We start from the raw sequence: 144,179 nt of genomic DNA, 5'->3' as shown, positions 1-144,179 counted from the left end.
AAAACCAGGGCAAGAAGTACCCTGGGCTCATTCTCTTTCCTTCTCATCTGCCAGGCAGTCAAAGGGCTGAGAGGCCTAGAGATTTAGGTCTGTCTTCAGGGTATAGAAGAATGGAGCACAGGTCCAGAAGGGCAGAGGAAAGCTATCCAGCATAAATATTATAATTCTGTTCTCCTCATCCTGTCCTTTTTTAATGTATCCTCCCCCCAAAAAATTAAAAGAAAAATTTTGCTAGATGAGTTAGAAAAAGTTAACCACTACAAGAAATTGACCTTAAGGTGTATGATGACTCAAATACAATAGAATTTATCTGTTGCTCAAACAACAGCTCTGGGTAAAGCCCATAGGTCAGTGGGGTAGCCTCCTTCATGCAGTCATTTGAGCACTGGGGGCTGATGGAGGCTCTATTTATTCTATTTCGCTGAGAGAAGCAAAGAGCGAAGGACCAAGCATGGCAGGTTTTAATGGTCAAGCTGGAAGCAGCTCATAGCACTTTAATTCTTTCCATTGGCTGAACTCAGTCCCATGACTGCTCATCTCTGCCATGTGGTCCAGCCATGTGCCCAGGAAGAAAACACAGTAAGGAAGCAGCCAGCATTTCTGCCATAGTAGGTACATGATGTCCTTGAACCAAAGTTGGTTTGTACTAAAAATAGACTAAATCCTTGATAAAGCCACAGTACTGGAACTTTGCGTTCAGTTCTTAACAGTAAAGCTAGCCAAGTGTAATGCAGTATGTGGACCAAATCACTAACGCTCTGAAATAGTTGAGAATGTTTAATTTTGATTTCAGAACTTATAGCTCCCATACTTTAATTTCCTTATAGTGAAATCTCTCTCTGCTTCCAAGTTTATTCCCTTTTTGATGAATGTCCATTCAGTGTGAAGGAACCCAGTCAGGTCTTTGAAAGTAGCTAGAAGCATATTAGAAGCACATTTCATCAAAGATATGACAGGGTCATATCTTGCTGAAGGCTCTAGAGGAAGATACTGCCTCACCTCTTCCAGCTCCTGGTGGCCTGGGGCCTTCCTTGGCTTCTCAGCAAAGATGAAATGTAAGAGGAAAAAATTCAACTGTTTAGATGGCCTGGAACTAGTTACAGAATTATGTTACAGAATTGTAACATAAGTCCATAGTGAAGTCATTAAAAAGTAATCTCTCTATGATGGTGACTCTAGTAGCATCTGTGCCATCCTCTTGAAGCTCCCAGACGCATCCCATTCCTTTCTCGTGTGAGTTGCAGTGGACTATTATAGTGCCCATCAGAGTGATCAGACATACATATTCCCTAACAAGCCTGTCCTGTCTTTTTTTTTGGGGGGGGGCAGAGTTGGGGACATGGGTAATGGGCATTGAACTCAGGGGCATTCAACCACTGAGCCACATCCCCAGCCCTATTTTGTATTTTATTTAGAGATAGGGTCTCACTGAGTGGCTTAGCGCCTCACTTTTTGCTGAGGCTGGCTTTGAACTCTTGATTCTCCTGTCTCAACCTCCAGAGCTACAGGGATTACAGGCAAGCTGCTGCGTCCAGCTAGGTTGTCCTACCTTGAGAGAAGGTTCCCTGCAATATGGCTTTTGTCCTTAGCCTCAAACACAATACAAGGCACATGAGGCATTTGAATGAAAGGATGAATAAATGAACAATCATGAGTATAGTTTTATTCTGAGTCTCTGAAGTTACTTACTAACAGATATGATAATCACTGTAAACTCAACATTCACACCTAAGCCTGCCTCAACTTTCTACTTGGGAAACAACAACAAAATTCACTTTGTCCTTTTTTTTCTTTTTCTTTTTTATAAAGAGAATTTGGTTCTAACAATAACTATAGCATGCCTTTATTTTCTTTCAGTCATACTAAGGAAGGACAAATGCACTCCTACAATCCAAACAAAGTTATAACCAAGAAATTAAATAAGTGACAAAAGAACCAATTTTATATACAAACAGATTTCAGGAAGTAGCAACATCACAAAACACCCAAACCTCATTACTGTTAATCAAACTGATTAGTAACACCACTGTTCTTCTTCTTCTTCTAATTTGTTTTTGCATTGCCCAAGATGTAACATTTTTAAAAATTGTTCTAATTAGTTATAAATGACCATAGAATGCATTCTGACATATCCGCTGTTTTTTATATATACAAATTAATGCTTTGATTTTGATTAAGCAATTGTTGGTTAAAAGATACTTTCATATAACTCTGTGAAAACCACATCACAGTTTATAGAGTAGGAATACCATGCTATTTTTTTTCTTAACCGTGTGTTTGTATATGCTTATAAAAAGAAAGGCACAAGATAAAAACACAAAGACATATATTTAAAAATGCTTCCCTCCTACTTTTGTTTTTCTATTCTAATACCTTTTGGCAGAGGCATCAAATGATGGTGTTTCTTGCAGATCTTAATTTTACAGAGCATTCTAAGCGTACACAAGAAGATTGTTTTAAAAAAGTTCCATAGTTAGCAATATGATTTTAAAGGGTTTTTATTTGGCATGCAGAATCATGAAAAATGACCTGAGTTATTAATTTTTTGGTTAGTTATGGAAAGTATCCTACTTGATCACTTATCATATGGTATGAAGTCACTGAGAAATGCTAAATCCTGTATTGGTTTGTAAATCCTGTATCACTGGGCTGTTGTAACAAAACCCATAAACTAGGTGACTTAAAACATTAGAAATTTATTCTCTCATGGTTCTGGAGGCCAGAAATCTGAAGTCAAGGTTATGACAGGGTCATATCTTGCTGAAGGCTCTAGAGGAAGATACTGCCTCACCTCTTCCAGCTCCTGGTGGCCTGGGGCCTTCCTTGGCTTCTCAGCATAACTGCCTTATTGCCTCTGTCCTCAGGTAGGCTTCTTCTCTCTCTGTGTGTCTCTGGGTTTCAAATCTCCCTCTCCTCTTATAAGGATGCCAGCCATTGGATTTAGGGCTCACTCAAAATACAGGATTATTTCATTTGTGAGCAAATGGGTTCCTAGCTTTTTTTTTCAGAAAACCTATAAAAGCTTCCCCTTCCCAGCTATGCAGTCTTGGGGAAATGCCGGATTCTAAAGCTCAAACTCTCTCCCATCCTTTTCAAGGCTCACTTAAATCAATCCTACATGTTGGGCCTAAAACTATTTCTCACTAGGAGAATAAGGATAGTAAGGACCACTTAGACTTTTCAGAACAACCAACATGCAACAAATTTAGCACATATGACACAATGAGTAGTAAAGGGGGAAAACCCCTGATGCAACACTTTTTTCTGCCTGCTACCCTAGCAACAGTTTTGAAAATACTATGCTATATATAGTATATACTCCACTTACCCTTTAATTCATTTACTCAATGCCACGCTGATTTCAGTTTTTATGCCTAGGGCATCCTAAGAACCTTTGGAATTATTGCAAGATCTGAAAGTGAACATTGCGTCGTTCATGTCTGGTGCTCATTTGTTGTATGTTGACGTGTGTATGTCTGTATGCATGTAAGTGTGTATGTATGCATGTGTGTATGCATGTGTTATGGTTTGGATGTGCGTTTTCCCCCAAAACCTCACATGTGAGACAATGCAAGAAGGTTCAGAGGAGAAATGATTGGGTTGTAAGAGTCAGTGATTTAATTCCCTAATAGGGATTAACTGAGTGGTAACTGAAATGGTAGGGTGTGGCTGGAGGAGGTGGGAATGGGGGCATGGCTTTGGGTATATTCTTGTATCTAGTGAGTGGAATCTCTGTTTCCTGTTCACGATGATGTGAGCTGCTTCCCTCTGCCACCTTCTCCTGCCATGATGTTCAGCCTCACCTCCAGGCCGGAGGAATGCAGCTGGCCTTCTATGGATTAAGACCTCTGAAACTGTGAGCCCTCAAATAAACTCTTCCTCTTCTATAATTGTGCTGGTCAAGTCCTTTAGTCACAGTAGCAAAAAAGCTGACTAAAACAGCATGTATTAATTTTTTTCCCTGCATTTCTAGGGATTGAGCCCAGGGGCACTTTACCACAGAGCTACATCCTATCCTTTTTTTTTAAAAAAATATGTTTTTAGTTGTAGATGGGCACACAATATCTCTGTTTATTAATTTATTTTTTGGGTGGTGCTGAGGTTCTAACCCAGTGCCTCACACATGTGAGGCAAGCTATATTACTGAGCTACAGTTCCAGCCCCCCAGCCCACTTTTAGTTTTTATTTTGAGATAGGATCTCCCAAAATTGCCCCGGTTGGCTTCGAACTTGCAATCCTCCTAGCTCAGCCTCCTGAGTTGCTGGGATTATAGGCGTGCTCTTATATGCCTGGCTAATCATGTTCTTTTGATAGTTTAAACTCTTGATTGAACTAATAGAGTTTATAAAGGTGATTAGAAATACTAAATCATTCTAAATGTCCACAAAAATAAGCAATTATAATCAACCTAATGTAGAAGTTGCTAAAATAAGAAAAACACAAGCTACATTTTCTACCAAAAGAGGCAGCAACTTTAATTCTGTACTAATTGGGAATTTTCAGTTGCAAGTAACAGACACTGACTCAAAATGGCTTTAAAACTAAGAAAATGTATTAACTCATATAATAAAAAGTCCAAAGGTATGATTGACTCTACAATATTGTCAGTCACCCACAATTTTCTTGCCTCTCTGTCCTTTTCCTTATTTGAAGGCTGATTCTCGTTGTGTTCAGTATTAATACAACCACACATGGGAGTTTTGGCAACATGATTCCTTGTTCTTCCTACTAGATAGAAAGCTAGTAAAAGTGTTGCTGGGTCACCTTCGTTCACATGCTCACTCTGGATCGGTAACTCACCAAAGGGGATGCCAGGTGCCATTTGTCTCAAATCTAGGTGACTAAGTCAAACACTGGCAAAAGAGGGGAGAAGGAACTACTAAAATTGATTTAGGCCAATTAGAGTCCAGTCTTTGGGAATAAGGGATAGAAACTTCTTCCCCTAAAGCTTCTGGGTTGCAGATGAGCTTTTGATTCCTGAACACGGTTGGGGTTCTGTTAGATAAGAGGGAAAGGAGAGTAAGTACTCGGTGGGCAACCCAAAGTGACAGTCAGCAGCCCTGATTGGTACTAACGAGAAGGGTAGCCAGATGCCCTGAAGATCAACAAGGGCTGGTGAGGACTGCAGGAGGGATACCTGCCTTGTGGTCTCAGACCAACTCTCTGTAGTACACCATGAGGAGGCACTTGACCCTCCCTGTATTATGGTTTGGATCTTAAATGTCCCCCCAAAGCTTATATGTTGAAGCCGGTTCCCAACCCAGCAGTGTTCATTCAGAAATGGGGCCCTTGAGAGGCGATTTTGGCTCCAGAGGCTTTGACCTCATCAATGGGTTAATAGATCAATGGACTATTGGGAGGTGGTGGAAACCTTAGGAGGTGGGGCCTAGTTAGAGGAGGTCAGTCACTGAGGTGTGCCCTTGAAGGGTGCATTTTGTCCCTGGCCCCTTCCTTCCTCCCTCCTTCTCCTTCTCTCTCTCTCCCTCTGCAGCCATGAGGTGAGCAGCTTTGCTCTAACACATGCTCCCTGCCATGAAGCTCTGCCTCACCACAGGTCCAGATGCAATGGAGCCATGTGACCATGGCCTGGAACCTCTGAAACTAAGCCACAATAAATCTGTCTTCCTTTAAGTTGATTTTCCCAAGTATTTGTCACAGTGACAAAAAGTTGACCAATCCACCCTGGTTAGAAACAAGTGGGAACAGGCTGCTTGGGCTGGCTGCAGGAGTGTCCATCCAGGTGGCACTGAGGAGTGTCAGGGGAGGTGGGTTAAAGGAAGAAACACACACTTTGTCTGTATTTGTAGAAAGCAGTCTGTTAGTAAAGTAAGGTACCACCAAATTATAAATAGTCTCATAGTGTAAACCACTGATTGGGGAACATAGAAGGCTAAAGTGTTTCTGTCTCTCTCTCACACACACCCTTGTGCTACAAGGAACACAGAAGAAATTTTTGCCAGCCAAGCACGCCAGTTTAGTTCCTACTTTACTCAAACCCACAAATTGTTCTTCCAGGAATACTCGTGTCTGGCCTTGTCTTTTACCAGCTGTGTCCTCTTAAAATGTTGTTTAATCTCTTTGCATTTCATTTTGCTCTTATGTAAAATAAGGATAATAATGGTATCTACCCTCATTCACGTAGGGTTGAGTAAGTTCATATATGGAAAGCACTTGGAAGACAAACCTGGAACTTAATAAGCACAAAGTTACAATGATAGTGATGATGATTAAATAGGAATAATAGTGAAGGAACTCTGTGTATATGTGTTAAAAATAAAGGGAAAAAAATCACAAGGGGACAAAATAGCATAATATTGCTATTGAGCTACAGTGATTTTGAACAAAACTAGACCTGTGAGTTGCTACGGAAAAGGGACTCCTCCACTTCCCACTTTCTTCCTCTGGCATGGCAATGTCATCAGCTTCTAGCGTTTTCTTGTCCCCCACCTGGGTGTGCGGGGCAGGTAACTTGTCTCCTTAGTTTCACAGGTCCACAGATGACAGAGAACTTGGGTTTCAGAAACTGGCCTGAATTAAAGGATGGGATCCTGGACTTTGAAGTGATGTTCTAATGGAAGAGACTTTTGCAGAACTTAAGAAGGGAAAGACAGGTGCATCTTGCCTGTGGAAGGGACATAAATCATTGGGGGCCAGAGGACCAACTGGGGCAGCCTCTAAGATGGCTCCCAATGAATCCCACCTCCTAGTCTTCTTCCTGCTCCCCTTGAATGTGATCCAGACCTGTGACTTGCTTCTCATCAACAGAGCATGATATAGGAAATGGACTGTGGCTGCTGTGATTCTATTAGAGAAGATTGTCACTTCCACCTTGCTGACAGACTCTATTGATTTGCTCCCTTGCTGGCCTTGAAGTAAGCTGTGTATGGAGAAGCTCATGTGATAAGGAACTCAGGGTGGCTCTGAGAGACAGGCAGCAGGAGCTGAGGCCTCAATTGACAGCCTGCAATGAACTGAATCCTGCCAATGGCCAAATAAGCTTGAAAGCAAGACAGTCTCTGGTTGATCCTCTGATGAGACCCCAGCCCTGGCTGACTCATTAATTGTAGCTCTGTGAAGGGCCCTGAAGCAGAAGATCCAGGATTCCTGGATTCCTGGCCCATTTGGAATGACTGATAGACAGCTAGAGACAGGTATTGATAGAGCCCTGTTAATCACATGCTACAGCAAATCTTGGCTGAATCACAGATGTAGATGTTGAACACAAAATAATCAATCTTCATATAGAAAATATTGTGGAAATTTTTCATAATTTCCAGGGAAATATTCCCTAAATGCCAAACTTTCTAGATGCTAATGTCAGGGCTCAGAGAATGTGCTTGGCATGATGAGTGCTTTGAACTAAAGGAGAATGGAGATCTTTCTGACCCTTTCTGACCCTCCTGACTCTTGTTCCTCCTTCTCCCCTAAAGCACAGGGAGAGGTTTTCTCTGAATTTCTCCTATCAACCTTGAGAATACATCCTCCAGAAAGAATTCAATTGTCCTGCAGCCCCTTCCCAACAATCTCATCATGAGGAGATTGACTCATATCACAGGAAAGAAGACCAAAGGTGAACAGACTTAGTCACAGGCTTCACGTGTTATTTAGTCACATTCTTTCTGTCTCCAAAATCATTCAGTTTCCCTGGAGTTGTCTATATGCCCTCTTCCCTCTTGCCTACAAAGAGACTATACAGGCTTCTCAATTTTTTTTTAGGTCATTAGGAACTCACTCTTCTTTCTTGTGATGCTCCATGCACAAGATAAGCTTATAAGCCTTTTCTCCTGATGATCTGTCCATACTGTCAATTAGTTTCATGGACTCAATTTATCAAACCCTCAGAGAGTGAGGGGGAAGTTCCTTTTCTACAACACCAGGGATGGAAAGAAAAATTCATAACATAAAATCCAAAAGACTTCTGTATGAAATGAACATGGACAGTAAGGAAAGAAGAAAAAAAAACAAACTGAAAAAAAATTCCTGTCTATACATTGACAAAGGGTCATTTCCCTTAATATAGAGAGTTCAACAGATTATAATAACACAGCCAGGTAAAATGGTCAGAGAACATAGTTCACAGAACAGAAAATGCAAGTGGCTCTCAGGCATAGGTAAAGACATTCAGTTTTATAATAAAAAGAAAACACATTAAAATTTCAATGAGATACCGTTTTTTAAAAATCTATCAATTAGCAAATTTATGTTGGAGTACTCTGTGTATGTGGGAAACAGATGCTCTCATGTGTGGGAGTATAAATTGCTATAAACTCTATGAAGGGCAATTTGACAAAATATCTATCAAAATTTGGTGCAGAAATCCCTCCTTTAGAAATGTTGCCTGTATATATCTACCTGCATGTGATATATGTTCAAAGATAATCAATGAGGCCCAGTTTGTAACAGGGAAAGATTGAAATGACCAACATGCGTATAAACAAGGTTCTGTTCAAATATTTAGTTTCAATGACCAAATAAAACAAGGCAGATCTATTTATACTGACGTGAAATAGTATCCTAAAGTTGTTTTACAAAATAGGGCAAAGAGGGAAACATTGTGTAATGCATGCTATTTGTGCAAAACCCTTATACACATCAGACATGCTTGCACATGCAAGGAATATTTTTGGAAAAATAGACATGAAATAAGTGATGGTGTTTGCTTCTAGGATGGAGAACTGGGTGACTGGGATGGGATAGAAGTGAGACGAACACTTACTTTTTATTTTATAGTTTTTAAGTCTTGAGTGAACATTATGAATGTATCCTTTATTCATAATTGTTAGTAAAAGAACTTAAGTTTTGACACCCAAATACTCTCTCCAGGACTTAAAAGGCAGGGTATATAGTCTCAGGCAGAGAGAAAGAGCCAGTGAGTGCCAACAGAGAGAGCCAGTGAATGCCCTCTCTCTTGGCATAAGAGGCAAGAACGCCCACTGCATTTTAAAAGTGCATCTTAAAATAGCATGTTGCAAAACTCTCTGGTCTCAGTCCTTAATGGTTGTTGGTTAGAAGATTGTCAGGGATCATTTTCCAAAAGCCATTTTACAATCCTCTGTAATCCAGAAGGCTGTTTTTCCTGTGAACATTTTTAGGATTTAGAGAAACTGGTTGGCTAGCAGAGTTAGACCAAGCGGTCCCTATACCACTGTTTTCTCATTGTTCTATTTTCCTCATTCCAGCCAGTGCTAGGCTCCTCTCTCCTGCCACAAACTCTGCAGCTGCAGGGACTGACAACCCCGCCCCTTCCCTCTCTAAGTCTGGAACAGCCCTTGTTGGCACTTCTGCAGCTGTGACTCATTGCAAATGCTTTGCATTCCGGGATGTTCTTCAGGGTTTTGGGTCTCCCCTGTGGCTGGAAGCACTAGACAAGTTGGAAGAAAAAAAAGAGGCTCCACAGCTACCAAAACATTGAAGGGATGAGGGGAAAATTTTAAGGAAGTTGAAAAGATTTTGTGTAGGAAGGGCCCCAGCCACACAGCCATTCCTGCTCCCTGCAGAACCTGTTGGTAACTTGAACAAGGTCCCTGGAGGCTGAGCCAGAAGGGGTTGTTGGAGCCCCAGTGAAGCACGCCAGGTCCAAAAGTGCCACACCCCATCTGGAGACCATTTTCATCTGTCCCTGAAGGAGTGGGTGGAAGCTACTCCAGAAAGAGAAAAATGTGTCATTTATATTTAAATAGATTTTGAGTTCTTCAAAGATTTTTTCTTTCTTTCTTTTTTTTTTTTTTTTTTGGTGCTAGGGATTGAATATAGGGCCTGTGCATGCGAAGCACGCACTCCACCACCACTAAGCTACACCCTGAGTCCTGTCAAAAGGCTTTTATTCTGGGTGCTGTGGCACATGCCTTGTAATCCCAACAACTCAGGAAAGCTGAGGTGGGAGGATTGTAAATTTGAGGTCTGCCTCAGCAATTTAGCAAGGCCCTAAGCAACTTAGTGAAAATAAGAATAAAAACAAAAATAAAGATAAAAATAAAAAGGGCTGGGAATGTAACTCAGTGGTCAAGTGGGTTCAGTTCCCAGTACAAAAAAAAAAAAAAGTCCTTTTATATATCTTCTGTTCCTTTATTTCCTATTTTAATTCTTAACTGCCAGGATATCTTCATTTAGTGGGTTTTTTTTTGTGTTTTTTTTTTTTTTTTTTTTTTAGAGAGAGAGAGAGATCCCACCATGTTATGGTTTGGATATGGGGTGTCCCTTAAAAACTCCTGTGTTAATGTAGGAATATTTGGAGATGAAATGATTGAACTGTGAGAGCTGTAACCAATCATTCCATCCCAATTTGAAGGGACTAACTAATGAGTAACTGTAAGTAGGGGGGGCATGGCTAGAAGTGGGTCATTGGGGTGTGCCCTGGATGGGTTTATCTTTCTTGTGGCCCCTTTCCCCTCTTTCTCTGTTTCCTGGCCACCATGAGCTGAACAATTTTCCTTCACCATGACCTCATACCATGAAATTCTGCTTTACCTTGGGTCCACAGCAATGTTTGGCTGACGGTGGACTAAACCTCTGAAACTGTGAGTCAAAATAAACTTTTTCTTCTCTAAGTTATTCTTGTCATGTATTTTAGTCACAGTGATGAAAAGCTGTCTAACATAGAAATTGATACCAAGTAAGTGGAGTTATTGCTGTGACTACCTGACCATGTAGTTCAGAAACCTTTGGAACTGGTTTGCAGGAGGAGTTTGGAAAAGTTTGGAATTGAAAGCTAGAGAAGACTTAGAATGTTGTAAGCAGAGTTTAATGGCACTTTTGGTGGGAGTTTAGAAGACCAGAATGTCAGTTGGAATGCAGACAAGAAAGATGGTGCTCATTGGGTTAATTTGTCTCTCTGGTGTTAAGTTTTTTGAGTTCTGTATATATCCTAGAGATTAGTACTCTATCTGATGTGCGTGTGGTAAAAATTTGCTCCCATTTTGTAGGCTCCCTTTTCACTGAACTGATTGTTTCTTTTGCTGAGAAGAAGCTTTTCATTTTGGATGCATCCCATTTATTGATTCTTGATTTTATTTCTTGCATTTTAGGAGTCTTATTAAGGAGGTCGGGGCCTAATCCGACACGATGAAGATTTGAGTCTACTTTTTCTTCTATTGGGCCCTGGGTCTCTGGTCTAATTCCTAGGTCCTTGATCCACTCTGAGTTGTTTTGTGCATGCTGAGAGATAGGGGCTTAATTTCATTTTGCTGAATATGAATTTCCAGTTTTCCTAGCACCATTTGTTGAAGAGGCTATCTTTTCTCTAATATATGTTTTTGGTGCCTTTGTCTAGTATGAGATAACTGTATTTGTGTGGGTTAGCCTCTGTGTCATCTATTGTGTATCATTGGTGTACAAGTCAATTTAGTGCCAATACCATGCCATTTTTGTTACTATTGCTCTGTAGTATAGTTTAAGATCTGGTATCGTGATGCCACCTGCTTCCCTCTTCTTGCTAAGGATTGCTTTGGCTATTTTGGGTCTCTCATTTTTCCAGATGAATTTCACGATTGCTTTTTCTATTTCTGTGAGGGCTGTCATAAATGGGCCAAGGAAATGAACAAACACTTTACAGAAAACGATACACAATCAATCAACACATATATGAAGAAATGTTCAACATCTCCAGCAATTAGAGAAAAGCAAATCAAAACTACTCTAATATTTTATCTCACTCTGGTCAGAATGACATCTATTAAGAATACAAACAACAATAAGTGTTGGCAGGGATGTGGGGGAAAAAAGGTGTACTCACACATTATTGGTAGGACTGCAAATTGGTGCAAGCAATTTGGAAAGTAGTATGGAAATTCCTTGGAAAACTTGGAATGGAACCACCATTTGACCCAGCTATCCCATTCCTCAGTTTATACCTAAAGAACTTAAAAACAGCATACAACAGGGACACAGACACATCAATGTTTATAGCAGCACAATTCACAATAGCTAAATTGTGGAACCAACCTATATGTTCTTCAATAGATGGATAAAAAATGTGGCATTATACACACAATGAAATTTTACTCAGCATTAAAAAAGAACAAAACCATGGCATCTACAGGTAAATGGATAGAATTGGAGAATATAATGCTAAGTGAAGTAAGCTAATCCCAAAAAACCAAAGGTTGAATGTTTTCTCTGATTTGTGAATGCTGATCAATAATGGGGATGGGGGGATAGTATGGGAGAAATGGAGGAACTTTAGATAAGGCAAAGAGGAGGGAGAGGAAGGGAGGCAGCATTGGGAGTAGGAAAGATGGTGGAATGTGATGGACATCATTACCCTAAGTATATGTATGAAGACACGAATGGTGTGAATATACTTTGTACCAAAGATATGAAAAAATGTGCTCTATATGTGTATTATGAATCGAAAGGAATTCTGCTGTCATGAATAACAAATTAGAATAAATAAATAAATTTTTAAAAGATGGTGCTCATGAGGTTTCAGAGGGAAGTGAGAATTCTATTAGGACTTGGACAAGAATTTGTCTGTTTTGCTCATGTCTTGATTTTTGTGTGGGGTTGAATTTAAAGGTAATGAACTAATTAATCGGATGGAGGAAATATCAAGGCAGCACAGCATTTAGGCAGAGACATGGCTCTTGTTGGCAGCTTTTAGCCAGGTTTACTGTGAGAATTTGGAGTAAAAATTAAAAACAGAGCTGAAGAATTTTTTTTAAATTTGTAGTTTGACCAGAAAAGTGCATGTAAAACTGGGGTCAAAGAAGGTATGGCTGTTTAAGAGACTATTACCACTGATGAGATGCTAATGCCTAGCATGAATGAGATCCAGGGTTCAATTTCTAGTATAGAAAAAATAAAAGTAAAGTAAGAGAGAGGGAGAGAGTTAAGTACTTTGCAAAGAGACCAAAGAAAAGATGACTTGAGGGCATCAGGAATTGGCTAGACTATACCCATTGCAGATTCAAGGGAATAAAAGCAAAAATTCCTTGAAAAGAGACGGGGCGGGGGCTAGGAAATTGTTTCACTATGCTCAGCTGCCTAGGCATTCAGAGGCCACTGCAGCTGATTCTGGATGGCCCAGCTATTGCTTGAGCTGGTGGCAGATCTTTGTTATCATCCATGTGGTGCTGGTTCTACAGTAATGCAGGATGCCTGAGTTAAGGGATTATGGAGGCTTCCAGTAAGATTTCAAAGGAAGAGAGGCCAGGGTAAGTGTAACGGGGTCAGAGTCCCTGCAGGCTGTCACTAAAAGGGCGATGTGCAAAGCTGTAAAAATGAAGCTGAAGCTGGAATGGAGACCCTAGAAATTAAGAGATACCAGTAATGTGGACTATCTGCCAAGAAAAGCTGCAAGCTACAGAGAGAGCCAGGCTAAAAGAGAGGCCATGTGGGCTACAACTAGCAAGATAAGGGGGCAGGTCTGCTCAAGTCCTTTGGAGAACAAATCTTGCTGCCATGTACTCTACATGCTGTATATAGAATTATGGGACCTGTTTGCCAGGCTGGGTTTCAATCTTGTTTTGGTCCCATCCCTTTTTTTCTATGACCTTAATCCTCCTTTTTGGGATGGGAATATTCTGTGCCACTGAATACTGGGTATATATAACTTGCTTTCGATCTTTACAGGGGCTCACAGTCAAGCGTTTGACTTGAGTCTCAGATGAGACTTTGAACTTAGACTTTTGGGCAATGCTGTAACTATTTTGCATTAATAAAAGACAACCAAATTTGTGAACATATACGCCTCATGTATACTTGTGAGAGACCCAGAGAAATGAATACATTTCAAAGGGTGGCTTTGATTTCAAGTTTAAATACCATCATCCACTAAAACAAAGAAAGGTGTGGAGAAGGCCGGTTATGGGGAGGGAGGGAGGCCAGGGTAGGGAAATGCCAGGAAAAGCCTGGTAAACAAGTGTAAGGTTGGTTAAGCAGGTTTAAGTTGGTTCCTTATCTATTTATAAGAGTTTCTAGTGATTTAGAATCATCCTTCTTTCCCTGGTAAAGAAAGGAGTCACCCTAACAAATGGAGGTTTCCTTTATAAATACAGATTGAAATTTCCCCAACAAAAGGATAACTTCTGCTCTCTTTTTAGAACTACTACAGTGCTCATGGTGGCTCAAAATAACTACTATACCCAAAAGGCCTATTATGAAGTGGTATATTATGGTGTTCTATACTACTTTCTTCAATCTCTTAGTCTTTTTTTTTAAAATTTGATTTTAATGAGATTTTTAAGACCTTGCTCTATGTTAGTAAATCAAATTTTAGTTATTTCTACTCTGTTCCTTCTTGATTTAAATTTATTTATTGATTTATAATTATTGTTTTGTTTTCATTTTCTCTCAACTTTAAATTTTTACAGTATATTTGAGCTCTTTGTTTTATTTAATTCATGTTTTTAAAACATTGTTATATAATAGTGTAAAGCATTTGTAAGAAATTTTATTGTTACTCTAAGTTGAGTCATGTTTATCACGTTTATACTCTTTTCCTTTGTTTGAATTTCTAAAAACAGTAGGTGTATTTATAAGATTGCTTTGGGATTTTTTTCCCCCATGAGGTTGACGTTCTCTTTAGATTTTTCTATTCTCTATTCATTTTGATTCTGAATTCTTGTTCCCCCAGAAGTATTGTTTATTTTCTCTCTGCACCACGGTGTGAGAGTGAGAAATTTTGTGTCCTCACATGATTCTGTTACCTAAGGTGATGGCAGGGGGTGGATAAGAGAGACATCGGCTGAGGAAATATGCATCTTGGTTGGAGGACTGGGTTCTGGTTTCCTGAAATTTTGTTAAACAATCTGTACCCATTTTATTTCTTCCAGTTGGAGGCTGTATTCTATTATTATTATTATTATTATTATTATTTTTAGTATCGGGGATTGAACTCAGGAGCACTCAACCACTGAGCCACATCCCCAGCCCTATTTTCTATTTTATTTAGAGACAGGGTGTCACCGAGTTGCCTCACTTTTGCTGAAGTTGGCTTTGAACTTGTGATCCTCCTGCCTCACTGGGATTATAGGTGTACGCCACTGTGCCTGGCTGTATTCTATTTGTAAAGCAGGGACTGGGGCAGGAGGATACTCTCGAGTTTAGGAATATTTAATGAAGGTGCCAAGGAGATGCCACCCTGAAATGTGTTATTTTGGCCTGTTGATTATTTTGTGCTGAGAGCACTTGAGTACCAACAGATGCAGGAAGAACTCTCTGACCTGTCATTTTCTACCCAAGAACAAGCCATAGGATGTTTCATGAGCCAGAAGCCCTCCTGGTACCAGGAAGAGAAGAACTTCTTTGTTACCAGAAATTAATGGATTTGTACAAATTTGCTAAAATAACCTTTATCTCCTGCTAGTTTTACTCCTCCCCCACAATTCCTAGTCTCTTTGCCACAATTTACTGACCCTAGTTTAAACCCTTTCATTATTTCTTCACAAATGATCATTTCTTTGTCTAAAATGTGTAAAAGCTTTCTGCTCTGGTCACTTCTTCAGGTATTTGTTTTCTTATGCAGACCTCCATGTACATGTAAAAATTTCATGAAACTTTCATGCTTTTCTCCTGTTAATCTGTTTTATGTCAGTTTAATTCTTAGGACCAGATGGAAACCTTACAAAGGTAGTTCTGGTGATGAGGAGGGGTTTTCACTGCTTGCCCTGGGGCTCCTGCAACTGAGAGACCCTGTGACTTTCTGACACTGACAGAAAGTTCGAGTTCTTACTTCATCAGTTTCCCAGATCTCTGCATGCAAGGTATGATCAAATAGAACCACAAGGGCCTCCTTCTCTTTTTTCCCTTTCTAATTTTAGATAACCAGGAGGAAATCTTGGTGTAAAGTAGTTCTTTGGATTAAAGCAACGGTGGCATTTTATTTTCAAGTTTTTGTTTTCTGCTTCATCCCTTTCTCCTAGATACAGCTGTTGTTTTCTTTCACCTCTTCCTTTTGTATTGTGTGTCATAAGGAGGAAAATTGTATAGTGGAGCACAGGTACAAGTCCCATAACCCCATTGCCTGAGCCGACCTCGCAGATCGGTGAGTTCTCATCAGTCTGGTGTCTATTTAGACAGACTTTGCTGGGGGTCATCAATAAAATCAATCCAGATGAAATTCTCCTTCATCTGGGAAAGTTTGGCTTTATGACCAATGAGAATAGCCTCTCTGACCTCCTCCTCTTCCTAGGGGGCACAATTGTCAGGTTGTGTCAGGTGGCCGTCCAAAACCACCTGGGAGCCCAAGGCAGCAGATGATAAGCAGCATTTTTTTGGATCATGGAGGCTGCACTTTCTGCACCCACTTTAGGGATGCCTCTTAGAATTGTGTAAGCCTAGAAAGTTACCTCCCAGATTTATCTGTCCTTGTGTACACACCCACCATAGGAGCAAAGTATCCAGAATTTGGGGATGGCACCAGAAGATCTCAGAAATGACTAGCTCCCCAATTAATAAGTGAATTACAACTCCAACAAAGAACATGTTGAATGTAGCCTTTGAATCTCCTGTTTAAATGCCCCCTGTTCCTACTGATGGGCAGAATCACAGCCTCTGGGACAGAAGCAAGAAACCCTCTTTTTTCTTTTTTCTGTATTCTTCTGGTATTTGTTTTCTTATGCAGACCCCCATATGCTTCTGGGGTTCCATGAAAAATCCTCTTGAATTTATCTACTATTGGAATAAATATACCCTTAGAGATTCTATTCATCAATGGCCAGACGATGAATCTTTTGAATTGGTAAAACTTCTACTTTTGAAAAATTTTTAGAGAGTTCTCACCCCCAAAAATGGTCCCATTAATACCCATGGGATGGCCAGATTGAAATGAGGATACAGAAATGCAATGGCAAGCTTTAGGGTCTCCCTCAGCATGATTAAAGAACAGAAGTTAGACTTAGCACAAGAGCTAAAATCTATGCCCAGTATACATCTTCCTCTCTACTCACCCATACTCCTATTTACCCCTAATTCTCTGTCCCTGACCATCTGATTGTTTGACTCTCAGGGCCCCTGGCTTAAGCACACTCCTCAAAATCTGGCTCTATGTTGTCAGCAAGATTCTTTAATGCCTAAAACTCAACTTTCCCAGAAAAATCCCTCATCCACCCAACTACTGCTTTAATTTTCATTTCCCTGCAAGATTTAGAGAAATCACTCTGGCCTGATCTCTAGGCCTCAGGTGTACAGGTTCCTTGCATAAATGCTGTCAGCCAGAAAATAAATCTTCTTGGTCTCCAGGAACACACAGCCAGGCTTGCTTTGCTGTGCCTTCCCAGGGCTTTTTTTTTTTTTTAATTTTTTTATTGTTTCAAATAGTTAAACATGTCAGTACTTTATTTATATGACAGACATTTATGCACTTTATATGATAATACATAGATGGGATATAATTTCTCATTTTTCTGAGTGTACATGTTGTAGAATCACATTGGTCATGCAGTCACATATACACATAAAGTAATAATGTTTGTTTCGTTCTACTATCCTTCCTATCCCCACATCCCATCCCCTCCCCTCCCCTCCTATCACTTCCCTCTACCTAATCTAAGGTAACACTATTCTTCTCTAGGGCCCTGCCCCCTTATTGTGAATTAGCATCTGCATATTAGAGAAAATATTCAACCTTTGATTCTTTTCGATTGGCTTATTTTGCTTAGCATGATATTCTCCAACTCCATCCATTTACTGGCAGGAGACTAAATATCTCAACCTATCTACATTAATACACTACCTACTTCCGAGGACAACTACAGAAAGCCTTTTTCTGCACCACAAGACAGCCTTGGACCCCTATTCCTTCCTGTTTTTATCTTCCCCCGAACCTCCAAGTCCCCACTTATTTCTATAGCCCATAATGCTATTGAAGTTTCAATCATCTGGCCCTGTTTGAGCCTCATATTTTGTGTGGTTCTTATGCACATGCACGTATATAAATTTGCATGTCTTTTCTGCTATCAGTCTATTTCAGTTTATTTTAGCAGACTCAATTTTTAAGCTTTCCCTTTGCCCCTACAGGAGAAATTCCCTCCACAGAGGACAGAGGTGACCAGAACTCCCAGACCCTCCTGCCAATGGCCAGGAAATGGTTTGGCCAGAGAATGATACTGAGGGTCTGAAGGAGTGATCATAGAGGCTTTTCCCCCAAGGTAAGTTGGTCTAAGATTGAGTCATACACTCAGAAGGAAGGACAACATCCTAAGGCCATAGTGGAGTGCTTTCTACAACTTCTCAAAGGCTCACTGCATTAAGCCAGGAAGCTCTAAAACAAAAATCTTTTAATTTTTGCCTTGGTTAGAAATCTTCTTGATAAAAAGAGGCAAATCCAAAATAGTGTGGTTGGTTTGGTAAGACAGGCTTTGAGCATTTATATAGAAACAGTTACGTAATTCTTTGAAAATAGCTTACAGAAAATAAGAGGAAAAAGGAATAAAAATCAATAGCCCTTGCCTTGCAAAATTGAGTATTTACAGAAACAAAGAGGGATATCTCAAAATCCTATTAATTTTTCTTGCCCTCCACAGAGCCTGTATGACTCTAGGTATTCACAGATATAAAAATCCAGGACACTGCAAAACAAACTGCCTTGTATTTTAAAGAAAGGAAACTTAAACAAACAAACAAACAACAACAACAACTAAACCAATCTCCCTGAGCCCCAACAACCTCAGAAATGTCATTTTTCCCCTTTGGTGAGACAAATTCCCCATTAATCAATGGGGTCAGTTGATCTTTAGTCACACTTCAGAATCCACCATTAAACTTAGGGAATCGGAAACTGGTCTTCTTAATTTTTACTGATGTGACTTTCTCTGCCATTCTCTCAGAGGACTTATCTCTGCTCATCACTTCTGATGCTGTTCAAGTTGTTGGAGTCTCTGAGCAATCAATTTCTGTCCACATCTCAGGCTGCCCCCAAATCCTTGGGCCCTCTTAACATATATCCTGCTTTTCTAGTTTCTGAGTTCTCACCAGAAATTTTCTCATTAAAAAATTTTAATGCAAGTTTAATGTCAGCTTACAATATAATGAGATAGGCGTTTTTGTTTTCCTTCCCTGAGAACAATCCAGAGACTTTTCACCTCCTCTAATGGAACTCATCTCAGTTTAAAATCTGCTGAACAGGAAGGAAACTTGAAAAATGTTCCAATTAGTTTCTGGGTCCCACATGTACCTGAGGTTGGATTGCTACTCATTACAGAGCCTGGACACATTGCCTGGAGAAGAAGCAAACCTTTTCCATCAGTAGCCCAGTACCCTCTCTCATGAGATGGGAGTGAGGAACTCAGTGCCTAAGACTCTTATGGGCAGTGTGTTCTTATGTTTACTTCCTCACCCCAATCTTGCAGTAAGCAAAGAAGGGAAATTTAATTCAGATGAGAATCAAACCTATCAATTTGTACAAGATCTGAGAGACACAAATTGCTGTATCCTTCTTTGCCACTCCATAGTCCCTAACACAGGCACCAATTCTTACTTCAGTTCCTGTGGATACAGCCTGGTTTATAGTAATTGACACCTGTCTAGCTTTCTTGTTGATTCCTTTGCACCTTAGCTTGCATTTTCTGTTTGCATTTACTTTTAAAGGAGGACATCATGGACTTGCATACCTCAGGGATACAGTGAGTCTCTCTTAATATTTTTCCAAGTCCTTAATGCCAACTTAGACTCTGTTAGGCATTACCCAGCTCCACTCTTGTTCAGTATGCTGATGACCTCTTCCTTTGTAACCAAACTAAACAGGGTGCTCTTGAAGACTCCTTCTTTCATGTAGCGTGTAGCAGAAAGCTTCCCTATTTAAATTTCAATTTTGTCATTCTCTCTTTCAAAAAACTAAAAATAAAAAAACTCCAAACACAACCACATCTATCTGCAGCCGGAAGCTGGCTGTTGCTAATGGAATGCTAATTTTGCTGCCCTTTTAAATGTCTGTATGCACTCCTCCCAGACAATATCTCAAAACCTATTTCATGCCCCTAAGAGGCATTACCCTCCTTTGAAGCATTAAAATTAGGATCAGCCACACCCCTTGCTCTTGGATCTCCTAATTTTGACGAATCTTTTCACTTATCTATATTGCTATGAAAGTAATGGGGGGGGGCTGGGGATGTGGCTCAAGCGGTAGCGCGCTTGCCTAGCATGCGTGCGGCCCGGGTTCGATCCTCAGCACCACATACAAACAAAGATGTTATGTCTGCCGAAAACTAAGAAATAAATATTCAAAAAAATTCTCTCTCTCTTTAAAAAAAAAAAAGTAATGGGATTTCCGCAGGTTTTCTAGGACAACCATTTGTGTCTCAGATATGTCTTGTGGCATATTTCTTATATAAGTAGAACCCAGTGGTAGCAGGTATGTCCCCAGGGAGTAGGGCTTCGCCACCCTAGTGGACAAAGCCAGTAGTTTCACATTGGACCTGCCATTCACCTCTGTGTTCCCCAGACTGTATTTGCTCTCTTATAAGTTCCTAAGATACAGCACCTCTCTACACAGCAACATACTACCTCTGAACAATCCTTCCATCATCTTAGGTCATTATAACACTTGAACTCTGGCTTCTCTACTACCTTTCCCTGATGATGGGAAATCTCACTCCATTTCATGCAATTGCTTTGCAGTCAGAGAAATAGTTTTAAAACCATGAAAAGAACTCTTTGATACCCCATTCAACAATCCAGACTTACCTCTATTTTGTGATGGCTCCTGTAGATGAAATTTCCAGGGAAACATAGTAACTGGATAATTTTCCCACATATAGCACTTGGGACACACTCTTTGCCCACTGTAGAGTCAACCCAAGCTGCTGCATTTACAGCTCCTACTAGTGCTTGCACACTGCAAAAGGAAGAAATGGCACCATTTATTCACACTGACTCCAGATGAGCCTTTGAAGTCTGCAATGTCACTGTACACAATCTAGAAATCCCTCAGATTTTTGACTTCTGCTAGTGCTCTATTGCCAATGGATGAATATTTGCTGCCCAATTACAGGTTGTTTACTTCCCTACTAAAATTGGTATTGTGCATTGTTCATTCTGTACCAAGGAGATGGATACTATATCTCTAGAGGATGATAGAACCGACAGGGTTGCTAAATGCACAGTCCCCAAATGAACCTTTCTATCCCTTTATCACCAACTGATATGACAATGCCACTCACTTCTTTTTTTAAGTATTTTTTTTCATTGTAGATGGCCATAATATCTTTATTTTATTTATTTATCTTTATGTGGTGCTGAGGATCAAACCAAGTGCCTCATACATGTGAGGCAAGAGGCAAGTGCTCTACCACTGAGCTATAACAGCAGCCCCTTCCACTCACTTCTTAATAGGGCTTATAGGACTATCCTTGATACTCAGGCTACCAATTCAAATGCTAATCTCTTCCAAAAACACTCTCAGGGCACATCCTAAAGTAATGTTTAATCAGAAATTAGGGCCTCCTATGACAGTCAAGGTGACACATAAAAGTAACTGTCAGAAAGTTCCCACGAAAACTTTCTTGGTATCTCTGAAGAGGCAAGAGGCATATTGGTGATCAAGCAGTGAAGAGAACCATAGCTGGATGGATAAAAATTTCCTGAAGTTTGATTCTCAAACCAGAGGGAAACCTGGTCACAATACTTTCTTCTGACCCTATCTTCTGCAACCATTTGATTAAATTTGGAGAAACGCAAAAGATAGCTTAGAAAGTGTGTAGCAGCAGAAACCTGAGTTTCTAGCTCATTGGATGGCAGAATTTCTACTTAAAAGATATTATTCTCTGGATAAAGATGTGTACAGAGAAATATTATGTATACATCCAGTGGTTCCCAGAGGTTGGGAAGGGCAGGAGGAAGCGGATATGGAGGATGGTTGATATGTATGTGGGTGCAATTAGAAAGGAGGAATAACTTTGAATGTTCTATAGTACAGAGGTTAACGATAGTTGGCAACAATTAATTGCGATTAATTGTGAATTTCAAAGTAGCTCTAGAAAAGACTACCTTTTTAGAGGATGGATTTGCCAATCGCCTTGATCTGATCATGGTACATTGCAGATATGTATTAAAATATCAAACTATATCTCACAAATATGTGAAATTATTATGTGTCAATTAAAAAATTAAAAAGGAAGATATCATTCTAAAGTAATGAACTCGAATAACAAAACAAAAATGTATTTGTCACAGATCATTGTAGTTAAGGTTGCTCAGCATCCAAACACTTTTCTTATTGGGGGAAAACCCAAGATGATAACAGGGAAGCCCTCCACTGTGGAAGTAAAAGGGCAGAATGCCCCCATTCCTTCTGGGAGTGTGAGCAAAAGTGGGATCTGTGCACAACTGGATGCTGCCACTGTTGACTTTATATCCAGTGGTTGTGATGGCAAGTCCCAGGTCCATTAGGGATGCTTCAGAGTGGCTCTGTAGGGAGGAGTCCAGAAGGCAGAGGAGCACATCCAGAAGCAGTTGAATACTGTCCTGGGACAGTAGGTGTCCTTTGGTGGTGGTGCCAGTATTCCAAAGGCATACTGTTGTATACTATCATAATCTTATCTACACTGACATTTTAGTTTGAGTTAAAGGCTGTCGAAAGAGAATTGCAGCTTGGTTGCCACATGCCTGTAATCCCAGCAGCTTAGGAAGCTGAGGCAGGAGGATCACAAGTTCAAAGCCAGTCTCATCAAAAGCGAGGCTCTAAGCAACTCAGAGAAACCTGTCTCTAAATAAAATCCAAAATAGGGCGGAGGATGTGGCTCAGTGGTCAAGTGTCCCTGAGTTCAATCCCTGGTAAACCTACGCACCCACTGCCAAAAAAAAAAAAAAAAAAAAAAAAAAAGAAGAGTATTGCTTTGCCTTCTGGTTTTAATGTGTTCAAATAAGAACAAACCAAGTTTCTTTCCTTGCAATTTCATGAAAGGTCCAAGGTGCTCTATCCCAGAGTATTTCTGAGGATGATGTATGATTATTTTGAATTAACTGTTTCAAGTAAGAAATAGTAAACTTACCTGATATGTGCATATATTACTTGCACATTTCTTTCACCTTCTAGGTGGCATATAAGAATTGGTAGAGTGCTTGCCTCACATGTGTGAGGCACTGAGTTCAATCCTCATCACTACATAAAAATAAATAAAGGTATTGTGCCCATCTACAACTAAAGAAATATATATATATATAAAAGAAGAATTGAAATAGTTGAGGATATTTTGCATTTGTGAGAAAATAAACCTCTCTGAGGTAATTAAGTTCTTTTGATGCAACTCCTACTGTCCACTGGCATCAAGAATTGAGAGGAATGGATGAGGAAATAGAGGCTTCTGTACCTTTAACTCCTTTGCAGAGCACAAAGGACCAAGTCATCTCCCTGGGAAATCCAATCTGGGGATTCAGTACTGGAAGGATTTAGAGTCCAATAAGAGCTTCATTCAGACTAATGAAGGTTGGTACAAGTAACATGGATGTGAGGATCTTTCTGACTACTAAGCATGCATATTAACCAGTTTCAACTTTTGTTCCTTGTTTTTTGCAGAAATGGCAAGTGATTTGGGTCAAGCCATTCTCCCTTCTCCTTGTGACACATATTTCTGTAGTCTCATTGAGGGCAGAAGAGGAATCTGTACCAATAGAACAGGCTGTGGGCTCCTAGGGTGGGGGTTGGGAGGCAGAGGTGGAGAGCCTTGGTAAATTGAGTTTGTCCAGCAAGAACAGTTGCACGCACATAGTAAATAACTGTTGGATTGAATTGAACCAAAAGAAGGAACTAATTGACCCATAATATCAAAACCACATACAAAGAAGGAACATTTGCTACATATTTAAACAAATCAATAAATAAAGCAGATTTTTGGCAGAAAGAGAAGTTGGGAATGTATTTTTCCTTGATCTTCATATTATAGTTTGAATCATTATATAATTTGTTAAGAATTTAGGGAACAGAAGAAGGCCAGTTTAAAGCAAGCCAACAAAAGGAAAATTTAAAAAACAAACTCTTACATCAGACTAGGTTTGTGGTTAGGAAAAATGAATTTTTAACAATTCCTAAATCAAAGAATGCATTACAGGTAAAATTGTCATTGTACTTACCTGAAGAAAGAATTAAGGATTTCATCTCACTGAAGTTTAATTTTCTTTCTTTAAAAAATTCTTCATATGGAGAAAAATAGAAATGGCATATTAAATTTTTATTTGTTTAAAATAGTTTTCAAAATGCTTCATCAGGCACAAACTGGCATTTTTGCATGCAATATAGAAAAAGGAAGGAAGGAATGCATAGAGATAAAAGAATTAAAAATTTCTTTTTCAAATTAGAAAATTAGAAAAATTTTGTATTAAAAAATTAGAGAACAGCCAGGAGAGCAGTTTGTGGCAGAGTGCTTGCCTAGCATGTATGAGGACATGGGTTTGATCCCAGCACTGCCAAAACAAACAAACAAATTTAAAAAACCAGAAAAATAGTACTGATAATAAATTAACCATACAAATTAATAGTTAACATTTTTAAAAAAAATCAAACCCAGGGCCTTGAGCATTCTAGAAAACTGTGCTGTTGTTGAGCTATACTCCCAGACTGTACATAACCGTTTTAGAGGGAGAAAGCAAATATACTAAAAAGTTGGATATGGAAATGGATTAATAACTGCAGACATGGGAAATTAAAAGACTTCTAAAAGCTCCTTTTTATTAGCTTTATGTAAAAATCCCTTTTAAAATACATCGATGGACGATTTTTAGTAAATATTGTCAATGCTGTCCTCAGAAGAGAGAGAAAATGTGATTATTATTAGAGAAACGTGGAAAGCCATCAATCTTCCTACAAAAAAATAACAAATAAATAATGTTCTGGTCACAGATTATTTTGAATTAACTGTTTCAAGTAAGAAATAGTAAATTTACCTGATATGTGCATATTTTTTTTTTTAATATTTATTTTTTAGTTCTCGGCAGACACAACATCTTTGTTGGTATGTGGTGCTGAGGATCGAACCCGGGCCGCACGCATGGCAGGCGAGCGCGCTACCGCTTGAGCCACATCCCCAGCCGATATGTGCATATATTACTTGCACATTTCTTTCACCTTCTAGGTGGCATATAAGAAACCAAATGTTGTAGAATATGCAGAAAAGAAGAAAAGCCCCTAGATTCTCATCATAAAACCAGCCTATACCTGACACCAAATCTCAACAAAGGTAAATATATAGGGGAGGAAAAAAATGTTTTACTTTATCCTCTAAGGTTTCATATTTGAGTTAAACTGAATAGATAGATATACTTTAAGCTAAACTGTAAATAGATTAACAAGATAAAAACATACACATTTTATCAGTGTTAATAGTTTTATGTGTCTGAGGGATGTATTTTTCCTTGATCTTCATATTATAGTTTGAATCATTATATAATTTGTTAAGAATTTAGGGGTGGGCTGGGGATGTGGCTCAAGTGGTAGCGCGCTAGCCTGGCATGCGTGCGGCCCGGGTTCGATCCTCAGCACCACATATAAACAAAGATGTTGTGCCCACCGATAACTAAAAAATAAATATTAAAAAATTCTCTCTCTCTCTCTCTCTCTCTCTTACCTCTCTCTCTCTTAAAAAAAAAAAAAAGATTTAGGGAACAGAAGAAGGCCAGTTTGGTGCATGCTTGTAATCTCAGCAGTTTGGGAGGCTGAGGCAGGAGGATTGCAAGTTCAAAGCCAGCCTCAAGCAGTTTTGCGAGAAATTAAGCAACTCAGTGAGATCATGTTTCTAAATAAAATCCAAAATAGGGCTGGGGATGTGGTTCAGTGTTCAAGTACCTCTGAGTTCAATCCCCAGTATCCAAAAACAAACAAAAAACTCCAATTTTATGTGCATGGAGATTCAAAGAAAAAAAGTGAAGAACCCAAAAAAGCAGTTAGACCCAGCAGCTTATATTCCATAACAAAAGGTGATACATTGTGAATTGACCGGACAAAATTAAGTGTGTGTGTGTGGGGTGTCTTCTAGAGGTGGTACATGTGGGAAAATGACTAGGAAATCTATGGGAGAACTTCATGGAAGATAAGGCTTATTTAGTAAGGTCTGGTTTACGCAGTCATCCCAGTGCTGATTTTCCTCCTCTGGTGTTAAGAGCGGCTCCTTTCTTGTGGCACAGGAGAAGGGCACACCTTTACATGGGGAATTTATGTCACCTCTGCAAAGAAAACTTTATGCCCTGCTTCTTAGGCAAAAAGTGTTTATTTATTCAAAAAGAAAATGGTTGGACAATTAACTGAGTGACCATCTTAAAAAAAAGAAAAAGAAAAAAGAGGTTGTGTCCCCTTCCTTCACTCTGTATGCCAAAACAAATTTGAGATAAGTCGACATAGATTTAAATATAAATGATCTAATTCAAAAAAGTACTAGACAAAGAACATAGGGAGATTTTTAGAAGTAATGACATACAAAGTTCTTTGGAGAAAGAATTGAGGAAGCTTTTTGGAGAAAGCAAGTATTAAAAAAAAAATCTCCAGAGCTGGGTATTATGGTGCTTACCTTTAATCCCAGTGATTTGGGAGGCTAAGGCCAGAGGACAGCCTCAGCAACTAAGTGAGACCCTAACCCAAAACATCTTCAGGTAAATTAAATGATCTTAAGAAGACTGATTTACTGACCCAGATTTGAAGACTGGGTTAGCTTAACCCTCTTAAAGTTTACTTTTAGAAGGAGGAGTGGATAATTCCAAGCACTCCCACTTAAGGCTGTTAAACAGTGTGCTTGCTTCATGCTGTTGGTAGACAAGGGTGTTTGTTGTCTCTTTCACAATCTCATAGTGCAGTACTTGAGTGCAGGGAGGTGTGACCCTGATGTCAGTTAAATTACCATCTCTTTTGAAATTCTAAGTGAATTAACTTGAGCTCTTGTGTCTCTCCTTAGGGAAATATGGGTGATTTATGCATTTTGAAATTTTGAAGAGGTTCATTATTTGGGTTTTCACATAACCATATAGCTTGGCGATTGTTCCATACCTGTTCATGCAGGACTGCCTTATCTTTAATTTTTTAAAAATCCTTATTCTGCATTTTTATCTGCACATTATTCCACTAATAAAGGAACCACAACTTTTTAATCTAAAATCAACAGACATTAACATTTATTTTAATCTTTTGCTGTTACCAACAATTCTGCAATAAATTACTTGATAAGCAAGTCATTTGACCTGGGGTAAGACTATTACTGCAGGATAAATTTATAGAAGCAGAATTAGTTAAAGGGTACGGGCATTTTCAATTTTGGTAGATATTGCCAAATTACCTTCCAAAAGAGGTTGTACCTATTTGTGTTTCCACTAGCAAATGTTTGGGAATATTTCTTTCCTCATATCCTCAACTGACCATGTTATCAGATTTTTTGAACGCTGTTAATCTTACAGGAAAAAAGTGGTATCTAATTTACTTTGTATATTTTTCTTATTGAATGATTTGACCTGTCATATTTATCATATTCTAAAATTTGCTATGCATTTGATATATTTCTGGACTAGGAAGTCTATTCCATTGGTCTCTCATCTCTTCATATGTTATTCCTATAGTGTTTTGACCACAGTAGCATTATACACTTAGTCTATAGTGGGGCTGATCATCCTCATTACTTTTTTTTTCTCTTTAGAATTATGTAGGGAGACTATTACTCGCTTGCTGAAGCTTATCATTGAAGGCTTACCATTTCTTTTCCATATCTTTGGAGTCATGCTTTCCTTGTGCTTGACAATAATGATACCTCATGTAAAATGTTATCTTATTAATTCTTCACAGTAACTTTGGGAAGTAAGCAAGGCAGATATGAGATAGGGATTAGCCCAATATTAATATGCTAGAACATCCAATTAGGAAAGTTTTAGGCCTACTATTTAGCAAAGTCTTGACAACAGATTTTATGCAAATCAACAAAAAAGTTTTTCTATCAAGAGTTAAATTAATACAAGCACACTTCTGCAGTGTATTTCTTGTGTGATGATCTGTGGCCAAGCACTGTGGAATGCATTCCAATCATGGAGTAGCAATCTCAAAAGAATTTTGAAATTTGAAATTGGCCTGAATGTTGCACAATGACACCCAGGATCTTGGCCCATTTCCCAGATTTTCTCTTTTTTGGTTTGGTGGCAAGTTCAGTCACGCCTGGGAATTTGCTGAATATGGTACTTGGATAAGTGGCTTCCTGAATGTGACATTGGGATCAATGGTTTTGGTCTCCTCAAAGGTTTTTGGACTATTCTCTTTAGATACACGGCAGTTTTAAGTAAGCTTTCTACTGAACTCGTGTTCAGAAAGTCTTGGCACAAGGGTGTAAACAGGAAGAGGAATTTGTGAATTGATTATGGAAGGCAAAGATCTTGCGATAATGTTTTCCTGTGAGATAATGTTTTCCTGTGAGATAATGTTCTTCTGTTGCACACCTGGGCATACTGGAGTTCCAGCCAGAGGATCTTCAAGTCTTTAAATAAAGATCTAATGGACTGAAGAGTTATCTTTAATGCCTTACTTGATAAATGGCCATTCAATAAAGGTCAGCCCAAACTTGATGTTATAGTTTGGATCTTTACTGTCCACCTCCCACCCCCAAAAGCTCATATGTTAGGCAATGCAGGAATGTTCAGAGGTGAAATGATTGGATTATGAGAATCAAAACCCAATCAGCAGATTAATCCATTCAGTGAGTTAATGATTTTGAGTATATTACTGGGTGGTAATTCTAGGCAGGTAGGGCATGGCTGGAGGAAGTAGGTCACTGTGAATGTGCTCTTGGGCAGTGTCCCTGACTCCTTGCTCTCTCTGCTTCCTGAATTGAACAGCTTTCCTCTGCCATGCCCTTCCACCATCATGTTCTGCCTCACCTCAGGCCCAGAGCAATGAAATTAGTTCACCTGGGACTGAGACCTCTGATTCCATAAGCCAAAATAAACTTTACCCCTGTACATTTTTAAAAAATATTTTTTGTCAATGGACCTTTATTTTTTTGTACACAAAGCTGACAATTGACCCCAGTGTCTCACACATACTAGGCAAGTGCTCTACCACTGAGGAACAATCCCAGCCCCCTAATTTGTTTTTAGTTATAGGTAGGCACAATATCTTTATTATTTTATTTTTATGTGGTGCTGAGGATCGAACCCAGTGCCTCACATGTGTTAGGTGAGCGCTTTACTACTGAGTCACAGCCCCAGCCCCCTAATTTGTTCTTTATAGGTATTTTGGTCACAGTGACAAAGAGTTGACTAGTACATTTTATAAACTGGGTGCCTAATACCATCGCCCTCATACAGACATCTTGAGAGAGCTGAGAAGGAGACTGAATTAGTTCCTGAATTACTCAGGACTCAAATATGTGTAGGCACAAATATAATTTTTTTTAATTACAATGGCAAAGCAAATATTGTATTCATCATTCTTTTTTAGTCAACACTTTTCTCCTCAGTGCCAAGTACAATTAAGAGTTGACTTATTTAAACTATTCTTAAAAATGCAGCAGTCTCATATGCATACCTAGGTAACATCTGAGTTTTCTGCCACCACAAAAACAAGAACATTCTTTAGCTTGTTCTTTAGTTTGTTCTTCTGCAACAAAAGACTCCTGTGTTCTAAACTAGAATGTTATGCAAGAATCTGAACAGTGTATGGTTTAATGAATGCTTAGCCTGTTTAGTGACAACCAGAATGTAGGACAAAGGCTAAACGCAAAAACTTGGGGCAAGTTCTAAGCAATGAAATTGAAGGCATGTGAGTGATGAAATATTTAATTATCAAGGCAGAGAGCTGGTTGTAAAACCTGGCTGGTAAGAGGATAAAGATGAGTTATAAACAAGATAGCTGTTCAGTATGGTGATCTCACTGATTTGTTGAACATTAAGAGTGTTGCCGTTGGGGTGCAGTGGCAAATGCCTGTAATCCCAGCAGCTTGGGGAGGCTGAGACAGGAGAATCGAGAGTTCAAAGGCAGCCTCAGCAACTGTGAGGCTCTAAGCAACTCAGTGAGACCCTGCCTCTAAATAAAATACAAAATAGGTCTGGGGATGTGGCTCAGTGGTTGAGTGCCCCTGAGTTCAATCCCTGGTACCAAAAAAAAAAAAAAAAAGACTGTTGCTGAAGTCATGAAATTAGACAGGATTTCCTGAGAAAATAGCAAGATGTGATGGAGTTGTGTATCACCTTTTATTCACATATGATGGCAACACCTTAGCTGTAAATATTAACTATTGGTATGTGAGAAATTAATGATTGGTCAGGAAAAACAGGCAGCAAAAGAAAATTGTTACAAATATGTGGCATATATACACAATGGAATATTACTCAGCAATAAAAGAGAATAAAATCATGGCATTTACAGATAAATAGATGGAGTTGGAGAAGATAATGCTAAGTGAAGTTAGCCATCCCCCCAAAACAAATACTGAATGTTTTCTCTGATATAAGGAGACTGATTCACGGTGGGGTAGAAAGGGGAAGCATGGGAGGAATGGACAAACTCTAGAAAGGGGAGAGGGGTGGGAGTGGAAGGGAGGGAGCGGGGTTTAGAAATAATGGTGGAATGTGATGGTCATCATTATCCAAAGTACATGTATGAAGACACAAATTGGTGTGAATATACTTTATATACAACCAGAGATATGAAAAATTGTGTTCTACATGTGTTATATGAATTGTAATGCATTCCACTGTCATAAAAAATCAATAAAAATGTGGAAAAAGGGAAATTGTTACAATAAATTAGGCTTATGGCATATAAAGCTAGAAGATATTTTTAAGTGTAGGAAAATGATACAATAAATATCATGATTCTCCTTTCATTAATAGAATTGATCTCAACCAAGTTATATGAGAATACTTTTTATAGACATGACTCAGGTACTCCTAGGTCTTGAAATTTGCCTTCAGTATGATTAAATGTTGTGGTTACAAGTCTCTGCAAACCTCAGATAAATGGAAATCAGTCTGGTGAGCCTCTCAGAGAAATGTAAAACATGATTTAAAATAATCGATTCAGTTCTTTTGGGTGATAATTTTTGGGGGGAGGTACTGGGAATTGAATTCAGGGGCACTCACTGAGCCACATCCCTAGCCCTATTTTGTAATTTATTTAGAGACAGGATCTCACTAAGTTGCTTAGTGCCTTGCTTTTGCTGAGGCTGGGTTTGAATTCATGGACCTCCTGCCTCCACCTCCTGAGCTACTAAGATTTGGATGACAATTTTTAATCTAAAATTTATCCTAGAGACCTTTACATGTCTGAGAAATTGAGTGCCTTCATGTTGTAATACATATATAATTTTATATAATACATATAAAATAATTTTATATAATGTTATAGATGATTATATATATATAACCACATATGATTTTAGAGAACTGAAAGATTTCTGTGCAACTGTTGTCTGGTTTCCTAACTTTTTTGTGCCTTGGTGAACAGTGTTAAACAACAATATTATAACAGTCTTACTTTGTTTTACTTACATGTTTCAGTTGCAGAGTTGGTGAATCGTAAATTAATGTCTAGTACAGACAGAAAACAGTAGCTGACAGTATCAGGAAGCAGTGGAAATATACCTATTCACATGGAGATGCAGTGATTACTGACTGCAAAAAAGAAGTTTAATGGAAAATAGAACACATTCCAGAGTGACGGCTTATGGGACAGCACAGGGCAAGGAAGGAAAGCTTCTTGGTCTTTGTGGGAAACCACCATTGAGTTTCTATGGGGCACAGTTGGGGAGTGGCCACAATTATACTTTGTTAGGCACTTTAGTTTTGGCACAGACTTATACAATTTTTAAAATTAGTATATTCCAGTGCTTTTTTCAAGTTCATCCAGACACGTATTTACCACTTTTTTGCTCTATCCCAACAGTTACAGATTTTGCTTTTTTTTTTTTTTTTTTAAGGAAAAACAAGGTCCCTTTTGTTTGAGCCTCTTGCTTCCATGTAGTGTTCGCCTTTTCTCAAGGTTTCTTCTAATTCAGCAATTTTCATGAATTTTGTTCAGATAATTTTCCTACTAGAATGTAAACTCTGTGAAGGCAGGATTTTTGTGTTTTTAAATTCATAATTATTCTCAGCACTTAAAGCCTGTATGTGGTACCAGTCTAATTCAGTAAACTCAAGCACCTATGATACTCTGTGGAGGGTCCAGTGATAGTTAAGATATGCCCCTTATTCATCTTCCATGAACAAGTGAGACAGAGACATATAATCAACCCTGGTGCACAACCAGAGGATTAATTAATTTCAACCAGAGGATTGAGAGGTGGCTTTAGTAGACTTTGTCCTCAAAGATAATTTCCATTAGGGATGTGATAGTTATTTCTGATGGAATGATTATTAGTTTGAACTCTTCTATGATTCAAGAGAAAGAGACCTATTTCAAAACTGCTTAAGTAAAAACAAGCACAGCTAGGAATCTGGGGTTGGCATTTGCTTCAGTTCAGTTCTCCAGGAATTCTTGGTCTGATGTGTGCAGGCTTCCTTCTTTTCCATGGTATATGGACATAATCTAATGTCATGGGAGTAGTAGGTGAGTGGGAACAGATGGCTCTATACGCCTATCACATTTTGTGCAAATGGATGGCTTATCAGCCATAGAAAGCTATCTGCTATTGGGGGCCAGAAAATAAAATCCCACGAAGGCGTTTGCTCATATCCAGTCATGGTTATGTGCCCACTTCCTGGCCAACCATTGTGGCTCATGGATGGCAAATAAGGTCTGGCCTGAGTCATGCACTAATTCCTTGGCCACAGGACAGATAGTGTTGAGTGGTTACTGTTCATAGGATCCCATAAAGCAGAAAAATTTTAACTAGGGCTGAGAAAGCCTTCAGAAAACTTCTGTGGCCCCTACTAGAATCCTGTGCAGTAGGCAGAGCTAGTGTAGTACTTCACAAGGTAGGAGAGGACCAAAAGGAGGGGAAATAGGATGTCAGGCAGATAAAAATAGGTAGTCACTACATTAAATAAAATGTAAGCACACTGAGGTTAATATGCATAGTTCGTAACAGGAAGAGTTAGTAGGAAGATGAGGCAGGAGAGTGAGGTTGCACTAGGTTGTGGGGAGCCTTGAATGACCAGTGGAGTCATCTAAGGGTTTTGGTTGAAGAATGTTGTGTTCAGACCCGTGAGACCCTGTACCCTCAGAAACACTGCCTCTGGGCTAACTTTCCTAATTAATGTTTATGTTGTAAGATTTCCATGACCACACATGGATCTCCTTTTTTCCCAACATTTTCAAATCTCAATACAGTAAATTACTTTCGTCCAATACTGAAATTCATGGACTCTTCAAACAATACACATGGATTTCTTTTTAGTCACAATGGCACTAACCAAAATTTGTGTGGGGGCTGGAAAGGTGAGTGGGAACATAGTAGTGGCTGGTTCTAGTCTGCACAGATTCTTGGAGTTAGCTTGAAAACTTGAGAACTATGGTTTACTTTTGAACCTTGGACAAAGAAGTTGTGAATGAATTTTACTCTGTAAGATAAGAATGTGTCAATATTTTCTTATATTTGTACTTATCCTTTGATGTTGAGGGAAATTTTAGTCTCAATCTTCATAAACTTTTTATTGTTAAATGGGCAAATACCAGTTCCAGGTGAGAAAAATCAGAACTAGAAAAGCTAGCATGAAAGCTTTAATTTTATGCCATCCAAGCTGATCACTACAGAGACCAAAGGATGCTTCAAAGATTCTAAAGATTATGAGAAAATTAACCTGCCTTGGTTGTTGAAAATGAGAATTATAATCACAGTGACTTGGGAGTCTGAGGCAGGAGGTTCACCAAGTTGGAGAACAGTGGCAGCATTTTTTTTTAAAAGAGAGAGAAGAGATAGAATTTTTTAATATTTATTTTTAGTTTTCGGTGGACACAACATCTTTATTCTATTTGTATGTGGTGCTGAGGATTGAACCCAGCGCCACGCGCATAACCAGGCAAGCGCACTACCGCTTGAGCCACATCCCCAGCCCCAACAGTGGCAGCAATTTAATGAGACCCTCTTTCAAAATTAAGCCCCCTGGGTTCAATCTCCACTACTGGGAGGAGGGGAGAAGTAGGGATAACAAAAGGAAAAAGGCCACCTTCTAAGAGTTATTACTGCAGTCACTGAGGAGCATTTAGATCTGATAACTAGTGAGTATAAGAGGTCATAGGAGTTCAAAGAAAGGGAAAACAAGTCTCAGGAGAGTAATAGTGCTCTTTCTGAGAAATATTATCTGAGCAAAAAGCAAAAACCTTCCTAGACTTTACTGGCAGAGTATGGATTTATGGTGACAACCTCACGAACAGCAAATTTCTTTCATAAAATTCACAGGGAATCATATATTTTTAGAGATCAAGCAGAAAAAAAAAGGGGTATGAATGTTAAGAGGTTTTAGGGATGATCTTCGATATCTGATGTGCTCCAGGAGAGCATTAAAGGCAGTGTATTAGTATACCCTATCCTTGGGTTCTGCATGCATGTATTTAACAACCAAGGCTCAAAAACATCGGGGGAAAAAAATGCATCTGTACTGAACATGAGTAGACTGTTTTTATTATTCCCTACATAATACAGTATAAGAGCTGTTCACACAGCATTTATGTTGTTTTAGATATTAAAAGTAATTTAGAGATGCACAAGCATAAGTTATATGCAAAAACTATGCCGTTTTATATAAGGAACTACAGCAACTGCAGATTTTGATATCTGCATGGGGCCTTGGAAACAATTCCCATGGACACCCAGGGATGAATACATTTTTTTCCATTGTACTCCAACCAGAAGGACAGATGTAATCTTTCTAAGGAATATTTCCCAACATATCCTGAGTACTGTAGGGTGGGGAGGAAGTAAGCTGCACTCTGTTACCTATAAATGAAAAACCATAAGGTGACACACAATACTGAGCATGTACCCACCCCTATTCAAACACAAAGGCAGAGGAAGAGTTCATGCTAACAGTCTGCCAAGAACTATTAGTGGGAATACACACACACACACACACACACACACACCACACACACAGAGATTAGCAAAAGCTCTTCTCGTCTCCAAAAAGTATAGCACCTAAATTTTTATATTTCCATGAGTTAAACTATGTTGTAACAGTCTCATTTTTGGTGGTACTAAGGATTAAACCAAGGGGTGCTCCACCATTAAACTATATCCTCAACCTTTTTTATTATCATTATTTTTATTCTGAGATAAGATCTAAGTTGGCAGGCTGACCTGGAACTTGAAATCCTCCCGCCTCAGCCTCCCAAATTGCTGGGATTACAGGAGTGCGCCACAGTGCCCATATTATGTTGGAAATTTTAGGAGTGTCATGACTGATAATCAACATGTAAACACTATGGGAAGGAATGAAAGGGATAGAAACATTATTTAACACTGCAACTCTTAAACATTATTTAACACTAAATTTGCATTGTCATTGAAATGGAAAACTAATAAAATCTTTCCTGGATATTTTGTTATATCCTTTTTGTTTTGCATTTTTTTTTCCTTCCTGGGTGTTCTGAATGTGAGACATTAAGTTTGTAGTTACCTTGCAGGACTCTTTCATGAGGGCCTGGGAGGAACAAGGGAGGCCAACTGGAAAACTGAAGTCTACAGACATTTTTACTAATAGTTCGTTGCAAGCATAACATCAGATTATGCAAGAGGTCTGTGTGTGAGATAGATGGGACAACAAACTATGAGAGGCAGCTTCTGCCCTTTAGGAATTCATTATTAGGGGAAACAGGTAGTCTGGTATAAAACACAGCTTGGTAATCAGGCACTAGAGTTCTGACTGTCACTGTTTAGAATGAGGTTGTGTAGGGCAGGAGCACTGACTTGTAAGAGGAAGGCATTATGTGAGGGGATGAAACTGTAAAACAAAGGCATTCAATGTCATCAGTATTTCTCTAAGGATATTCCAAATAAAAAAAGAATTTTTGGTTACATAAGTTTGGAATTTTCCAAGCAATGTCAGGTAGACTTGTAATGCATTTAGTTTAGTAGAGGCTCCCAAAGTCCTGCTCTACAGGAACCTTTAAATTTGGCTTTCTCAGACTTATTTTCTGACACACTGTTAACATTTGCAGAGCATGCTTTGGAAAATGATTAAACAACCTTCTAGCTGTAAACTCTATCCTGGTTAGTATTTTCCCTTAGACACTCCACCACTTCCCTCTTATCACCATGGACTTGGTCTTTGAGCCTGCAGCTTCACTTTACTCCTCATCAGGACCTTTACTGATATTTAAATGGCTTCCATGAAACTAAAACATGTTTGGACTCTGAAATCCATAAACTCTGAAAATATTCACAAGCATTCACGAAAGATTAATATAGGGTGTATAAACCTAGATTGTCACCATCCCAGTACCAACGTTTACTAAATATGAGAACTTCGAGATGAAATTCATGTGTTTCAAATCAGGCAGAGTACTGTCAGATTCCTGGCAGAGGCATGAGACTCAGGAAAGACAGAAAAATATGGATGAGATAGAAAACTTCAGAATAACCACAGAAGTCAATGGTCCAACACTAAGTTTAGAAAAATTCTAGTTTCTTTTTCCAGTATATGATTGCTATATTCTCTTTTAGCTCTACCTTGACCTTTCCTTAACATCTCCTTTCTTCTTTAGCCCCATTTTTAAAACACTGAAAGATCATTAAAAAGCAATTTTAAGGATATGGACTAGAGTGGGCTTTCTCAAGTTTCCAAAAGTCTTATTCATTAGTAACTGAGGAGACAAAACTTTATAACTCTTTTATAAAGAAATTAAATGACTCTACTCTAGACCTTACATAAGATTCCATTGTTTGGTCTGACTCCACTTAAAGCCCCTTAAAGGGGCTCAGGTAGCTGACAAGTGGCCTGAGCTGTGACCCTGCACCTTTTGACTCTTGGGGGATGCAAAACTGGGATGTGATGTGTTACATGTCTTATAGGGCAGAATGCTTCAATCCAATGAGGATGAGAGAGGAGAGGGAGAGAGGGAGGCGGAGGGGGGGAAGGGGGGAAGGAAGGAGGGAGAGAGAAAGGGGAAGAAGGGAGGAGGGAGGGGGGAGAGAGGAAGAGAGAAGGATTGATCAAAGTTTTTGTGTCTTGAGGCCTTTTGTGTGAGTAAAAAACCAATTGGACAATTTAGTAGAAGTAAAACAGGTTCCTAAAACCTTGCTTCACATATAAAGGACTTGTTATTGGAATACCCAGTATTATTTTATGATTATATTCTAAAATACAGTTAATATTGAATTATAAGCAAAATTACTGCTGAAGATAGTTATGAACCAGCAAAAGGCTTAGAAAGGCTAATTTTAAAGGTAAAATAAAGCAAGATTTATTCCAAAACATTCTCCTTATTCTAATTTCCAACTACTCTTTGGATTAAAGTTGAATAATCTGATCAGTAATCAAGAGAATCATAGCATATACTCAAAATAGAGAATAAAATTTTAATAGTATCAAAAACAGGACTTTTTTTGGCCAATTTAGTACTTGCTGGAATAAAGTTGCAAAATGTTACTCAGTAACGGACTTAGCTTCTATATCAAGCCAGAATTACACATACTCTGTATATCACTTGAGTATATACAAGTACATCCCATGATAAACATGCAGAGACATGAAAACAAGAATACGATAAAACTAAAATCACCATCTCTCATCAAGGAAATAATTGGAAACAAACACCTGCCCAGTGGTCCAGAATATCTATTTTGAAAAGAAGGTTTTGAATGTTGTTCTTTCCAAGAATTCAAGTAAACTCTGAGTGGTAAAATTTGATTGTTTTCCAATATGAAGTAAAGAAAGTGGACATATTCCTTCAGTTATGGTAACTTACTTTTCTTCTTACTCAATATTAAATTAAAATGTGTGATGGAATCTTACTCTTTTAAGGTAAAAAAGGTTCTTCACATTGCAGTGGTTAAGAAGGAACCCCTAAAGCTCTTGGGCATTTAAGTGTCAAACCAAATACAGCAACATATGTTCAAGTACCTTTAAAGACAGTCGTATGACATGGGTTTAATTTTCCTGAGAACTAAATGAGACCTAAAAAATAAACAGGCTATGAAAATGACCTGAGTTCATAGGTAACTCTGAATTAAAAGGGGATTGCTTCAGATTTGCTAAGATACCATCAAAAGGCTTTTATAGCAAGGGTTTCTTACTGAGTCATGAACTTGGTCATGGAGCCTTCAGACTTTTTTAAATATTAAAAAGAAGTGCTTCATATTGTGCAAATTCAATGTAAGGCCAAAACAGCCAATAGTACTGATGGTGTGGAATAAAGCCTCTGAATAAACCAGAGGTTCTAACCTATAAAGAGAGGAGGTGGGATGTGAGACTGATGGACTCCACTACCCCTACCCTCCAACAGTGACTGCTGGGAAGCTAAGAAATTCCTTGCAAGATAAATAAAAACAGCACCTTGAGTGGAACCTAGTGGAAGCACTCAGAAGTGAGGGTTGGCTGTGGCAGAGATGGCTACTATCTGCTCTTTTAAAAAAACTTCTTTGTGTGTGAAGACCCAAGAATGGATATGCAGGGTAATATATTGGTTTCACGGTCATTTCTTCAACTTCTGCTACAACAGGTCACATGTGAATTTTAAACAGCATGTAAAATAATATGGTCTGCCTTCATCCAAGTCCTGATTTGCTATGAAATCTAATGCAAGGCACTTTAAACATTTTGGTGCCTTGGTGTAGTAACAGGTAACATGGAAACAATGCTCATTTACTTACCTCGAGGAGCAACTACCCACATTGCTGAATGCACGTCTTTTAAAGCCCTTTGAGCTCCCCAGATGAAAAGCACTGTGGAAACAATCACGACTGAGAAAAACCCTTTTAGGGCCTCAGTGTGTTGATTCATTGTGCCTACTCTGTTTTAATACTTTAAAAAAAATTTGTTAGTAGCCCTCGATCCCTTCATCTATGTTAATATTTGGCACATAAATGTTTATACATTTTTTTTGTTTTCATATTCCTTATTCCAAAGATGTTTAATGGTTTTCTAATAAAGTTAATGAAATGTACCCAATATGGAGTACTGCCAAGTTTAGAAAAATTTTATTTTCTTTGAGATATATGGGACATAATAAAAAGTTCACTTAAAGAAAAACTGAAGTAGTGTTGTATGAAACACAAGTTTTTAATGAAAAAATATCGAAAGTATGCCACAGTGTCTATAGTTCATCTGAAGAGTACAAAGATGGAATTCTGAGAAAAAAGGGTCTTAACACTATAGAAACTAAATATGGTTCTTAAATTAATTCAAAGGAAACATTAAAAAATGTAATGTTTCATACACTGAAATAAAGCAATTAGTCAGAGGTCATAAATTATAAATATAGTAGTTCAAATATTGTTTTTTTTTAGTTCAACTCAAATATTGTTTTTTAGCATTAGTTTCTCTTCTTTCAAAGGAATTGTGAAAAATGGAAGATTTCATAAAATTTAAAACAATGATATACCACACTATAATCTTTACACAGACTACATTGAACCTTGAACATTTTAGATTTATAACATATTTTGGTTAATACATTAGATTCAACCCATTAATATGATTTTATATTTTGGAGAAATTAGATTATAATTTGTAACCTTTACATGCAGTTCACCCAAACCTTCCTCACTTCCAGGTCTTGCTTGATTCTCTGCAGGGAGTTCTGTCAGATTCATAATCGAAGTAATGGAACTGTAAGTAACTTCTTTAGAACTGAAAATGTGTTCTTTCTTTTTTTTTTTTTAAATAAAGTGCTTTTAAATTCAAATATTTCTTGCCCCAAACAAAACTGGAACATACTTAACCCTGAAATCTTCATATCTTGACACACATATTTTAACAGAAAAAAAAAATCAGTTTTGGATCATTAATGTCCTTCAAGAGTTCAGATTGGATCTAAATTGGGTTTTGCATCATTATCGTGCTCGTGTTTGTACATGAAAGTTAAAAGAAAGAGGGCAACATCCAAGGATGACCAGTAGGCAGTGTGTGACGTGACAGCTGACCAATAGCGGCTCTCCACAAGGCCTTCTCTGAGTTCAAAATCGATCCTGTGATCCAATTCCACTAAAAAGAAGAAAGAAGTTAAATAAATAATGATTATAATAAGATAGTTCAATATAGACTTTTACAGTTAAGAGTAAAAATTTAGCCAATGAATATGATTTTTCTAATTGCCCTTTTAAAAAAAGAAGTCTTTTACTCTATTCTTATGGAACAAACACCTGAAAGAGCTTCAGTAGCACTGGATTCTATTTGGTGGAGTCTATTCCTCTGTTTATGAAAGTCAATATGGAACAACAAAGGAAGACAGCCAAAAAAATTCACTAGGCACCATGGCACATTTTTGGCGTAAAAGGAACTGGGCTTAAATTCTGGCATTACCTTTTATTCTTTGTTCCCAATCTGTTAAATAAAAACACTCCCCTTGAAGAACTATGGGCCAAGCTTGCATGCATAATGCCCACTGCAGTATAACAGATCATTCAATGGCTTCTTATATAGGAGGCCTATGTCTTCAAAGATAACCATCTTATAGTCAAAATGTTTTCCCTACTAGACTGAATTCCTTCCTTAAAGGCCATCACTACACACCCTACTCTGCATTCAGTCAGCATGAAACAGCAAGTGCTCATTAAAATGTTAGAACCCCTAGGTGTCTGTGCAGGAGAAGCTGGGAGAACAGTGGTAATTCTTAGGAGAAGGACTACGCGTACAATAGTGCTGTCCTCAAATATTCAGTAGCTTGGTGCAGTGGCACACGCCTGAAATCCCAGTGGTTTGGTAGGCTGAGCATCGTAAGTTCAAAACCAGCCTTAGCAAGGGAGAGGTGCTAAGCAACTCAGTGAAATGCTGTCTCTAAATAAAATCAAAATAGGGCTGGGGAATGTGGCTCAGTGGTATTCCCCACCACAAAAAATTCAATGTATTTATTAAGTCTCTTATTAAAAGCTACATAAGGTTCTTACAATACCTGTTAGAAGAAAAATCCCCTTAAACAAATCTAGACTCTTATGAGAATCTCAATGGACTTATTTGATAAATCCTTACTGAAAACATATAGAAGACTTTTTGATCTTCAGGAACTCCTTTAAAACTGCATGAGCCATGTGGTATGAAGGGTCTGTCTTATAAAACAAAAACATCAAGTCACTGCCAACCAGACGTTGCTTAAAGTCTGCTCTTTCTTCAAAGTGCCAAAGATGGTCAAAAGTAAGAATTGGTAAAAATCAAGAAGGCTGGAGAAAACGTTAGGTTTTGCTTTATACTAGGAATTTGGTAGTCACACACACAAATCCTATCACTCTATGAAGCAAGTGCTTACTTAATGCTTATTTTAAGTGGGTATTTTGTAAGAATATTATTTGGCAGTTTAAAAAGGATTACACATGGGGTTGGGGTTGTGGCTCAGCGGTAGAACGCTGGCCTAGCATGTATGAGGTGCGCTGGGTTCGATCCTCAGCACCACATAAAAATAAATAAATAAAATAAAGTTTTTTTAAAGGGTCATACATATAGTTATTATTTTGCTATTCAATTATGTTTTTCTAACAAGAAATGTTCATGGATTTATCTGTACATATTCAAGAAAGGTTTACATTAAGAGGTATAAATACCAATTAGGCTACAACATACTTGTAAAATACATTGACTTAGGCTTTTTACAAAGTTCTTTTTGATTATGACTATTTCATTTAATTAAGCTAATCCATTATAAATCAGAAATAGCTTAACTCTGTGTGGAATTGTGAGGTGGGAATGTCCTAACCTTGTAACATATATTCCATGAACATTTGTATTACATTCGTAGGCACATTCCAGCACAATAGTCAGGAACATGAAAAAAGAGAAGAAAACTGGAATTCTCAAGCATAATGAAGGCAAGTCCAGATGACGTTGGTTACAAAGAAAAAAGAGGAGGAAAAACAGAAGAGATAGAAAAACATATGTGTTAAGATTGGTAAGGACCACTGGGTTATACTTTCTAAGAACTCATTTTCAAATGCCATTGCATCATAGCTTCTAGTCCAAAGTCTTTAGTTGAAATTGTTTTTAAGTAAAAGGGAGATTTTCCCTGTTCAAGTGTTCTCTGGCTCCTATTTAATTTTGTGGCCCTGAAATTTATTTTTAATATGTTTCTACTGTCTTATAACACTATCTTTCACAGACACTCAAATGTTAATTTTTGTTCTGTTATACCATGTGCCCTTGTCATTCTTACCACCTATAGGAACTTTAATCAATGTCACTGATAGATTGGCTCCCCCTCCTTTTCTATTAATCTTTGGGTTGTACTGATCAAAATGAGAATTTAAGTAGCCAGCATATATCTCATGAACCTATTCCAGTCCCTCATCCTCCTTAAAAGGTTTACTCCATACAATCTGCCTATAAGTGTGGTTATCTATGCTGGTTGTGTGGAAAAATGAATGGAACTGGTAGGCCTGTGCCCTCTCTTTTATGTAGATCAGGGAATTCCCAAGGGAGTGGAGTTCTATATGGCAGCATCCCGTACATGTGCCATGTGACCTGCTCTTGGCCAAAGCAGGGTTGGGTATATAAGGAGTATATAAATGAGTTATACTCATTTATATAAGTATATAATTGAGTTTCTCATTTTTATAACTGGTAAAAGATTACCCAGAAAGGAAAGAATATGTGTTCAGAGTTCTTGATCCCAAGTTATTTATTTCTGAGTGGCCTCAGAGCAACTAAACATTTCATGTAGTTAAGTGTTTAACATGCAAGGAATATTTATAATTTGTTAAGTATTGGTTCTTCCAACTATTCTTTATTTTAAAATACTAACAAAAATTTCAAAATCAGCTTTATAATCAGTTGTCATCTCTGCCAAATTTTTTTTTCTCAAAATAAAAAGTATTCTGGAAGACATTCAAATTCTCAATAGATGACCACAGATAGGCACACTTTTTGAGTATTAAAAACTCTAGGAAATAGCCAGAGTTGTTAGACTCTACATAAGCTGGTTAACAAACTTTTCTAATCATATTCAATTCAGAACTACTCCCCCTTCCACTCCCTTCCTCTTCTCAAGAAAACTAATGCACAGTTCTCTACATGTCCCCCATGCTTCACAGCCCTAGTTCTGCCCATGCTGTTTCTTTTTCCTGCAATGTCTTTTCATTTCTGCATGTCCATACCACACTTCTTTCACAAAGTCTTTTTTAATTTCTCCAGGTGAAAGCAGCTCTCATTCCTCAGAATTGACAAGATTCCTTTCATTTCTGCCTGTTAGGTGTGACTCATCACATGCTACCACAAGTTATAGATATGCAATTATCTATACCTTCCTACTAGCACCTTCCCTACTAGAACATATGCTCTTCATAAAACATTAAATTTTTATGACAGCATTTAATAGTTATGGTCTATAAGTCTGTTTCATCTTGGTATCTTTTCTAGTGATTACCACGATATCTTGGCTCATGGTAACATTTAATAAAGGTATTGGATAAGTGAAAACAAGGAAAGAGAAAATGAAAGTCAAATAGATTTTGCCACCTGAATCTGTTTGATGCAGATATGATTAGTGATCTAACTGCTTGGGCTTCTTAATATAGGACAAATATATGAGTAGGTTAATTTTCCTTCCTCCAACTAAAAATGCAAAAGGCACAAATAAAATTATTTCTTTATGAAAGTGACTGGCTAATTTGATCAGCAAGGACCAGAGAGATCACCTACATAAGATCATTTCTTGAGAGGAATTCACTGAATTTAGTCAATACAAAATATTGCTATGAAGCCTCCCCCCCAAAAAAAAGCTTCTTACACTAACTTGATAAGCCATTTTTGATTATTAAAAATATTTATAAAAATCAGCAGAATGTAATATTAAATGTAGCTAAAATATCCAAAGACAAATGTAATTTTTAAAATCAAAGACAAAATCTAATATTAAAAACTATAAAAAAAGGAATGAGAATAAAAATAAAATTTTTTTAAATTGTTAAGATTAGTTCTTGGTGCGAGAATGTGAGGAAAATTACAAAGAGGCTGAAAGTATCTCTTACCTCCAATAATACTATTTTTAAAAGTGCATCTACTTCTTTAAAGTACTTCAAATATTTGTATTGAAACTAGATATCAACTATGATATATTTACAACCCTAAGTGTTAAAAATCACTGAATCCTGAAATAAGTAGGAATGATTAAGTTCTTTGTATCATGAAATCTTTTTTATATTTACATGAAAAGAACAGTTAACCTCTTTTAAGATGCTAGGATAATAAAGAAGAGGAGTCAGGTGTGGTGGCACATCTGTAATCCCAGCTACTCAGGAAGCTACAGCAAGGAGATTACAAGTTCGAGGCCATCCTAGGCAACCTAGCAAGACCCTGTCTCAAAAAAATAATAAAAAAGGTCTGGGTATGTAACTCAGTGATAAAGCATGCCTGAGGCCCTGGGTTCAGTCCCCAGTATCATAGAAGAAGGATAGAAAGAAACTGACCTATCTCCCCATTCTAAAAGGTTCCTTCTCTATAGGAGTATAACAAGAATATTATATACTTTAGCACATTAAGCAGATAATCAATACCCAGGTTTCAGGAAGATTAGAAAATATGGGAGGGAAATACATATAAAATAGTCTATAGTGGTAACATGAAGGTGATCTCAGATGATTTGACCCAATTTTTCAATTACAGAAGATTAGGTAGATCATTTTTATAGTGTTTTGAGTGCTATTCCTGTCATATACCATACCGAGGGTATTATCTTTATTCTGCATTACATTTTCCGGAAAAAGAAGTTGTGGGAGATAAAAGAACGATTCTTGAAGTCTGAAATCTGTGAAAAAAAAAACACAAGATGCTGTAAAGATGTGGCTAATGGTTAAAAATGGCCTTCAATGTTGCAGTGGTCAAAAGTTAGAACAATACTTCCAAATAAGCTGACTATATAATATACATAAGGAAGTATACCCCTTGGTTTTTGTGAAGCACTCTTTCATGAAAAGTGCAAGCATAATTAACTTTGAAATATAATTTTATAATCTATTATTACCCAGATGGTCCCCAAATTTACAGCTAATTTAGGCTCCAACCCAGAGCAATGCTAAAAGAAACAGATCTTTTCCTTTCATAATTATTTTACAAACACAGAAGGACACAAGAAATGAAACCACAAAACTTTTGAACAGAAGCCTAGACTTTTTAAAAGAAACAAAGAATAGATATATAATAGATGTATAAGATGCTTCAACTTGATGAAACACTGATTCAACTGACCACATTACTCTTCAAAGACAAAAGCCCTGACTGACCACAAATTCGAAGTCTGTTGCCTTCTTACCCTAAAACAGTGAAGAAAACAAGACAGAGTAGCTTCAGAAGAAAGGTTATCCAGAAGAACTGAGGCAATCACCTAATCAGAACCACCAAATTTCAGAAAGAAGATTAAGGAAGAACAATTTTTTGATTTACAAGATAAAGCCAAGACAGCAATTATGATGTAGAAATTTGTCTAAGTCAAAAATTACATAAAAAGGTATGTTATTGAAGCAAGTCAAAGAATTAAGTCTATTCTGAGGATCTGATTTAAAAGGTAGAATCCTATTTTGGTAGTAGTTGTCCAATTTTAATAGTGACATCTCTTCTAGAGATGAATATATGTAATTAAGACTCATGATTAACTCAGATTTAGTTGAGACAACAGAAGACAAGGAATTTACCATTAGGACAAGCAAAGAATTTACATGCAAGAATGGCAGAATATGTGTTAAGCCAAGTATCTCTATGGAATGTTCTAGAAGTAGAAGGTTTCTCTATTATCATCTTGAAATTAATATGTTAAATAGAGACAAAAAAAAAAAAACCCAAACAAAAGCCCTGAGAAAGAACAAACTAAAGCAGTTTTCTTCCTTTCGATCCTATAGATTACATGTTTTCATTACCGTTTTTCTGGGATTCAACTCCTAGTGTGCTTTTCTTGTTTCCTCATTTACTCTGTTAATTAGCATCACTCTTGTATTTTAATAGCATTACAAAGAACTGTGATTTAACTGTCAGGTCACAAAATTCTTTGAAATTAATTTTCTTTAGAAGTTAGAGTGATCTTTTGACACCTGCATGTCATGACAAAATTTTGTTTTCACCATCACATTTTTGATATTAAGTAAAAATGACAACTGAAATCAGCAATAGTATAGAAACTCTTACAGGAAAACTAAACTATTATATACAAATACTAAAGTTTAAGAAGAATTTTCTAGATAGGATTCAAAAGACCTGCAATCATGTTTTCAGTTCTTAATAAGAACAAATTAAAAAAAAATGCTGTTTGCCTAGTTAGGAATGTACAACCCTATTGACAATTTACCCTGGCGTGGGGCTGACTGCAGGAAATATCCATCCTCTTTAGACCATTAAACTTGAACTTGCTTCCTTTTCAAGCAAGTTTTATGGATGGCAATGAATGCTGGTAATTTTAAAATTCAGAGCACCAGACACAGAAAGAACACAATGATATAAGTAACTGAAATATGTTTAAAATTTTTTAGAGAAGGCAACTGTTCCTCTTTCTATAGTTATAGAACATTTTTAGAATGTATATAAGTGTGTGTATGTGTATTTTTTTCAGAATCTACATTTCCTTTTATACATCTCAAAGGAAAAAAAGACCTTGACTATTAGTTTTATTTTACTGAACACTTAAAAATAATGTTCAAGTTCAGATTTTTTTGATGTGAGTATACACTAAGTACATTAGTGTGTCATAGTTATTCAAGATTTTAAACTTTATAAGTCCACTAGAAAAAATTAAAGTCCTATTCTCACGCTAAGCCCAACTGGGACAGGACTGGAAGCCATACAGTGGAACTAATAAAAATTCTAAGCTTTGAAGGTCTCGTAATTAGGCTAGATGAGGGGAACGTGGAATTAGCAAGAGGATGGCTTCGGCAGAGCAGTTTTAAAAAGTTTCAGACCAGATACATCATAGATTTGAAGCAATTTTTAAGACTGAAAAGACCATATTTATAAAAATCAACTTTATAAAAATCAGGGGTACTTACCCCAAAGAGGTTTGTTTATACTTGATATTTTAGATCCTTGTGCCACAAGGCCCTGATTATTAATGATCTAACTATCAATTTACCAATGCAAAAACAGAAACTGCATTTACCTGGAAAGTAATCTTAAAAATATAAGTAGGAGGAAAGTATTTTTTTTTAAGTTAAGGTATGCTTTAGATCTGAGCATACCTTAGTGCTAGTGCTAATATCTTAAAATGTCCTGCTCTTTTCAAGTTTTAAAAAGACAGCAGTATAAACTCAATGGAAGAACTATATGAACTAACATGCAGAATCAAGAAAGCCAGAACTGCTATGTGGAAGGGTCTGGGTTGCCACGGTGGTAGTAGAAGGAGAAGGAACTGATTTCTTCTCATCTTCCATTGAGTCTTTTGATGTCTCCGATGGCTGGGATGCAGATGAACGTCCAAATCTTGAGAACAGCATTCCTCCAAGCCCCTTTCCAATGCTAGCAGCTCCTGCATTTTACAAAACAGGGTAGTCATTTTGTTGAAACATACCACACACTAAGCTGAAGAGCACCACCCATACTTGCAGCCAATTGGCAGAGGGACCAAGTCCTAGTCATGCTTTTCCAGGGTGGAGACATAAGAAAATTACAATTTATCCTGTAGGTTTCTAAATACAAGTGGTGTTAAAAAAGAAGGAGAGTTGTATAAACTCTAGGAGTCCAGTTTATATGAATATAAACAAAGGAATAACGATGTTATTTTATTTAAGTGATCACCATTATTGAAATATTTAGCAAGATTAAAAACTTTAATAAGAGAACCATGCCATTGACATGGGTATCAATTTACTATTGACAGATATACTTACTACTGAAGTTAAGCAGATATATTATAAAAATCCATTAATAAACCATCTGTGCCTAAGTCCAAGTGAAACATCAAATGAGCCTAGTAGACAAAGCTTATTTCTAGTGCCATCTTGTGGCATTTTGTATTAAGGCCGCTTGTAACCAAAAGCAATGAACAAATTCAAGCACAGAACTAAGTGATACAAACATTGCACTAGTACTGGAGATCATTCAAAATGTCCTTGCGGCTCTCAGGAAGCACAATTCAAGAGACATAGAACAGATCAGAGGACTGGGTGAGGGGAGGCTCTTACAACACATTTCACAGAAGAGGAAGTGGAACATTAAAAACTATAGAATTTGCTCCAGATCTCCTAGTAGGTGATATGGTCCAGATTAAAATGACGAAATTGATTCTCAGAACTATGCTTTTTCTATATCCATTCTTCTTATCTCACATAAAACTTCAGGCTCTGATCTAATCAGTGCACTTTAGAACTTTTGGTCCTCAACTGGCAGTTGGAGGGTAGTTAATTCTAGGAGATTAGCTATTAAAAGTTTAGTAATACACCAAGTATTTCCAAGTTTCCCAAATTTAATATCTATAAAAATATGCTTATATTCATGAATAAAAAATGCTTAAAAGAGAAATTACCTAATATGCTTGCTTTGCCTATATTAGTTATAGATTCTCCATAGTGTCGGCGGGATAAGACTGGTGAGGTCACAGGGCTTGGTATGGTTGAAATGCCTTCATTCTCTGAAATTGAGGTAGGTTCTTTTGCTGGGTTGAGAAAACTTGGCTTCATATGCTCATAAGGTAGAGGATTTGAAGTATTGTACCAGTGGATCTGGACAGGTGAAATGTTGCTGTAGTGTTTCAATATTAATGGTTCTAATCTATAAGCCTTGATTTTAAAAAAGTTCAAAGAAACACAACATTAATGCACAATGATTAAATATTAAGACAATGTATATTTTTAAACTATTTTACATTAAGTAGATGATATTTAAAAAGCAGATATTTCAAAGATGTATTTTTATTTGTTCACTGTTAATAATATGTGCCCGGGCTATTAATATGCAACCTTAATGATTAGATTATGAAAAAATCAGAGATAGTCTAGGATAATAGTGTTCATTAACTCATTTTTTAGAGGTATAGATTAATTTTATTATGTTCTGATATCATCTAAAAATTAGATTTATGTCAGTCTCATAAAATGAAGTAAATGCTAACATGGAGTACAACAAATAAGGTCAATATTTTATATTTTAGAATCTCTTATTAAACTTGATTTTCAAATAGATTAATATAGTAACAGCATAAATTAAATGCCAACAAAAGACTATTTGCTCAGGGCTGGGGTTGCGGCTCAGTGGCAGAGCGCTTGCATAGCACATGTGAGGCAATGGGTTCGATCCTCAGCACCACATAAAAATAAATAAAATACAGGCATTGTATCCATCTACAACTAAAAATTATATATATTAAAAAAAAGACTATTTGCCCAATGTAAATCTGAGATGATGTAGCAGAAAAGTCAATGGATGTAGTAGCATCAGAATCCTCCAAGTTTATATTCTGGCCTCTGCTACTTATTAACTGATACTTGTTAGGTCACAAGGTCTCAGAGCCTTAGTTTCCTGATATAGAAAGGATCGCATTCCCCTTACAGGGATGTGAAGTAGAACAGATAATGCTTGTAAAAATTGCCTAGCACAGTTCTGACAAACAATGAAAAGAAGTTAACATATTAATGTAAAAAAGATCACAGGAATGGAGATATAGCTCAGTGTGCTTATTACCATGTGAAAGGTTCTGGCCCTAGTACAAACAAACAAACAAACAAAAAAAATACAAATTTAACATATGAAGAAAAGGGCTCACAGTTCAGCTATAAACTCAAATGCATTATAAGAAAACGGTAAGATGAACATATAGTAATGAAATGCTTATTGTCTAGCTGAGTACTTTCACACGTTTTACTTAATCAAAACAACCCTGTAAGGTAAAATATTATTAACTGCATCATATACATTAGATACAGGCTCAGAAATGACTTAGCCAAGATTGTGTAGTCTGTATTTGAGTCTAACATCAGAGACTCCCAGATGTATCTAGTTGAAGTTTATTTCCAGTAATTTAATTCCAGGTGAAGTTTGTTTCTTAAATATGGCAGTTATGAGTCCTTCACATATGGGAGATTTTCTAATATTTGAGTATTAGTAAATAGCATATTAGTTGGTACTGGCTAAGGGTTCTTTGAAAGGATTCACAGAATTAAAACAAAAGCTACTATTCAGAGAATGAATGCCATTTTATTTGTTTTACTATTTAGTTATTCCTAGCCTTCATTCCCAAAGGACTTTTGGAAACATATTTGTTTTGTTTTGTTTGGGATGAGGACTGAAACCAGGGCCTCTTGTGTGCTAAGCACACTCTCCCAATGCACTACATCCCTGGCCCAGAGTATTTTTCTTGTCTAAAAAATCTTATTTGGCATTACACAGTTTACCTAGATGCAAGATCCTTGGAATGTGCATACATTAAAAATCATTATTTACAACACAAATAAAATGGAGAATGGAAAAAAATCCAACATTTCTATTGGGCTAAAATAGTTTCACTTTTTCATATTTAATATTTGAATATTTTTATTTTTAAGGGGATCTATAAAACCTTCTAATATTGGAAAATGTGTAGGAGAAAAAGGTATTTAAAAATCAGGATTTTTAAGATTTCTCATTCCTAATTATTGATAACACAATGTGTTTAAGGTTTGAAAGTCTGGTAGACCCTTATCTCTTGTATTAATTGGCCAGGGGCAATATTATGTCCTTATATTACAACATAAACAGACGATTTCTAAAGTATTTTATTTCATGAGCTCTAAATGAACCAAGACACAAAGAATATAATTTTTTGCAATAAATCAGATAAACTCTTTTTGTAAATTCAATGATACCTGGGGCAAGGTTTTCTGTAGATTTTGTTTAAGGAATAATTTAGTATTGAGAAAAAAAATGTACATTATAACTCACCACTGGATCTGTAGGATGGAAAATATTTAGCAACCGGTTACAAATCTCTCTAGGTAAAATATGGTCTTGACTTCCAGTGTTTCCTGGGCGGATGCCACGCAATGCCAAAAAAACAGCTAGTGGGGATCCCATACAGAAGAAATTCTCAACCTAAAATGAATAAGGCATCCTGAATTTTAAAAATGATTGTTATTTTTCAACAGAATTTGGACATGTTAAATAGTGAAATATAAATAACAAAATTATCTCTATTTGTTTTTAAAAAGCTTTGTTCAAATGGTATCTGAATTACTTATTAATTATATGTCAACCATTTATCACTCTAAAATAATCTGTTTCTGGAAGGATTTCATTATTTTCAAATCTTACAAAAGCCAAAATATAATTAGAAGAAAACTAAGGAGAAAGAAGACCATTTCATTGTGTTTCCATATATTCAAAGATTTGCTGAGCTACTACTTTGTATGAATATGCTAGGTGTTGTGAATGGGTCAAGATCAAAAGGACTAGTAAGAGGTTCTTCTGAGTTTGCAATCCTATGAAGAATAAAATAAGGGCTTAACAAGTGGAAAGAGTGCCATAAAAGAGTGGAGAAAGGAATTATTAATTCTAACTCTTAAGGCTCTAAGAGACAGGCAGTATTTGCAGTAAATAGTAAAAATGAAAAGAATTTCTACAGATGAGGTTGGGACACTGGAGCTGAAAAGAATGACAGACGCACATGAACTAAAGAGGAAGGGGAAATCCTTATTTTTGAGAACAGAAACAGATATGACTGAAAAATTATGTATGGAACAAATGTAGGTAAGGATGATAATGCTCAGGTCATTGTTAGATTAAGAAAGTTGAGCTAAAAAAAAAGGAAGTCGGGCTTAATTTTACAGGTAGTGAAGAAAAGGATTTGTCTGATTAGAAGATAAACCTGATAGTAGTGTATGGATGAATTAAAAAATTGAGAGATTACTGACTTTGAGAAAATTTAGAAATATACTGAAAAGGTTGAGGCAAGAGATTATCTTAAAAAGGGCAGGACAAGCTGTTCCATTCATAAATGGAAATATGAGAACAGAGTGAGATAACATTATGGAATGGAGATGGGGATCAGGAATGGCTGACAGACAATTCACAAGATTTGGGTCTGCCTGACTGAGAGGACAATGGTTCCATTAATTGTAATAGGAATCTCCAGGTAAATTCCATTTCTGTTCACACAATAAGTTTGCGGTATCTGTAACATGTAATATGTAGTTAAAATTTTGGGGTAAGAGATACAGATAGATGTGTTATCCGAGTCTATGTATCACCATCATAGAAGTAGCATGTAAAAAATAAGAAAACAGTAAGCTTGCCTAGGAAGTGCAAAGAATAAGAAAAGGGTTATATGTAGAATGTGTATCTACATTTAATTGGCAGGTGGAAGGGAAGCTACAAAAGAGATAGGAAAAAGAAGAAAGGGACAGGGTGGTAAAGTGGGATCATAGAAGACAAGGGAAGTGAGGGTTTCAAGGAAATATGGGTGGCCAACAGCACTGGGTAATATAGAGAATATAACATCTTTCCTGCCAAAATCCACCCAAACTCTCATATGTCCTATCTTGATGAGTAAGATCCCACATTCATCCTTCCCTCTCACTCCCATCATTCAATAAATTACTCTAACAGATTCTAACCTGAACATTCCACCTCATCACCTTCATCTGAACTATATTGTGACAGAGGCCTTGCCTCTAATTTTATACACCTTTAATCCTTCTAAACAGACTCTGGAATGATTTTTCTCCCACCCCCATCAAAAAATTTACATATACATACATATTTTTTAAAGGATAATTTTCAACATGTTTGAAGGTTGATAAAAATTACTTATGTAGATAAAAATTAAAAATAAAGCCTTTTATATTACTTTGTGACACTGGGGATTGAACCCAGGGCCTCACACATGCTAGGCAAGTGCTCTACCACTAAGCTACATGCCCAGCCCAAAGAAAAAGCATTTTAAGTAATAGAGTCACAGAGGATAATACTAAGTTTTGAATGGAATAACATTCATTTCTTCTAAAACTTGAGAAAAGAAGTATCAAAAAAGACACAAAAAATAGTCACACAAGAGAAAGTCATGTAAAGTCTTTCTGCTTGATGCATATAGTGATTACACATATGCACACATATGCTCTACTTAGCAAACTGCTTCACATATCTGTCAGACATTTCATAAATGCTTGCTCAACTGTTATACCTAGAATAAACAACTTTTTCTTTTGATAATGATGAGACTGCAGTTTGATAAACAAAGGGGTCATTCTCTCATAAAAAGGTAATAACAGCTTTAGTGATATCTGTTAGCCATCAAAAATTTTAAGAGTAAAAAAGAGTTTTACACATTTGGTTTAACATCTTTGTTCAGGGATAAACAAAAAGATAAATTCAGGAATGTTAAATGATTTCTCTAACATTAGCTAACTAGTTAGGGGAACACCCAATGGCTAGAACACAGTTTTCATTCTCCACACTGATGCTTGTTAATATTCTTCTCTTTTAAGTTCAGAGGTCAACTGTGACAGAACTAACAGCAGTATTCTGAAAGTAAATCCATCTCCTGACTATAGGCATGAAAACTTCTGTTCCCTTTAAGTCCCTGGACTCCTAAACTGGCAGATGTCATTTGCCAATACATTAGATATTTATTTCTAAATTCAGTTTCTGTATCATTTTTCTAATTAAATAACAACTAAAAACCCATATAAAGACTATATATGACTATGTTTCAGAAAGATATTCAATTATAGTATATGTATTCTAGTAATGTGGTATTGAATTCTGAGATCCTTACACATTTAATGGATCATACCCAACTTGTAAACATCCAGAACATAAAATAGAAGAGTGTACTTTTTCTACCAGATCAATTTTATATAGTTAGCATTAATTATATAATGATAAAGACAAAACTCAAATTCTAGGTATAGGTAATTCCAAAGACTGTGCTCTTTAAATGAATGTTACAAGTTTACCATGTGATTCTTAAAAAAAAATTTTTTAGTTGTTGATGATCTTTATTTTATTTATTTTTATGTAGTGCTGAGGATCGAACCCAGTGCCTCGCACATGCTAAGCAAGCACTCTACCACTGTGCTACAATCCCAGCCCTACCATATGATCTTTTAATGTATTAAAAAAAAAAAAAAACTTTGCAAATCAATAGTCAATAAATCCATTTAAGAAAATTTTCTGCATTACTCCACACGTTAAACCTGTATTTTAAATTCTTGGGATATGAGAAAGAAGAGGTAATGTAATACACTAGACATGAACATATATTCAAAAGGAAGCAAGTCCTAGGAAATTCATAGCATCCTCCACTTACTACTACAAACAGCTGTTTGTTGTTTAGCTACAGGGTGTATCTTTCCCAATAGACCTGTCAATGCCAACATCTCTCTGCCACTTTACATTTTCCTGAGCCCCAGCTTCTTACAGGTCATTCTGATGTTCAAAAACTCTGAAATGGTTCCACTGCCCATCTCAGACATAAATTTCTTATTTCTAGTTATTCCTGCTTGCTTATAGTCCCCTTTAAGTCCTGAGAATTTCAGCCAACCAATCCTGTGAATCTGTGTCTTGGGCTCTTGTCATATACTCTTCATTGATTGAAGTTCCAGCTTTCCATTCCTGGATCACTGCTTTTATACTTCCACTTATTTTTTCTCACCACTGACCATTAGTTGGTCATTAAGATTTGTTAATTCTAAATAGCAAACATTTATATTTCCTAGATCTCTACTTTTATTCTGTGCTACTCTAGATTATTTGGTGTTTCTTGAGGTACTATCAAGTTATAGCCCTCCATACCTTTGTTTATACTATTCCTTTTACGCAGAATAGCATCTCTGATTTTTTTTTTCACTTGGTCAAATCTAATCTATTCAGAGATTAAATATAAATATCATTCCTTTGTTATATGAGAAAGAAGATGTTATGTAGTGCGCTAAACATTTACTAGTATACTCGTCTCTCCAAGCAATATTAAAACTTCCCTCTCCTGTGTATGTATCATTTTGTATACTGTTGATGACACTAATACACTAATAATACTTTGTTATATCCTGAGGGTTGAAGAACCATAATAATAATAATACTTTGTTATACCCTGAAGGCTGAAGAACTATCTTGTCCATTCTTTTCCTTGTAAAACCTATAAACTGACAGTATCCATCTCAGAAAATATGTTTAATAACATTCATGATTAAACATTCATTTGCATCATAAAGTCATATTTAAATGTTTAAAAAATACCAAGATAATAAAAAACTGATCACTTTTTCCTTACCTTAAATTTTAAGGCAGGTGTTTGTGTTATAGACGATGCCTTCAATTCATGCAGCCGTTCTTCTATTTCTCTCAGCCTAGGAAGTGGCATGAGATTATACACACAAACACACTTATAATGTATCATTAAGGGTTAGCATCTCATTAGACACTTATTAAAATGTCTATAAAGAAGCAAATGATGACACTTTATCAATCCCTAACAATAATTCCTGTTGACAATATTTTATAAAAATAATGACTCAAAACTCTTCTCATAGGCTGGGGTTGGGGCTCAGTGGTAGAATGCTGCTTGCCTAACATGTGTGAGGCAGTGGGTTCGATCCTCAGCATCATAGCAAAGAAAAAAATAAATAAAACAAAGATAAAAAAAACACCATTTCTCATGACACCTGCTATTAGTAATTCTCCCACCCCCACCATGCTGGGGATTGAATCCAGGGCCTGTTAGGCAAATGCTATCATTGAGTTACAAACCCAATCCATCTTTATTTTTATAGTAATTTATTTTAGTAAAATATCAGATATATATATATATATATGCACATACATATCTTTAAAAAAATTACACCATATGGTTAATACTCACTTGTCCATTATCTTTTCTTTTTAAAATGTCCTTTCCTAAATGAATCTTAAGAGCTCTTTTCATTTCATTGCTTCCTGTCCTACTTCAATTTTTATAACATCATATGACAAATCACAGTTTGACCCTTCTCTGTTGATGAATATTTGGGTTATTTCATCTTTTTCTCATTTCAATTTCCCTACTAACTTATACTTAATAAACCATAGAACTAAGTTACCCGCCCCCCCCCGCCAAAAAATAAACTAAACTATATAGTTAATTTTCTGCCTGTTTTTCAACAAAATTTAATTGGACTTATACACCTAAAATGCTGCTGTAGGGGTTGGGGTATAGCTCAGAGGTAGAGTAATTGTCTAGCATGTGTAAGGTTCTGGGTTTGATTCCCCAGTATCAGGAATGCAAACAAAAAGCTGAGTCTTGTCAGATATGACATTTTCTTTCAAAACTACCAATTACTTTGATACTAAAATATTTACGTGTCTATCCTCTGTTTCTTAATAAGATCTTAAAGGAAATTCTTGGATACCTTCCCTAAGACTAAAAAATAAAAAAGCTTCCTGAATAAAATTATAGTCAATTAACTCAGCTGTCTTTATATAATACTATCAAAATGAATGGTTTTTCATTGTTTTATCAGAATATATCAGATGAATGTAGTCATCAAGAGAACAAAGAAGATGGGTTATTAACTAGAGAGAATGCAGCAAAGAATTAAAAGATAGTATCAGGAAGGCCACAAATGATTAAATAACATCTGTTTATAATTATATTATATATACAATTATGTTTATATAACATATTTAAAAACATACTTTCCAAGAAAAAGTGTTTTAAAACTGTTTCCAGAACAATAAGAAAAAAGGTAGAGATCTGCCTCTATAGACCAGTAAAACTACAATCTACAAACCAGTGTAGATCTTTAATAAGGGTTCTTATGCACTGACTCAGGCTGGGATCAGTTTTAGATTTAACTCCTAGTAACTTGTGAGGAAAGATGGAAGGAAAATCAGGAGGATTCCAAAACTATTTAATGCTACAGGAAAATGCATATAATTAACATGAAAATTAACAGTCTCTAGCTTGATAAGGGATGTTATCTAGTAATTTTTGTATCCTAAACAATGTATAATTTCTTTTCATGGAAATTCTGAAGTTTTCTTCTAGGAGGTCTAGTAATTCCATACAGACATTAAAAAATTCTTTCAATGGATGAGGCTATTTTACCGTCGTTTTGTTATATAGAGTTCATCAAGAAGATGTCTTTCTTCATAGCTCATCCACCGTTCATCAGGCAATTCTTCTTCCTTCTGTAGCAACTGTTCGTAGAGTCGAACTGGATTCCAGCCAGTCATTATGTCGTAAGTGATTACACATCCCAAGGAGTGGGACACTATTGAGACTTTACCCCCTTTTTCTTCAAAGTCTGGATTCCGAGAACAGAAAAGGGAATATAATCGATTCAGCTCTTGCTGAAGGCCTTTAACTAGCTGTGTGAAATAAGAAAATATATTAGAGTTATCACTGAGTATTATAAGCTTCACTTCTAAGCTAAAATATATAAAGAGAAACAAACAATACTGACCTAATATACTTAGATTATTAGAATTAACTCAGTTGACTTACAACCTTGCAGGAATGAGGATATATGTAATATTCAGTCCTAATCATCACTTCAGAATACATATGCAGATATTATCCACAAAGATCCATTATGTCATTAAATCAACTATAGGAGACAGCAGTTCTACAGATTAAAAAGTTCCATGAAGATTCCAGTTAGGTTTCCAAAGGCCCCTGGAAATTTCTTCCTCATTGCAACTTATTATATACATGCAATTCCAAATTTTTGTGCTTTGTGATTTTTAGTCATACTAAATTTTAGAAAATGAGTATGTAAGTTTATAAGTGATATACTAACATACTTGATATTCTAAAATCTCCATTATATTGGTGATATTTATTAAATGAGTAAAAAGTTGATTTTTATGGTTAAAAAGCAGGGTTTTTTAAAATTTAGAGGTTTATAAGTAGAAAGTATCTTTTAATTTTTCTTTGTAAAACTGCTTTATATGAAATTAAGCATCAACAAGTATTACTGAAATATTCCATAAGATTTTGAATAAGGTTCTTTTGTTACTCAGACCTATACTGGGGTCCTGACTTGGTTTTAAGGCAGTTTTCTCTTCTTCCTATCATGATTTACTTCTCTTTGATTATATTCTGCTTGATGTTCTATTTCTCATATCAGTATTTCTTAGTATGTCGATTGCTACTCTGATACAAAGATTAGTATTTGCTGCATCTACTTTCAATCTTGTTATTATATCAAGAGACAAATACCCTCCACCAAATTTTATTGAACATTCATTCTTTACCTGCTGATATAAATGTAAATCATTTGAGCATTTTATGATTGTGCAGGGATAAAAATGACAGGAATGAAGGCATGATGTACTTTTTGTTGATATCTCAGAACTCTATAACATAATACTGACATTTAGTCAAAACTATTGAAACCACATATCATGTCTGCTGAAATATATCCAGTCAATGAAGAAAGAGCAGAATAAGATGAGGTGGTAGAATGTGGAAGGATTATAAGCTGCATTTCTTCTAAGGAGGAATGCATGAGTTTTACTTCTATGATTTAGTGCTATCGTTTTCCACTTTTCAACATGCATTAGAATCACCTGGAGGGCTTGGTCAACACAGATTGCTAGGCTCCACCCCAGAGTTCCTGATTCAGAAGTTCTGAGATGGGCCTGGGAATTTGCATTTGCAATAGTTCCCACAAGGTGCTGATGCTGCTAGCATAGGGATGACACTTCAGTAACTATTTCAGTGGGAAATGCACATAAAGACCCTCAAAGACTTGGACTGTATGTCTGGTTAATGTAGTTTCAGAGGTATGCAGTGTGATATGAAACCATAGGGCTGTTTGAATTACATTACAGCTATCATGTAATGCTTTGGATTTGGCTTTTATAAGAATATCAATAATCCTTAAAATTTTGTAATTTTCCTGATTTACAATCTATATGATGGAGGTGCAGAAAGACCTAATGCTTAGATAAAATAAATTCCTTTAGAAGTGACAATTTTTTTTTTTGGGGGGGGGTGGTGGTGCTGGGGTTGATTCCAGGCCTTGTACATGCTAGGCACATGCTCTAATACTAAGTTACACCTCCTGTCCCTGGTTTTTGCTTTTTTTTTTTTCCCCTTCAGTGTTGGAGATTGAACCCAGAAATATTCTACCACTTTTGTTCTTATTGTTTTATTGGTGCATTATAGTTGTACATTTTTTTTAAAAAAAATACTTTTTGTAGTTGTATATGAACACAATATCTCTCTTTTTTTTTTTATAAAGAGAGAGTGAGAGAGGAGAGAAAGAGAGAGAGAGAGAATTTTTAATATTTATTTTTTAGTTCTCGGCGGACACAACATCTTTGTTGGTATGTGGTGCTGAGGATCGAACCCGGGCCGCACGCATGCCAGGCGAGCGCGCTACCGCTTGAGCCACATCCCCAGCCCACAATATCTCTTTTATTTACTTGTTTTTATGTGGTGCTTGCCTCACATGCTAGGCAAGAGTTCTAGCACTGAGCAACAACCCCAGCCCCTAGCTATACATTTTGATGGAATTTGTTGTTATATATCCGCACATGTACACAATATAATAATATAAGTTGGCCAATATCACTCCCCAGCACTCCCTCTCTTTCCTCCCCACCCTTGGTCCCTTTTTCCTCTAGAGCTCCCTTTAATTTTCAAGAGGTCCACCCCCATCTTTGTGGAAATATATACTTTTAAATAATTTACTTTAGTATGTTGCCTTACATTGACTTCATGTTAGATGAATTTTAATCTCCTTTTAAAGAAATAATAGTTTTTGCCCTCTTCTCACTTATTACACACCTCTTTTGTCCTTCAAAATGCCTTAAGCAGTGCTTCCCAAAACTCCCTGATGGCATCACCGGGGCAACTCTTAAAATATAAATCCACAGGTTCATCTCAGATCCACTGGACTAGACTCTCCAGGGGAGGGAAAACTTTTCTTTGTACTTCCCTTTTGTACCTTTTTATTTAAAAATAACTTCAAATGCATAAAATGTTGCAAAATAAAAAGCAGCACAAACATCACACATATAATCTTTATCTAGATTCACCTATTATTAGCATTATAGTTAATTGCTTTATCATTTGTATCTCTGCTTCCATAACACACTTGAACATTTCTGGGAAACATTTGAGGATATACTGCATATATCATGGTCTTTTACCCTTATATACTTCATTTTATATTTCCTAAAATTAGAAATAATCATAACATAGTTATTGATTTCATAACTTTACTTTGATGCAATATTTTATATAGTTTGCCATTCATATTTCAATCCAGTCAGTCCTTTATTGCAGTTTCCCTCATCCATTACAGGATGCAGCCTAGCATGGGATACTGTATTTAGCTATCATTAGCCTCCTTTAATCTGGAATATTTTCCAAAGCCATTCTTTATCTTTTATGATATTGGTATTTTTAAAGAACACAGTCCTATTCCTACATTTTGTTAGAATGTCCTCATTTTGTGTCCCTGATGTTTCCTCATAATTAGAACACTGCATAAGTAACACTGTGTCCTCCTCTGGGTACAGTATCAGGAGGTACATAATGTCCATCTGTCCCTCAGGAATACTAGTGTAAGTGTTGCCTGAATTCTCCCATGTATAATTACCTTTTCTGCTTTTTAAACTAATGAGCAGCCTTGTACAGATACACTTTACGATAATGCAAATATCCTGCTCTTCATCAAAAAATTGCTGCTAATTTAGTATCCATTGATGATTTGTGCCTAATCATCTTTAATCTGATCCTACCATGATGGCTGCAAATGATTTTCCAATTCCAGCATCCCTCCAGTCAGCCTCTGGTATTCTACTGTAAGCAAGGAACTTTCCTTCTTCCCATTTATCTATTTATAACTAATTTTGAGGTAGGATTTTTAAGCGATTCAATCCGTTATTATAATTCCATAAAAATATACTAACAATTCCTTACAATAAATACAAATAATTAGTTAACATTTTGGTCCTCAAATTATTCTAGATTTGGCCAGTGGGAACTGCTGCTTGGGCTCTGGTGTCCTCGAGACCTACCCTGTTGTCTTTTTGAAGATTTTCCCACTTTCTATCATAACAAGTTGTCCTAGACACAGAATTGGCCACTTCCATGAGGAACCCTAGAGTTTTTCAGGGGCAGTAAATACTTACTGCAAATATAGTAAATACTTCAAGGCAAAGATCTAGGTGCTGGTTATGTTTGCTATGACCAGGGTGTCTCTGCATTTTTTGCCATTTAGTGGACCAAGCTTGGAAATGCATGCAAGTACATAAACACATTCACCTACAAATGCACATAATATCTATATGCACAAATTTTAGATATCCTGAGTTCAGATTGATACCTTCAATTCTAGTCTCCCCCATAAGGCTCTTTTTTGCCTGTATTTTTAATAAGAACCAAGTGACAGTTTTAATCAGGGATGTTTGGAAAACACTGTCAAAGACTGATTTCATTCTGAAAATAATTATCTTTGCAGATATAAGAACAGAATAAAAAGTGATGAATTTCTCAAATGTCATTAGCCAGTGGTCAGAGCTTTGAATCAGACACTTTTTTTTCTATTCTTGTTATTAATGCCAGCTTTTTAATGCTCTTATTATTACTATTTGGGAACCTGCTTCAGCACATTTTAACCTTGATCATATCCTCTTAGGGATATTACCAATCATGTGTGTGTATGTAGTAGTAGAAGTATGTTCTCATTCTCTTTGTCTTCCACCGCAATGGTTCCATTTACAATATTATAGTTCAGTTTCCTAACCTCAACACATAGCTAACAATGCCCACAGTATACTAATGAAAGACTATGAACACATAACTGACTAGTTTCTATTCCACGATATAGGCCTTCCTTGTTGGTTAGAATTAGGTTCAGAACAGTAATTCTTCTTGTAGCTTCTCTCACCTTCTGGTAAATGGTATGGTATGTTAGCCTGTAAGTAAAGAATATACTGAAGTCATTGCTGACTTCTAGCTGGTGTCTAGGAGGCTAACATCTTCTTTATTCTATTTCAGACCTATACTACTAGTTTTGTAAACTGTGTGGAGAATGTGGTAGAACTGGCCATATTTTTCTTCCCTTTTTGTTTCTCACTACTGCCAATAAGTTCTCTTTCTATCTTACATTTTTTTCTGGACAATCTTACTTTTCAAGGCCATTACATTTTTTAGAAACCTGAATATGAATGCTTCTGAAGCTAATTTTTAGCCTTGTTTGTCTAAGTCTATACTGTACAATTCTAGAAGAAAAATCTTACTAAACATACCTAAAATTTAGCAAGCATAACTCATTATTTTCTAATGTTTTACCCTTCTCACCCACAAAAGTATCTAGTTTCTACTCTTCCACTGCTGGTTAATATCAGAACCATCTACCAGCTACCTAAGCTAGAAATCACAAGTCATCTTTGCCTCTTCGAAACTTGTCATTACTCATAACAAAGCATTCCAAGTCCTCTTAATTGTTTCTTATAATTATATTTCGAATTTATTGCTTCCCTTTATTCCTTTAGACACTATTTGGGCTTACACCATTTCTTGCTTGCATTTATGAACACAGAACTGGGTGTGGAATATAACCATTTTTCCCTCCCCCCAAGAAAATTAAAAATGGGAGGGACAAGACACAAACAATACTATCTGTTACTAACGTTTCGAACTCAAGTCACTTTATATAGTCTAGAAAAACTAAATGTATAAATTAATTTAATGCATATAAAACAATAAACTCAGTAGTTTTGAAATGGTTTACATGATTATTATAAAGATAGGTATAGGTTACTAAAAAAAGTATGATCTTTGTATACTCTCGGCAACATATACATTAAACCCTATTGCCAGGCTTCACTCCATTTCAAGTTGTTTGAAGTCAGGAATGTTTTTAGATTAAAAACTAATAAAAGATATTTGATAGAAATATCAAGCCTTTCCTTCTCTTATCAAAGTAGAGGTGTCTGTATGAAGTAGTGCATCTACTTCATAACTGGAGAATTTTGACGGGATTCAGAATCAAACGATTTACTATTATTATAGTAATAACTATTAATTACTGTAATAACTTAATTACTGACTGCCATGTGCCATATTAATGCATTATCTCAATCTGCACAAGAATCCTATAAAGTAATTACTGTTAGAACACCCATTTTGTAGATGGAGAGGTCATCCAAAAATTATGTGTTACAGGTGGCCTGGAATCAAGAAGTCTGTATGGCCCCTATACAACTTGAAGAATTCCAATGGCATTTTTAGAAAAAAAAAAAAACTGGGGCCATATGTGATTAAGGAGAAATATGAAAATACAAACTTATCTTAATTATAACAATAAGCCTAAAATATTTTTCAGGGAGTAAAAAGAACAATTTAAAAACTTTCCATGACTTCTTTTCTGCAGATACTGCATTTCAGGACTGTGTGCTCATGTAACACACTGTACTGTAACACACTGTTTTAAACCTTCTTGGGGGTAGGTCCTCCTATCTTTGTCCTCCCCTTCCACTGTGTACTCTATCTTATACATAATAAGTTCTCAATAAACAAATTTTCAATAAATGTGTCGATAATTTCCTTAGTTCAAAATTTCTTCTAGCAGCTGATTAGCATATATATCATGAAATCTTACTTAAGATTCCTGATAAAAGAATTTAGCCAAAGCAACTGATTTTACTTTCAAACACCTACACTGACACTCCCTGTCTCTCTACTAATAAGGGCTAACAGTTCAAAGTGGCCCAATGTTAGCCAGTATTTGGTATAGAGTAAGCACTCACTAAATATGTATTGATTAAGTTAAAGGCCCAGAGAAGTCAAAACAACCAGTGAATAGACAGCAGATCGGCCATACTGTGAACAGAGAGAGAGGAGTGGTGAACAGCACATGCTATGGAGCTCTATCACCTGGTTCAAACCCTGGCTCTGCCACTTCCTAGGTGAGACACTTTGGGCAAGGCCCTTAACCTCTCCTTCCATTAGTTTCTTTACCTTTTAAGTGAGGATATTACTCCCACTTACTTCACAGGGTTTTTATGAGGTTAGATGTTAATACATATTAGGTAATTAACAAGTATTCGTTATTCCTATGAAACAGAATTCCTTCTCCAAAAAAGTGACAAGGCACATTTGGTTGAGTTTCTCTCACCCCACTGAATAAACCTTCACCTCCTACCTGCTTCAGTATTATCGGGGTGATATATGAGCAACACTACCATTTGAGAGCTACCTGGATCCATTAGAGAAGTGGGGCAATGAAAGTCAGTCTACTGCATACAAATAATTTGAGGGAAATCTCTTAAGTGTCTCAAACTCTTGTGAAGACAACAGAGATATAATTAATGAGATTTGCAAAAACTGGTATTTTTCAAATAACTATTTTCTAAGCAATCCTCTACCCAAGGGACTACCCATTTATGAAAGGGTCACAATGTCTAGTTTGAAGTATCAAATTCACTATTAAATACAGGCTATTTATAGATTAACTGATTCCTACAATTTCTCATTAGCTTTTTTTTAAAAAAAGACCATAAGATGTTAAAATTTAGGTCATTTATGTGCTCTCACTTGAAAACATACTCAACAGCAATAAGATAATGATACTTACTTCATCCCTGTAAAGTGGGCTAGTATAATACATTATGTCCATTGCACTGCTGTTCAGCATATCTCTTAAACCCCGTACTTTGTCAGGAGTAATGGAATCAACAGTATCTACAAAAACAAAATGAGAACAAAATAAAACATGAGGTCTTTAGTTTGGGGAAAAATTGTTTTCTGAAACAATTTAACACTTAAAATATTCAAGACTTGCTTTGATTCTAACAGATTTTCCCTTCCTGCCAAACTCTGTAAGAAAAACAATAAACCCAAACAATAAAAAACAAAAGGGAACATGAAAAGAAAAGGAATGTTATTAAAGGATGAAGTCCACTGTCATCAAAACTTCTTTGATCTAAGTGTCTTGGGCCTAGAAATGTCCATGTGGAATGCTTGGTGCCACTAACAGCAACAAATTAAAAAAAGAAGAGTTTCCCATGCTTTTCATTTATCTATCTTTAGTGAACCAAAGATTCTATGGGCAAGAATTGTACAATGACAGATATGCATAAAGTGAAATAAATTAGCAATGGATTCTTCAGTAACAAGATAAAGCTGGTAATTTACTGTGTTGAAAAAAAAAGTCACCTAATAAAAATATGCAGAAAACTTCAGATTTCTTAATAAAAACATGACAAAAGACTATATATAGATGAATATCATTACTTGAAAGCACAAGGTGGACAGAAGAAGGCTTACAATTTTAGTAACTTCAATTTCTTTTATCTTTCAGTTTTTTACTGCATTGAGTTATGTTATATTGTTTTTATTTTTTCCCCCACTTTAATACAATGTAATAAGGAATGGAAGGCAATGACAAGCAGAGACTAGAGAAGTCTTTTCAAAGATGTAAAGGGAAAAATGTGGCTGTGCATAGATCATACGTTATATTTAAATTGCTAAAGTGAAAGGTATGATTACCTTGCTGATATAAAAAGTGTTTAAATCTCATTTTAATACATTCAATAAAGTTTTATTGTGAAATTCACATACATACAAAAGAAGTATATAATATAAGAGCAATTGAAATAACAATTTACAAAAAAGAAACAATTCTACCACATTGCTCAGAATATTGCCATTGGGTTGGGGGTGTAACCTGATGGTAGAGAACATATGCTTTGCATGTGTAAGGCCCTGGGCTCTAGTTCTAGCACCATCACCAACAACAAAATGAATATTGCCATTGTCTAACGCCCACTATATATATAAATATATATATAAATAAATATATAATATAGATTACAACCCAGTCCACACATAGAACACAATTTATCAGACCTCTCTTTTCCTAGATATAATCACCAAAGAGAAGCTGGGATAAATTGTGCTTTTCTTTCCTTAAAGATTTACTACATGTTTAATAATATTAATAACTACAGTCAATGACTTGTATGTATAGCATTTACTATGTGCCAGTACCTAAATATTTTATTCCATTTCGCCTGATTCTGAACACTGTATTAATTGTTCATGGTTTGCTTCCCTCTCTATCAGGTTTGGGATTCACCCATGTTGATGCATTTGGCTGTATTCTACTCCTTCTTTATATATATATAATTTATTTTAGTTGTAGTTGGACACAATACCTTTATTTTATATATTTTTATGTGGTGCTGAGGATTGAACCCAGGGCCCCGCATGTGCTAGGTGAGTGCTCTACCACCCAGCCCCAACCCCAGCCCTCTACTCATTCTTACTGCTGATTACAACCCAGTCCACACATAGAACACAATTTATCCTCTCCTTTGAGAGACATATTTGTTGTTTCTAGCTCTTTATGATTTTCTTTAGGGTGAATATTTAGGACTGAAATTGCTGTGCCACAGTATCTGTCAATGCACACCCAACTTTATAAGATAATGTCACCTTTCAAAATGATTATACCAATTTAAATTTCTACCAGTAGTGAATGAGAATCTTCACTGATGCACATCTCTAGAATACTTGGCACTGCCATTTTCTTAATTTTTCTCCTTATTAGTGTGAATGATATTTTGCTGTGATTTTAATTTGTATCTACTTGATTATTAGTGTTTTGTATTTCTCCTATATGATCTATACATACTTTTTACCTCTTCCTTTTTCCTGTTCTTTACTCTGGATATTTAACCTTTGGTAGCTCTGACTGTTACTCTGAGGTAACACTTATCCTCAGTTTGTGGACTGTCTTTCATTCTTTGTGGTCTAAAGTCTATTGATAGAGAGAGGCCCCTATTTTAATATCAAATCTACCCAAGTTACTTTATAGTTAAGATATTTTTTTTTAAAGAGAGTGGGGGGGGAGAGAGAGAGAGAGAGAGAGAGAATTTTTTCTTAATATTTATTTTTTAGTTCTCTGCGGACACAACATCTTTGTTTGTATGTGGTGCTGAGGATCGAACCCGGGCTGCACGCATGCCAGGAGAGCGCACTACCGCTTGAGCCACATCCCTAGCCCTAGTTAAGATATTTTTATGTTTTAAGAATTTCTTCCCTACTCTGAGATAATAAAGGTACTCTTTTGAGTTTTTTTCTAAAAGATTTTAAAGTCTTAGCTTCCATAATATGATTTTTTATACATCTAGAATCTAAGTAGGGATTTTATTTTTCTCCTTTTTCCCCAGAGGACAATCAGTTGCCAAGCCCACTTACAGAACTTACTTTTCACCAATGAGCTGTAATGCCAGCTCTGAAATATATAAGGTTTCCACATTTGGAACAGGTCTGTTGAGGAAGTCTACTCTGGGGTAGGGGTCTATTTGCCTTCCCTTTGCCAATACTCAACTGCTTTAATTACAAAAGTTAAATAATAGGTCTGGCTATCTAGAAGTCATGACTCCCCTTTTACTCCCTTGTTCTGTGTTCTTTTTGGTCCTCTGTTCTTCTGTAATAATTTTAGAAACATTAAGTTTCATGAAAAACTCCAGTGAAATTTTGACTAGAATTGCATGGAATCTATGCATCAATTTGGAACAATCAACACCTGTATGAGATTAAATCATCCAACCTAAGAAAATTATCTGTATTTATATATAAGTAAAATTTGATATTTTTAAGTTTTATTTTTTAATATAAATATATAGCTTTTGTTAGTTATTTCTTGGGACCTTGTATTTTGGTTATTTCTGTTTGTTTCCGACATACAGAAATGAAATTACTTTTATATGGATCTTCTATATTTTACAACCTTGATAAACTCTCTAATTCTAAAAATTTTTCTGTATTCTTTTATATGTTGTGGATAGATAAACACATCAACTGCAAATCAGATCAGATGTTTTTTGATTCCTTATCACTGTTATTTTTTCTTAAACTATTTCAATGCTGAGGCTTCAAAGCAGAATGTTAAATATGGGCATCTTTAGCATATTCTTGAGTTAAAGGAAAAGTTTTTAGCCTTTCACCGCTCATAAGTACCCTTATGTTTGCTAGAGCATGTTTTTATTATTATATAAAAACTTACAAAGTAAAATTGACTGAGTTCTAATGCATTCAGTTTTATTCGACCGCCACCATGATCAGGATACAACACTATTCAATCTCCAAAAAGCTTCTACACGCTGCCCCTCTGAATTGAAACCCTTCCCTTTCCTTCAGCCCTGGCAATACTGACTTCTGTTCCTATAGTTCTTCCTTTTCTTAATACCATAAAAATGAAGCACCAAGTATATATTTTTTCACAATAGGCTTCTTTCACTCATCATAGTGACTTCAAAACTACCACAGTAGTTTAAACCTAACAGAAATGACAAACTCAGGGGTTTTAGTAAATATTAATTCATCTTCATTGTCTGCATCCCTGAATAGCCTAAGAAATTTATCAGGGGAATGAGGAAAGCCCAAGGACACTGTTTTTATTTTACAGAACTTTATGTATGAACTATTATTGCTGGGAGCTCTTTTTTGGTCACTAGAATTTGTTTAACAACCTATTATAACCTTTGATTCCATTTTGGCTTGATAAGCTAAAACTAACATTCTTGACTATGAGACAATATCACAGACCTGGAAGAATCCTTGAAAATCATCAAGGACGCATTTTAGCATGATGATAAATGTGCTAAATTGGATTTTAGAAAAGATGGATTTTAGAAATTTTTTTGTTCCTTCCATGTTACCCCTTACCCCCAACCCACAGAAGACATACAAAAACAGTGCTATCTGTGAAATCATATGATGGTCCAAATAACACAAAATCAATACAATTATTTAAAAAACATACCAAAACAATGGATTTTATTTTCTTAAATAATCTAGAGCAATGCGTGAGTATAAGCCAAGAAAATCAAATGGAAGGTATTTTGTTCCCAACAGGCAAAAATTGTTTCTAAAAGTTTTCTACATTTACTTTGCTAAGTTTACCAATGGCTAAAAATCTTGATTTTGAAACAAAATATACCTCCATCAAGAGTAAGTTTTGACCGCCACTCAACAGGCAGAAATTCAACATGTGTTGCATGGTTGGAAAAATGCCTTTCTTCTATTTTTCTTGCAGCCTCTCTCATCCTAAAAATAAAATAAATAAATGCAAAACAAAACTTTGAGAGTAACTTCACATATGTATTTATGATATAAAACATCCTTAATCATAATACTTCTATTGCCTTATAAGTTTGTCTAATTATATTTCAATCATTGCTACTCAAAGCAAGTATGCAGCATAGGGTACCTTCAAAGTTATCGTCCTAAATTTTCCATCAATGGTTTCAATTGTTCCAACTTTTTACATTTTATTATATGAATTTTTAGTAGGCAGAATAGTATGATTACCCCTGGGCCATCACCTACCTCCAAATATTAACAAGTCACGGCTTTTCTTATTTATTCAATTCATTTCCCCTATAATATAAATTTTATTTTAGAAATTAAGATCAATGAATTTATTTTTGTTTCTTTTACTGTCAGTTATATAAATTTTAGTATATGTACAGATTGTGGCTAACACCACACAATCAAGGTATTCCAAAAACTCCTTCTTACTACCCTTGTAACAATCACACCTTTCCCCCATATTTTATTTATTTAATTCTGGGGCAGTACCAAGGATGAACTCAGTCAGAAGCCCTCTACCACTGGGCTATACCCCCAGCCCCTTTTTGAAACAGGATCTCACTAGGTTGCTGAGGCTGGGCTCAAACTTGTGATCCTCTTGCCTCAGCCTTCGCATTTGCTAGAAGATAAGAGTATGCTACTGTGCAGGGCTTCTTCTCCCATAGTTTAAAGAAAATTCCAGATATCACATAATTTTATCTGTAAATAGTATATGTTTCTAAAATGTAATCTATATGCTGATACCTTGAAAACCAGATAATTTCTGAAGAATTGAGGTACAGTTCATCTAAAAAAGCAGGATAAATGTTTAACTCTTCCATTTTACTAAGTTTTCAAAATAAAAAGTTGTAGGATATAAATTTTGATATTACATTATATGGTTCCTAATCACTTCCCTAAGGCCCTACCAAACACCATAATTGGATTAAGTTTCCACCCTATTAACACCTGAAAATGGGGACTAAATGTCAACCTATGAAGTTTTGAGGGTCACTGATATCCAGACCATACCACATGCCATTACTAATTCATAGATTTAAATGTGTGGGGCATTTTATCCACTGTGGCTGTGTGCCTTAATGAAGGTTGAATTGTCTCCCATTCTTGGTCTGTGAGTTTTGGTTTCACTACTTTTGATACAGCCTTACTGGTTCTTTGTTGTTTTTTTGAATAATGCAGTAGCTTTTACTATATTCACAAATATGCAACTAATTTCAGAGTTTTTTTTTAATCACTTCAAGAAGAAATACCATACTCTTTAGCATTATTCCCATCCTTCTCCTCCCTAGCCTCTGGTAACTACTAAACTACTTTTTGCTTCTGTGGATTTGCCTATTATGGACATTTAATGTATAAATGGAATCAAAGTATGCTGCCTTTTGGGTTTGACCTCTCATTTAACATGTTTTCAATGTTCATCCACTCTGTATCATGAATCAGTACTTCACTGTTTTTTTTTTTTTTTTACTGTTGAATAATATTTTGATATACCACTTTTATCTATTCATTGGTTGATGGGCATTGCTTCCATTTTTTTTTTTTTTGCTATTATGAATAATGTTGCTGAGAACATTCTCTGAGAAGTTTTGGTGTGGCCATGTTTTCAGTTCTACGTAGAAGGGATACTGTCAGCCCATATACTATCAATTAACCTTTTGAGGAACCGCTCAACTGTTTTGCAAAGCAGCTATATTACTTTACAATCCCAACAGCAACTTTGTTGGTTTTTGTTGGTTGCTAACTTTTCCACATCCTTGCTAACACTTGTTTCTCATTTTTTTAAAAGAATGATCAAAGTGGGCATCTGTCACTGTGAATCAAATCTTAATACTAATAATACTGAACATCTTTTTCATGTACTTTTTGAGTGTTTATATATCCTATTTGGACAAAATGTCTACTCAAATCCTGCCACTGAAAAAAAACTGGAATTCTTTTTTATGGTTCACTTATAAGACGACTTTGGATACCAGACCCTCATCTGTGGTTTACAAATATTTTCTCCTATCCTGAGTGTTGTCTTCATTTTCTTGACAGTGTCCCTTGCTGCAGTAAGTTGCAGAATCAGAAGTCAGAGTCCTCCACCTTTGGTCTTTTTCAAGATAGTTTTGGTTATTCTGGGTCCTGTGCATTTCCATGTAAATCAGCCTGTCAATTTTTACTAAAAGACAGGTTGCATTTTACTAGGGACTGCATTAAATATGTTAGGTAAACTTGAAAAGTATTTTCACATTATCTTCTAATCCATAATCATTGATGTCTTCTCCATTTATTTGTTTAGAATTAAATTCTTTCAAGGATATACTATAGTTTTTAGCACCCAAATATTATGATTCTGTGGTTAAACTTATTCCTTATTCTTTTTGATACTATAGTTAACGGAATTCCATAACAATTTTTATCTACTGACTTTATTTTAGCCCACACATCTTCACATTGTGTGTGTGTGTGTTTGTGTTCACATCATGTCACCACAAGCAGAGAATTTTACTTCTTTCTAATTTGGATGTCCCCCCCCCCCGCCCCATTCTTTCTTGACTGTCACGGGTTAAACACACAGTACAATGTTGAACAGAAGTGGTGGCAGGTAATATCCTTGTCTTGATCTTGGAGAAAGCATAATATTAGCTGAGGGCTCTTTAGAGTTTCCTTTATTGGACTGAGAAAGTTCCTTGTGTTTCTAGTTTCCTGAGTGCTTTTTATTACAAAAGGTTGTTAGATTTCTGTCAAATGCCTTTTGTATATCAAAAACCACATGATGTGCTTTCTCCCTTTTATTCTATTAATTAATGTGCATCATTTCTAGGAAGGCAAATTTGGGGACATGGCTACAACATACCCATCTTTCTCTTCTACTCTCTGTCCCCACTTCCCCTGTTATCTTCTTTCATCTCTCCTTCTCTTTCTCTTTAAGAGTAACCTCAGTTAGAATTAAATTTCTGGAATAAATCTCACTTTATCATTATATCTAATTCTCCTTATATATTCTGGACTCAGTTTGCTGATATTTTGTTGAATATTTTTGTGTTTTGTACTTGTAATGAATATTGGTCTCTTTTTCCTTATAGTGCTTTTGATATCAGAGTAATACTGGCCTCTTAGGATGAGCTGGAAAATTTCTACATTTTCAAGCATTTGTGAAGAATTGGTGCTGATTCTTCTTTTAATATGTGGTAGATTCACCAGTGAAGTCATCTATTCTGGGATTTTTTGGTTTGTTTTAGTGCAGTTTTCTGATTTTTATTTCAAGTGCTTTACTTTGTACAGATCTATTTGAACACTCTATTTTTTGGTAGTTTTTATAATTGCTAGACATTTTGTCTATTTATACTAAATAGTTTACTAACATAGAATTATACATAATGTTACCTTATAATACTTTCTATTTCTATAAGGTTGGTAGTTGATAGAAATGTCCCCTTATTTATTCTTGATTTTAATAATCTTGAGTCTTACTATAGCTAAAACTATAACCAAAATTATGCTATTATAATGCTATGCATATAAATCATGATTTCGGTCTTATTAGAAGCTTATTAAACTTTCATGTTCTCTCTGCCAGGCAATGAATGTTTAGTTGATACTTTGAAATCGGAAAAAAGAGACTATGACAAGTTTGGCCAGACTCTGCATGGCCACATGTACAAATTCAGGTTCTTAGATGCAATATCACCTGTCAATGAAATGGACAGACTCACTGGGACTTCTGGAAAGAAAGATTTGTCCTTTATTTTTGAATATGAATAGAAGATAGCTACATACCATATCTGGAACCACAATATATATTCAGGAGTAGCTCCAAAATGAAGCAGGGTAAAGTTGATGGAATTCTGGTGACTTATGTGGCAGTAGCACTCCTAGTCTCCTTAGCATAATGAGTTACTAAATACTCTTTGTGGCTTAAGCCTTTCTGTGTTAAGTTTTCCTTCACTTGTATCCAAAGAAATAACTTTCTTATTTATCAATTACTCCAGAAAGAATATGTCAGTACACTTAGTTCTTAGGAGCCTAGATATTCAAGTAAAAGATTGAACATCTGAACACAGTATATAATTATCATGGGAAATAATGTACAATTCATCAGAAACTATAACTAGAATCAGAGTGAAGATTCCTATAATAAAAGCTATGGAAATCAAAAAGGATCAGGGTAGCTTAGCAGAATCCATCAAAAAAAAAATATATTCTTTTCTGGTATTGGTGATTGAACTGAAAGCCTTGTGTATGCTTGGCAAGCACTCTACCAGTGAGCCACTCATTCTTTTTAATTTTTTAAATTTTAAGACAGGATTTTGCTAAGCTGTTTAAGTTGGCCTTGAACTTGTGATCCTCGTGCCTTACCTCCACCACCCCCACCCCAAGTAGCTGGGATTATAGGACTGTGCCACTATCCCTGGCACAAAATTCTCTTTAAAAGTTGTATTATACTTTTACTTTAATCTATCAGGTGGCATTAAGATGTTATAATAAAAAGTAAAATGAAACTCTCAACATTATATTATTATAGCAATATTGCTGAGGACATACTCTTTAGCATCACACATTATTTACTTTATAAGGACTCAAGAAACACTTACTTGAAGCCTCAGAATCAGATAACTGTTTTTAAATAGCAACTGACTTGTTTTCATTATATCATAAATCTGCACCTTATCAGATTTTTCTATAGTGGCTATCTTTTAAAGAAATGGCTCAGGGCCAAATTTGTGATGGAACTTCTAGCCTTAATATTTCCTTTTTAACACAAGTACTTAAATCTTTTGATACACACTAATCCACACATCCATACTTCTATAACTGATTTCAGCTTTATGCTCAAATCTCTTTATTTATTTATTTATTTATTTTAAAGAGAGAGGGGAGAGAGAGCGAGAGAGAGAGAATTTTCAATATTTATTTTCTAGTTCTCGGCGGACACAACATTCTTGTTGGTATGTGGTGCTGAGGATCGAACCCGGGCCGTACGCATGCCAGGCGAGCGCGCTACCGCTTGAGCCACATCCCCAGCCCAAATCTCTTTAAATTAATGAGATAAATGACTTTTGTCTTCTGTATTGGTGACGCAGCCAATGTTTTCTCTGGTGGCAATTAATTGGACAGGTTAAGCTGCTAACTGGCAATTTAAATAATTCTGAGCCCTTTCAGACTTGTGCAACTTTGAAGTATTCTCAGTTTCTGAAGTTCAGAGATTAAGATATAAATTTAACACCAGGTCTCTCTCTTGTTTTTAACCTTAGATTAATGTAAATTAACTTATTAGTCTAAAAAGGCTTTCAGATCCCTCCTCTTCTGCATACAGTAGGGGAAAGAATAAAACATCACCATCATCATCATCATTATCTAGATAACAATCACTCTCAAAATTTGTTTCAGAAACTTGGCCAATGTTAGAATAGCTGCCATTGGAGAAACATGCAGAACAAGTAAACTTTATTAATAGCTCTCATACCCTAGATAAAAGTTTGCATTCTAGAGTAGATGTAGAATATATTCATCAAAGAACTCACATGGCTGTATTTTTGATAATTCTTCCTTGGTCCATTTTCTGTCCAATGCCATGCACAACAAATACAATGTGGGTAGTCTGTGATGGCTTGTCTTCTACTGTGGCTTCTTCTACATAACCTCTATGAAGTCTGGTCCCACTACTTGATGCTGTAGAAAAATTATGATTCTTAGTTTACCATCTTTCTGAGAGACAGAATTTTTACAGTGTTTAAAGAAGTAGTAATAATAATATAAAGAAAAAATTGTACTGGTGTACAGAGGAGGAAATAACATTTTTAAGATGATATATTGGGGGCTGGGGTTGTGGCTCAGTGATAGAGTGCTTGCCTAACATGTGTGAGGCAATGGGTTTGATCCTCAGCACCATATATAAAATAAAGTTATTATGTCCATCTACAGCATTTTTTTAAAAAGATGATATATTGGTTTGGTTGATATAAAGTAAACTAGACATGATACCAAAGCCAGAACTTATTAGGAAAAAGAAAAGCAAGTATAAACTGAATACATAAAAATTAAAAACTTCCTTGAAACTAAAAAATACTAGTAAGTATTAAAAGGATGAATGGCAAACTAGGAAAATTTAGGCAAAATATGACACATAATAAGTCAACTCCCTACATATACAAGGAGATCTTGCTAATCAAAATATAAAAGAACATCATTTATATAGTAAAATGGGCTAAAGAAATGATAAGGTAATTTTCAAAATAAATATAGTAAGCATATGAAAAGATATTCTAGCACATTTTAAAGAAATTAAAATTAAAAAGGAGATAGTAAAATTCTGTCAGACTTTGAAATTATTTTTTAAAATTTATTTTTTGATAGTATTCTCATCTCTTCCCTAGGTACCAATCTCAATCTCCCTCCCTCCCTCCCTCCCCCTCCCCTCCCTCCCTCCCCCTCCCCCTCCTTCCCCTTCCCCCTCCCCCTCCTCCCTCCCTCCCTCCCCCCCCCTCTCTCAGTAAAAGTTCTTTTAAGAGTTGTCTTAAAAGAACTTCCTTCATTTTCCTCTGCCTTCATTTTCCTCACCATCCACTTAAGCTTAGACTCATGCCACTCTGGCTTCTGCCCCACCAAGTTACCCGTGACCTCCACTGTCATTAAATACAATGGAATTTTTTTAGACTTTACTTCCCTTGACTCTATATTTCAACTGCCAATTGCCATGTTTTATCAACTGCCTCAGGTTTGACTGCTTTTGTGCATTAAGAAGTATAAAAGTAATCTATTAATTTTGTCAGATCAATCTAAATATATAATTATTAACTGATGAATGCATGTCAATTCAATCACCTTAAAATTTCATCTAACACTAAATTTAATACCTATTTAAAATAAACTAAAAAGATTATACATTCATATAAAAATAAATAAAATAAAATAAAAATAAAATTTGAATTGTCTACTTTGGATATAAGGGGAAAAAAACCCATCCCAATTCCCCAAAACTTGACAAAGTGTAGTAATATTTAACAATTACCTTTAGAAAATCCTAGTTTTTGGGTGACTGTTCTTGCAATTTTAGATGTGGTTGCATCACTATAAAGATATACTTCATCCATACTATGCCAATCCACATGATTTCGACTCAATTTGAAACTATAAATAGCTGTTACAAAAAGGAAAAAATTAACTTGAAGGTCTGAAGACAAACTTCATTTGTATGAAAAATTATAATGCTCAGACATTTGAATCATTATTATCTAAAAACTCATAAATATATTCAGTTCAACAGAAAAACTACTCTGTTTAAAAAAATTTAAGTCAAGAAAGTAATAGATAAGGACTTTATAAAGGATTAATAATGCCATAGGGAAATGATAACTTGTAAAAACAACAGAGTGACTGGTGAAACTACCATGATTTTAGCCTCTCATATGTACTTAATAACAGCTGTTTTGATTATTTAAAAACTGTGCTCCCAGGTGATATGACTCTTAGGTCTAAGGAATACATACCTATTTGAAAGTCCTCAATAACTGACACTGAAATATTAACTTTCAATTTTTCTGTTGATTTTACTAAAGGTATCAAAAGATCTGTAAAAATATCACTTGGTACAAGACAGAACAAGATACTCAGAAGAGAATAATCTATTAGAATATAGGGTAATTTTGGAATGTACACTAAAGCCAATTATCACTGGATATTGCTCATCACAGAAGAAACCCAAAGTCGTAAACCCATAGATGTTTAGTGAAAAATTAAAGAAATGTTCATCCATTGATGTTCATCATTATGGTTATTTCATTTCTATAACAGGATTATGCTTGGTAAAAATTAGGTCTTAAGGAAAGAAATCCAAACCTATTATGTGTCAGGACTTTATAAGCTCTGTGAGGCAGGGAATGTATCTCGATCACTTTTGTATCCCTAGCACAAAATACATAGTGCCTAGAACCTGTTATGAATTCAGTAATATTTGTGGAAGCAATAAATTGAGAAAACAGACTGAGTTGTGCTATGCTGTCAGGCTGACCTCTCACCTTGGTCTGGGTGTGCGCCATCACGCCTGGCTCATACTTTCATATTCTTATATTCTGAAGGCCTTAAACTTTTCCTCTCTATCTCTTGACACACAGACAAGAAAAATTTGAATTTTCATCTTCCAAGAAAATGGCTTCCACTTTATATCTAGTTTATCTATTAAAACTCCATTTAAGGGCTGGGGATGTGGCTCAAGTGGTAGCGTGCTCGCCTGGCATGCGTGCAGCCTGGGTACGATCCTCAGCACCACATACCAACAAAGATGTTGTGTCCGCCGAAAACTAAAAAAAATAAATATTAAAAAAATTCTCTCTCTCTTAAAAAAAAGAAAAAACCACTCCATTTAAGGCAAAATATTAGCCCCCATTACATATACAAAGATAAAGAGGTACAAAGAGATTAAATTACCTGCCACAAAGCTAATTACTGGCAGAGTCTAATTCTTCTGATTTGAAGAGGAGCTGAAAATAACCTTAAACTAAATATAAAAAATGATACAGCCCTGGTCAAGATCTAAGGTCAAAAGACATTTTAAAGAAAACCTACTTCCTATTAGAATATACAATACACTATAAGAAAATGTAGATATGCTACAAATGTAATTTCAAAAGTTAATGAAAAAAATAAAAACCAACTTATATTTTACTTACCTGACAGGATATATTACTGACACTAAACCAAGATCAAGATTCAATTAACCCAATAAATAATATCTTCAGTTCCAAAGAAAACAATGTACAAGTTCAGCTTTTTAAGTAGAAGAACTCTTCATAAATCAAAAAATTTGTGCAGGGTTTTAACAATTGTTTGTAAACCAAAGTTTTGTTAAAAAAGTTTTCAGCAACACATGCTTAAAATATTGAAACTATAAGATTGAACTATTTAGAGAACAGTGTTATGTCAGCAAAATTTTGTTCGTCCTTAAAATCAGCTACATATTGTATTAAAGTAAAACATCTTAATACTGGTGCACATTTCATTACTGGGCCATACATAGTTTACAAATGTTTATAAACATGTATAATAAAGAAAGTAACATTAAGCAAAATAGCATAATGCACACATTTAAAAGAAAACTAAAATTTCTATACTTTAAACACAACGGAATGCTATAAGCTGGGAATACAACTACACAGAGAAATAAAACTACAATTACTGTACCTTGGGAACGCTTTCTTTTAAGACCTGCCGCATCTGTACTCTCCTTATATCCTCTCCATTTGAACAGAGAAGGGAGGGAGAAGGGAGGGAGGTGGTGGACAACTAAGAAAGCAAAAACACTGAGCTTCAAAGTAAATTTAAATGAGTTTTGTCCTTTGGCCTTTTTGATCTAGAATTAACTTTAAAAAAGAGTTGTATTTGACAAACATTATTCTAAATGTTTTATTTATATACTTTTTAGTTAAAATTCAGTAAAGCAAAAATTAGTTTAATGTTTATCAAATATATGCTCTACTTTCACTAAAAAAACAAAGGCAAATGATAGCTAAATTTATTAGTTACAGTTATGTGATTATCATTTATTGTCTTTGCATAAATAGAATAAAAAATAGAACATGGTATTTTTGAATGTTGAAGAGATTTATAAACTCCATCTTTATACTAAGGTTATTTACTCTCACCAAATTGGTGACTCTGAAACAGCCAACAACTGTACAAATTGAGAATGCAGTGAATAACATTTTAACCTCTAACACAGCTTGTCTAAGAAGACAGCACAGTATACATTTCATTTGATGCTTTCTAGCACTGAAGTGCAGTGGCCCGAGGTCCCCTTCAGAAACAAATGTCTTTTCATAACTCCGTTTAAGTTGTTAAAAGACTTTTAAAAAATGAATATTTTAAACAGAAAACCAAATCAGAAACACTTTTAACTATCCCTTTTGGAAAGATTTATTAGTGTTTAGGAATAAAAAGAATATCATTAGTAAAAATGTATGCTGTGACATCTTGAAAGCATTTAACAGACAACATAGAGGAAAGCAAGGCACAGACTTGATATTTGGTAAATCAGTAGATAACCTTAAAGTCAACATGGTCCCTGCCAAACTTTGCTAGCTGTATATATTCATAGATTTATGTTTAAAGTATGCAATTATTAAAATCTATCTGGAATTGAATTTTACACATCAGTTATTTGCGGTTCAGTTGAATAAATAATAATATTTTTGATTTAGTTAAAATTTATGTTCTAATTTTCATGCTCACTCCCTTTTTACATTAATTTGACATTCAAAGGTTAAATACTTCTCAAATAAAAAATTCTTATTATATAATATCAGAATATAACAAATCTGTTGTATATACAGATGTCGTATTATACAAAGATTTGTGCAATAAAGGTATTTTTGGAAATGTTTATGAGGCATTAATAACTATACCTATATACTTAATAACTATATCTCTAGGTAATTATATGGCTATAAGCACTGCAGACTAGGGCTAAAAGCTGGGTTTCTACGACAGGATTATAAAAAGATTTCAATGTTACAGAGGTAGAATATGACAACTGAAGCAATTTTCATCCCTGAAATGTTTCTTCTTTCATGTGCCTTCTGGTCAGTTATTCAGGAACAGATGTACCACTTAGCCATGAAACAGTTTTAAATTAGGAAATGAAGCTAACACACCAAAGTGGACCAAACTGACATAAACTCAAGAATTTATTATACAGAGAAAGAAAAATTAGATTTTATAAATCTAGTAGTAAAACTAACATGAACCAAATACCATCTTATAAAGGTTTTCTTCTCTAAAAGAATCGTAACTTAAAATAAAAGAATAACAACCCAATATACCGAGAAAGAGAGGAAAAAAGTTTTTTACCCTCAAAATAGAAAAACATTGAAAACATTTCCACAAATTAAATAGATATGGTTTACCTTCCAAATTTGTTTTCATTTGAACATCATTTATTTTATTTGTCAAATATTTTGTAGCAAAGAGCTTAATTTTTTTCAACCCAAAGCACAGTATTACAGGTATTACCCTAAGTATAGTAGAAGAAAAAAAAGTTTCACTATCAATCCACACAAGGATAGAAAGTACTAATTAACTTGTTTTTCATTTAAAATGAATTTTTAGGGTTAGGGGTGTGGCTTAGTGGTTGAGCACTTTCCTAGAATGTGTGAGGCCCTGGGTGCAAACCCCAGCAATGAGATACATAAATACATACATACATGTTTTAGTTAGTAAATCTTATTAGCAAACATGCATGAACTAAAACTACAAGTGAAAATGTCAATTTATTAAATGGTAATATTAAAAAAATAGTCTTTCAAATATTAGTCTTATACAGCAATGAAAAAGATTTAAAACACTACTGATATTTCCTTACTAATTCACCTCTCAAAGAAATTTTCATATAATTCTGAAAGCAGTAAGAATATCCAAAGGGGGTTGGCTGATGACATATTAATCCTTCCAATAGAAAAACTCAAGAACCTTTCCCTGTATAAAAGTGGGAAACTTGGAAAACTGCAGTCTCTGGAAGGCAGCCTGTGCTTCTCAAATCTGCTAATGATAATGAGAAAACTCCCAGCAATCTTTCTTGGATATCAGAGAAATTAAGTTAGATAAATTTATAAAAAAATAACTAAATGCTAGAAGATAGAAATCTTAATCACCCAAGTAAGAAAAGGAAAGCTGGTTAGAAGGTTACTACACTCCCCATCTTTTAAACTGACTCCTGAAATGCTATTTTCATACTATGGGATATCCTTATCTTAGCAAGTGATGGGAATATACACTTTGCCTTCCAAAATGCAAGCTGTTGTAACATCAGAGAGCTGCCAGCATCTGTATGGTCACAGCATTTCAAATTAGCTTGCATTTCAAATTAGCATTAACTGTAAAAACCCTAACTTTTACTTTAAACTTATCTGTGACTTTACTGTGACTCTTTACAGACAGCATCTAGCCAGGTGTTGCATTCTCATCAAATCTGACAACCTCTGACTTTTAACTGGAGTATCAGTTCACATTTATTATAGTTACAGATGTGGTAAATTCAGGCCAACTATTTTTTCCCTTGTCTCACCTGTTGTTTCTCTGTTTCTTTTTCCCTGTTTTTGGGCTAAGAGTTATAGTATTTTGTTTTAATTCCTCTACTGGCCTTAAAAACAATTCATTTTGGAATAATTTTGGACTTAATAGAAAGTAGGAAAAACAGTACAGGGAGTTACCTACCATATTTCCTTTACCCAGCTTCCACTTATGTTAGCACTGTGTATAATTAAAGTATAATTATCAAAACTAAGAAATTAACTGGTATAATACTATCAACTAATATATAGTCTTTGTACAGATTTCTCTATTTTTCTACAATGTCTTTTTCTATTCTAGGACCTAATCTAGTATACTATATGGCATTTTATTGACATGTCTTCTCTTACCTGTGACAAATTTCTCAATCTTTCCTTGTCTTTTATGACTCTGAAGACTATTGGTTAGTTATTTTCTGGAATGGCCCTCAATCTGAGTTTATCAGATGTTTTCTCACTATGGAATTGAGATTATGCATTTTTTGGTCAGAGTGGTGTACAACACTAACCCATGTAGTTCAACTTATTTTTTTCTTTTAAAATTATTGCATGTGCTTGAATGAACTGTAAATGAGTAAAAGAGTAATCATTACTAGATTTTACCAAATTCCTTATTTGAAGGTGATTTCTACACCTTATTTCAAGTGAAACTATGAACCATCATTTGTTAGGCTATAGATGTTTCCTAGGCTATGAGGTAAAGAGAATCAATTTTCATTTTAATTTTCAGAGAGAATCAAATTTATTTTACTTTGGATATTAGGGATTGAACCCAGGAGTACTTTACCACTGGGTTACAACTCCAGTCCTTTTGTGTTCTTAAATGTTGACACTGGAGTTGCTAAGATTCCAATTAGGTTGCTGAGGCTAGCCTTGAACTTGTGATCCTCCTTGTGCTTCAACCTTCGAGTCACTTGGATTATAGGTATGCACCACTGTGCCTGGCTAAGAACTAAGTTTAGATTCCAGTATTTAAATTACAAAAAGTAATTAATGTTTTGTAGGTTATTTTTATTGGGATGGTAGAAAGAGTTATATCAAACTTTCATCAATATCTTTAATTCCATGCTTATGTTGAGACTAATAGGGATATTAATAAGGAGAAAATATTCAACACATCCAATTCATTTGTGACAACAGCTATCCCAACCAGCTAAGGCCAGGAAAAAGGGAGTTATTTTATTTTAATGTCTCTGAAGGCAAGAATTTTGTTTAGTTTTTTTGAAATTCCTTAGAGCACTTAGTAAGAGTCCCTGAATATAGTATTCTTAAATGTTTTCATTAAATGGGATTTTCCAGAAAGCCTTATTTTAATTACTCCACTGCACTGTAATCACTGACTCTAGTTATTCCAAACCTCTTTTCAGAATATTTAATATTCATTGTCTACTGTGTTATCTTGTACTTACTTTGTAACTATCCTCACATGTTGTCACTCTCTTCTCTAAAATATTGAAAATTCCTTGAGGGCAAAAAACCTTGTTTATTCTTTCACAAAGGTGCCTACCACAATACTATTAACTTAAGAAAGCATTCAAAATCTCTTGACAACATGCAGAGTCAAGGCTTTATATGCAAGACAATTAAGGTGAGAAGTTCATTTCCTCCACTGACTAATAAAACATAAAAATTTAAAAGCTTAGAAGTAAAAGCAAAATAATTAAAAGATCATATTTTTTAATCTTTGTAGACAGGATTAAGTTTGAGTTATTTTCCCAATTATGGTAGCTTTTCGGGGGGCTATATTCTTTCCTTAAGACCAGCGATAATTTTCAAATGTACTACAAAATTTCCTATAATCTTCAAAGTCAATGTCACATTTTAATATATAAATGTATGTTTAATATAATACTGAATAACAAAATGATGGAAAATTATGAGTGTTATATTTATTCTGAATTGAATTTGTAATCTGTAGTAACAAAGCATGCTGAATCTTTACCTTTGTGTCATGGCATATTTTAAAAAAATAAAATTTTCTTCTAATGAACCTCAAAGAATCATTATTTTTGATAGACTATAATGTAAAAATGCTTTTATCAGTTTAACCATATTGCTATTACTAATTAGAATTTTACTACTCAATGTATATTTTTAAAGATAACAAAAAAACCCACAATACTATAATATCCTAGGATTGATACATCAAAGACATACACTAAAAAACCTATTTACACAAATAAACCATGTTCTCCTATCAGACTTCTTTTAATTGGGGCACTTTTGAGGAAAACTGAAGAATCTTGCTACATTTAACATCTAAGCAGGGAGAAGAGTAAATGGATATAAGAAAGTTTAATTTGAATTGAAAAAAGATTCCAAATAGATAAGACCAGGGATCTACAAGTGAAACAGAGCTGATGATTAACCTCCACAGGATGACAAAGCAAATGGAAAAAAAAAATGTTTTCAACACGGTATGAGAAAGGAGAACATTGTACTAATATTTTACAGACTTATCCTTTTCCTCCTCCAACCTCTTAGACTTGTTTAATGCACGAGTATTAAGGTGAATTAACATTTTTGAGGTAGAAGACTTAAGAACACATGGGAAAAAATTTCTAAAACTCATAATTCACTAAAGGCAAGGAAACTATTTTATGATAAAATGGGTCCGTCTTTGAGATATTATAAAGTAGGTCTGAGATTTTTCTGGTAGTAGTGATGGAAGGTTATAAAATATTCTAGTTACTAACATAAAACCAGAAGTATACAAAAGTTATTTGTATAAATATTTTTCTTAGAACAAGAATAAAATATTATTTCTATAGCAGTTTGTAGGAATATAGCTATGGTTCTTATACTGAACTTGCTTTGTAATATTGATATATAAAACCTTCATGTTGAATTTTACAGTGAAATAAGGACATATTTGATTCTATAGATAAGAAAATGAGAAAATAAATTTCAAATTCCTAGAATATGATATCTGCACATAACAGAACTATTATACAAATTTGGTAGATTTATTAAGAAGTCACAACTTTTCTCAGTTATACAAACTTTTATACCAAGTAGATACAAAAGATATTTTAATTTGATATAAGCTAAACTGTATAATTTACATGCTCATGGTCTGTGTGTGTGTGTGTGTGTGTGTGTGTGTGTATATATATATATATATATATATATTCAGAAAAAGATAAAAGAATAAAGAGAAGAAAAGAGAAAAAGAGAACTTACTAATAGAAAAAAATTTTCGGCTAATATAAAGCTTATTGTTTTGCCATTACTTGTTATATGAACAATTATTTCCAACCATGTAATTTGTTTTTTCAAGCTGTAGTCTGTGAATTACCTGATCAATATTGAGTTTTTCTGCATTAGAAATGTTTTAGGAGGAAGAAAAGAAATCTCTCACTTTGTATTTTTTTTCCCTCAATTCACTAGGTTCAGTAGGGCTTGCCAAGAAACCTTCCAAATAGAGGCAAGCATGGATGAAGAAACTCTTTAAGGTAAAAATTTAGAGATAGCTATACATTCTAATCTACCTGTACATTTATACTCACCAGAATAGTTGATCCCACTGCCTGCAGTAAATGGAACAATAGAAGTATTTTTAACTTTACCATGCATTTAAAGTTTACTCAAGATTCAGACACATAATGAAAACACAGCAATCTTTGCTACTATTATATTTTTAACTATTGCAAACATATCCAAATACCGAATAAGGAAATATAAGGGGCAGACTATTTCGAATTAGCAATTGATATGTTCTCATTGGAGAGACAGTTAAGAATACACAAAAGCAGTTACAGGTTTTTAAACTTTAGGAAAAGAACCAACATTAACAAAACTGCTTCTTTGATATAATAAGGAATTTTTCTACTAAGTTCAAGGTTTTTTTGATAACTAAAAAACTGCCAAAAAAGACTAATTTAGGGAGTACAATATATACATATATTTGCAATACATGGTGTTAGTATCATGCAGTGAAACATACATATTTAGTAAAATAAATATTGAGACAGCTCTGAAATTTATAGCAGTTTTTAATTTTAGAATAGTTATCAAATATTTTTAGGGCTGGGGATTGTAGCTCAGTGGTACACTGCTTGCTTACTATGTTGAGTCTCTAGGTTGGCTCCCCATAACCACAAAAAATAAACAAACAAAATTTTATAAATTTTAATCCTCCTGAATTACTACTATCGAATTTATGAGCTACTCTTAAATTTTATCAATAATTTACTCAATTTACAGAATGTATTAAATATATTAACTGGTCTTACCATCTTTTCCATCTAAGGATTTTGATACTTCAAGATCAAAATTTTCCTGCATCTGCTGACCCCTAAAACATCTGAGATGTTCTTGCTCAATTAAATTACTTTCTTCTTCTTCTAGAGGCTGCCAAGTACCATCAATAAACCACTGTCCACGCATTACTGGTATTTTATCAGCCTCTGAAAAGAAAAATGATAAAATTATGCATTGTAGAATTAAACCACTTAAAATGAGACACAATAATTACAATCTTACCTATTGTTGCTACTGTCACAAAACCAGACTTTCATGACCCAGTATAATCATTTAAAGTTTTAAAATCCAGATTTCAAGCCAGGGTATATCAGCATAAATTTTACTTCAATATTACACATAAAGATTACTTTAGCAGTAGACAGACAGATAAGCAACTATTTATATAACTGAGGACTTGAGTAACCATAATAAGGAGACTAAAGGGTTAAGAAGTTTCATACAAGGCTTTACTGAGAATTCCAAATATATCGAATATATTGAGATTAAAATCCCAGAACTAGTATTTGGAAATAGTGTGTATGACATACTTTTTAGGGATCCCTTGATAGTTATGGGATCCCAGTTAGCACACAGGGGATAAATGAAACTTCTAATTTTAATAAATTGCTCATCAATTTTAGAAAAAAAAAATCAAGAACATTTTCTTGAATAACTTTTCTCCAATTAAACACTGTTTCCAAAAGCCTAACTTTTATTTCTGCTGTTAGTTAAGCTATCTTTCTTGAATCCTTAAAGTTTTAAAATAAAGCAAAAATAAATCAGAATAAAAATGACAAAACTCTAAGAGTAAAAAGCAAAATGAAAAAAACTATGTAGGGAGCTGGTGATTTAACCATATAAAGAGAAATAATTTCAACTTAACTTAAATGTAAACATATATATTAGGAAATATCTTAAGGACATAAAGAACAACATATATTATCTTAAACTCTCTGCACTAATCACACTTTTAACAAGAAAATTGGTACTGCTCATTTTCAACCATAGGTTAAGGTGAATGTATTGATCTATTAAAATCATTAGGAAACTAGAATTTTAACACAAGAGATACAAATATAAAAATCAAAGAAAACCCTTGTAATCATAATTATAAATATCAGCATGAACTAAGAATGCATTTTTTTAAAAAAGTTCAAGCTAGAGAAGTCTAGAAACAAAGACTGAATATGTGAGCACCCCCCTAATATAAAGATCTCCAAATATTTCTCACAAGAATCCAAGTCTCCTTTATAAAATAGCTAATTCTAGGTTTGGAACAGGAAATGAACAAGGTGATTTTGAAACATCTGGCCCCACTAGATTTGAACTATGATGTTAAAATTTTCTTATGTTTTTCTGTTGCTTCCTGCATTCTCCAATATTCTGCTATAGTAATTCTGCTATGTGGTGGTGTTTGCTAATATTTAGTGCATACAAAAAACATTGTAACTTCATTGTAAATTATGACTTTTAATATTATAAGTGTACTCTGTCAGGTTTTTTTTTTTAAACCTAGATTCTACTTTATTTATCAACCCCTGATTTCTTATTATTTCCATTTGCCTGTGATACACTTTATTTATCTTTTGTGTACTGGGGATTAAACCCAGGGGCACTCAACCAATGAACTATACCCTCAGTCCTTTTTATTTTTTATTTTGAGACAGGATCTCACTAAGTTGCTGCGGTAGGCCTTGGAACTTGGGATCCTCCTGCCTCAGCCTCCCGAGTCACTGGGATTATAGGCATACATCTCTATACTTGGCTACATCCTTTTAAATCTTTTTTTTTTTAATCACATTTTTAGACATGTCTCTTGTTTATAACATCCAACTGGGTTTTGCTTTATGATGTCATTTGAAAATATTTTTCTTTTGAATAAGTCCATTAATGTTTATATGGCTATGTAATGTTGATATAGCTATATTATATTTGAACAACTCTTATTCTTTTATAATTGCCAAATTTATCATTCATACTTTTTTTAAAAAATATTTTTTAGTTGTCAATGGACTTGTATTTTTTTATATGCAGTGCTGAGAATCAAACCCAGTGCCTCACACATGCTAGGCAAGCGCTCTACCACTGAGCCACCACCCCAGCCCCTCTTTTTTTCTCTATATGGTATTTTTGTGGTTTTGTACTTTCTTTTGGTTAAAGAAAGATCTGCATTTTTGTTCTAGTGTATACTTTGTGTGTGTCAAATCTCCTTTTTGCTTACTTAACCTTTTATTATTTGGTCTGTCCATTTATATGATAATATGACTCCAACTTACTCTGTATACAATAGAGAATTATATTATTCTATTTTATTTTCCCTTTGTAAGAACATATAATAATTACACTCACGTCCCCACCACTGTTTCAGTCTTGGATTTATATTTAAGTATGTTAAATTTTTACTAAGTAGTCTCTAAACTCTTACATATTCAAACTGCACTTGCCTGCACTTTAGAGTTGTAAAAAATGCTGTTCTACTGTAGCTTTCTTTTGAATATTGTTCTTAAGGAATCAGATTTTCTAATTTTCCTTTATTTCTCTAATTTTCCTTTACTAGTAGTGAGATACTTTTTCTCCTTGCATCATGATTTAATTAGTTCTGTTCTACTGACTTTTATTCTTCAGGGACTAATTAAATCATAACCCAACGAAATTTTAAGTGTTTGGGTCTTCTTTTGCCTGTATCTGTAGTTTAACTACTCTCTCTATAAAGTTTTCTTTCTTGCTTGCTTGCTTTATTTATTTATTTACTTCTTTCTGTATCTCATTTCATTCTTTTAGCTGTTTTCCTTCTTTTCATCAATGGTCTCAATTAGATTTTTTTTTTTTTGTGGTGCTGGAGATTGAACTAGGGCCTTGTGTATGCAAGGCAAGCACTCTATCAACTGAGCTACATCCCCAGTCCTCCAATTAAATTTTTATTTTAATTTAATCTTCCCTGGATATAATGTGGCTTTACTTTTGAGGGGGGGGGGGTGCCTGTGGGGGATTGAACTCAGGGCCTTGCACCTGACCTGCTAGGCAAGTGCTCCAGCACTCAGCTAAATCCCTATGCCCAGCTTTGCCTTCTTCTTCAATTTCTTTTAAATTTAATCAAACATGTCACAGTTCTTCCTTTTTTTGTAGTCTCTTAGATTTTCAATTTTTGCTTCTAAGTGGTATTTTGTTTTGAGTATAAGTTAGTATAAGTTAGCTTGAGAATATTTTGTTAGGTTGGAACACTGACATATAGTTCCTTTTGTTTTGTGTTTGCTTTTTTGGGGAAGAATTTCTACCAAATGAAATGTTTTCATTCACATTTTTCTGTTTTTTTTTTCTTAAAATAGCTTTGTATAGCATTTAATTCATTCTATTCTTGGCCATTTTGTGGGCAGAGTTCTCAGTTTAAGAATCTTTGCTTCTTCACACTGGAAAGGGGCCCCTCTAACAGACAATGTCAGCGTGGAGTTGGGGGGATGTGCTACTGGGCCTTGTTTGTCTTTTATTTCTCTAGAGCCCTTCCCTTTTGTCCTTACTTCCTTCTTTCCATTCACTACCATGCTTTTCTTCATCTCCTTTTCCAGGAGCACTACTTCTCAGCTGCTGCTACTTCTGGTCCCTCTCACTTCCCCTTCCCCTCCCTCACACACCTTCCCTGTAGCTAATTATAGGATTTGTATTTTAGCAGTTACTGTTGGTACTCTCTCTCTTTGGGCGACTGTGGTTTATGTTAACCTATCTCCCCTCTCCTCTTCATTGCTTCTTAGGCCTCCTCTTGCCTACTCTTCACATTCACAGGCTTATAGCAGCAACAGGAACTGTTTTAATTTGATGTTTGTTTACATAAAGGTAATGAAAAATTCATGGTACCTATATCATAGGAATGTTGAAGGTGTGAGGAATATCCTTTTTGGTCTTATGGTTCTTTGTCAAGACACTGGAGAGATTTAGATTTGGACAACTGATAAACCCAGCCCAATTCCCTCTTAAGATTAGGAGCCATTTGGCCAAAAGGCATGAAAAGCTAATTTCGGTTTACTATAAATTTCTAAACTTGCTTGGAATGCCTGCCCGTGCCTTGAATTCATGCCTGGCTCTCCCTGACCAGATACCGACGCTCTCTGAAGCTCTAATGACCCTCATAAATTCTGATGTCAAAGCCCGCTTCATGTAAATTTCTGTGCTATAAAGCTGTGCTCCAAGCTGCAGAGCTGTCTTCTGTTCCTGCCCGACTGGTCGAAATTATAAGCTTGCTTTAATTTGATTTCAATTGGAGTCCGTGGTCTTTGCATTGTGGTCTAACACAACTGCTTCCATTGTCTTTCAGATCAAGAAGCTCATCTCATTTAATCTTAATAATCTTATAGTTTTTTATTTCCCAATAAGCTGAGTCAATGAAACTAAATCAACTGCCCAAAAGCACATAAATGGCAATGTGTAAAACAAGATTCCAACCTAAACTGACTCCTAACTTCAAGTTATTTTAAACTATGCAACTTTTCAAATAGAAAAGCACCCTGTTAGCTCTCTCCCAGGGTACACAGGTTCTTTAGTTGTGCTGAACCACAAATAATTATGGAACACATTCACTTCCTAGAAAAAAAACAAAACAAAACACAAATCTGTTCCTCTACCTGTATTCCCTATTTTAGTGAAGGGCATGCTGACTGTATTTAGCTGATTGATCAAGTCAGAAAACTTGGAGTCATCCAAATTTGCCCTCCTTAAATGCTTTTTTACAACTAAACTGGACACTAAGCTGTGTTTACTGTGTCTCCCAAATCACTCGAAAACTTATCCCTTACTCATTAGGTAGGCTTCAGTCTAATCCAAGTACGCACTCCCACTTTCTACTTGTTTAATTTCAGAAGCAATTGTGTCACCTGTATGCCTCGAATTTCTGAACTAAGTCACTTACAAAGGATGGTGATTCCTCCTGTGAATAACAAGCCATAGTACCTACCACATAGCCTTGGACTTTGGACAGCTACACTTCTTTTATGTGGAGAGAACTGTACTCATTTAAGACACTATCATTTTGGCTTTTTTTATAATGTTTTATAGAACCTACTGCTAACTGATATACACCTGCACATATATAGTTTTTAAATGTAACATCACTTTGTAGTTACAGATTGGGACCAGAGAAAAATTTTGCTCAGGATTAACAGATGCAAAGAATAAATTTGAACAAAATATCCAAAATATTGCTTTTTTTTTTTTTAGTTTATAACAATAGTCACTGAAAGTCAATTTAAACTTAATGTAAAGACCAGCACTTAAAAAAAGCATTTATCAGAAAAAAAATGAAGTCATTATTGTAATTATAACTTTAGCAAAACATGATTAAAGAAAGGCCTTTATTGGAATTTAAAAAAAAAAAAAAAAGAACAAGAGTTCTTCACTGGAAAGTTGAAGAACTTCCAGGGCCCATTTTATACTATGAACATTTCCTTTATGCAAATGTTGAGTGGATCTCTTGGGCATGGGTGGGGAAAGGTTTGTAATAAAGATATATAGGTATAAAAAATTATATTCACACCAGGAGACAGCAGGGACAAGAATAAGATTTCTAAAGCTCTGTATTTGAGAAGAATTTATATCTACATTATTTTGCAATGTATGTTAAGAACAGAAAGGAAGTCTTAAGGGCCTTTTCCCTGGAGCTCATCCATGCCCTTAGAGCTTTTCCCATTTAGGATCCAAGGCATGGCTAAAATTCACCTATGCAAAAATTTATAATGGACATCTGATCACATTTGACTTAAGGAAGAAGGAAGTCACAAAAAATAGTAATAGTAATGGTGAAGCACTGGTATTCAAGGGAAGAAGAAATCAACCAACAATTAGAAATAAGAGAGGAGAATGGAGACATGGAAGACAAGAAGGGTAGAAAATTAAGGAAAATGCTGTTATTCATTTTTAAGATTTGTTGTAAACTTACTATCTAGGAACTCTGAATATACTTCTTACAGAATTAATGCTATAAAAGATGGTTCAGGGGCTGGGGCTCAGCCGTAGCGCACTTGCCTGGCATGTGTGAAGCACTGGGTTCGATTCTCAGCACCATGTATATATACATAAACAAAATAAGGTCTATCAACAACTAAAAAAAAAAAAATTAAAAAAAAGATGATTCGGATCCCAGCTTAGCCCCACAGAGGCCTCCTTAAACCATTATATATTTAATGTATTAATGCACTATTTCTACCAAGCCATCTTTTATAAGGTTTCCTTAAAGAAAAATGCATTCTAAGGCCTCCAGGTATATATTTCTTCTCTAGGACAGAAACTATATCCCTTAAAATTTTTGTTTTTTAACAGAAGCTAGGATTGAGTAGGTAATGGTGCTAATGACTTCCTTGGAGCTATAGCAGAGGCACCAGGTTCTAAAAGACTTCAACTCCCCTGTGTAGGGCATGCAAAAGCTGTTAAGCATTAGTAAAATTAGAATAGGCAACTTGGTATTTTGGTAACTATCTTTAAACTTGGTTACAAAAACAAATATATTAGACTTGTCAAACTAAAAGTTTTTCACTTTAATGCCTAATATGTAATATACTTGAGCTGGATATCATGCTAAGCAAAATAAATCCATCCCAAAAAAACTAAAGGTCGAATGTTTTCTCTAATATGCAGATGCTAATTCACAATAAGGGGTGGGGGGCTATGGAAAAATAGAGGTATTTTTGAATTAGGCAGAGGGGAGTGAAGGGAGGGGTATGGAGTAGGAAGAATAGTTGAATGAATCAGACATTATTACCCTATGTACATATATGATTACATGACTTGTGTTTCTACAATGTGTACAACCAGAAGAATGAGAAGTCATACTCCAATTATGTATGATGTGTCAAAATGCATTCTACTATCATGTATAACCAATTAGAATAAAAAATATAAAAATTCCTCTTTTACAGAATTATTCAGATACAATTTCTTTGCTCGATAACCCCATTAAAATTAGTGTCATACATTTGTTAGGCACATTCGACCTCCTCAAATTGAATCAGGAGATCTAGAAAACATAAACAGACCAACATCAAGCAATGAAATTGAAACAGCAATTAAAAGTCTTCAAAAAAAGAAAAGCTCAGGACCTGATGGATTCTTAGCTGACTTTTACTAGACCTTTACAGAAAAACTAACACCATTCTTTTAAATTATTCTACAAAATTGTAAGGGAACACTCTCAAATACTTTTTATGAGGCCAGTATAACCCTGATACCAAAACCAGACAAAGATGCATCAAGGAAAGAAAACTATAGACCAATATGCCTAATGAACATAGATACAAAAATCCTTAATAAAATATTAGCAGACCACATTCAAAAACACATCAAAAAGATGATACAACATGAGCAAGTGGGTTTCATTCCAGAAATGCAAGGTTGGTTCAACATACGCAAATCAATAAAAGTGATTCATTACTTAAAATTAAGGACAAAAATCACATGATCATCCCAATAGATGCAGAAAAGACTTTTGATAAAATCCAACACCTATTCATGTTCAAAATGCAGCAGAAGCTAGGCTTGGAAGGGAACTTACCTCCATGTCATAAAGGCCATTTACGATAAACCCAAAGCTGATATCACTAGATGGAGAAAAACTAAAAGTATTTCCACTAAATTCAGAAATAAGACAAGGCTATCTACTCACATTACTCCTATTCAATATAGTCCTAAAAACATTAGCCAAAGTGATCAGACAAGAAAAGGAAATCAAAGGGATACAAATAGGAAAAGAAGTTAAACTATCTCCGTTTGCCAATGATACAATCCTATATGTAGAAGATGCAGAAAACTCCACCAGAAGACTTCTAGAGCTTATAAATGAGTTTAGCAAAGTAGCAGGATACAAGATCACCACCCCTAAATCAACTTCTTTCCTATAACTCAACAATGATACAGATGAGAAAGAAAGCAGGAAAACCATCCCATTTCACAATAATCTAATACATACATACATACATACATACATACATACATACATACATACTTGGGAACTACTCTAACCAAAGAGGCAGAAGAGCTTTACAATGAAATTACAGAACACTGAAGAAAGAAACTGAAGACCTTAGAAAATGCGAAGACATCCCATGTTTTTGAATAGGCAGAATTAATAGTCAAAATGGTTATACTACCAAAAGCAATATACAGATTCAAAGCAATCTCCATAAAAATACCAATGATATTCTTTACATAATTAGAAAAAACAATTCTTAAATTCCTTTGAAGAATAAAAGACCCAGAATAGCCAAAACAATACTAAGCAAAAAAAAAAAAAAAAAAAAAAGAGCAAGGAAGGAAGCATCACAATACCTGATCTGAAATTATACTAGAGAGCTGTAGAAACACACAGCATGATATTGGCATCAAAATAGACATGAAGACCAATGGAATAGAAGATACAGAGACAAATCCATGTACCTACAATCATCCGATATTTGAAAAAGGTGCCAAAAATATATCTTAGAGAAAAGTCAGCTTTTTAAACAAATGATGCTGGGAAACTGAATAGCTCTATGCAGAAAAATGAAATTAGACTCCTTATCTTTCACCCTGCACAAAACTCAAAATGGGGCAAAGACTTAGAAATTAGATCATAATAGAAGAAAAAGTTGGCTCCGATCTACATATTGTGGGGTCAGGCTCCAAATTCCTTAATAGGACGCCCATAGCCCAAGAGTTAATAACAAGAATAAACAAATGGGACTCACTCAAAATAAAAAGTTTTTTTCTCAGCAAGAGAAACAATAAGAGAGGTAAATAGGGAGCCTACATCCTGGGAACAAATTTTTACCCCCCCCCACTTCAGATAGAGCCCTAATATCCAGAATATACAAAGAACTCAAAAAATTAAACAATAAGATAACAAATAACCCAATCAACAAATGGGCCAAGGACCTGAACAGACACTTCTCAGAGGAGGACAATCAATCAATCAACAAGTACATGAAAAAATGCTCACCATCTCTAGCAGTCAGAGAAATGCAAATCAAAACCACCCTAAGATACCACCTCACTCCAGTAAGATTGGCAGCCATTATGAAGTCAAACAACAACAAGTGCTGGCGAGGATATGGGGAAAAGGATACTGCCACATCAATGATCATAGCAGCACAATTCACAATAGCTAGACTGTGGAACCAACCTAGATGCCCTTCAATAGATGAATGGATAAAAAAAAATGTGGCATTTATACACAATAGAGTATTACGCAGTACTAAAAAATGACAAAATCATGGAATTTGCAGGGAAATGGATGGCATTAGAGCAGATTATGCTAAGTGAAGCTAGCCAATCCTTAAATAACAAATGCCAAATGTCTTCTTTGATATAAGGAGAGCAACTAAGAACAGAGCAGGGAGGAAGAGCATGAGGAAAAGATTAACATTAAACAGAGACGAGTGGGGGGAGGGAAAGGGAGAGAGAGGGAAATTGTATGGAAATGGAAGGAGACCCTCAATGTTACACAAAATTACATATGAGGTTGTGAGGGGAAAGGGGGGGAAAAACAAGGGAGAGAATTGAACAACAGCAGATGAGGTAGAGAGGGAAGATGGGAGGGGAGGGGAGGGGGGATAGTAGGGGATAGGAAAGGTAGCAGAATACAACAGTCACTAATATGGCATTAGGTAAAAATGTGAATGTGTAACTGATGTGATTCTGCAATTTGTATTTGGGGTAAAAATGGGAGTTCATAACCCACTTGAATCAAATGTATGAAAGATAATATGTCATGAGCTCTGTAATGTTTTGAACAACCAATAAAAAAAGAAATTAGATAATAAATTTTATAACTGCTCGAAGAAAACAGGGTCAACACTCCATCATATAGGTACTGGCACCAACTTCCTTAATAATACCTCCAAAGTGCAAGAAATAAAACCAAGAATCAATAAGTGGGATGTCATCAGACTAAAATGCTTCTGCACAGCAAAGGAAACAAGAGCTTGAATAAGGAGCCTACATAATGGGAGAAAATCTTGGCCAGCTACCTTTCTGGTAGGGAATTAATATACAGAATATATAAAGAACTCAAAAAAATTAACTGCTTCCCCTAAAAAACCCAAAACCTACAAATAAGCCAATTAATAAATGGGCAAAAGAATGAAATGAAAACTTCTCAGAAGATGAAACACAAATGGCCAACAAATAGATGAAAAATGTTCAACATCTCTAGCAATTAGGGAAATGCAAATCAAAACTACAGTAAGATTTCATCTCATTACTGTCAGAATGGCAATGACCAAGAATACAAATAACAATAAATGCTGGTGAGGTTGTGGAGAAAAAGATACATTTGTGTACACTGTTGGTTGGACTAGTACAACCATTCTGGAAAGCAGTATGGAGATTCCTCAAAAAACTACCAATGAAACTACCATATGACCCAGCTATCCCACTTGGTAGTTTCTCAAGATCTAAAGTTGGCATACTACAGCAATATAGCCACCTTAGGGTTTACAGTAATACAATTCACAATAGCTAAATTATGGAATCAACCCAGATTCACATCAATAGATGAAGAGATTAAGAAATGGCAATACACATACACATACACATACACATACACACACACACACACACACACACGCACAATGGAGTTCTATTCAGTAAAAAAAAAGAATTTAAAGTATGGCATTTGTCAGTAAATGCATGGAAATGGAGAATATCATGTCAATTAGCTAAACTCGGAAATTCAAAGCTCAAATGCTTTCTCTCATATGTGGAAGTTAGAGTAAAATAAAAAAAAGGGGAGGGAAGTATAAGACAACATAGTGAATCAATCAAATACGAATTAATACAGGAGTGAAAGAAAGTCTAGTGGAATAGAGGAAGAAGAATGGGAGAGGGGAGGGAGAACAGAAAGGAGAGAAAAGGGGGAGGGAAAAGGGGAGATCATGTACTGAAATTGATTTCCATGCATGTATCAGTTTGTCAGGCTGAACTCAACTACTATGTATAACTATAAAGCTCTAATAATAAAAAAATAGTGTCATGCAATAATACTTTGGTTATTGAAATGTAGTAATCTGAATAATTAAGATGTCATTAAAATTGACTGATAACCCAGAAAGTATGGAAAACTTTTTAAAGTATTTAACATTTCCCCCTTAGTAAATTGAATATGCTAAATGGATTTGTACATTTTCTAGCCAACACCTTTATTATAAAAGCCTTGTGGAAGCTATGGATATTGCAGCGGGAACAGAGTTGAAGAGCTTTTGACCACCGAAATACATCAAACATTGTCTAAGTTGCTACTGTCAACTTTCTTTACTGATATTCTGTATCACTCTCAGACAAGTTAGCAACTTATCCAGGTTAGTTTAGACTGAATGGAGTTTTGTTAAATTAATTAATATATCAAAGTCTTTCAAACAGTTCTTTTCTCAAGTGATTTTCTTACCAAAAATAAAACTATATTCTTTTTGCATACTCTCAATGTCCATGCTATCCAACATATTTAGTCTATGATTCTACAATGATAGCAGACCATCTTCACACCTATCACTAAGCCCTGGCTTGACTTTTACAGAACTGTTAGCATGTTATTCATGGTACTGAAAATCCTGGAGTGCTTGAATATAAAGAAGATAAACTAAATTAAAGTCACTTGACAAAATAGTATGTAAGAATTTAAATGTGATTATAAAAAACAAAATGCCTTTATTCTGTTTTCTTTAAAAATAAAAAATGTCTACAAATCAAAAATGTTAAGCAACTCAGTTTTAAAATATGGGCAAAGGATATTATTTATGTTACCAATTCACTGCCTCTCAGCTCCCAACCCACCCTTCCTTACATGCTCTAAGGCAGAGGTGAACTCTAAATAATTTTCCCTTGCCAGCTGACCCAAAGCTGGGCTTTGCCAGTAGGTGACACTGGAAGAATGCTGAAAGAGGAAGGGATTTCTCCTCTTGGTGCCAGTGTGCTTACTTTGTTGGGCTCCTTCAGGATGCACATTTCAATTTTCAGTACTGCTCTGGTGCTGAGACATGGCATCTTCTCATGTGCAGCTTCCCCTGATACCATAATTCCCCAGTGAGTTTTATAGTGGAATATCACCTGCTTGCTAGGCACCACCCCTTGAACTGCCCTTCACACACTCTAAGGCAGCTTTCAAGACAACATGACTTCTTGTGAAGCTCTCCTCCAGCACTAACAGAGCAGATTTTCTAGCAATTTTAATGGGACTGCACTCCAGTGACCACTGCTACTCTCTAACTAGTATAAATCTTAAGTGGAAAGGGAATGTCTTCTTCCTGTGTGCTCTCAGTCTCCGGGTGGTGGCTGCTACCTGTATCTGCTATTTCCATATTCTTTATACGGTTCTTTTTGCCCCATTACTTTATTCCTACATTAATGTCTTTATGTTACACTTTCTTGGTTAGAAATGAATGAGCAGTTTCTGACTCCTCATTGGACTTTAACTGATATAACAAAATAATTAATACACTTATAAAATATGCTCAGACTCACTGGTAAGAGAGAAACAGAATTTGAAACACTACATTTGTTAAGTATGCAATCTAGAGAAATTCTGGCACAGATACACAAGGGAGATATATAAAAATGTTTATTATGGCAATGTTTACAATAGCAAAAAAACTCCAAACAACTTAAATGTCCAAAGAGGAAAATAAAACTATGCTATATTTATGCAATGGAAAAGTACTATGCATAATAAAAACAAATATCTGGAATTAGATATGCTGGCATGGATAAATCTCAAAAAAGTCACATTTGGATTAAAGGAAAGGGAGATTTTGATTCTATCTGTAAATTTTAATATTTAAGCTAGCTTAAGGGATTACTGATTGATTATTGGTTATGTTGTTTTTTTATATGTTTGAAATCTATCATAATAAAATAAGCAATTAAAATAATAAACTGATAGTACTTAAATGATTGGTAAGATAAAAAAGTTAAGCAGAGAGTTAATCATTATTTAACTGGTAAATGAAATGAAAGGAAGTAAACTAGGAACTAAATATCAAAATATTACCTTACATTCAAACACCTGAATATTTGCTTGTTCACTGAGGGAATAATGTAGGCAAAAGTAGCCACAGTTAATATCCTAACATTATTTAGCTTGGCTACAATATTATAACTGTAAAGTTGGATTAGAGTTAGCAATTATACAAAATTCTATTTTATGAAAGAAATACCTCAAAATATACCTTGGGTCATATTTGAAAGCAACAATCACACTATGAATACTAAAGCGGGCTTAGGCTAAAGATAATATCTCCATTGACCAACTTCAGGCAAATTTCTCAAGAGGTAAGATATTCTGGACAATATAATTATACCTTAAACACCAAGTCTTTTAAGAAATACTGCTAAATGGATTTTTAAACCTACATGCATTTTCTTCAGCCATATAACTGTAAAATTGATTAATTGGTTTACTATCTCTATTAGTTTGCTAGGGCTGTCATAACAAAATGGTACTGAATAGGTGGCTTACACAAAAGAAATTTATCTTTTTATAATTGGCATCTTTGAGTTCAAGATCAATGTATTAGTAGGTTTAATTTCTTATGATACCTCTGTGTCCTCTCATAGTCTTTCCTTTGGATGTCCACATTTCCTCCCCTTACTAGCATATCAGTCCAGACTGCATTAGAGTAGATCAGGGTTCAACCTCATAGCCTCATTTTAACCTCATCACCTCTTTATAGTCCTAACTGCAAATATAGTCACACTCTGAGATATTGATGGTTAGAGCTCTATTGTATTAAATCTCAGGGGAACACAATTCAACCCATAGTGATTCTCAATAGTTTTGTTACATGATCCTTTGAGGCATTCACATTATTCTCATTCTTTTCTCAAATTTTAATTCATAAAAGGCAGATTTTAGACATTTTTAGCAATCTCATTTCAATTCGGTGAACAGACTTTAAATCATAGGCCATTTTATACTGAGCCTTCCAAATAATATTTTGGTAATGCAAATAATATTTTGGTGAAAGTAAAGCAGAATTTTATAGGCTTAGGGAAATTTTTCTCTCTAGGTACTTGATTAAGTAAACAAACAATAACAAAAAACAAAAATTGATAGACTCTGCATAGATATGGGACAGAAACTTCTGCCAAAAGATGGAATAAACAATATTAAAACAGATATTTGAATTTTCAATTTTAGATTAGTGGAGAGCATCAATTCTATGCTAACTATAGCCATTCCACCTACAATAGTGCCTGAAATAAAAAGAATATGTAGTAATATAACTGAAACTTTTAAAATCAGCAGAGTGTTATTCAAACTTTGTCTACTCTTTCTACTCAATATGTTTTTCATGTTTTAACCCGTGATTTCCAAACCTGGCTGAGTATTAATACTCTCATATGCACTGAGGAATTAAACGATTTTCCATATTCCTTCACACAATTTAATAAATGAGTTTCTGGAGACAGGGTACAGTAATAACTATTTTTTTTTCTTGGTACTAGGGACTGAACACAGGGCCTTGAGCATGCTAGGCAATCTATCATGAACTTCATCCCAAGCATTTAGAAAAATTTTATTTTGAAACAAGGTCTCATTAATTTGCCCAGGCTGGCCTCAAACTTATGACTCTCTTGCCCCAGCATTCTGATTTCACTGAGATTATGGGCATGCCCAATAGAAACATGTATTTTTTAAAATATTTTTGTTTTAGTTGTAGTTAGACACAACACCTTTATTTTATTTTTATGTGTTGCTGAGGATTGAACCCAGAACCCTGCACGTGCTAGGCAAGTGCTCCACCATTGAGCCACAACCCCAGCCCTAGAAACATGTATTTTTTAAAGCAGATTTCCAGGTTATGTATTATAAAGTACTCAAAAGTGACCAATGGTTCCCAACCAGTTTAAATCAGTTATTTCCAAATTTTATCATTCAGAGCTAAAAGCTAAAAATATTTTGAACATGTTCACACACACACACACACACACATGCATTATTACTCTTCTGAAATGTTTTATCCATTCTAAGACATACAAAAATAGAAATGTTAAAAGAAATAAATATAAATTCAAATATTTCTATTATGTCACCCCCCAAATGCACTGTTTTGCATAACCCATTTTAAAGACCATTGGTTTAAATGACTGAGGATCTTTGAATCTTGAATTCCAGCACTGTTTTTCAGCTCCAAATCTATAACTCAATTGTCCACTGGACACTTCCACCTGGTTGTGCAGTAGCTACCTTAGATGTAGTATGTCAAAATTAACTTTTAGCTTCTCTCTGCCACCCCAAAGAGGATCTGGATGGAACGTTTGTTCTCCCACAATCCAACCAAGTAAAAAACAGAGATAACCTGGTCCATACATCCTCTCACTTGCAATGCTGATATTGCACATTCTATCACCTTGACATCTTTCTCCATCCCTCAAATAACCAGAATGCCAGCCTAGAATCTCCCTGTCTCACTTAGAAAACTAATGCGTTTCCTCATTGTAAACTAACTCTTCCAACTTTCCTTGTATCTTCTATGCAGCGGTCAACGTGGTAATCTAAACACGCAAATCTGATCAAGTTACTTCTCCATTTTTATATCTATCAATATTTTATTCTTACAGGACAAAATTCTAGTCCCTATCTATCTAGTTTTCTTCTTCTACCATACTCCTAATGCCCCTTCCAAACAGAACCTCTGAATGTACTGGCGTTCTTTAGGACTCCATGTCTTTATACCTGACATTCCTTCAGCTTATATATAATATGCTCTTCTATAAGACTTAAGTCAAGCACAATTTTCTCTTAAGAGTTTTTCACTTGAAGTAGAACTGATCACTTCCCACCCTTCTTTTTTAACCTACTAGACATCATATGAATAGATGAATTAAGATTTTTAAACATGTATTTAAACAAAACAATTCATGTTACAAAAGAAAAGTACATTAGGAAGATGGCAAATGTCAGATTGTCAAATGCTTACTCTTCAGGAGGACTAACTATAAATGAAACAATCACCTCAAAAATTAAGCTTGGAAAAAAAGTTAAACTTGAAACCTTGTAGAAATCAAAAGAAAAACCAAAATCTTTTTTAAGAAAGAGGAACTAGAGAAAAAAGAGAAAAGAAAGATTTGTATAGTCAAATTCAGAATGCTAATGAGCACAGATGCAAAGCTTAAACATATGCAAAAAGAAGCAGAGGAAAACATAAGATACTCCTAAAACAAGAAATTTATTTGAAGAATATTTTTAGAAAATCATCAAACAGGTGGAATAAATGGTAATGAAGAAGGACAAGGAAGCCTTATGTAGGTTAATATAAAATAATCCAGGCTGTTAGGAACTGTTGGCAACCTAACCTTCATATCTGTTCTGATGGTGTAAATTGTGAGATCACAGACATTACAAAATAGAAAGAGAACTAGTTAAGGATTCAGAAGCCTGGGCTATAATTCCAGTTCCATCTCTTAACCTTTCTGAGGCTCAGTGTTTCATGTGTAACACGAAGCTATTGTCTCACAGAGGGGCAACAATGGGCATTAATAAAATAACATGTAAAAGCACTGTGTAAACTCTAAAATGCCATTCCATGCTATGGCATTATTCTGACTTATGGAGTATGTTGTAAAGTTTCTAAATCCACATGTAGCAGTTAAACCTGGTTATATCAAGAGTAGCTTTCTGGTCAGGTCTGGTGGTACGCAACTGTAAGCCTGGCTACTTAGGAGGCTGAAGCAGAAGGATTCCACGTTTGAGAACAACCCCAGATTCAGGGAGACCCTGTCCCAAAATAAAAAGCAAAAGGGCTGGGGATGTAGTTCAGTGGTAGAATGCCCCTGGGTTCAACCTCTGTATCAAAGTGGATAGTGGGGAAAGACTACTCTTTTGGAAGTCTTAGCCATTCGGTTTATCCAAAGCCCATTTTTCCTACTATTTTTTTCCCCAAATTCCAAAATGAAAACCCTATGCTAGAAAAAATGAAGAAGCAAGCCCAGAGAACCAAGAATCACATATATGCTAAGACTTAAAGAGGAGAGCTCTGTGGACACACTGTGACTGGCTCAGTGCTGATTTACTTCCTGACGGTATCCTAAAAAGCAGGTCCTCTGATGTGAAAACAGATCTGTAAGAGTCAGTTTTTACACTGAGTTATAAAAAACAAGACTGAAAAAGAAAGGTGGAGACTAGGAAGCTGTCTTGGTCCATTCAGGCTGCTACAACAAAAGACTTAGGTGATTTATAAACAACAGTTTTGGAGAGTGGGAGGTCTAAGATCAAAGTACTGGCAGGTTCAGTGTTTGGTGAGGACCTGTCCTCAGATGGCAGAAGGGGCAAACAAGCTCCCTCAGGCTCCTCTCTAAAAGGACTGATTCCTTTCGGCCCTCATGACATAATCACTTCCCAAAGCCCGCTCTCTCCATGCACTATCATCACCTCGAAGGTCATATGAATTTTAGGGGAGTTATAAATATTCAGTCCATTTTGGGATCATTAAATGCAGTAATTGGCTCAATTAGGCCACAGGTAAAAAAGAGCCATTAGCAAACAGTTTCAATATGAAATTCTAACAATTACTTCTATCCTAAAGCCCATAAAAATAGTTGTAGAAGACATTTCAAGTCAACTCTGGCAAACAGCCATTTAATCTATATCGGCTCACTAAAGGTGTTACTGTTCTCCATTTCAACATTCCTGGGCAGGAAGGCATGCAGTATATGAGAGTACTGCATTGTGCCTAGTAGAGAAATAAAAAGATAAATATGGAGAGTAAATCAATTTGCAAAATTGGAAGGACACATTTCTACTTCCAGCAAGGATTGAGTAACACATTCTACATTTATTATCCCACCTTAAGCAATAGAAAAATAGACAAAAATATATGGAATGATGATTTTAAGATACTGTACAACTGGCAGAAGGACTAAGAGGATTCCCACTGCTGTCTATGCTTAGTGCTGGAGAGGATTTCAGGTTATGGTATATAGAGAGGTAATCCAATGAAAACTAGCAATCTTGTTGAGTTGTAAAACAACTCAAAGTTGAGGGAGGACAAAATGGTCAGAATTTATGAGGCAAAGTATGGGAAATTAGAGGGCCATCAAGAAAGGCAGAGCTGGACATCTCCAGAAGAGTCCCTTCAAAGTCTTTGGCTAAGTACCATTTATTGCAAACACAGGAGAAAAACACCTGAAGCCATGGAAAGGCAGGACATTTCTAGAGCCCACATAGGGCTTAGAATAGTTTCTGTTCCAGTCAGCCAGAATACAAACACCTAATCCACAAGGAATTGACCAATGTCCTCTGAAAAGTTTTGATGTGGTAGGGATAAATCATTTCCATACCAAAAACTGTTCTGACCTACCAAAGGTTAAAAGAAAGTTTTGATAAAATCAAACTAACACGAAGTCACTTAATTACGTACGTTGAACAAAGCTCAACAATACTACAGGAATTCTATAAAATCCAAAGAATACCTAAGCTATGCAAAGCACAAAACTCGGCCAATAGCCAGGGAAAAGTCAAGTCAACAGAAACACATTAAGGTGGTAAAATTAGTAGAAAAATATGTAAAATAACATTATACTTTATAGATAAAAAACAAAAACCACAACAAATAAAAACTCAAATTGAACTTCTAGAGATGGAAAATACAATATTAAAAATGAAAAATAACTAAATGAGATCAACATTATATCAGACATTGCAGAAAGTTAGTGAAATTCTTTAAGCTCATAACATAGCAACAGGACATATTCATTCAATAACACATAATAGAAACATAACAATAGAAACTATCTAAAATGAAACAAAGAAAAAAAATGAAAATCAGAATGCCAACATTTTACAAATTTGATGAAAACTACAAACTCCACGTTCCTAAAATCTCAACAATACTACCCAGATGAAATATGAAGAAAATCTCACTAAAACACATTATAACAAAATTGCTAGAAGTCATTGATAAATGGGGGATAAACCAGGAATAAGAATGCTGACACCCCAAAGAATGAAGATATTAAAATAACTGTAAACTTCTCATCAGAAACCACAATGAAAGACAATGAAGTGACATGTTTAAAGTTCTAAAGGAAACAAAAAAATGTTAGCTGAGGATTATAAAACCCTGCACAAATACCTTTCAAAAGTGAAGCAAAAATTGTTCATTAAAATCTCTTACAAGGGCTGGGAATGTGGCTCAGGCGGTAGCGCGCTCTTCTAGCATGCGTGCGGCCCGGGTTCGATCCTCAGCACCACATACCAACAAAGATGTTGTGTCCGCCGAGAACTAAAAAATAAATATTAAAAATTCTCTCTCTCTCTCTCACTCTCTCTTTAAAAAAAAAAAAAAAAAACAACTCTTACAAACTGTCTGCTGAGCGGGCACTGTGGCACATTTCACTCCCAGCTTCTTACAAGGTGAGGCAGGAGGATGGCAAGTTTCAGACCAGCCTGGGTAACTTAGTGAGACATCAACAGAGTCGTAATAGTAATCATAATTATCTTGATAATAACTCAGTGGAGTAAGAGTAATGCCCATCTGCAAAGGAGAAACTAGGCCAGAGAGAGACTGTAACTTGTTCGAAGTCAAAGAGCTATATATAGCAAATCAAAGATTCAAACTAAAGCAATTTGACAATAAAGATTTGTTCTCTGAACACACACAGATTTTATTGCCAAACTAGGGAAGGGAGGACTACCTCAAATCCCTGACTAATGGTAGATTCAAGATTATTTCAAATCACATCTTATATTAGTTGCCATAGCCTAGTTGCTGTCCCTATCATTCTTCATTCAGCTGCAGGTCAGGAGGAATCAAAGTCTGCATACTGAGGTCTCCTGCACTGTAAGGGATTGTTGTGGGCCATTTTCCCCTTGCCAGCATGGCAGAAAACCAAGAACACTACTGGCTCTGCTCAATTGAAAACTGAGCAGTCTTTCAGAAAACTGTAAAGTTCTCAATTGTATCAAAAATCCTGGTAGGGGGTAGAGATGATCTAAATGAGCTTTGGGGGTAGAGTCAGTTCCTCCTATATTTGGTGAGAGGATCTACATATCAATCAATAAAAGTAGATGCTTAAAAATTTAGAATGTTTTAATGGGAACAAATTCCTCTTTCCCATAGGCAGTAGATTCACAAGAGAATTACAGGTACACTTCTCTGAGAGCCAAGTCAGGAAGACTCAAATAGCACAGATCTTTCTAGGCCTGAGAAGCCAAGCAAAAATGACAGCTTCTCACAGGGGCAGGTGACAGTTACAGGGGCTCCAGGGCTCTGCCTATTTAAGAGGTGATCACCAAGACAGCAGGTCAAGAAGATATAAAGTCATGAAAGAGACTACAAATAAAAATAAAAACAAGAGTCAAGAATGTCACATAGAGTATAAATCTGGAGTCACAGAAAAGGCAGGAAAACGGAGAAACAGTAATAATTAACAGTTATATAGAACTTACAATATATTCATCATGGTATATTTCAAGTTTTTAAATGTTTTAACTCATTTACTAAAATAATTCTAAGAGGCAGATACTATCATCCACATTTTACAGAAGAAGAAACTAAGGCACAGAAAATTTAAGTAGCTTGAGGTCAAAAAAATAGTATATGGCAGAGCTGAGACTTGGGCCCAAATGGTCTGGCTCCCATGGCCCTTAACCTTCTTAACCACTACAAAATGCTGCCTCTCTAGAAAAGCTAGTTATAACTGAATGGAGGCAGCAAAGAGGAAACCTGACAAGCTGTGTTAAGGTGAAAGGTGATTTGAAAACAAATGTGAACCAAGTCTACTCTTAGGTGTGGCCTACCATATTCTTTGGTGGGTTGTAAATCTTTCCTTAAAAGACAGACATGCCAGGCAATCAGAATTCCAAAAGTCAAGCCTACATTCAGAATTGGGGTACACACTATGAGGTAGAGTTAATCCTTCTTCCTATCAAAGAAAGTAGAATAGATAATGTAGTTTATACAAAACAATAAAACAGGCTAAATGAATGTAATCAGCTTAAAGAATAAATTGCAACTATATCTAAAAAGATTCTCTAAAATATGAGGTCCTAATTTTTTCTAGTGAAAGACTAAGAGCAAGATATAGGTAACTTATCTTAATCCTACGTAAGAAGTGTTATCAGTGATTGGCAGTACAATGAGAATGATGAGCAAAGGCAAGCACTTGGTCATAAACCTACAGATATGTACTCTTGTCTCAGTGCTAGCCATACAGTAAAGGTTCATTTTAGCACCAGATAGCCACACTGGAAGAGTGCGTACCACAGACAGTTCTTTAGCAGCCACCCTGTGCATTTCTTAGTTTGAGTGGTGCTCAATTGGTTTACTCTGAAGGACACTCTCTGATGACTGTCTTTTGATTTGAAGCAAAAACTGTTTTCCAAATCATAAACAAACTTGGAGGAAGGTGAAAACACAATGTTTTAAAATGCAGGTCTTATCAGAGGACTAGCTAGAAGCAATTCTCTAGAATGAAAATAAAGGATTCAGTCAATAAAATATGAACCAAAACTTAACCATTTTTATTACGTAGTAAAATATAAGTGTGAGTCTGCATTAACTATTTCTACACTAAAGTTCGGAAATAATTCCAATTCTATTCCCTGTGCATCATATGAAGTTGCTGAGCAGCACATTCACAGCTTATGATTCAGAAACCTTAAGTTTTAGCATAGTTCATCAACTTCTTGTCCCATATCATGTGTCTCAAGGACTATTCTCCATTAGTGTTCAGAATAATGATTCATTGAGAAGCACATCAAGGGAGAATTAGTAATGAATTTCTACTCAAAAGAGTTAAAATTATATTCTAACATATAAAAGCTTAACTTACAACTATTTGAAAATGCATCCTTCATTCAGATGAAACTTAAATTTCTCTTAAGATCTCCAGATATCTGAGGTATTGGGATACAGAAAATAAATACCAATGTAATTTCCAAAGTCTGGCCTGGCCCCTGGCAGTCAATCAACAGAGCTTATTTGAATGCACAAGAACAATGATTATAAAGATTATCTAGATACAGCTTAATATAATAAAGCATTAGGATAAACATAATTTATTCTTTTTTTTAAATATTTATTTATTTATTAGTTATTGGTGGACACAACATCTTTGTTTGTATGTGGTGCTGAGGATCGAACCCGGGCCGCACGAGGTAGCAAGGCAAGCGCGCTACCTCTTGAGCCACATCCCCAGCCCCAACATAATTTATTCTTATTGGCAATCTGATAAAACTATGAAGCAGTACACTAAAATAGAATTACTTCTATACAATCATATCAGTTTTTCTATGTGTGTCTATAGCTCTCTGGCACAAGCAATTCCAACTGTTTAACCTTAAATTTCACTTGCTCCCTAACTCAAGAGATATCATCAAAAAGTATCTGTATTAAGATTTTCATCCCAATAACCAGTCATTTGTAATTCAACATTTTCTTGTTGGCCAATTTCTCCTTATAGATGCAAAATCAAAAGAGAGGAACTGTAAAATATATTCTACTTTTTAACTGACCTTATAGGAATGGATCATGGCAAAAAAGAATTCTTTGCATCTACACCTTTTATCACTGTTAGATTTTTTTTGATAACGTACAGTTTAAATTCCATCCTACTCATCAAAAGATAAAGGTCTTAAAAACAGATTCCCCAATTATCAGGGATTCTATTTACCTCCCAATCTTTTCTGCCCAAAATCTTCATCTTAGGCTTCCTGTGAATACATTCCCCATTTCCCTTTCCTTCCACTCTTTTCCCCTTGGTGTCCATCATCACTCCTTGACCAGCACATCCAGCTTTTTCTTGTTCTCTACCAAAAAGGATCAGCTGTAGGGTTCCAGACATCAATGATCTCAACAAAACACAAAACACAAACCACAGGAACTGATGAGAAAATAAGAGACCCAAGAAATAAATTTGGAAGAGGAAAGAGTACAAAAAGCTTGTTTTATAACAAAATAGTACAGGAGGAAAGAAGAGTTTGACAAAGGAAAGAAAATCATACTAATTACTCTAAACATTTATATAAAGCATTGGTACAACATATTATTATTATTATTACAATGTAATAATAATGTAATAAGACACATCAATAAATGATGTTAGATCATTTTTTAAACTAATGGCACATTGCAAAAGGTGATGGAAACCTTGACTGCATTGTCAGGTAGTGCTAAGTCCCATCCTCTATCTTTGTCACTATTCACATCCCTGTGCTTTTTCACTGAAAAATGCACTCTACAGAGGACTTGATCTGGGATAGGGTGGGTTCTCAGAAGACTTCTGCCAGGGTTCTGTAAACTTGAAGAGTCATAGTTCCAATGTAGCCCAGGCTGCTTTCAAGTGTGGACTAGTAAGGACTTAAAACAGTTAAAAAATAATAGAAAGTAAGTTTCCAACATTTTTTCAAGATCAGGCATATTAATGCCTAGTCTCTACTTCCTACAGTTCCGGAGGCAGAAACTTATCAATGATCTCAACAAAACACAAAACCCATTTGGACTCCATTATTTTCCCATGATGCTCTAAGTCACATAAAGAATTCTTATTCACTCTTGAATGAATAATAGCTGGTTACATCTATGCCAAGTTAATAAACCTCATATATTTTTGGGGAAAGCTCCAATTCTTCTCTCATTTTTGTTGGAAATATAATTTCCCTTTCAATTCAACATATCATAAAGACAACTGCTTACTTTCTAAAGTATCTGAAACTGAAAGTGGTTTCAAATTATAACAATGCAAGTAGACCTTATATAAAAGTAGACCTTATATAAAAGTATACCAGAAAGTGTAGAGGAGAAACCTGTGATTTGTAGTTGATTGCTTCTGGAAACTACACAGTCATATACAATTTTGATCAATTAAGTAATTTTATTGATTTGGTCAATGAATAGAAATTACATACTCTCTATCTAGTAGTATATACTGCACAACATATCAATGTCATCGGACTTGCTACAAGATTATTCTAAACTTGTGAAATATATCTATAATGTTCTATATGTCTTCAGTTATTACTAAATGCTTTGGTCATTTTCTTGCCAATATCCTTTATAGACTTTCACTTTTGGTGAGGTGTAGGCCAATAACACCAAACTGTGAGCACTGAACTAGTTAACTAAGGTGCATAGTTATTGAGATCCACATAGATATAGTTAACACTATACTATGGGCCAACCTACTGTTTCAAGCATGTTGTATATACTAATTCTCAAAACAAGTCTATGAAGTTAATATAAGCAGTTAGGAGGAACACTGGAAAACAGGGGAGTTCACTCTGCCATTACTCAGCAACAATCAGTTTTTATCTAAAATGCTCACATGTAGCCAGAAGAAAATCTAAATAATATGATAAAACAAAAATAAGTTTCGGACAACTGAATTTTTAATACATAATATTGACTTCCTATCTATAAAAGTCAAATACTGTTCTTGTGTGCCCAAGTACTTCAAATTTTATCTGCAAGTTCAAAAGGAAGAACAAATTAATTCCTTTCTTTTAGACTAAGGGTAGTTAACTTGTTCACCTTGACATCCAGATTCAGTGGGATAAATTAGGACACAAAAATCTAAATGGCCAATGGACTCCTACCACTATTCTATGTAGGAACTTCTACATCCTATGTAGTTCCTATGTAGGAATTTGTAGGATTCTACGTGGGAACTTAGCCCTCTTTTTAAAACTTTCATTACCACTATTCAGAAAGTTTCCAAAAGAGGCTAAAATGAAAAACGGAATTCTTTACTGATATGGGGTAAAGATCAAAAGCTGCAAGTATCCTAACAGTTCCTCCATTTTAGAAAATGATGAAGAGACCACACTGGAACTGAATGCAAGGTATGACAACTAATATAATACAGACATCTAAAGAACCGATTAGAACAAAATTACAGTGGATTTTGTGAGAAATGGAATACTTAATAGAGCACCATAAAAATACTATATTTTCATTTAGCTTGTATGATGTTCTTGGGACACACAGGGTTGTTATCTTGTAGAGTGCTATTTAAAAAATACAAACATGGAGGAAAAAATAGGTGTTGCTCTTATGATAATAATATAAATTATTATCTTAATTTATAAGCTATAATTGGCCTTAAATAGCTAATCTGCTTTAGGAAAGAAGGTTGGAGAAGCCTCAGTTCACCTTACCTTCAGGTTAACTTTTGTAGGCCCTCACCATTTCTTGATGAATTTATAACACTAATATTCTAATGACAAATGTTTCCCATTCTCCAATCCAACCACTGCATAGGAACTTATCACACCTGAGATTCAAAGAACTTTCAACTGGTTGGATCTCTGTGACTCACAGAATAAAGTCCAAATGCCTTATTCGCACTGCACATTTATACTGTACGGTACTCTCCCAACTGTGCTTCACAGTCTGCATTCTGTCCCATAACAAACACCAGCCCTTAAAAGTTTCCATCTCAGGAAAGAAGGTTGGAGAAGCCTCAGTTCCCAAATCCATCCAGTGTGTCTTTGGCCCCTGCAGGTGCCACCCTCATTTCCTCAAAATGCCATGCTGTTTCATTCCTCTATGTCCTTGCATATGTTATTCCATCTAGCTGAAATGCTTTTCCCTATGTCACCCTGCTCCTTTGGGAAGCTTTCCTGATATCCTCACCCTTGGATGGGTCAGAAGTTTTTTGGATACCTCACTGTATACCTCACTGGATTAATGAACTGCTTTATCACTGTCTACTGAGTGACCTTGGACAAGTTAATTAATTTCACTGAGTTCATTTCTTCCTATGCTGAAAGTTAGCACTGATTTGCCAATACAGCGAAAGAATAAATGTCAAAAATCACTTTGTAAACTGAAGCACCAAGCTAGCATTACAAATCTTACCATTAACCAAAAGAACATACAGTATTCTAGATGAACACTTCAGTTTAACCTAAGGGTAAGATTCATTTCTCAGTTTCTAGTCCCCACTCAAAAGATGATCTGCATTTTTCTTCTACTGTTCGGCTCCACTAAATCTTTGTGTTCTATCTCCAGGAAACAAAACAAAACACTACAAGGATGTTTAGGTCACTTAAAGACACACTAAGTGGGAAGCCCCTGAAAGGTAAGAATTTTTCTTTTTCCTAATTTTCCTAATACCTTCACAGGAGTACTGTGTCAGCACATACAATTATTCAGTAAATACCAAAGAACTGCATGAATGAATACAAGCATACCCCATCCGTAGTGGGCTTATAATCAAAAGGGTGATGTAACAGAATATCCCAAGGATCTGACCTTAAAAACACGGTAACAAATGCCTTTAGTGTCATCTAAAGCATAATAGGACATAGTGCATATTTTAGTTTGATGATTTGGCACAGGTTGTAATTGCTATCTTAGTAACTTGTGCTTAACATATCAATGTTTTAATATTATCAGAATCACTGGTTGTAATTTAATACCTAGTTATTGAATACCTATTGCACTAGGCCTTATGAGAGTACAAAGATATATATAGACTGTGTCCATAAGTCACTAAACACACTGAAAGGAAGCTAAGTGATCAATACATACAATTAATATAAAGTAGAATGTTATAAGATGTACAGAAACCCTAAAGATAATGACAATCAATGAAAACATTTCAGGTATTGGGCCCATAACAGTTAATATTGTATATTCAAATTACTGATTGCCAGGAATTTCTGTCACTACTGAATACTTAACCATATATTGCACATATAACATCTGCACTCAGTGGCAGATATTTCTGACCACCTTCTTCCTAATTTAATTCTAAGCCTAGTTGCAGCTGTTGTCTAGGGAATATTGTTTATACTCGTATAACACATGTGTTCTGAGTACTGTTCCAAGCCCTTTAGGTATATTTTCTCGTTTACAATATCCCCACTTTATAGATGAGGAAACCGAGGCATAGGGCTTGTCATTTTCCAAGATTGACCGGCAAAATTAAAATATATAAATGAGAACCTAGGAGAAAAAATCAAGTATTCCTGAGAGTGCGAGGACCCATTGTCAGACCTGTTTACCGCAGTGCTTTCCACCTCTCCTGAACGCACCCAGTGGGAACAACATATCACCTTTCCTTTCCCATCAGGGATTAATCTTTTTTCCCGCTAAATCCATAACTGAACTGTTGATTCTCATACAGATCCTCTCAAACCTTCCTACAGCCAGAGGAAATGCTTCTATTTAAATAATAGGCGATTCAGGGTAGATGAGACCGAATCAGATGCCCGGGTGGACAAAGCTCTGGTAGGATCATGAAATGAAACCTTTCGGATTGGGGACCGGTTCCTGGATTACCTCCAAGGGATGGCAGCAGCACTCGGCTCACCCAGGACACGCTACCTCGGGCGGAATCCTCTCCTCCTGACCCTAAACAGCCTGGGCTTTGCCATCTGCTCCATTACCTTCACCGGCTGGCTCTCCCTGAACAATTTCCATCCTAACCCGACCAAACGTCAGACCTGCCGCGCCTTCCACATAACCAGCTCGTCCCGCCCTAACCTTGGCCTGCTACTTACGGTTCCAGTACACTGGGTAGCACTCTCCTTGGGTCACATCCACCTCGTAGAGGCCGCCGCGCACGCAAACCGGCTCGATGTTCACCAGCTCCTCCATCTGGGGCTCCAGCCCAGCCGCGCGCGAGCAGAAGCCGCAGGCGCGGTCCTCGTCGTCTTCCTCTCCGGGGCTAGAGGCCCGGCCCAGCGGGGAAGCCGGGCCGCACACATGCTGGTTATCCGGGTCCTCGGCCTGGGGCCGAGCGCTAGTGGCTTGTAGCAGGGTCCGGAAAGCGAGCTCGATGCGGAGGGAATCGTAGCCGATAAAGGGCTTCCAGGTCTTCTTGTCTTCCTTGTAGAACCAGCGAACCTCCTCCGGGCCCAGCTCCGTCACCACCTCGTAGCGGTGCCGGGCTGTCGGGCCGCTGGGCCGGGTTCGCTTCCTCTCCCCGGAACCCCCTCCCGCAGCCCCACTGCCCCCGGAGTTCGTCGCGATCAGCGGCGGCTGCTGCGGCGGCGGCGGCAGCGACGGGGTACTGCCGCTGCCGCCGCCGCCGCTCTCGCCCTCGCTGTAGTAACGCAGTGAGGACCCCGACTCGGCGGAGCTGAAATCATAGTTCTCGTCACTGAGGCAGGACTCCAGCGCCAGGTGGTTGAGGTCCTCGGCGTCCGGCGCCAAGTGCAGCCCGGGCTCCCCGCGCAGCAGGGTTAGGGGCACGCTGCCTTCGCCCGGGTCCCCGCCCGGCAGGTGCTCGAAGCAGCAGACGTTGCCGCCGAATGCCGACCCCGCATCCGAGCCCAGTTCCCAGCCTCCGCTACCCCGGCCGTTATGCTCAGTGATCCGCGGGGACCCATGGCCCGGGTAATTCATGGTGTGGAGACGCTGCCGGCTGCCCGGCCGCGCGCCGCCGGCTCCTCCACCCGGAGTTTTTAATCTTTCAAATCCCGAATAGTGCTGCTGCTGCGGCGGCGGCAGCAGCGGCAGCTCCGCCCCCTCGAGGCCAGCGGCTGCCGCAGCCGCGCTTTGCGGCCCGCCCCATTGTGACGCACCCAGACGTGGGCGTTACTCGCCCCGGCCCCGCCCCACGTTCGCGTACTGCCCCGGAAGCCAGGTTTCCGTGGGCGCCACTCCTCCGTATCCCTTGGGCCGGGAGCTCAGGGTCGGCTCGGGTCATCCGCCAACCTTGGGCTTTATCAGCAACCTGTCCCAGTCTCTCCAGCCTTGCTACACTGCTGCCTTGTCCCCGCCCTTAGAGTTCCATCCCAACTGTGGTGAGGCTTTCCCCGACTCGTCATGAACCGGAGGCTTCAGCTGTGCTTCCAAATGGCCCCAGGAAGTTGAGTGCTCACCTTCATGACTTCAAATCCACGTGCAGCCTCACCTGGGCCTTCACGGTCACCTGGTGCATTTCCAGAATTGTCATCACTCCCATTCAGAAACTGGAGTCAACCTCCCTTCGAGTGTCACATATTATTGCTTACCTTTCAATACTTCCTGTTTTCTCAACCACATTGTAAGGCCTTTGATGGAAACCAAGTGTGTAAGTCTCAGCTTTTCCCACATATAGGTGCACAGTCAATGTTTATTGATAATGATGGCAAGTCCATCCAGGTGTAGTAGAAAGATTATTCAATTGAAATTTAGAATGGAGGTTTTAGACAGCTTTGTTAACTAACTCCAGGCAAATCTCCCTGATCTTTGTGCTTTCCTTATCTGTAAAATTAAGAGATTATTGAACCAGGGGAACTATAACAATTCCTTTTAGTGATGAATTCTATGACCTTTAAAGATTTCTTTCAGGGTTTTTTTTTTTTTTTTTTTTTGTGTGTGTGTGTGTGTGTGTTTCTGATTTTGTAATTCATTTTCTGGGATCTCCTTTATGTAGTTTATTTATAAAATAAAATAAAATTTTATTCATCATCTTGTGTTGAGAATACAGAGAAAAACAATTTCCAGCCTCAGTGTTTTCAATTCAAGAATAGAAATCCTCACTGTTTCATTTACTCTCTTTGCAATGAAATCAGGTTGGTAGGGCAATTTTCTTATCAGAGATTTCATTGTTTTTCTCTGTATTCTCAACACAGGGTGATGAATAAAATTTTATTTTATTTTATAAATAAACTACATAAAGGAGATCCCAGAAAATGAGTTACAAAATCAGAAACACACACACACACACACAAAAAAAAAAAAAATCAGGACCACCTCCAGCATGTATAATAATACTTTTATGACAATTTGAAAAAAGGCATTGCTTCCTATAAGCAGATACAGAGCGCTGTTGTGGTTCATGGGTTGGCAAGTGAAGCATGGGCTAGATTTTCGGCTTCACTTTGTGCTTTTGGTTGGTTAATGTTGTGTAGTGAACAACCTGACCAATTATACACTGCAGCCCTAATTCAAAGCATCCAAGATCAATTTCCATTCATAATGCCTTCTGTGTACCTGTATCTCAATTTCTCCTCTAATGATTCTGTTGACAATATGCGGAATATGAACTTGCATATGCACCTTCATCTATTTAACTACCCCTGAAAGTATTAATTCTACAGTGTTTTGATAGGTACCTATGTGCCGGGCAATTCTGTACTAGCTGCTGATACAAAAGATAATGGGAGAGACTTAAGTTCTTTCTTCAAGAACCTGTAGCCTAGTGGGATATATAGGTAAGTAAACAGGTAAATTATAGTACAGTGTGAAAGAGAGCACAAAAGGGCTTAAAAATAAGATATCAAGGGTTGGGGCTGTAGCTCAGTGGTAGAGCACTAGCCTAGCATGTGGAGACACTGGGTTCAATCCTTAGCACCACATAAAAATAAACAAAGGCATTCTGTTCATTTACAACTACAAAAAAATTTTTAAATATATCAAAGCATTTAAAAATCTTATTTCTTTATGTTTCTTGATAGAATACAGCCTTACTGTATAGTTATCTGGTCAGATTATTTTAGTTAAATTTTACTCTTAAGGGTGATGCTATTCCCATTGGTGAATATTATCCTCTGTAAAATAAAAATACTTGTTGCCTTGTATTGAATGAATATTTCTATTAAGTATTGTGCTTACTTGATTATTTTGAAAACATTATCTTCCTGTGATTCACTGGGTAAAGTCACACTCTTAGAATGATCTTTCTTGAAGATGTTGATTCTCAACATAATCTGGGTGCCAGGAGAAGGGTGTCCTCACCTCTCTTCTGAACTTGCTGTCTAGGTCTAGAATCTGGTGTGGGTGTTGAACTTATTTCTGACCCTTAACTAGGACTAGGAGGACAACTTGTAGTAGGTTCCAGGCCAATAGTTAGCAAAAGATATTTGAAAGTATAGTATCTAATTTCAAGTGACTGTGTTTATTTCTTTTTCATTTCCTAGCCATGTCAAGAAAAAGGTCATGAAACTGTTCTTCTCAACTTTTCTGCTTTAGAAAGTCATATTTTATCTGAGGCTTCCTGCTGCTATGCTTCATTCACTCTCTAAAGCATCTTTTCAGGTTATATAATCTTGACAAGAGGGAAGAGTGGTTGGTACCCTCATTCCCCACCTTCTAAAACAGGCTTCAAGTGGCTCCTCACCAATTCCACATAATTAATTCATTCAATGGACACATAAGTATCTGAACTTCCTTAGGTCTGTGTAAAGCATTCTATTACATTTTAATTACCCAAGACTAAGCCTCCTTTGCAGAAGGAAAATATGTGTTGATTCAGACTTCTGACATTAATGAGCTTTTCTGCTGCTAGAACTAGCAGTGTAGAACCAAGTGAGAGGGCGTTCTTGTTGTGGAAAGGAAAAAAGAGGTAAAGCCAGTTGGTTTGTACTACAAAAGGCAAATAGGTCACCTGCACTTTCTACCATCCTTTTTTCCCCATTAGGGTCTGGCAGGGGCTATCTGGCAACAATGGACATCTTACCCTTCTCACCTTTCAAAATTTACATGGTTCAATTTCTTGCCATCTTTGCCTTTTATTCTCCATTTTACTTATAAAGCTTGTTCCTGTGGTTCATTTTAACCTGTTTTCACCTGTATTACAATACTGGGGACAGTCTTATGCCATGTAATTTATTCTGAGTCTGTACCCCACACTCACATTTGAAATGTCTCTCCAAAGTGTGCAATGGAATACGTATATTTAGAATGCAGAAAGAAGGAAGACATAACCAAACTGCTCACCTGCTGTATCTCATTTGATAAGTCACCCACTATATTTTAAATTTTACTTCCTTTAGTTTAGGATTAGTATCTATCCCATTTCTTAAAATGAGAGTGTTTTCAGTATATTGACTAAATGGAACAATATCCTTGATTGAAACAGGGAACATTCGCTGGATGCATATTAGGTATTATGTTATTTTCCTATGGCTATGAAAAAATACCTGAGATAGATCAACATTATTTCCCCCAGTACTAGGGATTGAACACAGGGGCCTGTAACACTGAGCTACATCCGCAGCCCATTTTTATTTTATCATTTTGAGACAAAGTCTTGCCAAGTTGGTCAGGTTGGCCTCATACTTATCATCTTTCTGGTTCATCCTCCTGAGTAGCAGGGATTATGTAACTGTACCACTATATCTGACTTTAATCTTAAGATTCAATGCTGATGCATTTTTAAATGTTTTTTTTTTATTCAGAGAAAAGAAGCCAAACAAGGCAGGAAATGGTGTGCATATAGAATCTTGCATCTTTCTTGAATTGTGAACCATTACTGGGAGCTACTTAAGCCCCAAATAGGTGTCTACCAAGTTTCAAGCACTCTGCTAGGCTCAAAAGTTAAACATTCACGGTCTAGTAGTATCTTTAAATAAACTACAATAGCAACTCTTTCATTCTTACGAGGAACATAAATGGAAGGCTGGTATAGCTGCATCACCACCACAGAGGTCATTCCCTTAAAGACAGATCAATAGAGGAAACAAATTACAATCCAAAGGGAGATGGTGAGCAGAAGGAACATAGAATACATAATGAATAAAGTCATTCATCTTTCCATTTATTTATTCAACAAATATTTGTCTAGTGCTCTTTTAAAGATGTTTTTGTTTTATTTTTAACTGAAATCACACTTAAAATTTAGAATAATCAAGTGCAGTTACCTAAAGATTTATGAAAGGCATATCCACAAAATTGTTCTTACCAATACCCCATTAAAAATGGTTTATATTCCTCTATCCCATAGAGGTCAATGGTGCTGAAAGTATATATTCAAATGAAAGAAAATGTAAGTCAATACAATATTGATGCATATTCCATGGAGGCAACACAAAATCCTCATCAGCTTTTTTTTTAATGTCAGAAAGAGATTGGCTATCTATATTCCTGCCCTTTCTGAACAGAAAAGTGAGTTAAGCCATTGCCATAGAATGCCATGAGATACAGAATAGATGTATTCAATGACTTCTATTCTTTAGGATTTTCTTAATACCTCACCCCAGATCTGAATTAAAAGCACACATTTTTTTCACAAAGTATAAAATATATGATTCATATGAATCTTCAGTAACAGTAATGGGTAGTAATAATATTGTGCTGAGAGAGATTTATAAGTAGCATTTTAATGTGTTTGTTTTATCCTGATTTTCATATAACAAGTTTGGAAAAGAGGAGTTATGTTCCAATAGGGGTTTCTACTAGCACAACTCTGAGTAATTTGCTGAGTTTCTGTAGTGGCAGAATTGACTTACTGTTTTTACATCTGCTGCTTAAGAAAATATGTTTATTCTTATGTCAGCATTTCAGATTTAAAGTTTCAGCTTGAACAAAAATATTCTAGACTCATAATCTTGCAAACTTTTCCATGGTTCTCTTATTACATTTTTGAACCATACTAGCTAACCATTGGATACAATTTTAACAAATTTTAAAGGGATGGTAGGAATGCAAAGTTCTTCAGAAATTTTATCTTGAAGATTAAGCAACCTCTATTTTAGATATAAGAAATGAGTAATAATGGCCCTGCATTTGGAATTCATTCTTTCTTCACTTAAGTTTAGAACTTAAGATTCAAACTAATTCTTAATCATCGATGAGAACTTATGGTCCTTCATTTGATTATTAATATTAATTTCCTGGGTAAGTTAAAAATTATAAACTTTTATCACTCATATTTCTACTTATGTGCCTTTGTCTATTTTCTGTTGCTATAACAAAATATGAGTAATTTGTAAAGAAAAGAAGTTTACTTTAGCTTATGATTCTGTAAGTGGGTGAGAACGTGTGCCAACAACTTCTTGGCTTAGGATGAGGGCCTCATGCTGTATTGTATTTTGATGCTGCCTCATGTCATGGTGGAGAAATGGAAAGGGGAAGCAAGTGCCATGGGTTTTGGAGAGGCTTATAAATAGGGCCAGGTTCACTTTATAATAACCTTCTCTAGAGATAACTAACCCACCTGGTGGGAACTACATTAATTGCTTCTTGAGGATAGAACCTCCATGACTTAATTACCTTTTAAAGGTGCCAACACTTTTCAGCACCTTCATACTGACAAATTAAGCTTCAACATGAGTTTTAGTGAGGACAAACTATATTCAAACCACAGCATCATGTTAGAAATTAAAAACAACAACTGCTCTTGAGATAATGTTAAGGAAGATATAGAAGGATAAGTTTTCTAGGCTGCTGTAAAAAAAAAATTACATAAACTACCTGGCTTAAAACAGCAGGGATTTCTCTGACAGTTTTGGAGGCTGGAAGTCTAAAATCAATGTTTCAGCAGTGTTAGTTCCTTCTAGAGGCTCTGAGGAAGAAACGGTTTCATCCCTCTCACCTGTCTTCTGATGGATGCCAACAATTACAGGTGTTCCTTGTGTTTCTTGGTTGTAGCTGCTTTGTTCCAATCTCTGCCTCTGAAGCCACGTGGCCTTCTTTTCCATGTCACTGAGTCCCTTTTCTTTTTATGAAGACAGCAGTCACTGGATTTATGATCCATTCTAACATGGAATTACTTCATCTTAAGTAATTTCTTCTGCAAAGACTCGTATTTCCAAATAAGGTAACATTTTGAGGGTCCAGGTAGACAAGATTCTGGCAGGGTGGGGGAGACTTTCTTCAACCAATTATGAACTGTGAATATGAATATGGAAACTCTTAATATTTAATCTACATTGTTTAACAGTTGTAACCTAAAGTTTTACTTGGGGAATGTTTGTATATCAAAATGAAAATGGTAAATGTAACGATCATACAAACAGATTCAGGAGTTCAACATTCCAAATACAGAAAAAGGTATAATATAAAAGAGATTGTTTAATTAGCCTACTATAATAAAGGCAATGATTCATTGCAAAACAAAAATAGTTTGAGAGGATAGTTCAGGAAATGGTGCCTTTGACTCAATCCTTTCTATTCATTTATCTGTCTATCCAATTATCTATCATTTCACTTTTTGGTTAGGATTTAAGGTGATTTCTAAAAATACATTCCAACAACAAACTGAAGAGAATTGGAGAAAGGGGAAAATTGAGTTTAGAAACATAAGAATTCAGGAAATGAAACATATTGGGTAAAGTCCTATATATTTGAAAATGGAGATGGGCCACAATTTGGCTCTGAGTCTTCTAGCAGATTAATTATATGATTTGTAGTCTCAATAAGATGAAATAATTGGTTATTGATATTTGTTCTTTATATGTAAACAAGGAAATAAAGTATTATTTGACAATGGGAATTATGATTTTCACCTGAATTTTAGTTGATAAATACAGTATTATATATTTGGTTATGGATATTCTTATCGGTAATTTCTCAAAATTTTTCTACAAAATATTTGGGGAAGGAGGATGGAGAGACACTGTCTTTCATAAACCCTTACTGACATAGATATAAATACAGGACAATATAATTTCTATACCATCTCTGTTTGAAAACTGACAATTATCACAAACTAAACAAAAACAAAATGCCATCTGTAGTAGAAAATATGTTGACATAAGAATGAAAATAGCAAAATAGCTAAATAACCTATTGCATAATATGACTATGCAAAGAACAATTTAAAAGATTGTAGTGGCCAGAAATCTCCAAGGCATCTTAAATGAAAATTGCAAGTTGCAGAAATTTATCTCTGGTTTATTTTCATTTTTACATCAAAAACATGAACAAAACGAGCACAGAGATGCATGCCTGTAATCTCAGTTACTCAGGAGTCAGGAGGATCACAAATTTGAAGCAACTTAGTTGAGACCGTATTTCAAAATTTTAAAAGAAAATGATAGGTATGTAGCTCAGTGGTAGAGTGCTTGTCTCCCATCCATGAGGCCTTGGGTTTAATCCTCAATATAGCCAAAGAAGAAAAACAATACAAAGAAAAATCCCACAAATCCACACTATATATATGTGCACACACACACACACACACACACACATATTTATTTATCTTTACGTATATGTAAGCACTGGTAAAACTTTGAAAGAAAAGCTCTAAACAACCCACATACTTATTCTGGATGGTGGAAAGGAAATAAAGGTAGATTTTAGGTTCTGTATTATTTGAACTTTATACAATAAGCATACATATGTACTTCTAAAATTTAAAGAATAGCTTTTAAAATAAGTAAAATAAAATGGAAAATAATATTATTTAATAATCAACCATGCCTACTCACTTTAGAGATTTCTCTTTCTCAAGTATTCTCCTGCATGACCATGACAATCTAGCTAAGTGGCATTTTGGAACAAAATCACTATAAGTGTCACAGAAGTCACACGTAGATTGCAGACAGGGTGAGGTTCCATTTTCAGTTCTGACAAAGAATACCTATGTGAGTTTGAGCTTCAGATTCTTCATCAGGTATGTGAGAATAATAACACAACAACACTTGCCTTACTGTTGCAGTAAAGATTGACACAAATGAGATGGTATATGTGAAAGCTCTTGTGATATCTCCCATGACTGTCACTTGCCATAGCTGTCAAAAATACATTATGCAACTAAAGACTTTCTTATATTTAAAAATGATTTGGTTTTTGCCTTTGGTTTCCTATTATCTATAAATCTTACAAAGTAGAACCAAAGGTGTTTAGCATCTAAAATACCTTATTTATTTGCATTTCTCTCTATCCCTGGGATTCCTTAATCACTTAACCATGTTCTTCTCCAGAACTCTTGGTCAGACCATGCAGAGGTCAGGGAAAGGACCTCAAGGTCTCAGTGCTCGAAAGTGCCTGCAATTACTCATATTCATTTCTCTGGAGCGGTTGACAAACTCTTTTTGGCTTCCTCTATCTTAATGCAATTTCTTGGATAGGCCATAGACCTGAATTCTAGGTCACGTGGCATCCTTGTTGCAACTCTGAACTGTCCCCTACTTAATACAACTGGCCATCTTACACCAGTGGCCCCATCTATGGTGTTTTCAGAACTAAAATTTAGCACGCTCTTTAATATGGTTTGAAATATTCTTTTGCAGAATCCAAGGATCTGTAAGATTCTTCATGCCTATAAATATCTAATCTCTTTCAAAGACCATGTAAACTATGGAGACCCCCTAGAGTTATTTGAATTTTAAGTTAAATGAAACTTTCTTGGAGTTTTTTAATTTGATGACTTAATAGTTTAAGTTAGAGGTGAAAATAAGTTAGAGGAATTCAATGTTATAATTCTTAGGGGAGAAAAAGAAGCAAAGAGAATTTTATTCTCAATGGCATCTTTCACCTACTATAAATAATGGCCAGGCAATATTTTCCTACTTGTAAGATAAGGAACAACTGAAATGACTTCTAAGAGTTCTGAATTATTAGGGGCAACTAACAAAAGATCAATGAACAAATGCATATCAAATGCTCACTATGCCTATGGATTATTACACACAAAGATAACCTGACCCTTACAGAATTTACAGTCTCATGGGAGAGGTGGACAATTAAATATATAGTTGTAGTATGTGAAAGGAGCCATGGAGGGGTCCTTGAGGGATGCTATTACAGCATTTAGCAGCATGCTCAAACCATCTATGGAGGGCAAACATGGCGGGACATTTGGTCACAAAAACCTTCCCAGAAAAAGAAATACCTAAACTAGGACCAGAAAGGTGAATAGAAGGTAACTAAAAAGTAGGTTGGGGGATGGGGGTGGTGGTGCAGACAAATATTCCAGGCAGAATGTATCACATATATAGGACTCAGGTCCATCAATATCACCTTGGGCACAAAGGAGCTTCTGCCACTTAGAAGGAAAAGGATAGGTCTTTTCCATGAACACAACAATCCTTATCAGATTGGCAAAGACATAGAGTCTAAACTTGTAATACCAGTCAATGTTGATGTATAACATCAAGTCAGCTCTCTTGGTGCTTCTGCGGAAGTGAATCAACTAACAGCTGATAGACAACATTCAGAAAAAAATTATTCTGTATGGAACATGTAAAAAACATTTTTTTGTCATGACTTTCTAAATGATACAGTACAACAACTACAGACATCATATTTATATTGTATTAAGTATTATAAGTAATTAGAGAGATTTAAAGTATAATGATGGGTGTGTATGTACATTGTTTGCAAATACAATAATCAGTTTCTATGGGGGATTAGTTCTAGGATCCCCCACTCCCCTAGTGCCTTGGATACCAAAATCCTAAAATGCTCAAGACCTTTTGGCATAGCATTTGCATATGAACTACCTGTATCTCCCCATATAATTTAAACTATCCCTAGATACTTAATATAATGTAATACCTAATATAATGTAAATGATATGCAAATAGTTGTTCTACTGTATTGTTTAGAAAATAATGACAAAAAGAAACGACTCATGTTCAGCACAGATACAATTTGATTTTCCCAAATATTTGGATCCAGTGTTGACTGAAGCCATGGATATGGAGGGCCAATTACACTATGCCATTTTATATAAGATACTTGAATATTCATAGATTTTGGTACCCTTGAGAAGTTCTGGAACCAATCCCCTGTGGGTCCTGAGGGACAGCTGTGCCTGGAACTGGAACTGTGGGTAGTTACTATGAATTGAGTAGAAAATAAGAATAGAGAGTTTCTTAAAAGATTCCAGACCTGAATTAAAAGGAGGACAAACTCTGGCCCTAGAAATAAAATTACCTGTAAGTTAATATAATCAACAAACTGAAAATTTTATTATAAACATGACTGGCACAAGATTGTAAGTTTTAATAAATAGTTACTAAGATGGGCAAAGTAAAAAATAAGTTTGCATCAGAATACTGAACAGAAGCTATGAATAGTTATGGCAAAAGAGAAAAGGAAAACTTGAGAAACTGTTAGAAGAATAAGATAAAATGTTCTAGCACATTAGCAAAAAAAGAAGAAAAAAGTAAAATAAAAACAGTATTTGCACATCACATTGTGCCAAGCAAAGTTTGTACCCCTTCACAGAGGACCCCAAATGTCATGCCCAGGAGACTAGAATTTATTGTCTATAATATAAAGACATTGAAAGGTACTTTAGCAGGACAGTAATATCTCATCCATTATATCTTCTTTTTTATTTTTTAAAGGAAGATTAATTAGTCAGTGTAGGATGAATTAAAGAAGATGAGATTGCTACTATAATGTAAAGGTGAGGGGGTATTTCCAGAAATGGTTTATGTAAGCATGCCATGGGAGATCTAGCTTTGGAAAAACCCATGAGACAGGACTGAATTATTTACTGATTTCTTCCTTCAGTTATACTGTCTCTCACTGGACCTTGTGCCCTGATAAGGGATGCTAATGAATCATGGTACTCTATATAAAATGATATCACACAAAAGTAGCCAATAACTCATTTTCAAATTGAAGTGACTTTTTAAAGAAAGTCTTTCCACAAGTATTAAAAGACATCTGCATTCAAAAAGTGCCCCTCTGCCACTGCCTTCTTCCTCATTTCCTGTGGAACATAAGAACTTTTTTTCAACCTCCTTAAAATGACTATACCTTATATTTTTAATGGTGGTCCTCTGTTTCATTGTAGCCCACCAAAACTAGGCTTCCTTAAGTTTGGCTTTACCCCAAGGGCAAAGAGTTTTCTAATACATAATTTTAAAAATAATGCAAGTTTCTTAGAAGATATCTTTCCCTAAGTGAATATAATTGTTACTTCTTTCTTTCAAAGAAAAAACTGAACAACAATTCTATTTGGCAGTAACACTGAGAAAAATCCCATCTTTCCTGCCCAGATTTCTTCTGTTTACTTTCTGTGTTTGATCTTGTTCCCTAGAGCTCACTAAGGACATGCTGATGCAATGATGGTTTGTCCTTTCCCCAACTAAAGGTTGCTGTCATCTAGACCACCAGCTCTATTCAAGTGATGGGTTAAGAAAAATAAATTAATAGCTTTCAAGTTATTAATATTTGAAAATTGTTAATTAAAACAGTTAATTGCTAATTAACAGTTTTAAACATTTTTTACTGCTATTTAGCAAAAGTGTTTTTCAGAACCCTTCTAGACAAAGCTCCAGCTGTGGGAAACAGAAAGAGGAAGACACTTTAGTTCTTACTGATCCCTGCTGTCCTTAGCAACACCCTTTATTTTTATAGACATGGGAATAAAAATGTTGGTACTTGTCTTAGCTTCATGTTGCTCTGACAAAATACCTGATAAGAATGACTTAGAGGAGGAAAAATTTATTTTGGGCTCATAGTTTCAGAGGTTCAGTCAATGGTCAGCTGGCTCCATTGCTCTGGGCCCAAAATGACATCATAACAGAAGGGTGGGGCTGAGGAAAGTTGTTCAGCTTATGGCATCCAGTGAACAGGGAGAAAGGGTATATCCCCAGTGACCTACTTCTGCCATCTATCTACAGTTCCCACCACCCAGTATCCATTCAAATTATTAATCCATCAAATGGACTAATCCACTAATGAGGTTACATCTTTTATGATCTAATCATTACCAAAGGCCCCATCTCTGAACCTTGTTGTATTGTGGACCATTCTTTCAAAACATGAGCCTTTGGGGGACATTAAAGGTCCAAACCATAATAGTACTCTTAATTAGACATCAGAGAAAGCCTGTGTTTCAAGATGCATAGCTAATATCACCACATTGGAATGAAAGGGAGGAATAAATATGGGACAGGAAATTAGGAAACCTAGATTATAGACTCAATTTGGTCACTAACTAGACATGTGATCTCTAGCAACTCTTTCACCCTCACTTGGTCTGACTTTTCTAGTCTGTTATCTGAGGAAATTGAGCTAAGGTTATTTCTAGCTGTGACCTTTTGTGATTGTTTTTTCCGCCTCCAAGTCTGGCATCCATGACTACATAAACTTGTTTGCCCTTTTGCCAAATGGGGGAATCTAGCATGACACTCTTAGCCCCAACCAAGATGTAGATAATTGAACTTTGATATATCATGTTAATCCAGAGGAAACTAAGACTATTGAAATAGTCTGTGCTAGAGGTGTTCTAGGATATGGAAGAGGGTGACTATGGCATAGAACTGTTTGATGATTTTTTTGAATTAAATGTCTTGCTTATATTTCTCTTTTTTTCATTAGTATCTTATTTTTGTGTTTTAATTATTCAATATTTTTCTTTCAACTCCAAGCTCTTTCTTTTCTTCAAGTATTTAGGCTTCAGTGTTCTTGCAAAGGAATTTTCAGAATTTGGGGTCTGAAAGAAGTGTATTGTAACTCTTGCAAACTGAACTACAATCCCAGACAATTTGCATACGCTGGGCAAAGCCTCTGGAGCAGGAGGTGGGTAGTGTTGCTCCAGCAGGAATTCCTAGTGCTGGGGTCCCAGGAACAGGATCCTGTGTCACAGTGTGACTCACATGACATAAGGCAAAGGCTCCAAATTTACTTCTATGTAAACCTTTTGCCATTTTTATTTCTTAAAATTGCTTTTCTATTTAGCTAAATTGTAATTTGTTCTGCTAACTCATGTAGTAGGTATACATGTTTGGCTACATATTCAATTACATGATAAAGGTATCTTCTTTTTTCTCTTTTCCACCTGGATGAAAACAAATCTCTGAGTCTGAGTTGTGGGTGCTCCCCTGTGCCAAGGAGGGTCAGAGTTGGGAGCATCTGTTATAACTTCATCATTTCTGCTTCCTGGAACATCTGGCAAGATGGTCCAGGAACAACCAGTTTTCCTGGTTGTTACAGATAGATCACTGTTGCATCTTCTTTGTCCCAATCTCACGGCCCCCTCCAGCCCCGCTAGACCTCTCTGAGCCACATTTAGAACATTGTTTAAGTGCCACGTGGCATACAGAAAATTCTGTGAGGCTATCTCAGGCCCTCTGAGCAAAGGAACCATCACACAGCCATTTCTACTCACTGACAGCTGGTTGAATGAGTACTGAAAGATCTCACCTATCAGGCTGCCCAGGCTGTACCCTGAAGACAGTGACTAGGGATGAGTGCAGTGGTGCAAACTTGTAATCCCAGTAGCTCAGGAGTCTGAGGCAAGAGGATCTTGAGTTCAAAGCCAGCCTCAGAAAAAGCGAGGTGTTAAGCAACTCAGTGAGACCCTGTCTTAAACTAAAAAATACAAAATAGGTCTGGGGATGTGGCTCAGTGGTTGAGTGCCCCTGAGTTCAATCCCTGGTCTCTCCCTCCACCCCGCCAAAAAAGACAGTGACTAGGGAATGCCCTGGCTTCCAGGGCTCAGGGAAGGGCAGGGTGGTGCTAGGAACTACTGGCTGAGTGGGCTGGGGGAGGGAAGGACGGATGGAGGAAGGAGAGAAACTCTAGATTAATATCTCAAAATATTATCCCACTACACCAGAATTCATGGTTCAACAGTTAGTCTCTAATTTGGAGCATAAGTCAGCAATAATAGACCAGGCCTGGGGATGTAGCTCAGTGGTAGAGCACTTATTTAGCATGTGTGAGACCCTAGGTTCAATCCTCAGTACTGCAAAAAAATAATAGACTTTTACACTATTTTGACTTTTTCATTTTAAACATGTAAACGAACATTGTCCTTTTATAGGACATTGTCTTCACAAGTCCAGTGCTGTCCTAACAGCAAAATTGGAGAATGATGATACTGCATACCACTTCTCTTCCCACTCTTCTTTCTTTTATTGCTTTCTAGTCCTAAGGTGCTTCTGTTATCTTGGTTTTCTCTGCCCTGAGGGAAAATATTGAGATAAATCCAATCATATCAAAAGTCCTTATAGGAATATTTAAATTTTAAAAGGGAACAGTATGGCTGGGCATTGGGGTGCACACCTATAATCCCAGAAACTTGTGAGATTGATGCAGGAGAATAGCAAGTTTGAGGCCAGTCTCAGCAACTTAGTGAAAGCCTGTCTGAAAATAAAAAATAAAAAAAGGGCTGGGGATGTGGCTTGGTTGTAAAATACTCCTGGGTTCAATCTCTACTATAAGAAATTAAAATTAAACAAACAAACAAACAGACAAACAAAAACAACCAAAAGAGGACAGTTAACAGAAAGGAATGCATCACTGTATATGGAATTTAAGATCATTATAGGGGAGAAGTTTTTACTTTTTTCTCCCTGTAGGAGCAACCACTACATGGTTTAGGGCAAAAGATAGGGAACCCTCACCCCTTTTTTAATGAAATTCGGACAAATTGGGAAAAGGAGGAACAATTCAGAGAAGGGAGTGGGGAGAACTGAAGGACCTAGCAGACTGTCTAGGCTCTAGGGCAGAAATGAGATGTGAGAGGGTATCTACATGGCTGTCGGGCACTGAATTGGTAGAGCAACAGTCAGAAGAAGCCATTGACAGGGCTGGTACACTGGGGCCTTCAGACTGGTGGAGAAATAGGGGATGCTTGTTAGGTTCAAAACAAGGAATGGGAAAAGACATTTATTTTGTGTGTGCTTTGTATACATAGTGGGCTTAAAGATACTAAGCCAGAATTGTTAGCAGTTCATGGTAACAAGAGGAGGGAAGTGGTCTATTCAATAGTTTTAAAAAATTTCCTCCCATGCATGTGTGTTGTTTCTTGATTTTGAAATATAGTCAGAATTTATTTTCATGAGTAGCTTCTTAGTATATTCCTTATATGTTGAACAAAGAAGATCTTTAAAAATAATGCCTTTCAGACATCACTTCTGATTGCCTGTATTCTAAGTGAAAAAGTTGTAATAGTCTTCTCTCTAAGATCTTCTAACACAGTTGGATCTCTCTCTTTATGATTATTATTATGATTATGATTATTATTTTGGTACCAGGGATTGAATTCAGGGGCACTTCACCACTGAACCATATACCCAGCCCTCTTTAAAATATTTTACTTAGAGACAGGTTCTTGCTTTAGTTGCTAAGTTAGTGCCTTGCTAAGTTGCTGAGGCTGACTTTAAACTCACAATCCTCCTGCCTAAGCCTCCCAAGCAGCTGTGATTACAGGCGTGGGTCACCATACCCAGCCAGTTGAGTCCTTTCATTCCACTTTTGCTTAGGTAAGTAGGCCAGGCTCAGTGCATAGGAATTACCTGGAATATTCTTTTTTAAATTTTTTTTTTTAAACAGAGAGAGAGAGAGAGAGAGAGAGAATTTTTTAATATTTATTTTTCAGTTTTCGGCGGACACAACATCTTTGTTTGTATGTGGTGCTGAGGATCGAACCCGGTCCGCACGCATGCCAGGCCAGCGCACTACCGCATGAGCCACATCCCCAGCCCCTACCTGGAATATTCTTAGCCTTCTACTATCCTGCCTACCTGAGCACAACTGGTTCAATGTCTCCTTAGCAAATTTATCAGGTAAGTAGCAGTCAGATTATTAACTCTTGGACTTAGGCACCATTCTCCTGCCTTCCTAATTCTGAGCCTTCTTTTTCTGCCAGACATTGGATGTGTGTCTAAAACATTAGGATTCCCCTTGGAATGTTATTGCCCAAACATGAGGAGGTGGATTTGGCAGCCACACTGGGACTAGAACACAAACAAAGGTGTTAAAGCTATGCTCTAATTTGTCTTCAGTCACCTCACTGACAAACATACCATATTTTGGATAAGAACTATAGTTGACAAAAACTTCTTTTTAACAAGTTTGTTTGTAATCCTTCCATCACTAGGAACTAGTTAATTTAAATATTATAAATAACAAATTTCTATGCCTCTGATTTTCTTGGTGGCAAACCAGCAGAACACATCTTCAGGATCAGACACTGAAGCATTATCAGGCAAAAGAATTATAGGCTGATGGTTAATAAACTTGCTTGAGAGACTTTTCTGAGGTGAAGGGATGGATGAGATGAGCTAACTTAAGATCCAGGGGAAATAGATGCCCTGAAACAAATGCACACATTAATGCCTAGTTTTGGGTTTTGGAAAAATGACAGGAACGAACAAACAAGCCTAACACTTAAGAATCCCTGATGGGTTGGTCCCCTCTGAGTACAAAGAGGGTACTTGGGGACAAAGCTTAATGGAAAGATAGCTTCACAAGCACAGCCCAATTTTGCAGAGAGCAGTCTTACCTTGTGTACAGTAAGGGACAGGTGGGCACATCGGCTGAAGCCTGGGCTTCAGAGCTAGACAGGCCTGAGTTGGTTCCTGCCCTCTATGCTTAATGGCTGTATGCTCTTGTACAAATGACCAAATATGTCTCAGTCTTGTTTTTCTTCAACCATAAAATAGAGATCATCTTAGAGGTTATTGTAATGATTAAAGATAATGTATACACATCTCCTGGTCAATGAATGATTGTTTTATTTCAGGGGAAAGATTAAATTCTAGTGATTTTCACAGTTGGAGGCTTGTTATCTGGTTATGATAATAGACATGTACTCCTGGATTTGGACACACAACTCTGGGTGGCTTATAATTGTTGTCATGGTTCACAGAGGACTGATTCCAAGACTTCCCTAGATTTTGCCAAGTAGTGATAAATGCTGATGGAAACTGTCACTTGTCACATTTTCAGCAGCCAGTCATCTCCTTAATCTCTCTGTTCCTTTCAAAGCAGGCCTGTCATGGAAGGCAGATCAAAAGTCAGACAAGAGACCAGTCCTTTGTCCATTCAAAGAAGCCTGATGCTTAGAGCTGGTTGGGAGAAATGGGCTAGAGCAGTTCAGATGATTTAATAGTGAAAGATTCCTCCACGTATTAGTTTAAAGCAAAAGGCCATTAGTTCATATTATAACATGTTACCATTTAAGTGTGGTCATGGCCAGAATTAATCAGAGTTTTAATCTGCAATGCTGTAGTGTAAGTGAGAAGTTAATCCTGGGAGCATGCTCTGGACTTTTCAAGTTCATTTCAATAGAATTTGTAGACTTTTGGGTGTTATTGCTGACATGAATTTTCATTTCCTTAATAACATAGGTTCTTATTTCCTTATTTAATCTCAAAATTATTTCAAAATATGAGTTTGCATCGTATTAGTAACAGCAATTTCATAAGGTCTGATTGAAAATAGGAATAAGGTTCAATTTCATCCAGTATCTTCCAAGGTCTTTCCGTCAGTCATGTGTGCGTATTTTGTTTGTTTAGTGCTTCAGCTGAAAGTCAAGTAATGGAGAATGTTAAGAGTTGTCATCTAGATATTAGCATCATCAAGTAATTTTTATCATAAATTCAACACTACTGGATACCAAGTCTAGGAAAATAAGTAGTGTAATTGCCTATAAGCAAAGACTGTTTAACCTGTAGACAATTTCACAGGCTTCCAGAGCCCTGGAGGGTCATTAATGGAACTTTACTCAGATGTTCATCTGTAGCAAAGCAAATTATATAGATAAAGGGGCAGGAGAATTCATAATACTCTAAAAGTTATTAGTTGACACATATATATCTCCTCATCTTTAATGTCTTTAAAAAAAATGAAAGCAAGAGCATTCCACTATAGTTCCGTGGTTTCTAGATATTTGCTTTTCGTGAATAAGTTAATTTTGAAAACAAAACTTGAAGAGACTAATTTAAGGTTGCCAACTTTTAATTCTGTCAAGTAAAAAAAATTAAAATAGATTTATAATAAATTATTGGCATTATTTTATAAAGAAAGACATTTAAATTCCAAAATAAGAGGGTTGGTGTATTTCCGGAACAAAGAAACATCTTCAAATTGAATAACAGGGACTAATCTTTTAAGTCATTCCAATGTATTATTTTACTCACTTAACCTTGTGAGATGGATACTGTTATTCCCATTTTTCAGATGAGGACATCAAAGAACAATGAAGTAATGTGTACAAAGTAATAACAACAACACAACAACAATTTCTCCAGAGCCCATGGTTTTAAATACTATGTGATAAGCGTTAATAATGCTTTATACATTTAGTTTCACTAAGAACATGGTTACTGTCTTAGTCTGTTTAGGCTGCTACAACTATCATAGACTGGGTGGCTTATAAACAAAATAAAGTTATTTCTCACAAGCCTGGAAGTTTTCAAGTCAAAACCAATATGGTGACAGATTCAGGGTCCAGTGAGGCCCATTTCCTGGCACATAGACATCTGTCTTATTGCTATGTCCTCATCTGGTAGAAGAGGTGAGAGGTCTCTCAGGCCTCTTTTATAAGGACAGAAATCCCATTCATGGGGGATCACATCTCCAAAGTCTCACTTCCTAACACCATCACCTCAGGTATTAGGATTTCAACATATGAGGGAATACAAATGTTCAGACCATAGCAATTGCATAACTTATTTTTCTCATTTTGATATTAACACTTGAAAAACTAGTCACAATCCCACACCAGCCTGAAAATCAGTGTCTCTCCTGAAAGAAGCAAGAGGTGGGCAGTTAAGGCCAGAGTAGACTTGGACCTCAACTTCATGAGGTGTCTCAAATTTAGACTCTGAATGTTATATTCACATATTGTTATGCCTCTGGACACTGAGAAACACCATCTGGTTTGGAATACAAAAGAAATCATTCACCAAACTTTGTGCACACTATTACCAGATATACCATGTATAGCACAGTGTAAGTTGATTTTTTTTTTCAAAGAAAATCTTTAAGTTATCTTGTGGAAAACACCATTCTACTGGTATTGATACTCCATTTTGAGGGAAAGAGTTCTCATTTCCCACTGTTCACATCTCCATGGAGAGTGGATGATCTACCGGCTTCCTCAGAAGGGAAAGGCAGGCTATTTCTTCCCTCTTTCATGGAGGAGGGATAACTCTCCTGGTTTGTGAGTGGCTTGGCTCAGTGGCTCTTTCAGAGCCACTCTGCCTCCGTGTTATGGTTTGGATGTGGGTGTCCCCCAAAAGCTCATGTGTGAGATCATGCAAGAAGGTTCAGAGGAGATAATGATTGGGTTGTGAAAGTCTTAACCCAATCAGTGACTTAATCCCCTTATAGGGATTAACTGAGTGATAACTGAAGTGGTAGGATGTGGCTGGAGGAGGTGGGAATTGGGGCTTGGCTTTGGGTGTATCTGGTGAGTGAAGTCTCTTGTCTTTGCTTCCTGTTCACCATGATATGAACTGCTTCCTTCTGCCACCTTCTTCTGCCATGATGTTCATTCTTACCTCCAGGCCAGAGGAATGGAGCTGGCCTTCTATGGACTAAGACCTCTGAAACCACAAGCCCTCAAATAACTCTTCCTCCTCTATAGTTGTTCTGGTTAGATTTTTTAGTCACAGCAGCGAAAAACCTGACTAAAACACTCCAGGATGCCCTATCTGCTCTTCCTTGCGGTTTGCTTACCAAGTAGCTGAGCATGCAAGGAGAGGCAAATTCAATTGAGGAGAGGTGATCATAACCCCCCCTATGCTTCATATCTAAATTTATGCTATCCAAATGTTTTTTATCTGTTATAAAGTTCACATTTTTTTTGTATTATGCATCAATAAATTATATTTTCTGTCATCAGGAGTGTAAAATATCACAAGATAAGTGGGACTGTGGTTGTCTACATCAATATCACTGTTTCGAGCCATGCATATAATACTTTTATCACATTTATTTTACTATAAAGTTCACATTTTGATATTTAGCTTTAGTTCCTAAATTCCAAAGCTATATGGCATCATACAATTGTGAGATGGCATTTGGAAGGAAACTTAGGAGTTCATCTGGAACCACATCTAAGCTAATGACCTCTTCAGAAGAATCACTCTAAACATTTTTCTTAGCCCTGACTTTGGGCTGCAAGCCTTCTGCATGAATGACCTCATTTAGTTGTTATAGAAATCCTACGAGATAGGTATATTGATATTACCATTTTACTGATTAGCAACTTGAAACTTGGAGAGGTTAAATAATATATCCAAAGTTATAGATTGATTCAGTAGCACAGCCCTATTAATGAATGAACAAGACAGATCCTATCCCATCCCTATATGGAGAAGACAGTCATTAAACAATGAACCTAATACATCATTGATGATAGCTATAATGAGTGCTATGACAAGTGCTAAGAGACCAGCAATCTCTAGCCTGAGGGGGTCAAGGAAAATATTCTTCCATGACAAAGTGATATGCAATTAGGGATTCCACAGTCAGTAGAAGTTAGCAAGACAAAAGGATGGGTGGGCTCAGAGTAAGGATAAAGAGTGGGCAGAATTCCAGGAAGAGGGACACAGCAGCTGGGAGGGTTGGAAGTGGAGGGGCCTGGCAGTCCATGGAACTAAAAGATGGCCAGCAACCTGGCTTCAAAGTGAGTGAGGGAGGAAGTAGCACCAGATGAGGATGGACAGCCAAATTGGGGTCATGACAGAAGCTTTGTCGGTCATGCTAAGAATCTCCAATCTTATCTTAGGAACATCAAAATACCATTGAAAGGTTTAATAAAGGGAGTGGCAATTGAGCTAATTTCTCTCTGTACCTCCTTTATTTTCTGAGCTTTGTTTTCTGACTACATTAGGGAGAAAATTTTCTGTTAAGATGTTAATCCCTTCTTAACACCCTGTGGCTTTTTATGAACCACGAATCTCCCTCTTACCTATAGACAGTGTTTATAAAGAATATCTAGGGCTGGGGATGTGGCTTAAGGGGTAGTGCACTCGCCTGGCATGTGTGCAGCCTGGGTTCGATCCTCAGCACCACATACAAAACAAAGATGTTGTGTCCTCCAATAACTAAAAAAAAAAAAAAAAAAAAAAAAAAAAAAAAAAAAAAAATTCTCTCTCTCTCTCTCTCTCTCTCTCTCTCTCTCTCTCTCTTTTTAAAAAAATATCTAATAGTCCTCAGCCTAGGCTGTACCTTAGAATCACCTAAAAAACTTTTAAACACTCTGATAAAGGCCAATTAAATCAGAATCTCTAGGCATAGGAGCCAAGCATTCATAGTTTTTAAACACATTGACTTCTGCAATTCAGTTTAATTTAAACATTTATTGAACCCACTGATATTAAATCCAAGCACTGTGCTGGATGCTGTACAGACAAAGATAAATGTGAACAGCTGTTAGCAGATATTAACTATTCAGAAGTTGTAGCTGTTACAGTTGCTACAAAAGGCAAGCCAGATTGAGGCAACTCAGGAATCAGCGGGCAGTGATGAGAACCCTTGAAGTCAAAAATCAATGGAAATAATAAATTATATAACTGCCCATTCACAGTTCCTCACTTGGTCTGTTCACGGCATCACCACTGGGAAGAAATGCCAGAAATCAGAAACCTCAAGACAAGAAAGGTGGATGCTCATTCTCCTGATAATATGTGTGAAGATTCAGAACTGTTGAGGCAGACTACTGTTTTCTTGCCTTTGAGAGTTAGCCAGAAAAAAGAGATACACATCCATCTATTTAAACATTTATTAAGCATGTATTCTGTGCCAAGCAGTGTGCTAGGCTTTGGGGGCTAAAAGAGTGTCCATATTCCTTAGACTTGAGATGCTCCCAGAAGACAAGGAATCAAATCTGCTTTTTAGTGTATTGAATCAGAATGAAAATGCATATTTATTTTTTAAGAGGCTGATCTGGAGCTGGGGCTGTTGCCCAGTGGTAGAATGCTTACCTAGCATGCATGAGGCCCTGGGTTCAATCCCCAACAGGGAGGTTGGGGAGGCTGGGTCTGTGGATAAAAATAAAGAAATATCCAAATCCCTTGGGGGAGAAAAATCCACGATGGATCAAGGGAAAATTCTATGTGTCAGACCATGAAACTGTATATCTTCAAGGTTAGACATTTAGGGTATTGATTTTGAAACATTTTCAGAGAAGAGCAATAATTTATTTTAAATTTGTTTTGTGTATCTTCTAGCATGAGATCAGGCACAAGAAAGCATTTAACAAATGTTATTGATTATGATTAAATGACTATCCAAGCTAGAAACAATGTATTTTCCTAAACAAAGATTAAAATAAATAGATAGATAGATTATCTAGATAGATATTTCAGTATGAAACAGAACAAGTGTTGAAGACAGTGAAGTTTTACAAGATTTAAAAGGCTACAGAATCAAATCTCATTTTTGAAGTTTCTAGAGGTAGCCTAAGATTGTGATGGTCTTTAGGTCTTAAAATTCTGAGATTTCAACCAGAATATGAGAAAAAAGCATTCTTGTTCAATAAATATCCAAATTTTAATTTCCATATAAGTACTTCTCTTACTTGACTCAACTTTAAGATAAAATGAGGGAAACTAAAGATCTATTTCATAGCTTAGAAAAGTATAGGTGATAGGTAGAGAAGATAAACAAGAAGACCATTCAGTATGATATAGAGAAGCTTTTAGAAATGTACTTGCCAGGCCTCTGATGGAGTGCTCTGGAGTGTAGGAGCTGGCATGGGAGGATGGGCATGAATACATTTAACAAACTCTACTGAGAAGTTTGAAGCTTATAGTTCAGGACCAATTACAATTACAATTCTGTATTAGCCCATTTTGCATTTATATAATGATATACCTGAGGCTATGTAACTATATAAAGAAAAGAGGATTATAGAGCTCACAGTTCATTTCTGAAGATTCAAGGGCCTGCCTCTGGTAATGACTTGCTTGTCAAATTTTGATCATAATCACAAGACATCACATGATAAGAGACAGGAAGTATGGATGTGTCTTTTCTGGTCTTTCTGTTATAAAGCCACCAGGGAGGCTCCACCCTAATCCAAATCACTTCCCAAAGGCTTTACCTTTAAACACTATTGCTGGATTAAGTTCCCATCCTGTTAACTTCAAAATGGGGATTAAACTTCAACACATGTAACCTTAGGAGACACACTGAAGCCATAATCCAAAGAAAAGTCCATTCACTCTATTTGATAGAAGAAGAAACTAAGACCCAGAGATTTGAATGAGCTATTCAACGTCTTATAGCTAGTTAAAAACAAAACTTAATATTGTGCTTTCTATGATGCCCCATAGATATCCATATTTCTGCCAAAGTCATCATTGCCTTGATTCCATTTTTGCTTTATAAATAATTAAGACTTTTTTCCTTTGTCTTTGATGTTGGGTGGGAGGGAAACTTGCTTAGCTCAGAATGGACAAATATGACTAATCAATCACCAGCAGCAGTTAGGAGGCATGGTCGTAAATACATCAAACAATCATTTTATTTATTTATTTATTTATTTTTTTATTATTGGTCGTTCAAAACATTACATAGTTCTTAATACATCATATCATCAAACAATCATTTAAATAAAAGACAGTTCATTGATGTAGTCTCCCAGGATTTGGAACTAAAAGGAAACTGTTGTTATTTAAATAACAACTACCTTTATCATCATAATATTTTTGCTCTAGTCTGACTTTTAAAATGAAATATACTTAGAGTAGTTAAATAAAATTGAAAACCATAACATTATATACTGAGACAACAGTTAAATTTTTCTTTGTAATATAATAGTAAAGTAGGTATTTCTCTCTCATTTTTTGTGCTTAAAATATTAGATACTTTTTTCCATTTCAATTTAAGTATGATCAAAAGCCTTTGTCTAACTGAACTAAATATATACTAAATAGAAAGTTGTGTCACATTTTGAATTCCACATAAATTCTCACTCCATTCATTCATTCTCACTGTTTTGGATTTCTCAGGAGATCAGTATATATAGCACATTCTTTCTAATGCTAAATATGAATGCAGGTCCCAGTGAAACTACAAATATGATTGTTATAACAGCTCTGATTTATAAGATTAATAACTCGTTTTTTTCCATTTTGTTTTATTTGTGGTGCTGGGGATGGAACCCAGGGCTTCACATGTGCTAGGTGATGCTGCACACCTGAGCTACACCCCTAGCACTGATAACCTGTTTCATGCTCTTTGCTGCTCTAAAATTGCAATTATCCAGCTAGCTTGGCTCTGGCTAAGCTGCAAAGGGCATAGTGGGTTGAAGGTATGTGTGTGTGTGTGTGTGTGTGTGTGAGAGAGAGAGAGAGAGAGAGAGAGAGAGAGAGAGAGAGAGAGAGAGAGAGAGAGAGAGAGAGACTGTTTAGAGAGAAGTTCTAGGGATTCTGAGACTTTCTACAGTGCCATGGGTAGATCAAAGACCAAGATGGCATCCTGCCCTCATTGAACTACTATGAATATCCACTCATTCTTCCATTACTTCCGGCTTCCCTTTACATCAGTAACCTTTTACTTTCTTTTTTCCTATGCAGCTCTCTTTTTATTTCCTAGAGAAGACAAGGTTATACCACTGAGGTTAGATTAATCATTCATAGTACTGTGAAAAATATGAAAACACCAAGTAACAAAGGGTTAATTTCCAGAAGCTCAAAACTTTGAGGGCAAAAAATCCATACCATAAAACTCTCAGTGATTTCTCCCTGAACTATGACCCCTTCATGACTCTTACAGAACTTTGTTTACGCTCTTGCAATGCCACATGCCCTCTTCTGCTTTCAACCCTTATTCCCACTGTGTAGTGTAACTGCATTACAGGCAATCCATGTAGATACCTGCATTTTCCTTGGCCCCACTGTGGTTCCTTGTGTGCAGTAGCATTCATAAGGAGTGTCAGAAGACCACATTTTAAGATTAACTTGGGGCATGTTACTGTTGATCAAGAATGTGTCATAAAAGATTGATATAAGGCTGGAACACAAGAGTTTCATTAAAGTGCTCTTCTCACATTACATAACAATAAGACAGATGATTCAAGAGGGAACATAGTCCTTTCAATTGGTATGTCATTTCATAAGACTTTGAAAAGAGATACGCCTGATGTCTTAGAAAGCTCTTAGAATTTTTCTAGGAAAGCTCAAAATAGGAAAGGCAAGGACCATGGTGAAACATCTGTGGAGGTTCTCTCCACCAGCAATCTTGGATACAACCATGTTCCAATTTGACAACCTCTCAGGAATAATTAAACCTGGCTCCAAGTATCAACTCCTCAAGATTTCCTATCTCCATAGTTCTTGAAGTAAGTTTCCAACTGCACAACTAACAGTTCAAGTCATATTGAAACTAATTTTAGAAATGCAAAACTTCCAACCTAGTGAACCAGGAATTCTGAGATGGAGCCTTAACACCCAGATTTAACAAGCTCTTCATGTTACTCTGCCTCAGGCTGGTGAGAACCTAGCTCCATCCTGACCCACCTGCCCTGCTACATACTGGTGGCTCAAATCACCTGGAAACGTGCCCTTGGGCCTTAGACAGTGGAGGGTGGGGAAATAATGAAGCTTACTTTCTCTTTTGTGCAATAATGGCAAAAATACCCCAAGGTGTATCCACTAAAACAACATCTTAATTATCGATTTCAATTTGTCAATTCAGCTGAGCTGGAACGGTGCTTAGTTGGACACTATAATTTGATCTGGGGTTCACTGGGCTGATCCAGCCTGAGTTGATATTTATTTTCTGGGGTGGCCATGAAGGAGTTTAGTAGGATAATAGCATATAAGCCATTTTTAAGAGGTATGTTTAATTAACACATGAGAAAATATCAGTTGTAAGAGGCCTTAGGACCTCTGATGGTTTTTCTGATCTTTCTTGATAGAGACATCACAGTCAGTTACTAATAATCAGGACCACAAACTAATTGTTAACATTCAAGAAGAGGTGCCTGTTCTAGGGATTCTGAGACTTTCTAAAGTGCCATGGGTAGATCAAAGACCAAGATGGCATCCTGCCCTCAGGAATTGAGTCTGAAGGTTCATAGACATCTTAATGGGTCTATTTGTTATGGTTTGAGTATAAGGTTTCCCACCAAAGTTCTGTCACTGACTAACTATGTATCCTTGGGAAACTATTAAAACTTTCTTTGTGTCAACTTAATTTTTGCATCTGTTAAATAGGAATAATAGGCTTGTGTTATGGTTGAATATGAGGTGTCCCTCCATGACTCCTGTGTTAATGCAGGAATGCTCAGAGATTAAAATAGATTATTATAATTAGATAAAATAATTAGAGGCATAATCTAATCAGTCCATCCTAGTTTGAATGGTCTGACTGGGGGATAACTGTAGGCTGGTGGAGTAGAACTGGAGGAGATGGGTCACTCTGGGCATGCTCTGGAAGGGTGTGTCTTCCCTGCAGCCTCCCCTCTTTTCTTTTTTTTTAACTTTTTTTGGGGAGCAAGGGATTGAAATCAGGGGTACTTGACCACTGAGCCACATCCCTAACCCTAATTTGTATTTTATTAGAGACAGGGTCACTCTGAGTTGCTTAGCACCACACTAAATTGCTGAGGCTGGCTTTGAACTCATGATCCTCCTGAGCTTCTGGGATTGCAGGCATGTGCCACGGCTTCCCCACTTTTCTTTCTGACCCCACCATAAACCAAGCAGCAGGCTCCTGCTTGGCCCTGCAGCTTTGATGTGTCACCTCCTCTTGGGCCTAGGGCAATGGAATCGGCCATCAAAGGACCCATATGTCTGAAACCTTGGACCCCAAGTAAACTGTTCCAAGTTGTTCTTGTTGGGTATTTTGGTGACAGCAATGAAAAGCTGACTAAAACAGAAATTGGTACCAGGAAGGGGTCATTGTTATGATTAACCTGACCATGTGGTTCAGACTTTTGGAGCTGGTTTATGGGTGGAATTTTGAAAAGTTTAGAGTTGCAAACTGAAAAAGCTTGTAAGCAAAGCTTAATGGGTGGTTCTGTGGGAGCTCAGAAGATCAGAATATCAGTAGGAATGCAGACTGTGCTTATAAGATTTTAGAGGAAAATGAGGACTGTACTGGAAATTGGACTAAAGGACGCTCAGGTTATATTCTGCCAAAGAATTTTTTTACATTTTTGTCAATGTCCTGAGACTTTGTGGGAGACTGAATTTAAAAGTGATGGACTAATTAATCTGGTGGAGGAAATTTCAAGGCAGCTCGACATCCAGTGGGTGGCATGGCTATTGCTGGCAGCTTTAAGCCAAGTTCACTGTGAGAATTGGGAGTGGAAAGAATTAAGATTTTAAAAACTTGGAATTTGTCCAGAAAAGTACAAATAAAACTGGGACCACTTATGCTTGTTGAAAAGATAATAGCCCCTATAGTGAAACTAAGTACTTTGCACAGGAACTATAGGAAAGATGCCTTCAGGGCATCTCAGGAATTTGCAAGACCACATCCACTGAAGGCTTATGGATATAAAAGGGAAAATTCCTTTGAGAAGAGATCAGGGGAGCATCCTCTGTATGCAGGAGACCTAGAAAGTTGTTTCACCCTGCTGAGCTGTGCAGGCACTCAGAGGCCATTGCAGTTGTGATTCCAGGGGGGCTCAAGTATTGCAGGACTTGGCATCGGACCTTGGCAGAATGCTTGATTTAAGGGATCATGGAGGCTTCCATTGAGACTTCAAAGAAAGATCTGGAGGCCAGGCAAAGCATAGCAGGGTTAAAGTCCCTGTGGGCTTCCCCTGAGAGGTTGATGCATGAAACTGTGAAGCTGAAGCTGAAATGGAGACTCCAGGATTTAAGAGATGCCAGAAAAGCTCTTGCTGAGAAAAGCTCTTGGTTATGGAGAGAGCCAGGCCAAAAGAGAGCCCATGTACACTGTAACTGGCAAGGCCCAAGGGGAGGGTCTTCCCAAGTCTTTCGGAGAGCACATATTGGCACCATGTGTTCTAGATGCTGTATGTGAGTTACAGAAGAGTTTGTTTGCCTGGCTGAGTTTCAGTACTGTTTTGATCTCATCTTTTGTTTCTATGCCCCTATTCCCTGATTTTGCAATGCCACTGTATATTGCATATCTGTAACCTAATTTTGATTTCTATAGGGCCTCACACTGAGAATTTATCTCGAATCTCAAATAATCTCTGTACTTAGACCTTTGAGCAGTGCTGGAACTGTTAAGACTATGGCATTCTTGGAAATGAACTAAATGCATTTTGCATTCTGAGATGGACATGAGCTTTTGGGGGCTAGGGGAAGAATTCTATGGTTTGGATATGAAGTGTCTCCTCAAAACTCCTATTAATGCAGAAATATTCAGAGATGATTTTGAGAGCTATAACCTAATTAGTCCATCCTAGTTTGAAAGGACTGACTAGCTGGTAACTGCAGGCAGGTGGGGTGTGGCTGGAGGACGTGGGTCACTTGGGGTGTGACCTGAAAGGTGCATCTTTTCTTCGGGTCCTTCTTCCCACTGTGCTTCCTGACCCTGCCATGAACTGAGTAGCTTTCCCCTGCAGAGCCCTTCAGCGATGATGTGCTACCTCACCTTGGGCCTAGAGCTATGGAATTGGTCATATCTGGACTGAAATTTCTGAAACTGGGAGCCTCAAATAAACTTTTTATCCTCTAAGTTGTTTTTGTTAGGTATTTTGGTCACAGTGGGAAAAAAAAAAACTGACAAAAATACTGTTCACATGTCAATTGGAAACCTTATTGTTTGTCAAAAGATCCCAGGAAAGTATCTAAAATTCCATTGCATTAATTAGAATTATTTTGGTTGCAAAAACCAGAAACCTATTAAACTTAGCTTAAGCAAAAAAGAGAGCATTGATTATTAATGGATCAAAGAAAGAAATGGACAAGTAGACCTCACCAGAGTAGGAATCTGGATGTGGAACATTGAAGGAGCCATAAATTCTTTCTGGGTCTCTTCTTGGTCAGCCTTTATCTGCTAGCTAGGCTCATTCTTATTTCAGGAATAGAATGGTATTTTTTTATTTCATGGACTTCATAGGGATAAAAAAAGTCACAGACAATCATGAATTTTATAAGTTGACTATAGAAATGTTCACTGAAACACTCAATAGTCCTTTTTTTTTGACAGAACATGTTCTTTATTATTTCTTTTTTAAAATTTATTTTATTTAGGTATATATGACAGCAGAATGCATTTTGATTCATTATACACAATTGCATTTGTGGGGCTAGGGGAAGAATGCTATGGTTGTACACGATGTAGTGTCATACCATATGTGCAGTAATACATGTACCTAGGGTAATGATATCCATCTTAATCCACCATCTTTCCTGCCCCGTGCACCCTCCCCACCCACTTTGCCCAATCAAAGTTCCTCCATTTTTCCCATGCCTCCTCCCTCTCTATTATGGATTAGCAACCACTTATCAGAGAGAACATTCGGCCTTTGTTTTTTGGGATCGGCTTACTTTGCTTAGCATGATATTCTCCAACTCCATCCATTTACCTGCAAATGCCATAATGTTTAAAAAATATGTTTTTAGTTGTAGATGGATGTGATATCTTTATTTTATTTATTTATTTGTGGTGCTGAGGATCGAATCCAAGGCCTCACATGTGCTAGGTGAGTGCTCTACCACTGAGCCACAACTCTAGCCCCTCACTAGTCTTTTTTTTTAGTTAAAAAAAACTGCTTTGAGATAGAATTCACAAATTCGTATACGATAAGCTTTACTTCTAAAGTGTAAATTTCAGTGGTTTTTAGTATTCATGGATTCTGTATTGGTGATTTCACTTAATTAGTAACCCCCAAATCAATATGCACAACACATTCATGGACATGTATAAAGTAGCAAAGCATCTGTGTCACTGAACTGCCATATTCCCAAATGAGGTTGAACAAGGTGATGCTCTGCCTTTTTATTTCAACTCTCTTATGATAGCCAAATGTCCTTTTTATTATCTATTTAACAGTGTCACATTTTTTCATATCATTGTGCATTTTATTGCTCATTTCACTGTTTAAATGGCCCCTAAGTGTAATGCTGAAGTGCGAGCTAGTGTTCCCAAGTGCAAAAAGTCTGTGCTGAGCTGTATAGATAAAATGCATGTGTTAAATAAGTTTCTTTCAGGCATGTACTATTAAGCTATTTTCTGTGAGTTTGTTATTAATGAATCAACAATATGGTACATCCAGAAACAGGAAGAGAAAAATTGCCAATTCGTAAATTAGGTTGCCTTGGAAAGAGTGAAGGGAACATCTATGGTGTGAAAAAGACAGAAGAGCGGCAGATGAGCAAGGCACGGGCAGCTGTGTCTCCAGTTCTCCTCTTTTACCTCCTTGGTGGGTGTAGGAGGCCAAAGGAATGCCTGGAGCATTGCCCCTTCCTTCCCTCTGAGATTTTCCCAGCCCTCTACAGCAAGACTGTCCTGGTCTGGATATGGCTTATGGACAGCAGAAGATTCATTGTCAGCAAAACAAACAAACAAACAAACAAACAAACAAAAAACAACAAAAAACTGGACAAAAGAAGAAACAAGAATGTGACCCAAAAGGCTACTGCCCAAGCTGCCTTCATATATACCCGCACTATCTGTAGGACACAAATGCCAGACCTGAATAATTTAAAGACCTTCAAGTAGCGCTTTGAGAATAAGCATCCT

At 36.3% G+C, this 144,179-nt stretch overlaps 1 protein-coding gene across 7 annotated transcripts; it reads right to left on the bottom strand.

Moving 5' to 3' along the window:
* Positions 1-37,373: 37,373 nt before the first annotated feature.
* Positions 37,374-113,607, bottom strand: Ddhd1 (DDHD domain containing 1). Of its 7 annotated transcripts, XM_026411038.2 has the most exons (15): positions 112,706-113,607; positions 85,239-85,412; positions 84,513-84,533; positions 78,122-78,223; positions 75,954-76,082; positions 74,467-74,614; positions 68,808-68,914; positions 64,434-64,540; positions 56,942-57,204; positions 55,130-55,205; positions 50,803-50,952; positions 48,413-48,665; positions 47,225-47,416; positions 44,633-44,716; positions 37,374-39,972 (listed from the first exon to the last, which is right to left on the bottom strand). In XM_026411038.2, exons 1-15 carry the CDS (start codon positions 113,550-113,552, stop codon positions 39,791-39,793), a joined length of 2,835 nt encoding a protein of 944 aa, XP_026266823.2. In that variant the 5' UTR covers positions 113,553-113,607; the 3' UTR covers positions 37,374-39,790. The 7 variants fall into 7 exon arrangements, with proteins under 7 accessions (XP_026266823.2, XP_077655625.1, XP_026266818.1 ...); XM_077799499.1 differs by lacking the exon at positions 44,633-44,716; XM_026411033.2 differs by lacking the exon at positions 84,513-84,533.
* Positions 113,608-144,179: the final 30,572 nt, after the last annotated feature.

This window comes from Urocitellus parryii, chromosome 6, assembly GCF_045843805.1.
Source record: "Urocitellus parryii isolate mUroPar1 chromosome 6, mUroPar1.hap1, whole genome shotgun sequence".
In the NCBI taxonomy this organism is placed as follows: Eukaryota; Metazoa; Chordata; class Mammalia; order Rodentia; family Sciuridae; genus Urocitellus; species Urocitellus parryii.
Note: the sequence above shows the minus strand (reverse complement) of the source record. Positions and strands in the feature narration are given on the sequence as shown.

Excerpts from the sequence above, each read along its gene's own strand:
- Ddhd1 (XM_026411038.2), bottom strand. The coding sequence starts at position 113,552 with ATGAATTACCCGGGCCATGGGTCCCCGCGGATCACTGAGCATAACGGC. Across the intron at positions 64,541-68,807 it reads AAAACTTACTCTTGATGGAG|ATACTGTTGATTCCATTACT; the intron begins GTATATTTTGTT and ends TTGTTTTTGTAG. Across the intron at positions 39,973-44,632 it reads GAATAAAGATAATACCCTCG|TGGAATTGGATCACAGGATC; the intron begins GTATGGTATATG and ends TCTTCTTTTTAG.